General features: G+C 40.3%; 1 protein-coding gene across 1 annotated transcript; it reads right to left on the bottom strand.

Annotated features, from left to right (window-relative positions):
* Positions 1-29,718: 29,718 nt before the first annotated feature.
* SLC24A4 (solute carrier family 24 member 4) lies at positions 29,719-123,164 on the bottom strand. The gene is made up of 17 exons (XM_086613624.1): positions 123,008-123,164; positions 120,458-120,568; positions 65,842-65,918; positions 64,590-64,664; positions 62,441-62,525; positions 58,133-58,236; positions 57,327-57,401; positions 56,315-56,340; positions 55,562-55,615; positions 54,347-54,489; positions 49,399-49,568; positions 47,292-47,436; positions 36,912-37,078; positions 34,547-34,661; positions 32,312-32,424; positions 31,616-31,681; positions 29,719-29,871 (listed from the first exon to the last, which is right to left on the bottom strand). The coding sequence occupies exons 1-17, from the start codon at positions 123,162-123,164 to the stop codon at positions 29,719-29,721; spliced, it is 1,836 nt and encodes a 611-aa protein (XP_086469750.1).
* Between the last annotated feature and the right edge of the window lie 10,623 nt (positions 123,165-133,787).

Here is a 133,787-nt window from a genome sequence, read left to right as displayed (position 1 = left end):
TACGGGCAGGTGCTCATTTCTGTTATGTGTGATGTGAAGCTGAAAAGCTGGCCCTAGAGCTGCCTGCTTTTCATCTTTTTTTTAATTGAGTTCTTAGTGCAAAGTACTTTTAAATCCTGCAGCCGCTCTGCTAAATTGAACTCAGTTGGGATGCAGGGAGCCGCATGTTTCATACTGACTGGCAACACAGATTGATTAATTGCACAGTGATTACATTTACACACCTGCCCCAGTTTGGCAGAAGTTATCAGGTTGCTTGGTTGGAAGTAATGATAATGACAATGGTGATGTGAATTATTGCACAGTGTCCACACACTGAAGTAATGACACCACCATGACTCATTGCTTTAGAAATGAAGAGCCACACGTGGCAGGTGAATATTCCCAGAAATCATCAAAACTGCAAGTGGATATAATCCACTGAATTTCATGCAGGTGCAGGCCTGGGCACAACTTTGCAAGGGACTTCAGAAGTATTGCCATGAACTTGCTGACACTGAGGGCTTCCTAGCTGTGTTATATAGGCCTGGTCACTCTGAATTCCCCCAAGGCAGCTGAGACACACAGAAATTCCGTGCAACAGCAGCAGAGGCTGTCAGATGAATTCTTCACTCCCGCACAGTGACCAGACCAGATTTAAGAAGATGCATCAGGTGTTATTAAATTTGAATCTTAACTTGGAAAACAGATGCTCTGTAGTGCACTGGTAAGTAAAGAGGGTAAGTAAACTGGGTCTTAGCATTGTTTAAATATACCAGGTGTAAGAATTAGGAGCTAGGTTTTTATTATTATTTTGCTTTATTGCTTTTATTTCTCTCCCCAAATATTAGAAGACATCAAGAGAGAGCAAGGGTTTGCTGTGCTGTCTTCAAGGAAAGAGAAACTCAAGTACCAATTTATATTTATAGCATCGCAGGCACCACAGGTCTTAAAATGACCAGCTGGCTTGCTACTGAGGGAGAAAGACAGACAAGCAGCCATAAACTCCATGTGCCAGGTGAAGAGCAACTTCTTGCACCAAAGCCAGCTGGTACCTGAAGGGGTACCATTCAGGACAAGCCAGCTTGTGTCTGACACTCACACGTGGAAACCCTTCAAGCACAGCAACACAGGTTACAAGGAGCACATGAAGCAAAAGGAATAGAAGCTCCTGAAGCTGACACAGCAGTCCTAGTGGAAGTAGATAGACAATGCTGGTAATTTCTGTGCTTAAAAGAGAGAGTTGGGAGCAGGGGGCTGTATGGAAATGGGCCAGATGATGGTGTGAGATTAAAAGACTGTCAGAAATCTCATAGCCCTGTGTCACAACCAACCCAGATGGACTCGGTTGCAGAGCTCTGTGCCACTGGTGACAGAGGCAGATATCTCTATCCCTCTTTTTCATAGATACCTTCGCGCTGAGAAGAGCATGATGTTCTGAACCCAGCACACTGGAGAAGGACTAATCAGAGTTGCAGGAGTAGCAGCAACAGAAGTACAACAAGGTTTCGTCAGTTAGAACCTTGCTGCATGCATAGCTTCCTATGCTTCCCTTGGTTTGATATCTCTTCTGATTAGATAGACTCATTACAAATCTTTGTTTGGACACATGTGAATTCATGTGTTGTTACTTTCAGTTCACTGGGAGGGAAGTTATGCAGTGCCCCAGCTAGAGGATATCAAGTGTCATTTTGCTTCCATCTTAGATGTGGTCATTTCTCAATGTCTTCTTGTTATTCTTATAAGCCAGTCCGTCTTTGCTGGTTTGATCAGTTCAGATCAAACTAATCCAAGATGAAGGAGAAGGATTCATTTACTTTCTGGACCTGGCTTGGGTCACCTTGCTGGATTCTGACCATTCATTCATTACCCTGACTGTGCAGGGTGAATGGTTGGACTTGAGAAGGTTTCTTCCAACCAGATAATTCTATGATTCTATGATTCTCATTTCTTTCTTCCAACAGGTGGTGGAACTGACACGCTGCACCCAGTCTAGCTACAGGTAGAGCTCTGTTATTTGTAAACTTCTTGAATAATTCCATCATAAAACAGAATATCAGGTTGATGGGAATGCAGTAAAGTGATGCATGGAAAAGTGATGCACAGCAGCTAACTTTGTGCACCAAATGTTAACACTGCCACATAAAAAATTCAGTCTATAATAAATGCTTTTTCATAATAGTGTCAAGAGACATGACAACTACCAAACCAACGAACAAGAAAAAAACAATGAAAAACCCAAAAAGCAGAAAGAGAAGAAAGTTCTTGAGGTCTTCGGAGATCACAGCCAGCTGATTGCCACCCTTTAGTCAGAAATAAAACACGAGTTTCTTGTTGTCTGATAGGCAAAAAGAAAAGGAAACGATGTAGGTAGTTAGGCAAGCTATGGGAGCTTTCTGCACTGTTAAGGTTCTCAGATGTACAGAAAAATAGGATAATGGAAGTGACGTGACAGGCTTAGAGTGTCCCATGAGGCAGGCTTGCCTGTTCAGTAGTCCTTCCTACCTTGCAGAAAGCTTATGTTACTGGTCCACCTTGGTGACAAATGCATAGCTCAGGAAATTGTGCTTCGCAAACTGTGGTCTGCGGACAACCCGTGGTTGGCAGAGCACTTCCTCTTGCTCACTGCTCTCCTTGTTTCCACTCTAGCTTTCATGTCCACCCTTCGTCTGTTTGGTCTTTGATCTACAGTTGATGGTCTGCATGTCCAAGCCTTTCTGCTCAGCCTGGAAAGCACCGTGCTTAATAGTCAAGGCAGTGGCTGTTTCAGTTGCCAAAAGGTAAGGCAAACCAAGGGTCTCCTAAGCACCCTGACACTTCATAGCTCAGCAAACCTCTTTGTTCCCCACCCACTCCGCTTTCTGCTACAGGTACCCTCAATCTCAGTGGTGAAGTTTTGCACCCTGCAGTCGAAGGCTCACTTCTGTGAGCTCTTCCTTACCTGACACGGATTTCCAAACTGCCCGCCCCTGTGAAGGCTAGCAGGGGTTTGCACACACACGCTCCAGGCACCCACCTCTCCCCAGCTGGACCCTCCTGCATGTGTTCACATATGTTTGCCAAAATGGAGCAAGTCATCACTCTGCCTGGGAGCTCCACTAACAGGCACAAAGTGATCAGGTGTGATTCAGCTCGTCTGCCCTTGAATCACTCCCCAGCACTCACCTCCCCGGTCACAGAAACCAACAGAGGAAATCACAAAAATGAGCAAGTGCTATTATACTCCACAGGTGTAATGGCCACTTGTGCAGGTGGAAGAACACTAATTCATGTGTCGATCTGTTAAGCAATAAGTAGCCACAGACAGTTTTCTGCTCACATACAACACCAGATTGCTGTCTTACACAGTATAGGGCTCAGCCTGAAGGTCTGATAGACCAGCATCACACCAAAGTAACTGGGTGGACTTGCACTGCTGCCTGCAGAGCACAGCAAGGATAGCTGAGCTGGCTTTAATGCTGTTGGCTGAGCCACAGGAGTAGGCTCTATGCAAAAACACAGAGCTCGCTGGCAGAATAACTAAGCTTGTGCTAAGTTCTGGTGTCCTGGCTGCTGCTGTTACCAGGTTTAAAGCTACAACTGTATTTTCCCTCATTACTGCCACCATGCAGTCAAAGGACATGACCTCAGCTTATCTGGATTTTGAACTGAGCAGAATCTTGCCCTGCTTCAAAGGTCAGCAGTCAGGTCAGTTCTGGAGAAGACTTGCTGGATGGGAACTACTGATGTTGGGGAGGGACATGTAACCACTGTCACTCACCAGAGTGCAAACCTGGTAATTAAGACTAATGATCTTTCTTCAAGGGCATGAGCAGCAGGGCCAAGTAGAATCATAGAATCATAGAATCGTTAGGGCTGGAAGGGACCTTCAAAGGTCATCTAGTCCAACCCCCCTGCAAGGAACAGGGATATCTCCAACTAGATCAGGTTGCTCAGGGCCTCATCCAACCGGGCCTTGAACGTCTCCAGGGATGGAGCATCCACCACCTCTCTGGGCAACCTGTTCCAGTGTTCTACAACTCTCATGGTAAAAAATTGTTTCCAACCTGAATCTACCTCCCTCTATTTTAAAACCATTACCCCTTGTCCTATCACAACTGGCCCTCCTGAACAGCCTCTCCCCATCTTTCTTGTAGGCCCCCTTGAGGTACTGGAAGACCGCTATAAGGTCACCCCGGAGCCTCCTGTTCTCCAGGCTGAAGAGCCCCAACTCTTTCAGCCTGTCCTCATAGGAAAGGTGCTCCAGCCCTCTTATCATCTTCGTGGCCCTCCTCTGGACCCTCTCCAACTGGTCCGTGTCCTTCTTATGTTGGGGGCTCCAGAACTGGACGCAATACTCCAAGTGAGGTCTCACGAGGGCAGAGTAGAGGGGGAGAATCACCTCCCTCGACCTGCTGGCCACGCTCCTCTTGATGCAGCCCAGTAGCTGAGGAGTGGAGAAGGAGGGGGTGCTGGCAGTGTTTCCCGTGAACAATCCAACTGCAGCAGGCGCATTGCACATTTAGGTTTCTGCTCTAGTTGCTCAGAGAGAGCTCCCATTGCAGGGGCACCCATTTCAGGTGTCAGGAGCCAGCTCTCAGCTCCTCTAAAAGAGTTGCTCTTCCTCCCAAATTAGTCAAGCTTAGTCGTAAGTGCCTACAGTGAAGCAGGGGTAGTGTCAACCCCTGTCAGTGCCTCTAGTTTGACCCTGTCAATGTTCCTTCAGTGTAGCAGCGCTCTCAAGGAGCAGGGAGGTGCAAGTGTTTATTAAGTGGCTGGCTTCATAATTTTCCGAGGTTCATTAAGTCTGTCCCTCCATTTACATATGCAAAAGTATGTATATCATAAAGAATTGCACATGCATAAAAACCACAAACAAAATACAAGCTAATTCACATTATTAATAATACCTAGATCAGCTCTACTAACAAACAAGCCTTCTCATGCTCACAACCATGACATGGGCAGAAACAAGATTTAAAAAAAACCATATCCAAAATTCCCTGAAGGAAGAGGTCTTCTTTCAAAGCCCTTTATTCTTTAGTCTAGCTGTTTCTTGCATTCAGTAATGCAGAAGTTAATGAAGATGGTATACACTGCTTGTGGCCCCAGAGTGGACTGGGGCTACCACATCATCTTAGTGTAACGTGACTTGGCTTGTATTTACCTCACAAATTATACTGCTGTCTGTATGTAACCTTGCACATATATATTTTGCGTTCAACAGTTTTTCTCAAAATATCAACTTTCTCTTTTACATAGTCAAAACATATTTTTGCAAGTCAAAACCACTTTGCAAGCTCGATTAGCCTACTCCCTTAATAACAGCAGACAATTACTCCGTTAAAGATAAGCCCTCCTCCTATGTACTCACAATCAGAGCTTTTCAGTTCATTTGTCCTTTGGCTGTTTCAAACCCAAATAATTCTCTGAGGAATTTCAGCATATCAGCAAAACTAAAGATTTTTGTGTGCAAGCAACGAAGGATAATTTATACTTTTGCAAGGCCCTTTTCACTGTGAAGAAGAGATCTTCTGAAATGCCGGGCTAGCCAGGAGTCATTTCTGGCAAGGTCAGAGGAGCCAAAGAAAGCACGTTTTCCTTAACAAAAAGCTGCAAAACTGTTTGCTGAATAATTCTACTTCAACTTCTCTGGAAAAGCTTGTGAGGTGCAGGAACCAGAAGCAAATGTTTGGAAGAAGAGAAACAATTTCCTGAGCTGTAAAACCATAAGGAAGTCACAGACCATCCTCACCCTTCATGTCAGCACACTGGAAGGGCCCAGCAGAGCCACCAGCTAGAGAGGAGGTGGGTAGGTTTGTCCCATGCCCTTGGAAAACACCTGATGTGTCAGAAGCCCAGAGCACCCTCGTTTGAATGCAGGGCCAGGGCTATTGACAGAGGTTTTGCCCTTTCCCAGATCATCTGGCCAGGAAGGAAGATGGGAATGAAAACCCGGGGAATGCTTTTGTCTATTGTACCTACTTAACAAAGAGGGGAAAGGGAAATGGAAAATAAATGGGAGGGAGAAATTCCTAAATTCAAACTTCATTACGAATATACTGTAGTTTTGCTTAAACAAAGCCATTCCGTTTCAAACTGTATACATTAAAAATTATTTGAAGCTGCATGATGTGTCAGACCCAAAACCCTGGGCAAAATATTACAGAATCACAGGATCACAGAATGTTAGGGATTGGAAGGGACCTCAAAGGATCATCTAGTCCAATCCTCCTGCCAGAGCAGGACCACCTAGATCAGATCACACAAGAACGTGTCCAGGCGGGTTTTGAACATCTCCAGAGAAGGAGGCTCCACAACCTCTCTAGGCAGCCTGTTCCAGTGTTCTGTTACCCTTACTGGGAAGAAGTTCTTCCTCATGTTTAAGTGGAACCTCCCGTGTTCCAGCTTATATCCATTTCCCCTTGTCCTATCATTGGATGCCAGTGAGAAGAGCCTGGCTCCATCCTCATGACAGTCACCCTTTACATATTTATAAACATTAATGAGGGGACCCCTCAGTCTCCTCTTCTCCAAGCTAAAGAGACCCAGCTCCCTCAGCTTTTCCTCAGAAGGGAGATGCTCCACTCCCTTAATCATCTTTGTGGCCCTGCGCTGGACTCTCTCAAGCAGTTCCTTGTCCTTCTTGAACTGAGGGGCCAAGAATGGGACACAATATTCCAGATGCGGCCTCACCAGGGCAGAGTAGAGGGGGAGGAGAACCTCTCTCGACCTACTAACCACACCCCTTCTAATACACCCCAGGATGCCATTGGCCTTCTTGGCCACAAGGGCACATTGCTGGCCCATGGTCATCCTGCTGTCCACGAGGACCCCCAGGTCCCTTTCTCCTTTGCTGTTCCCCAACAGTTCAGTCCCCAACTTGTACTGCTACATAGGGTTGTTCTTACCCAAATGCAAGACTCTACACTTGCCCTTGTTGTATTTCATTAAATTTCTCCCCACCCAACTCTCTAGCCTGTCCAGGTCTCTTTGAATGGCAGCACAGCCTTCAGGTGTGTCAGCCCCTCCTCCCAGTTTAGTTTCATCAGCTAACCATCATCAGCGTCATGCTCTACCATCATCCACCCACTGGGTCATGTCCTCATAAAAGGCTATCAGGTTTGTCAAGCACGACTTCCCCTTAGTGAAGCCATGTTGACTGCCCCTAATGACCCTCTTATCCTTGATATGCCTAGAGACAGCACCAAGGATAAGTTGTTCCATTATCTTTCCCAGGATGGAGGTGTGGCTGACCGGTCTATAGTTACCTGGGTCTTCCTTCTTGCCCTTTTCGAAGACCGGAGTGACATTTGCTTTCCTCCAATCCTCAGGCACCTCTCCCATTCCCCATGATTTAACAAAGATGATGGAGAGTGGCCTGGCAATGACATCCGCCAGCTCCCTCAGCACCCGTGGGTGCATCCCATCAGGACCCATGGATATTAAGAGAAATGTCAGTCTAGTTATACAAAGCAGTGGCTTTCCTGACTCTGTGAGTGAATTCAGAACGTAAGACACACAAGATACGAGGCGCTAACCGCACAGACTTGCATACAGCTGAGCAGTCTTCCCCTCTTCTAAGAAATACCTGCAAATGCTTACCTCAGTCATGACTTGCAACTAGAAATGGCCATTTTGCCAAGGGAAATAAATCCATTGAACTTTCAACCTGCGGTATCTCAAGGAGCAGAGCACAGGCCCTCAGAGATCCCTCCTCTCGTTAAGGCACCACACAAAGGGTCTTCAAACCAGTTATTCAGTCACTGATCCGCCGACTTACACATGAATATTTGTATTTTGGATAAGATTTCCTTCCAGTGTCAGTGTGAATGCATTTCAATACTTGGTGCTGTTAGTAAAAAAAAATAAATCTAAATCTGTGAACCTACTCTTTGCTTGTCATCCTTAATCCTGACTCCAGCAATTTCATATTTAATTTTGATTAGGCATTGGAGAAATGTGTTCATTTCTTCCTTTATGATTTGATAGGATCCCTGCCTTCATTCACGCTGAGGTAAGGTAGAGATCTGCGTTCCTGAGAGAAGGAGAGGAAGAAGAAAAAGGCTTGTTTGGGTATTTCAAGGATATGGAAAAGTAGTGAAAGAGCATGCTCCCCCAACAAAAGGATGAGAGAAGTGTTCTAGTTTGCTCAGCTAAGTTGAGTGACCTGCACTGTGAGTTGGCATGGCCCTCATTGTCCTGTACTGGTGGGACAGCCTGGGGCCAAAGGACTGGTTAGTGGAGCAGAGTCAGAAACTGCTGAAATGTCCCTGCAGTGGCTGGGAGCTCAGCACGTGACTACTAAACCTGCCAAGCGGCAAGGCAAGTCTGTCAGATCCAGCAGACCCAGTGTCGTGGTTTCAGCTGGGACAGAGTTAATTTTCTTCTTAGTGGCTAGAATAGTGCTGTGTTTTGGGTTTAGTGTGAGACCTGGTATGAGAAGAATGTTGATAATATACTCATGTTTTCAGTTGTTGCTAAGAAATGAAGGACTTTTCAACTTCCCATGCTTTGCTAGTGTGCGGGTGCACAAGAAGCTGGGAGGGAGCATAACTGGAGCAACTGATCCAAATTGGCCAATGAGATATTCCATATCATGCAACGTCATAGATGAGAGTTGGCCATAAGCTTTCTCTCTCTCTTCCAGGATTGTGGTTTTGGGATTTTCTCCTCTGGGATTGCTAGCCAGGGATGTGCTGGGCATTGGTCAGCGGGTGGTGAGCAACTGTATTGTGCATCACTTATTCGTACATTATTATTATTATCATCATCATCATCATCATCATCATTATTATTGTTATTAAATTGTTCTTATCTCAACCCACGAGTCTCCCTACCTTTATCTCTCAGATTCTCTCCCCCATCCCCCAGGGTCGGGGAGGGTGAGTGACTGGCTGCATGGTGTTTGGTTTAAAACCACGACACCCAGCTAAACCAGTGCTGGGACCTCAAGCTGGTCCATTTAACAGTGTTTATGGCCACTTGGCCACCAGGGCTATGATGTAAATAAATCATGAGCCAAAGTCTGTGGGTTCACAGCAGTTTAAGACAATCCATAACACGGCTGCCTTGGTCATGTCCTCCCCAAAACATCAGTGCTGCACCCACCCCCACCTCCAGGCTGCCGTTGCTTGTCTGACCCTGGGGCAATCTGACTCAGGGGGCAGGAAGGTGGAAGAAGGTTTGTGCTGGACAAAGCTCTCTGGCCTGGCTCTCTGTTCGGCTTGATGAGGCATGAAGAAATATTTGACTTGGATTCAGCCCACTGGCACCAGTCACCCTGAATTACTCCCTGGAGCTGCTTCTCCAGTAAGATCAGAGATCCTCATGAGTGCACAGGTTCCTAAATGGAACACAACAATTAAACACGTAACATTAGGCAGAGTGAATCCAGGCTAGCCCTAGATAGTTAGGTCTAATAGAAAGGAGAGATATCAGAGTGCCAGGCCAAAGGACTAACCCCTACCATCCATCCCTACCACAGGCTGCTCTTCATAGTGCCCCTCAGGCAATCTCTACCACAGTTTCCCAACCCAGAGGACCCATTCCTGCTGGGAGGGTAACACAGTCACTTTCCATTTTGGCTGGAAAGGTTACCAACAAGATTCAGTCTAAAGCTAACTGACTTCTAATCCTTAGAAACGCTTAGAATGGGAGTTCAGTACAGAATTACACCAAAACGTCCTGCGTTACATATTTGTCCTCTGCACAGAAAGGAAAGCTGTCCAAAGTCAAACTCTTTCCTGTCTGCCGATTAAACAGGAGAAGCTCTCAGCTTTGCTGCTTTCTGGTTTTGTGTGGGGTACCAGGAGTGACAAATTCCATGGAGACAACTCAGGGGATAAAAAAAAAGAGAAAGAAGAGAGAGAAAAATTCTTGGCAGGGTGAGATGAAGGGTTGGGCCAGGTCCCAGGCTGTCATTTAGCCAAATATGTAGGACAACCTTCTTTTGCCTAGAAGCCTGCTAGCAATTTGCAGAACAGTGTTGCAGGTAGCCAGCAGAGCTGTGAGTCTCCAGACTCCACTATTTTTTGGTCTTTCTCTGTTTCCTTGGAGAATTTTTCCAGGCAGCACAAAATTTAATCCACTTCACAAGGGGCTGGAGCTGCTTCCAGTTCTGCCCAATAGCTGCTTTTCCAAGACAGAGGCTTCAAAAGACTGGCTTTCTTCAGCAGGCTACAGGAGGGGTGTACCTGAGCTGTGTGGATTCCCTATTTTTGGCAAGGTTTTCCTAGCATCCAAAAGGTTGTATGTATTCAGTTGGTTTCAACAACTTGAAATTCCCCCAAAATTCAGTAGGCTTGCCAAAGCAAATAGAAACTACTAACATGGCCAGAAGATAATTTCAAGCAGTAAGACAGGTCTTTCAACCCTACCGGGAACAGCATTGATCCACAGACCCCAACTAACCCCCTAGAGCAAATACCAGCAGCTTCAGCCCTTGCACTAAGTGAGCCAGAATTGCAGCCCTGCCTCAGACAACAACTCTCAGGGTGTGGTTTCATGCCCTTCCTAATCCAGGGCAATGGCAGGATACTGCTGAAAGGGTATCCTGAAACCCTGACCCTGCTTGCACACACTCTTCACTTGTGCTGCTTCTCTTGCTTCAGCTATAGAGGCTGTGTAAGCACTGAGAAAGCTGGTTCAGCTCCGTAATCCAGCAGCGAACTCATCCACTGAAAAGAAAAGGCTTCCTGAGAACTGGATTCTGTTCCTGGCATCATCCCAAACCTACAGGATGGTCTAGGGCAAGGCCAGGGTTTAATTTCTTAACAGGGATCCAGGGTATTGGGCTACAAAGTGACTATAACCAAATCAGCTCCATGAGCTTTTGCCTCAGTTTCCCTCCCTACACTGGCAGCAGTAGATACCTGCCTTCAACTGGTTGTTGAAAGGCTTAATATTCATGAAACAACCAAAGATCCTCTCATACATACAAGGGCCTTATATTAATCATACAATGTCATCATGATTATTGAAAACACCTTGTCCCTTTTAAAAGTACCAGTGATGCAGAGAGAGAAGCCCTTTAATCGGACATAAATATATTCTGTTTAGCAGAAAGTTGATGGAAAGTTTGGGAAAGGCACACTGAGATATGCCTGTATATATTCATCTGTTTGAAAACAGCTGCATTCCCTAGCACTCACTGGCTTGCGTGCATCTAATAGAGAATCTATTTAGGAAAATGTGACTAGGATAACCAGCTATGCAATGCTCACATCTGCTAATCCTTTGCTGCTCAAGTAATCATCTTCACTTGCAAAAAGATTTATACTATTTTGGGTGCAGGCAAAGGGGAACTAAGGGCTCCAAATCTCTCAGCTGATATCTTGAGGGAAGCATTGCCTTAACATTCCCACTCCAGCCAGGTATATTGATGCAAGGATCCAATTTCTGGAGGAGGGTAGAACTACTTGAGATAGCTCAGAGAGGTATGAAATGGGCAGAGGAAAGGCTTGCGGCTATGGTAGTTACCATATTGGGTGATGCTTGTAGCTTTATTATATTTGCACAGCTTAAGCAGCGCTGCTTGCTTGACCACAGCTGCTCTGCAGTGCTGTTTTAGCATGTACTTTCACACGCAGGCACATGCATCAAACTTCACAGTTAAAAAACGCCAGCTGAAAGCTTGCCTTGCCTCTCTGAGAAGCAAGCACCTGACAACCTGGAATGGATTCCGAACTCAGCTCCTCTCCAACTCCAGAGAGTTACTCTGGAGTGACACCAGCACGTGGCTCCAACTCAGCCATGTGCATATTTGTGTTTTAGGGATTCCGTCCAACAGGGGGGAGGATGGGGTTGGCACATACATTCCTACATGGTAAGAGCAGATCATGGAAGACAAACAGAGTGGAGGAGGGAGAGTGGAGTGCCAAGGGTCTTCGCAGAAAATACAGCATATACACAAGCAACCTTGTGTAACGGCTCCACGCCCCTTCACGGCAGATGGGGTGCAACCATTGCACAAGGATGACACTTTTAACCCCTGCAGATGCTGTGCACCCTTTTTGGTGGATAGTTCCTGTGGATGCCTGCCTGCCTGTTCAGCTGTCTTCTCACTGTGGTTTCTCTTTGTGCAGGTAGATCAATGCCAGAGCCCAGGTGTACCCAGCACCCTTACATCTCCCACTTTTCAGTGTAGATGTGTCCTGTCCCTGTAACCACGAATTTCAGAGTACTCCACTGCTGGCTGGCTCTCCTAGAAGAGCTGTGCACACTCACTCAAGTGATGCATCCCAAGAAAACGCAAAATCATGAAGTTGAACAAGGCCAAGTGCAAAGTTGTGCACATGAGTTGGGGCAATACCAGGCACAAGTACATGCTGGGCGGAGAATGGATTGAGAGCAGCACGGAGGAGAAGGACTTGAGAGTGCTGGTGGATGAGAAGCTCAACATGAGCCGGCAATGTGCGCTGGCAGCCCAGAAAGCCAACCGTATCCTGGGCTGCATCCAAAGAAGCATGGCCAGATGGTTGAGGGACGTGATTCTGCCCCTCTGCTCTGCTCTTGTGAGACCCCACCTGGAGTACTGTGTTCAGCTCTGGGGTGCCTGACATAGGAAGGACATGGACATGCTGGAGCGGGTCCAGCGGAGGGCCACAAAGATGATCTGGGGGCTGGAACATCTCTCCTATGAAGACAGGCTGAGAGAATTGGGGCTGTTCAGCCTGGAGAAGAGAAGGCTCCAGGGTGATCTTATTGCAGCTTTCCAGTACTTATAGGGGGCCTACAGGAAAGCTGGGGAGAGACTTTTTACAAGGACATGTAGTGATAGGACAAGGGACAATGGCTTTAAACTGAAAGAGGGTAGATTTCAATTAGACGTAAGAAAGACATTTTTTACGAATGAGAGTGGTGAGGCACTGGAACAGGTTGCCCAGAAAAGTTGTGGATGCCCCATCCCTGGAAGTGTTCAAGGCCAGGTTGGATGAGGCTTTGGGCAACCTGATCTAGGGGAAGGTGTTCCTTCCTACGGCAGTAGGTTTGGAACTAGATGATCTTTAAGGTCCTTTCCAACCCAAACCATTATATGATTCTGTGATTCGATGTGCACGCAGGACAGGACTCAGTAATATGTATCTCCTCAAGTACTTTGCTCTTCAACCTCATGGGCAGCCCCTATTGATTTCACCCCACAAGTGCCATGCTATGTCCCCTGCGGCCCATGGCTAGTAGTTCTAGTAAACTGACCTAGCTGTGAACAAGTCCTACAGCTCCAGGCTATGCCCACCAGGAGTGTAAGGGCATTGCCTCCTCTCATTCAGCAAATTCTAGAGAAGGTGGCACCTGCATTAAATCTCTTATGTACCATCTGTGCCCAAATTTAAGACAGACATTTTTTTTTTCATACAGGCAGGTAGACTGGAATGGTATTATCATATTAATTTTTGAAGGTTTTCAACATTATAAAATACTTAACAAGCATTCCAGGCCCCTCCAGATCAGACATAATGATAAACAAATACTCACAGTGGCAAAAAACCACTTACCTGTCCACATACAACCCCCCTGAAAGTTTACAGAAATGTAACTGGGGAAACAAAAGATTGGCAGAATTTTGATCTCTCCATCCTCAAATTAAACCTCCCATAGAAGCACATTATTTCTCCTAAAATGGACAAAATTAATTGACCAGCAGAATTTCTGCTATAGATCTTACATCCCTAAGAAACCGATGTAAGGACTTCCTCTGAATGGAACAGTGGTTTTCAAGCCTTTCTCCTCTAAACATCAGTATCATTTTGCCTTTGCCACCTTAAATACTCTTAACAAATTTCAGTTAATAAATTCTTACTTGCTCTGGCGATTGTAGCGCTGCTACTCCGTTATTATTCACATCTCTGACAACTGTGGTACAGGGAAGGTAAGATCAGCAACAAAATGTCTTAACTTTTTGGATTATTTTTGAAAATTAGCACCATTTACTTAGGAGTCTACTTATTTACTTATCTGTATTGCAATAACACCCCCAATCCTCTCTAAGGATAAGGGCAAGTTCATTGCTGGAAAAAGCCCTTGCCTCAAACTGGTTCAGTAAACCAATGTGCAGCTGTGGCAAACGGATGTGGCTGCAGCGTCCTTGAGGAGAAATTTTGTCAAGGAAAATCACAATCCCACTGATTTAGGGGCTAGCTCTGGTGTGAACTGCAAGCCAGTCAGAACCCCATGGATGAAGAAGTTGGAGAAGGAGACAGGTGGATTTTGTGTTTGGTTACCAGAAAGGTGACTCTATAGAGACCTGAGCCAGCTGTGAAAGGTCACAGGAGCTCCTTGGAGGGTGCACGTGTGGGAGCGCGTGGACAGAAGTTGAATTAAAGACAACTGAGTTATTTAGTGTAGCTCCTACCTGGCTCTAGATAAGGATTTACTCTGGAGATTCCACTTTAGTTACCTATGGTGAAATACCTGCCCAACATCATAAAAAAAATTAATCTCAAAATTAGGATTAGGAAGTAATCTAGGACACAGGCTGAATTACAGACCACTGCTTAGACCAGTGCCTTCTCTGAAATCCAAGAATTGCTACTTAATTGCCTTTTTAGCATGACTTTGCATTAACTGTTTCCACGGGTTCTTGACGGCCTTCTTAAAGCTCTTCTGCAGCAAAACATAGTCTTCTTCCATTCTCATTTTCTCAGTTTTGATCTGTAACTATTTAGAAAGATTAACTTGAAGTCTTCTTTGGCAGTGTGAATACTTCAAACCTACAGAATATCGTATTTTTTTGTTTGTTTTTTTAATCACCAAACGTCTCAGGTTTGTAACTATTCCTGCTTTAAATCCTCAGAAGTCCCTTCCATGTAAGGCCTCAGATCAGCACAGCAATCTACAACCTAGTTGCTGCTCGGAACACCAAGGCTGCCAAGACCAGGTTCATCTCAGCACATACTACCCCCTTTGAACATAGGACCACTCTGTACTGATAATAGGGCAAGTGGGATTATAATCTCTCCTTGGTCTTTTAGAGAACATGTGCTAGATGTGCTTTCCCTTGGTTCTTTCCAATTCTAAATCTCATAATGACTTCTTAAATATCTACATTCTTTGTCATTCCTCACAAAGGGCAACCTAAACAATCACAAACATACACACACCTCCTTCCCTACACAGGGGGAATACCTTGGTGAGACACTTGGGAAAGTGTGACAGTCTTCCTGGACATCACAGGGCTTTTGATGACCACACCTACCCTCTACTCACAGATCCATCAGCTCTAGAATTTGGTTGGTTATTCCAAACAGCTACCGTTTCTTTTAAATTACCCTTCTTCCAAGGAACTATTTCTTTCTATTCCCAAATGCGAAACCCCTCCTCCCTTCCAAAATTATAATGCCTAAAGGTCTATCATGGACAATATTTTGTCCTAGTTTCACTAAGATGCTTTGGTTTCTGTGCTCTTTAGCAATAAAAGCAGGCAAACATTTAAAACTCTGGGAAGTGAATCTTGCTGCAGCTTCTTTTTCTACTGGATTGGTTTTAGGTATTGGCTTTTATGTCCATTTTTCAGGTCACTTTAGAGACCCTGAGTCTCACGAGCCTATATTGCTGATCTCAGAGAAGCCGCCTATATTTACTGATGGAGGAGTTAAAATATAGTTCCACTATCATTTGGAAAAACGCTACAATATGGATAATCTCTGAGATATCTGGACTACGTACGCATGGTTTGATAATGGATGGAGCCAGTCCAAATTTGTGCCAAGCAGCCCTCATACCTACTCTCCAGGACACACTGTTTTACATGTATACCTGCACACTCAGTGCACCTACACATGTGTGCACCTTTTTCCACCTATGCTGCCTCTAGATCAGAATCAACAATACAAACCAGCACACAGCCATTTAGGACAGGAAGTGAAAAGCTATATTTAGCTGAAACTGTAGTAGAAAAGAGAGGAGCTGAGTATTGCTTACGTTTGCGTCGCCATTCCTGTGAACACTGGTATGAGACTGTCTGCAATGATGATGAGTTCTCTACTCAAGGGCAATATTCCCAGTGTGGTCTACCCTCTAGCAGACAAAGGGACTGTTGCCTTTTGTGCTGCCACCAGTATCGCTGCACAATGTGCTCAAGCCATCCGCTAAGTTTGGTGAGTACTCACTTACTGAGAAGCGCTGGAAAGATCACATGACAAGTCAGTGTGGTTGCAAACATGCTTTTCTGCTAAATGAATTTCAGGAGATTTTATGCCTCCTCTCCGGATGCACCAAATTCACGTGTCTTTGGAGAGCACCTCCTTCTTAGTATCTTTACAGTAATATTCCAATCTTGGTGCAATGCATCTTGAGCACAGACATTTCCTTCCTGAGAAGCACCATGCCCCAGGACTGGAAAGTATACCCCTTATCAGAGCTTGACAGACAGCAGAGAGATTTAATGACACCGATTTGTTTCCAGTTGCCTGAGCTGTCTCTTCCTCACTTAGCCATTGCATCTTACATGTTCTAGGTTCAGTTTTTATTTGAGCAGTATTTTCCACTGGGTCCAAGACCTCCTGAGGCCAACAGGACTTGTTCCACTGATTCAAATAAGCTTAAATTAAGTCCTTTACAAAGGACGGCACTTGAGGAGTTTTTAAAAATTGTTTTCTCAGTTCAAACCTGTAAATGCTGGTATTAGATTTATTTACCCCACTGCAGGACAGACATGTAGCCTGGACAGAAGAGTCATTTGATAAGAAAGTTTTTGTGGCCAACAAGTATCTAAAAGCTCCCATTCCAGCAGAAGTCATGGGTGTGATAGGGTGCTTACCAAAGCAGTTCTCTGGTCTGCTCCATACAGGAGATCAGACTAGACAATCAAAACAGTCCCTTTTGAAGCTAAAATCTGTGAATCTACGAGAGTTGTTCAGTTTCCAGATTCCTCCAGTTCTTGACCTCTTTACATCTGCATTCATCATATAAAATCTGTCAGCTGTGATGGTGGGTTTTGTGCCAAAAAAACATGTCACCGAAAAGATGCACAATCTTCGTGCGTTACTTCTAGTGAAGCAATACCTGCTTCACTAGGCAGCCTGGTGCCCCAGAAATGAGAACCACTGTAACCCATCCCAGCTATCCGAACCAGTCATTATCCCAAAGGACTACTTAATATTTGCATATTACGTCACTGTCTCAGCACCTGTCTGCTCTCCTCATCAACTCCTCCATACCTTTGCCAGATGTTGGAATGAAGGCATATACCTTTTCATGAAACCGTGGTCACCAGGCTCAATCAGCTCACATTTCTCCAGATGTTTTGTGATCTCACCATTTATTAATGTTCCTAAGAGTTAGCCTGACTCTAGGGTCAGAATTACTGGTTAAATTTCCTTGTTTCTCTCCAAATCCATTCTGGAAGAATTTGATTAGATTGATTTCTGTCCAGCCCCTAGCTACACTTTGCTCTGCATTCCTCGCTGAGGAGCCACTAATTCTGAAGGCAGATTTCTCCCCAGTGTCTTTCTGCCATTTCAGAGGTGTAATTCAGAAAAATCTCCATACTGATTTGCTACATGCAGAATAGACGCTTCAGTCATCACTGAGAATGGGAACATGGATACTTTTCAAGTTGCTAGGGTACTTTTATGATAATTTGCATTGTCATAGTTTCTGTGCATGTGAGTAAGCTTTCCTGTTTAGTTAATAACCTGAAGACTACAGTGAATGAAGGTGTAATCTCAGCAATTGCTCATACAACTTTTGTGCACAGAATTTTAAAATCATGTCCCAATTCTCTATCGGCAGCTCGCCTTACGTTACCATCTCTTTTGAAAGCCACCAATTTTATCCACACATACTTTGTGAAATGGGCACCTAATTCAACGTGACCATAACAGGAAATCAGCTAAACATCACTCAGACTCATTTCTAATTCTGTAATGTGTTGGAGGCCACATGGTATGTTTGTTGAAGTGTAATTTTGAGAATTTTCAGCAATATTGTGGCATGTAAACAGAGAGTTAAAACATTTTTAAAATACATAAGTTATTTTTTATGAGTGGGAGATACACTGACAATGAAGACAATCAGTTAATGAAATGAAAGGCCGTTCTGTTAAATTGTTCAGATGCTCATAAACTCATTAAGAACGCATACGTCATGCCTACTCATGCTTCAACATTCCTGCAACCACTTGATTTACAGGCGAAATCTAGGGTCTATGGCTTGTTTACTTTGTCCTGCAACTCTAAACTGAAAGCAAACTTTGTGAGCATGTGGCTCCTTTCAGACAAGCTGAGAAAGAGATAAACTATACATATATCTTTCAGTTTCTCAGCACTTGGCATCTTAACTACCACAAATGCAGGGAATATCTGCAAAGTGCAAATTCTTTGGATTACCATCTACTATGTTCCGCTTACTAGTCTACAGAGATTGGATTCTTTCATTTTTTCCTTACGGCTGTGTGACCTTTGGTCCTCAGTGTTTAAAATGAAGTGGAACTGAAGAGTTGTACCTTGGAACAGCAGTGTCATTGTTTCACTTAACGCAAACAACCGAACAAGGCAGGACCAGTGATAACTGTAATGCAGGGTTCTCCCTCCATCCCTCGCGCTCCAAGCACGTATTTGGGAACAGTGCTACGGTGAAACTATGGCTATTGTGCCTGTCAGCAGCGCTTTTATCCCCTTTTTGACCAAGTGTGCTCCAAGTCAAAGCGGACTGACTTGCAGCACACTCAGTGACTGAAAATGCAAGTATCGCGTATCTATCCACCTCTACAGCTGCTTCTACTGCACCCATCACAGATGCATCTGGGAGCTTTTATTCATGGGAAATAGGCAGTCTAAGTGTGTCAGACAGATAGGAAACATTCTTAGTATCTGCTATTACATGTTTTTCCAAGGGGGACGACTGAAGGTTTCAGCAGCTATGTCATTTTCCCCTGATTGTTTTCAACAGGAAACAGAAATGCTCAGCTTCAGCATGGGCTTTATGACACAACTGAGCCTTGGGCGGATTCCAGCCTAATCCTGGAATCCCAGCAGCTGATAGTCCTCCCAATCAAAACCCATTTTCTCTCCCACTATGTTTTCTTGGGGATTAATTCTGCAAGGTGCTGTGTCTGTTGGCCAGGAGCAAGGAAAGCCTGGAGTCTTTTCCTAACAGAAAGCACATTTGAAGTCTCCTGGGAGTCTGTAGAGAGAGTTTGTGCATACCTTGGAGCTGAAGTGATCATCAGCTTATAGGGACAAGCCCTTATCCACTTCTCAGCATTTCAGCAGAAACAAAGCAAACCTCCCAGAAAAGATTTGTCACGTTTCCAAAAGCACAGAACTCCCTTATTCTGTCCTTTGCCCTAAATTGCAGCTTGGAAGTCATCCTTCTTCTTCCCTAAATAGCTAAGATTCAAGCTAAATAAAGGTATTGCAGTTTGCTTTCAGATAGAACATGCTAGCTAAAGAAAATACTGTAAATTACAGCATAATCACGCCACACCATTGTGACTGTGCAGCTGATACCTCGGCAGGCAGCTCGCAAATGCAGCTGAGAGCTCTTTGTTAAGTAGGAAAAAGAAAGCGACAGTTATTAAAAATGAGCAGTCACTAAAGATTCAGGACTTACCCTGAGTCATCCCTGGCTCCCTTGTCTCCTGCTGATGTTTTCATCATTACAGCAAACTTTTAAGACACTTTCTGTTTCACAGTGGCTTTAGAGTTCCTTGGTAAAGAAAGCAATTCCTTTCCATCGCTGAGCAGAACTTCCACATCCTTAGGTTTTGTACTGAAGATGATATTTCAAGGGGCGGCAGGGGGAGGATGTTTAAAACCAGCTTCAGGCTCAGTGGTATCAGAGGGCAGAGGACTAAACAAGCACTGAAATGAAAGCAAACTACCAAGAAGGTCTGATTTTAGCCTCGCTTATTTCTACTTCCTGTATTTATACGAACGGGGGATTTCAGGAAGAGGCAGTCTTCGGTGGTCAAGGGTGTGTGTGTGTGCGTGTGTGTGTGTGTGTGTGCTTTATAAAGCCATATTTAGTTGTGAAGGCAGGTTAACCTTATTAGAAAGAAGAGCCTGAGACTGTCAGCTTATTTGTTTCTCTAACTTCAGTAAGTTTTGGGGGAAACTATTTTACAGACTACAGGTATGTCAGGAGGCAACAGAGCACGGTGAACTTTGTAAAGGATTTTATAAGGCAGAAAGGCAGTAAGTCTCCATCTGCAAATTCCTGAAGCATGTGTATTTCTATTGCTTGAGTAACTAGAACCAGATGGAGCTTGGAAACCTTTATATTTACACAGGACCTGAGAAAATGCAATGTCTAACACTGGCAGAGGACAGCTTTGGAAAAAAATTCCCAGTTGAAGCAAAAGCTAATGATAAGGTTGTAAGACTGCTCGTAAATGATCAGCTACCCGTGCTGTGAAGCTCCAGTCAGTCTCAGAGCTTCAGTGGAATTACTTAAGTGGTCGAGTAGTGTTTGCTGTACTGGAAACCTGACTGGATACAGAGCAGCTGTGGAGGCTGGGGACTGACAGATGTGCTGTTAGACAGGGCTCACGGCACTCCTATTTGGCAGCCCTATCGTTCCGGAAATATTTGATGTTAGGAGAATACACAATGGAAAAAATAAGGCAGAAGTATGAGGCAGAGAAAAGCAATTGCGTGGTACGGAGAGGGAGACAAAGGTAATTTTTTGCTCCTTTTCTCTTGAGAAGGAATTTCCCAGCTTTCTAAGAGTAAGTAGACTGTGCCATACAGCTCACAGCAGAAATGGGAACGCCAGGCAGCTGCCGGTGTATCGGCATCTGTAAAACACAGAACCAATTCTACTGGCACTAAGCTAGGGAGAGTCAGAGGGATCTTTACCATCATCAAGTGACACCTTCAGTGTAACACAAGACAAACTTTTCTCAGCAGTTTTTGGATGAAGATTGTAACTTCTGTTGTCATTAGAAAATGTATCTTCTAGCTTTTAAAAGGATTTCTCTTAGAAAGTCGAAAAGTCTGACTGAAAGGTTGCATGACGGAAATTCACCACTCTTCTGTGTAAGGTGTCTCAGTGCTTAATTATTGATATTATTTAAATCCACACCTGATTTTTTGCCTTGACTTGTCTAGTTTTAAATTTTCACCTACTGTATCTCGTAACAGTTTTTTCTACTAAGTTAAGGAGCTATTTGTTCCAACTCATATAGTCATTTTCAGATACCGATGAACTCATTCAATGAAGAATTTAGCCCTCTTAGACAAACTGGTTGGCTGAGACTCACTCATCCCTCACTGCAGGCTTGTCAGACCTCAGCTCTGAATCCTTCTGTTGGTTCTGAGCCCAGAAAAAAAAAATCCTCTAGATTTGTTCATCTGGGCTGGGCAGCTTTGAAAGGCACCTTAGGTATTGGTGTAAGAACAATCTCCTAGATGTATCACACAAATTCAACTCTACCCCACTCAGAGTTTACCCTTGCTTTGCTGGAAAGTAAGTTTGCTGAGACAAAAAACTGTACAGGTGTGCTGCTCCGCATGGACCTGCCCAGATGGGGGAAACCTGTGTTCACAAAAATATGCACCCATCCTAGGCAAAGACCTAAGATTCTGAAATGCAGAATATCAGTTTTCAGAGAGCGTTAGGCATTTCCAAAGATGTTGTTAGGGAAGAAAAAAAAAAAAAAAGACAGACTAGAACTATTAAAAAGACCCAGGAAAAAAAACAAGGCAAAATTGCAGAATACAAAAATCCAGTATTGTGGTGCTACTTCAGTTTCACATGATTTGAGAGAATCTCTTTTTTTGTGTGTATAATCTTTCACACTATTTGCAATTTAACAATGTAGAGTTTCAGGAATCTGAAGTTCTGAAATCAGTTTTGTTAAAGATATTGACCAAACGTCACGAAAAAATCTGTTTTTCTGCAAAATGTTTAGTATTTCTGCAACATAGTTAATTATTTCTGTAAAATATTTAAAATATGAAAAGGAAGACAAATTTTAACACAAGAAATTTCGTCCGAGCTTTGCTGAGTGCTTTTTTTAAGCCAGAGATTTGACAAGTTTGGAATGTTACACACTGTTCTAGTATCAGGCTTTGTAAGTAAAGAATTATGTAAAAGTTAAATGACAAATAATATCCAGTTACTGTTAAATTCTGCTTCTCTGTGATAGATCCAAAGTGAACAGGGGAATTCTTGTCTTTTCTATGACTGATTCATCCTTTCCATGTTAAGCCACAACATCTTGCAGCCCTTTTTTGTATTTTTATGCAGCTGGCTTGGAAAGGTTTAAAAATGGTTTATGGGGAAAGCTATTAAGTACAATGAGCATTTTGGCTATAATAAAGTGCTTTCGGCGTATGTACAGATTACATGACAGTTCTGTTTTCCATACAGTAGGAAGCGGCAGCATCAATAATATGGCATATGTAAGAGCCCGTAGGAATTGTCATGCCTATTGTGTCATTAATCCATAGATTATCTGCCTTTTATAGAGCCTATTACGTAACAAATCATGATGGGTCATCACGTCAAACCTATGGGGCATTAAAAGAAGAGGTACTTTCCACATCCAGATTTTTATTTTAAAAAGTTAATTCTACATATAAGAAGGAATCTTTTCCATTCCCCAGCTTAGAAAAAGTTAGCCTAGCATATACTAAAGAATGAAGCCTCATGCAAAAGTCAAAGGATGCAGGATATCCCTGTTCTCCACTTCACTAGGACTCTTCTGTAGATACACAAATACCACAGTGGCTAATGACAGGTTTATACAGCAACAGGGATTCCAAAAGCATGCATTGTGGTTAAGGAAAATAAGGTCAAGCTTTGCTTTAACCTGCATCTCCTGGTAGTAAACTGGGTAGAAGCATTCATGAGAAGATTCTTGTCTAATGAAATTGTTACTACACCAGCACGAGACGAAGTTGACTCTTCGCTCCTCTTTTTCCAAGAACTGCATTTAAAAGCTTTTCATCAGCCCAGAACAGACAGTACTAGAGACTGTGTACGTATACCAGAAGTCATCATAGATGCTGAGATGGGCTACAGGGATGTTGGAAATGGGCCGTCAAGGGTAAGAGGGATTATTCCTTCTCTTCACAGTATCTCCAGAGCCTACGTAACTGAGAAAGTAAAACAGTACTGTGTGGCTTTTAGACCTTGCTTCCATCTCGTCTAGTCAACATCCAGTACTTAGTGTGAACCTGTTGGATACCACTATACCATGGGACAAAGCAGCCGAAATACTGTTGATTAGGGTTTTTCTGAGACTACCATAATTGTTTCTGGATCAGTGTCCCAGTACAGCAAACCATGTTCTCAGCAAACCACACATTTCTAGTCCCAAAAGAGCAACTAGTGTGTTTCAGAATTGCTGCGAATCAAACTGATACACTTAACTCACCCCAAATAATGGCTTCATCCAGGCAATACTCCCTGGAATAGATGAAAATGTGAGCCTTCTGTCATCCAGTTCAGCAGGGTCCAGATTTCACCAAGAAAGTGCAGGCATATATCCTATTTGGGTCCTGAAATTTTAGATTTTCAAAAATAAATACGAGAATGTTTCACATGTTACCACCATCTGACAAAAAAAAGAGGAAACGCTCTAGCTGTTTATATAATTTATTGGTAGTGTACATATTTTTATATAGTGCATTACAATACTGACTGCTATAATCTTTTATAAATGTTGAATTAACTATTTTTTAAAATTTTCACAACAAAAATAATCAAATATCATGCCAACATTTTGTAACAAATTATCACATTAAATCCATTTGGATTTCATGACATATTTATCTGTACAAAGGACCCCATATCACAGAGCATTCACAGTGCATAAGGTCACAGTCATTGAAAAAATAAATAACAAGATAAATAGATTTCTGTTATTTACAGTTTACAAACCCATCCCTTTCTGTTTTCAAAGTAAGCAGTTCTAGAAAGTTTTAATAATATTTAAAGAGGCATTGCACCTCCTAAGGGTGCACTGCAAATGCCTGCAAGTATGAAACACAGGGAATTTTAAAAGGTTGAGAAGTTATTTCAGTGATCATAAATGATTTCAAATACTTTCTTGCAACAGAGGAGATAGTGGGAGCCAAATTCTACTCTCAGATGCACTGACGCAAGTTTGTGCCACCTACCAGGACATTAATGAGCACTGGCACCACTCCCAAGAACGTGAAGGCAAGAACTTAGTCATAACTTTGCAGAGTTTCAGCTATTTGAAACAGATTTACAAGTGTTCGTTGCATACACAACTGGTACATGAATGAAGGCCATAATCTCGCTGTAAAAGCCTCTGAAAGGAAGTATTGGTGTTAGTCTTTCTAGAGATTATACCTGTCTGGTTTTGATATATTCTGATACCTTTACATTTTGTCACAATTCTCTATTGCTATAAGTCAACCATGTCTTTCAAGTATAGCAAGATCATCTCAGTGATAAGATGGCAATGATCACTTACATTCTTTGTGCAAGTAAAAAAGAAAAACAAATGGAAGTAAATTCAAACTGGTAATTCTTCTAAGAAAATATCTGAATGGCATTAGTTTCCCATAATAATTTCTTTTAGACAGTGCACTGTATGTCAGAAGTATGGTAGCAAGCAGAACAACGTGATGTACAAATTGCCACAGCCACTACACATCTCAGCCTGTGGAGAAGGAGCTACATGTATCTCACATTTCAGGACAGGGATGTATAGGATTTCACGGCTTTCTCTAGGCAGAAAATATTGGACCCCACACAGGGGTAAATGTGAGAAAAGTGTATGCTCAAGTTATTCAAAAGGAGGCTTTTAAACATGTACACAGTAGGTCAGAAACTGGAATGCATGTCAGTTGGACGACATTCTGCTCTTCAACAGAATATTGACCACTTGCACACAGAGTTTTGAAAATAGTTCAAGGAATTAACAAAGAGTTTGGTATAGAATTGCTGGAACTAAATGCTGTCATTTACCGGTGTAACCATCATATAAATTTCACCACCCAACAAAATGAAAAATCTGGAGTTCAGACTCAAAGAAATAGAAAATCGTGTAGTAAACATATGAGCTGCAGAGATTTTCTTCTGAGTGCTTAAACACAAATAACTGAGGGATCTGAGGCTTGCAATGACGGAACATTATGCCCAAAGGTGACGCATTTCAATTAGGAAGATTCTTTGGTTTCGCCTGCCTATCAGTATTATTTTAGTGTCTGTTTCATATTACATTAGGTCTGATCTTTCCTTGGCATGAATAATTGGCAGTATTTACACAGCTTAAAGCACTCTACCAAAAACATCTATCTGTAGGACACAAAAAAATGGCATTACAATTGCAAGAAATCCAAGAAAGGAAGACAACAAAACTCATGAGGGATTTGTGCAACTAGAGCAAACACATAATAGAAACAACTGTGTGTAATTAAAGCACAGTCACAAAGGAAATCAAAGACAGAATAGAATCTTCTCTATAATTGCTAAGTATTAGACTAGTAAAGACCTTTTCCATTTGTTTACATGTTGAGAGAATGTTTACAAATATGACTTAAAACCAGAAACTAAGTAGGTTTGTTACAGCTGCAGCAAGCATATAAAAAGAAAATAAAATTGGCACGCCAATGACTGAGCCAGGAGAAAGATAGTTGACTATGTTGTACCTGTTGGGAAGACTTAAGGTGTTCTTCTAGGCTAGACTTCAGCCTAGAGAGCAGCCCTTAGATCATCAAATAGTCACTAAGATAGCCATAATCATAGCTTTGTGGATTTAGACATGTAGATCCTGAGCCTGAAATCTTTACTCAGTAGGATTCAGAGTACCAGGAGCTGGACTTCCATCACACAACTTTATAATGCAGTACAATTGTAGGGTATAGAAATGGAATCAGACACTGCTGAACAAAATGGAAACACTCCCACTTGCTCAGTACAGATAGGATTGTACCCTGTGGGTCTATGTGGGACTGTGCTACTTCAGTGGAACTGCCGCAGAAAAGAGCTGCTAAAAGCTTTCCTTGGCCATTCAGTTTTCATCCTGCTTCTACATTAGGGCAGATGCACAGTTTTGAAGTCTGAGACAAGAAGCCAGTTCTCTTATTTACAAGAACGGAAATCCAGAGTGCTATAAACAGAGCAGCAGCCCACAGATTCTGGCCAAACCTTTTAATTTGAGGAAGAAATAAAACCTTTAGACTACAAAACCAATAAAACATTAAAAGATCTGAATACGATAGAAACCCCAGAAACCATGCTCCACTGTCATCTTAGGACACAATCCAGCAAGGCACTTGGATATATGCTTAGCTTTAAGCATGGAATCAATCCTACTGAAGTTAAGCTTTGCTGGATATGGGATATCTTTTTCTGAGTTGTATTTCTTTTCAGTGTTAGTACACCAGCAATTTTCAGATCACAGTTACAGTTCTTCCTCTCACATCCACCAGCTTTCTTTTCTCTCTTGAGCTGAACATTAACTTACACAACATTGTGACATACATTCCAAACTCAGCCAGCTAACTTTTGCAATGGTTAGTACAACAAAATGGCTACAAAATTTTACAGACACAATCTGAACAGATGCATTATAGAACTGCACTAATTGCACCGAGCCAAGTACAAATCAATCCTCTTCTTGACTGGAAAATGGCAAAATTTGTAGTGGTTTCCTGACCATATGAGTAAATTATTATTTTTTTTTTTTTGTATACACATGAAAGGCACTAGTCTGCTATTACTCAGCAATAGACTCCTGAACTACTGATACATTCTGATGTGGGCTTATCTGACATACAACAATTTGTCAATCAGATCTTTCTCGGGCCACTCAGTTTATCTGCATGGCTTGGTCTATAACTGCCATCTTTATTTATTTTAGCATATGGATAATGACTACATAGGGACTCTTTAAACTTCATATGATTATGTGTCATCAAGGCCCTGATACAGCATTTAATAATTCTTTGGCAAACAATACATTTCTGGTCATGTGGTGTGTAAGAGGAGAATCCTACTAATGTTATTTATAATGATAAGCATGGCATGATACTTGTCTCATAGCAGAAGATGCATATGAGACCACCTCATGAAATGCAGCATTAGAATTCAGTATAAATTGTGCTGTGGGTCTATGTTTTAGGGACGGCTGTAGATGACAGGACCAGCCATGCGATTTAAGGTCAGTATTACCTTCTGAGACCATTTCTTGCTACAGCAGAGCACTCCGGTTTTCTGGTGCAGGTCATATTCAATTTAGGCAGAATCATCCTAAATCATGTCTGAAGGATTCACGGCATTAGCAAACACAATTTCATGCATATTTGGGCTGGGGATCAGCTGCTACAGAACAAATTGGTGTCCCTAGTCTTCTAAAGTTGCCTGGCTCAGAAATATGAAGGTACAGTACAATTTGCTAGGTCTGGCACTGTAAACATTGATGCCCTCATCACTGTCAACTCAACTGATCACTAGGCATTCAAAACTAGATTTTGGAACTACTATTCTGTAGTGTGAAGACATCTGAGCTGCCTGAACTGCGCACAGAAGAGTAAATGTTTACTTGGAGACAGCGAGTTCTCCAAGCACCCCCAACAGCACAACACAGGAAAACACCATTTACTCAGCCTCTCTCTCTGCTCCTTTCAGCCTCACATCTAAGCCATCACAAGACTTTCAGCAGCAAACTGTCCTCCTGAAAGATAGCAGGGAAGAGAGTAAGACCAGAGAGGGATGCTCCTACAGTGGCGCAGCAGTATACCGCATCTTCACAGCTTTTCTGCAACAGAAGACTCATAAAGATGAACATGAATTCCATCTCCTCAGCTTTACACTGCAGCAAAAATGTCTTGAACGCCTGGAAATGGGGTGACTGGCACAACTGAGGTCAAATGTGTTTACTGTCATGCTTGCCTATTCAATAAAGCATTTTATTAATGCCGCATTTGTTGCCACCTTTAGGACTGGCGAGTTTAACTACAGACTATTTAATTAAGGTGAAAACCCTAAATGGATACTAATACTGACATTTGTAAGAAAGTGCAAAGAAAATAACAAATATGTTGCTCTTTTTTCTTTAGGATTACATGGAAAGGATCCAATTCCTAAAAAAAATCCATCAGCAGAACACTTAACTTGTACCAAAATAATTTAAAAAATAGCCTTAACTGTAAACGCATTGCCTGGTGCAAACGGTATTCTGCAAGTGAACTGGCTAAACAGAACTCTTTTCCAAATATGCCAAAAGAAGGAACTTTTTGATTCAGTGCTTATTTGCTAAAGTTTTATAGTATGATCTCATTGACACGATAACAGGATTTTTTTATATATAGTCTTAAGTGCAAAATATTAATATATTTAAAAATGCATCAACTCTTAGTTGATAGATTTATTTTGGTTTATAAAAAATTAAAAAAATCTATGTATAAAGTTAACTGTGCTTTAGAAACTTCATGTGACCATTCACATACAGCTTTAAAATATTTTTAAAGTTCAGTAGCAATTAAATACACTGTCTTGGTAATTTGCAATCATATGATCGCTACAATGTGGAATGTTACACATTATTTTTAATACTCTGGGCCAGATTTTGCTGTCAATTACATCCAGAATAATTCTTTATATCGGATGTATGCTGGTGGAAAGAATATCAAAACTTGGCTTCTACTGGGGGTTAAAAAGAACTATATCACGCTTCAAAACTTGCATGCAATCAAATCAAGGACCATATTCTCTTGACAGATTTGCTTTTCTCTAGATGTTTCTTATCTGCATTGCTCATTGTCAGACAATCATCTTCATTAAGCTTCTGGGAATAAATAAAAAATGGAGAAGAATACATCAGCTTCTTGACTGATGAAATAAGCTTCTTCCCTCCCTCCCCTTCCCCTCAAATCAAATAATAATCAGGGTGGGTTTTGTTGTTGTCAGAAAAGTTGGGTTATGTTCAGATACTACTCTCAGCTGGTAACAACAACTGATAGTTACTGAGCACCCAGTTATATTTTATTTGTTTAGTTTCTTCTAAATTTACACAATGGGCTTACAAGGGCCAATGCAAAGTTTTTCTTGTGGTGTAATATTCCACAAATGTTAGTTTATATTTATGTATACAGCATTTCTCATTAATGGTAAAACATATTTTTCAAGTATGAATTTCTGCATGTAATTCTCTTCTTCAATATGCAGATACTCTTTTAGTGTGCATCATCACAAGTGATACAACATACAACCATTTCCTCTTCTTTCTCTGCCACATTGTTCTTGTTCATAGAAAAGAGTGATAAATATTCAACACTGCCATCAAAAACTGTCAGTGCATTCCTCTACAAGCAGAGCACTTGAAGGGGGAAATGATGTCCTCAACAGTGCATGCCATATGTGCCTTGGACTTTCTGGTCCTGTAGTTGAGATATTTTGACTGAGCCAAGAAAAGTTCTGAACTTGCCTCTTGCTTTTCCATGGAAAGTAAATGTCAAAACCAAAAGAGTTATGGAGATTATTCTCCCGTCCTCTTGCTAACCTTGGTGGTGGTGACTGATTGTCTGCAAAAGGAGAATGAAGACCACAACAGAATGTCCCAGAAACGGGTAATTTTAGAGTTCTGCATAAGATCCACACAGCTTTATGACTGAGCAGCAATATCCAAAGAGGAGGAAAATGCTTTGGTTGCCTCAAGCTAGCACGTCAAAAGAAAGGTATGCTTTCCTTCCACACAGGTCAAAGTGCTTGTTAGCTGATGAAGCAGGAACGACACTCAAATTACTGATGGAAAGAAGGTAGAAATGTGAAATGCCTCCTGTCATTTACAGCACATGTAATCAGAAGAATTTCAGTCTCTTTCTTTGTTGTGGTTTAAGGTTCTTCTCGGCACATAGGGAAGTTGACAAAGGTGAAGACATTAAACTCTATCAATATAGAGAAGCACAGGAAAATAGCATAAAGAAACAACACGTAGATGCCCAATTTCCTGTCAAGTTTCCACTTATTTATATGGATTCCAAACACCTGCAAGCAAACAAAGCATTAGTTATTAAATTGCAAAGGAGACTCTTGGAAACAACCATTATAAGCTAAAAATGAGAGTCTTTTGGATTACAGATCCCAAAAAAAGATAAAAGTATATTCTTAGTATTTTATGGATCAAAAAGGCAACATATATTTTTCTGATCAAGAGAAGGAATGTAAAAGCCCAAACTAAGAACTCAAACTCTGGCCTGACTCTCAGGTGTCAATATTGTTTTACAAAACATTAAATAAATCCACTTTAAGGCACCTTCACAAGTTCTTCATGTATCTGAGAAACAGGCCCCTAGGTGCTCAGTTTCAGTCTGTGGTGCATTTTCATTACATGGGGCAGGTTCTAGCCACGTATCACTCTTTGATTCAGTATGAACTAAAGGAATACACTGAACTACACAAATGCCTCTCCCTCCAGTGTTCCTCTACAGATCCTTCATACCCCAGTAGTACACCAGCATCTAATGTTCATTCTTTCAACAGCTTCAGAAAAGGTGCTTTCTTTGATGTAGCTCCAGAACTAAGAGGAGTTACAAGTTACAGGTAGGAAAGCAATGAAGTCCTCACAAAGTCATCTATTTTCACTGGTGTTAAGTGCCTCTGAATTATTATTTGTTTTGCTCAAAACTCTCCACTGAGTTTTGCTGGGAGGGTCTGTGCGAATCAGGGTATCCAGCAGAACAAACGAGACAAAAACAGATGCTTCAAACTTCGGTGATATGGCTTCTGCTATGAAAAGACTCTTTTCAGAAAAGCATGTACAGCTAGTGTAGTAACACATCTGCACAATCGTCCCATTTTTTTCCAAAGTGCTGATTACCAAGATGCATGCAGCAACATCAGATACAAACGTCTACCGAACATCTTGGTTGTTTCACAGGCACTGTGCAGCACGGCAGAACCAGGGATAAGAAAAGAAAAGAACAGGCTCCCACAGCTTATATATGAGATGCATTAGGAAGTTAGTGGCAGAGTGAACAGCTCTGGTCATTCTATCACTTGAGTCGTGCACAGGTGATGTGGAGTTTTGTTAAGACCTAGTCATGCAACAGCGTGAAACCTCCAGCAATGATCCCCTCCTCTACAGAGCCTCTACAGAGCCTCCACAGGCAATCAGTGAAAGAAGTTAGTACAAGTGGATATTTTTATACCTTTGGGATTTGATTCTTCCCACAGAGAGTTCCCTGGGAGTCAGCAGGATCAGACCTTAAGTACCAGCAAAATTGACTTTTGAAACAGAATTATTGTTTCACCTTAACAAGTCATGTGTTACAAAGGTAAGTGTCTTATACTGAGTAACATTTAGCATGCCTGTTCAAAGTCCTGAGGTTCACAGTCCTCTCAGACTAGTCTTCATTAAGGGTTTTAGATACAGCACTTGATTAGTCCAGGCTGGTTTGGGCAATCAGAGACAGGCCTAGGGTATGCAGCTGGACACAGGAGCACAGAGTATTATTGGATCCCACAATTTCAACACTGCCACTGAAATCAATGAGATCTACACATAACCAGCATCTCTTGCACCAAATGTCAGATTTCAGCCCTCACTGAGGACAACAGTAGCTCTTCAACTCATGGTATTGCTAGAAGAATGATACTTTACATGAATCAATGCGTCAGGGATAATAAGTACTTCCATTTTATCCTTCTATAACATGTAAATACCTAATAAGTATTTCACAACTGGAATACTTGTTCCAGTTGCAAAACTGGAGTATACTCAAATACTTACAGTAAGTGCCACTGATCCTAGCAAAAGTGCAACTGAATAGACCAGTCCTTTGCTGTTTATCTTAACCTGTGGGAATCAGATAGAGATCTTTAAAAGGCTCAGTGTATAACACCTGTGCTTTGGAAATCAGAAATCAATTTACTGATTTATGGTCCGCCTTCTGTTTTGAATAGTGACTGCCTTATGCATTTTATACTATGCAAATCCATGACAGATTTATCACAATGAAGAACAGGAAGATTAAGGAACCAAAACAAATGTAGAAGTAATCCCGCCTCCATAAAAAATATAATCAGCATTTAATAGATTTTATGTTAAAAGATCCTCAGGAGAGAGAGATATGCTGTTATTCTCAATTTACAGATAAAAATAATAAGGTACAGGGAGAGAGACAGATGTGCTTGAAGCTGCATAGTGAGAAAATGACAGAGCCATGAACAGATATCCATGGCGCTAAACAGTCTAATGTACTCCAGCTGACAAACTGGGAATTAATTGCAGCTTATGAAAGGAGAATTGCTTCCTTAACTCCTGGTTCCTTGGCAAAGAAATAACACCTTATTTAGGAACCAATAACATGCTCAGCAGGTTGTTGAGGTTTTTCTTAAATTTTACTTGCATGCTTTCTTTGGGGGATTTTTTTTTTTAAATAGACAAAAAAAAAAAACAAATTAAGGATTTGCCAAGTATACATACAGTTGATCCATAGTCAATCGCCATGGTCTGCAAACCCCATGGAACGCCAAGGCCCACTAGAATGTCAAAGACATTGCTCCCTATTGTGTTGGATACTGCCATGTCACCGAGGCCTGTAGAGAAAAAAAAAAACAAGAAACAACTCTTGGGTAAAAACAAAGTATAAGACCTCTCTGTACTAGAGGAAAGTAAAGGAGAATGATCTGCATTGATCCAAGCCCCCTTGGACTGGCCAGATCGTCTGAGGTAGGGAGACAATTTCCATGATCCTTGCATGACTCCTGAAAAAAGTGTGCAAAAATTGCTCACTTCAATTACATATTCCTTGTGTCTTGGAAAGCCTTTACTGGGTGCGCGGTATTGATTTAGCATTCCAGTTCAACGCCAAATGAAAAAATGAGTCTTGTTCTAGACAGTCTGCAGCCACAGGGAACCTGGCGATTACGTACTGGATTTAGTATGTGGACACGTGGCCTTTATCTCATGTGAATGATGAAAAGTGATCCTGAAAAGAACCCAACCAGATGGTAGTCAAAGATATTAAGCACTTCCACGGGGTTTAATCAGCAATGATTTCACTTCAGGAACAATAAAAGGAAAAAAAAGAGTGAATAGTCAGGCAGTCCCTAGGCATTACACAAAATCTACTCCTAATGCTCATCACTCTCTGGCACCTCATTCTGCACCAGTGTCAATGGATGTGAGGAAGGCAGAATTTTTCTCTGCCCCTGCTAATTTCCCTTAGGCACTGGCCTAACAATTGAACCAGTTCCACAAAGTGCATATCAGAAAACAAGAGAAACTTTTGACGTAAATAAGGCACGTCCCACAGGTACTTTGAGAGTATAGAGAGTGGAGACAGACACTATCACACCATAAGTACAGTATGTTCTTGCAGGAAGCTGCTGAGAGAAAGGTTATGCTTTGGATCCATATTATGGTAGTGTCCGTCTCTACTTTTTAGATATTTGTCTGCAATCTATCAACAAACACCTCTCTTGAATCCACGTAGTGCAAAGTCCCTGTATTGTCTTTGAGAAAATGGGGCTGCTTTTTGCCAAGTTAGTGCTTACCTTCACTTTCAGAGGAAATAATCCCTACAGTAGTTTTGCCTAATACTAACGAAGAACTAATCTAAAGAAGCAGTCTTTTCATTTAAAAATGTAATATGTTTTCCTTCTGTTCTTGCAAAAATCTGTTCACTTTACTACATATGGAAAACTAATTTAGTAGGAAGGTGGTTCCGCAAAAATCCTGAATGCTTTTTTGTATTGCTTTTTGTGAGATTTTCGTGCACACAACAAATAACACAACCTGGAAAATGAAAGATTTTAAATATATAATTCTTTTAACAGCACTACTCGTATCTCAAACTACAAAGGTGGGGCTTTTGAGTACTTAATTTATCACTTCAGAATCCTTGTTGTTTGCCCAATCATGTGTGCTGGAGATGTCATCTGAAAAAAAAAAGACTATGGGAATTCAAATAGTGGAAAAGAATACAATTAGGACCTTTTCTTATTCTACTGCAGTACAGTAGATCACGCTGTCAAGTTTAATGTTTTTCAACAACAGGAAAGGATGTGGCTACAGGTATTTCTCAAGTAAAAAAGTAAACATAAAGAACCCTAATCAAAACTTAAAGATACATGAGAAAGCCTTTGACAATTTCAATTGGAAAGCAGATGAGGACATAAGCTGACATTTATCTAAAACCCTTTCCAATGTGGCTATATGTCCCAATGAGACAAATGAGATTTGCATTTGGATGAGAACTATGCCTGGAGCAACATCACTTCTGCCAGATTCTCTTAAACCATCTCACTTCCTTGGGTTCAAGAGGTCTTCTAGAGATCAGTACAAGTTTTAACATGGACAAGTGCTAGTCAGCATATATTCTTCCATGTAGTTTCTAATAGCTGATATTCCAGTTTTGTCTACTACTTTTATGTTTTCACCCTGACTGATACATACCATGCATGGGATATCTGAGTGTTGAATGACCTAGAATGCTAGGGTGTGCCCAGTCCCAATAAGCAATAGATAACAGGATAGGGATTATTTTTTTTGGTTCACAACAATTAGCAAAGTGTTTTGGCTTTTAACAAGGCTCTGAAACAGTAAAAATAAAAGAAAAAAAAAGAAAAAAATTGCACTGAGAATTTGTGTGTATGGAGGAAGCAAATCACAAAGCATGTGTGTAAGATTGCAGTTATACCTCAGCAGACACCGTACCTTGTCTTGCTACTATTAAGCTGGCCATGCAGTCTGGGACGCTTGTTCCTGCAGCTAGGAAAGTAATGCCCATGATCACATCTGGTATCCCAAGGGTGTATCCAATCACAGTCACCTGAAGAGTAAGGAAAATAGATCAACCTATTATATTTGGAAAGTCTCCTCATTCCAATACAGTTGTGGCATACTCTTAAATTTGATTTCTGGTGTGGATCCTAACAGGATTAGACTCAGGATACTTATCCATTTCTGCAATTGAATAATTGTGGAATAACCAGCCTAAAACCAATCCTGTGAGCAGGAAAAGTACTTTGGGTCATATTATTTTATAAGCAAACAAAAAGCTCCATTCTCCATACTTCCAACAAGACACACTTACCTTTTAAGGAGGAGCACAGGCATAATCCAACATGTGGGTTTGTTTTTTTTTTTCTCAAGAATGGCAAGATTCTCGCTGGTTCTATTTTCAAAAGGACTGCAACGAATTTATGTTGTGATATAGGGGCAGAGATACAAAGAACTTATTTTAACTCAACACATGAAAAAGGAACCAGTTTCTTTGCATGACTCCTGATACAATCCCGAAGTGTGCAAGTCTGGTTATATTGTTCCCTGAGAGTCCAGATGCAGCTTTAAAAGAGCTCAGGGAATGGCTGAAGCTTGCAGCAGAACTCTTGGGAAAGGACAGGGAACTCTATTCAGCTGGAACATTCAAAGAAGACTGAAAAAGCATGAAGAAAAAAGGCTGAACAGGTAGCTGAAAAGCAAATAGCCTTGTGAGAGTGAGAAGACTGAATAAAGGACAGGCAGCCGCTTTCCTGCTGAGTCTGCTAAGGGTGGAAGTCTTTAAAGCTCTGTGTTGTTTTCTTGAAATAGTTTGCCAGCCTCTTATATGAGGAAAACTGGACCCTTCGCCAAAGATAAGGTGTATTTTAGGAACCCGCTCACAGACCTTATTCTCAGGGGTAAGCTGTGACTCAGAAATAGGAATGGGCATGATTCTCCTGCTGCAAGTGGTAACGAGGTATTAAGGTCTGGCTGCCTCTTAAAACAAGCTGTGCTACAGCCTTCATGAGCACATCTGTCGTTTGTGAAGGGCACATCTACAAATGGAATCAACATACAGAGTCTGGTCTTGCAAAGGACATACGGTATAAAATGAATGTGTGGCTTTGGCACCATTATGCCAGGCAGAATGAGTGGCTGGCATATGAATTTCTCCAACACTGTCTACGTTAAGAAAGTAAAACATTACTTCATAATGTAAAACTCATATAGAATGTTGCAAAAAGTATACAGAAAACACCATTTTCCATGAGAGGAAACATAAATATAAAGCAATCTGCGAATGTCTGACACATTTGAGGAAGGCAGAGATGTTCTCCACTCAAAAAAGAATTTGCCAGGTAAGAAGCTCATGAACAAAAATTCTTCCATATGTATGACTAGAGGAGTGTGTGTATATATATATGTATATGACTGTGAGTGTATATATGTGAGACTATGTACATTCCACAAGAAACCAGCTGAAGGTTTCTTCACTCTATTTTCCTTTAAAAGGAAAAATGAGTGTATAATTTCTTCAGCAGCACATCCTACCAATCTTTCAGTTATAGGTATATACAGCTTTATGGTTTTGCATTTTTTAGTGTAGAAAAAGGAAACTTTCTATACATCGATAGCATGGCTAATTTTTCCATCACAGAAACTAATGCGATGACCTTTCTCATTCACGCCTCTTCTTTGACTGAAAATGTAAACTTGAGAAACTGAAAGAGGGCAAGAAAGAAAAAAATAGGAATTTGTTCAAATCTTCAAGTAAGCACACTCCTGAATTGACAGTAGTTTACAGATCTACACCTGATACGCTGCTTCTCGCAGATCTAGGGAAAATGGAAACATACCAGCAATGATAATACTCTTCACCAAGGAGGGTTTTCTTGCATTATTCCAGTCTACTCGAGGTGTTTTACACCACTTCTGAGTCTTCAAATTTTGCTGTCCATCTGCCATTTATGCATATTTTAGTATCAGACCCTGTAGCCAAATTTCTAAAAGTGTTTCTGTTGCTGAGAGTTAAACGTTTTCATTTAAACTCCCTTCTACTAGTAGGATGTGGATGTCCACTTTCTTTTGAAAATCAAGCTAGCACCTTCCCGTACTGTATTGGGCCCTTTACAGTAAAGGCCCACTTAATTTGTGCAGAAAAGAGCAATAGAAAGATAGAATTATAATAATTAGTGTATGAGCTGAAGAGACTGCACTACAATTACATGTTTTTCTTTAACAAATACACAAGTGATCTATGATCTATTTTGAGATGCACGTTTCACTCAGTCTAGGAAGTCCTGCTAGATGCACTTACCATCCACACCATGAAGTAGGAGAACAAGGCAATCCAGAGAGTGGATAAGATGAATGTCAGCATAAACCACCTCTCCCAGCGTGGTTTGCTGCAGTTTGGAATGGTGCAAAAGAGCATAAATATCAATGGCCATGTCAAAATCCATTTAACTTTGTTCATTTTTCCATCTGCAGGACAGAGAAAGGAAAGAAACAGTTTAGCTTTCCCATCACTATCCCAGGCCCAGTTACACCTCTTTGAACATGGCAGATGATCCCAGAAGATCTCAGAAGATCCCAGAAGGATGTTTACAACTGTGCACGACAGCTCCTTTTCATCACTCTCAGCCAAGTTCTGCATGCACATCCAGAGTCTTATAGTTAGGCTTGTCAGGGTCTATGTAAATCCATGAAAGAATTACAATGATTTAAAAGCATGGCTGATTTTAAAATCAAAATTAACAGTCAGGTTTGTTGCTCTTTCAAATACCTGTATTACTACTAATCCAAAATTAAAAAAAAACAACACAAAACCAAACAACCAGAAACCTCTCCCACCCTCATGTTTCAAAAAGGAAGATTGAAATCCTTGTAGGGAAACTGACTAGATCTAATAAAATAGGCCATTTTTAATAAAATGGTTGATCGCATTGAAGAAAACAATCAGATACATCTTTCAGTAAAGTTATTTAGCTAAATTATAAAGGGCAGGTAATAATTAGTGAAAGCTCCTATCAATTTCACCAGGAATTTTCTTTCAGTGAAGACATTGGGATTTAGGATTTGTTTAATGGGAGTTTTTGTCTGTGAATTTAATTAGATTGAAATCTATCCTCTGACCAATGTGCATCAGATGCAATGAAATTAAATATTAAACATTTAAAAAATAATAATATTTTTGTAATTTATGAGGCTACGTACTAGTCTAATTTAACTTGGTGAGTCCAGATGCAAGTCTTTGTTCATTTACTTCAGTATGTATTCTAGTACTATGCTTAAGTTATGAATCAGCTCCTTAACTTGAGATTTCCCTGTGAATTCTGAGATGCCATCAACCACCAGGAAATCTTAGACTAAGCTTAGCTCTTTATTCCCATTTAGCTTGTGGCTGTGGCATTTCTAATACATGAAACTACTGAAGTCTCTTAAGGTCAATTCTAATTCTAGAATTTTACATGTCACTGGGGATCTATTACAGATTTTACAGGAAAGTCCTTTTTCCCTCTGGTTACATATTCTGATATACAGACTTTTAAAACAGTTATCTTTTATCTGTTCTGTCCAGAAAATGACACTTCTTAGCTCACATCTCACTTTAATTCTGTTAATTAGGCTATAAAAATCCTATGGTAATTTATACCTCCTCCTGTTTCATTTGTTACAGTTTGGATCATTAAAAGACTCCTGTTAAATAATTTGCACTCTTTGTCTACCCAAGTTGCTAAGCTTGGTTCACAGTCAAACAAGTCATCATGGCCTACGCCAGTAAGCTCCACAGTGCACAATTCCAAAGGCAGGGTGAGTGGGAAACTCTTTGACAGGAAAAAATTGTGGATCAGATTCTGATCTGTTGTGGGTGTAATATGACTTCAGTGCTGCTACATACAGGAGATTCAGTCTCGTTTCTCTTTTCAATAACGTGAATAAAAGAAACAAAATTGTCTGCAGAACAAATAGAGAATAAATAGATGAGCTCAGCCTCTGCTGGGGAATATTTATCTCATCAGGGATCCTGTCTAGTGCCCTGAATTACGTAAACAAATGCTTAACTGTGAGAATTCACAGTGCCTTACCACTGGTATTGTTACGGTTGCCCAGTTCCAGGAAAACCAAAACATTATAGTGGACCAGGACTTGCCTTTCTCTTATCTTTGCTCAGTTTGAATAGATGTGTGTCAGATTAAAATTCCTGTCTCTAATAGTGGTGATGCTTTATACGTACAATGTCATGAGTCAGAACTGTTTTTTACAGCTAGATCGTTTGTGGAAGTGAGATTTGCATTCATTACATGGCAACCAGGCTTGAGGCTTCAGGGAGCAACAACTGCATGTAATTTTGGGGTTTGCTGGGTTAAGAGAAAGGCTGACTGGCCATTTGCAGATAGCCTGGAACAGTTCTGAACCACCATGGCCAAAGCAGCCTACTTGATACACTTTACACTGGATTCTCTTTTGCATCAGGGTTTGCCAGCCTTTATAAACTTTTATATAAAGCCTTAAGTATATCTGGCCTTGGTTCTGCTTCAGGCCATTTCCTTCAGCTCCTACTATGCTGGTTCATGGAACTTGTGTGGCATCCAGTGCTAAAGAAGTCTATTCTTAAGCTGTAACTTGGTAGTTTTGAAAGAATTTAGTAAGTATAGCAGCAATCTCAATAAAGCGAGACTTTATTTCCTCAGGAAACGGATGACTTCATTCATTTCACCTGGCTCAGATGAATGCACAAACAAGCTACAGCTTGAATTTTTTCTTTTTTTTTAGTTCTTTTGAAATTACTTCTTGTGCTGCTCTGTTGTTTTGTTTTTGTCCACCCACTCTAAAATAATAATTAAAATGATTTAGTGATAAATTTGTTAAATTGGGGTATGCTTTGAGTTCATGACAAACTGTTTTATGATTGTTGCTTAGCTCCCTAGTACATCTGCAAGGAAGAAAATTATCATCCTCATTAAGGCTATTATTCAACACATAGCTGTTCTGCAAAACCAGACAAACGTTACAAGGACATTATAAGTCCCATTACAAGACCTTAGCTCAACTGTTTTAACAGCAGTATCAGTCACTCCTGTGAGCCCTGTGTCTGAAGGCTCCTTTGGCAGCCCACATAGTTGAGGAAAGGTGTATTTTGTTTATTGCACACCCCACAACAATATTGAAAAAATATTGCTTTATTACAGAAAACAGCACTGGTCTATATTCTGTTCACTTCACCTTGCTGTAAACAGAAAGATGAGGGGTTTTTTTGCATGAAGTTGTTTTTCCTACTTTATACATCCATTTTTCTGTTTCTCCAGATATTTGGAAGCCAACCATTCCAATTATTTCAGAGAGGTATTGTTACAGAAGAGCCTGATTACAATGTTTCTGAAAATAAAGTGGCAGCCCTACAACAAAGAGCCCTCCCCTAATTTTCAATACATTTCTGGGCCTGTCATCTTTCCAGATGTTATGCTCACAGTAATTACTTTCACATACAGATAATGTCCTGGTGAATGAAGTCAACAACACATATATCATCACAGCACTGAGAGGAAATGAATATTTTCTTAGGGTACTAAAGAAAGTGCCTTTTACAGGAAAAATACTGTCCTATTCACAACATTCACACAGAGTTGAGAGGAGCTCAGTACGAAAGTGTGAAACTACATTTGTGTTTTAATTCAGATCAGGAGTGTACCCTTGAAGTAAATCTCCTGATTATCTCTATTTACTGATCATTTTGGTTTGCAATTTACCGTGTTTTAGTTTGCAACACGGAGTAGCCTTGCATCACACCAATGAGACTCCCTTGGTATAACGCTGAACCAGAGGCACAAACTTAAAAGTGTTCCAAATAATAATGGGTGTTTAGTCCATGGGACCAAGTTAGAGCTAGCCTGAAGCAGAACTTTCAAACGCATATAGTGCAGACAGCCTACATGTCCTGGTCAATAAGCTGCATAGAAAACACTTTTTTTGAGTTTACACAGACTAGAGTCTGCAACTACACCACCAAGAGTCAGATCTAAGTTACTGCAGTTAGTTAAATTGGATAGCTTTTCCACTTAGTCTTCCCTTTAAAAGTGTGGCAGTCAAGCATGGACCACTGCTCTACACATCAGCTACTTCAGAACATGCCTAAACTTCCACACATGAAAAAAGCATCTTCTTACACAAAGCAATTAGTAGCTGACTGATCTAAAAAAATTATAACATCCCTGAAAAACATCAATCTAATTGGCACACAGGATTTTCATAACTGTACTGTTACAAAATCATATAAATCCCTGATTTAAGGTAACTTGAAGAAAGGGAAAGGTTTTCTCCAATTTAAGCCTATCCACAAAATGATAGTCTCCCCGGAGTTTACTATTGATTTCTATTTTTCTGGGTCTTTTTTGGTTTTGACAATGCTAAACTTAGAGGAAAAATAAGGCATACCCAGGCTGGCCAAGGAAGATTATTGCTGCAGTTTTTTCGGTGCTCCACTGTATCATTTTTAAACTCCTTTATTATCTTTTTAAATCTATCATTTTTCATTTAAAAAAAAACCCAAAACACAACCCAACCAACCAACTGTTTTTCCGCCAATGAAAAGTAATTTTTAAATCACCTGTCCCCTTGGTCCCAATTAGGCTTTATATTTATAAAGGTAATTTACACCCACATATCATTACCAATATTAATTCAAATCTTGGCCCGAAAATGCATAACAGTAACATACACGTCTCCACACTGGGAGCTTTGTAATAACTCAGACAGCAAGTAAACTTCTGCTAGAAAGTGCTGTTGTTCATCAGAGTTGAGACTGATTAGAAAACTTTAATATATGCAAATTAGCCAATCTGAAAGCCTAATTCACTTCTGAGCATATGCAGTACAGAGACAGAACACAACAGAGAAATACAAATTTTTGTCTCAAGTATGAGATTCAACATAGAAACAACTGAAATCGACATAAACTGGATCCATTGTTGATTTTCCATCAGAATTATTTTCCACTGAAAAATACCTTCATTGCAAAGCAAAAAATTTCTGAAAAAATGGTTTTCAATTTGCTGTTAGGAAAAATAACAAAGCAGCTGCCTGTCCACCTTCTTGGAACATCTTTATTGACTTCAGCTCTGCAACTTTCCCCAGGAATTGTGGAGGCAAGAGACTCTCTGCTACCACACTAGAGACAGGTTGCATAGTGCATATAAAGGTATGCAAAAAGGCCCAACCTTTGTCAGCCTTCCAAGTGGGCAGCTGACATATTAAAACACTTTTATTGCAATTCTCCTGCAAAAGAGTTTTGGAAATAATCATTTTTTTTCTGTTGAAAATATCGAGGTTTTACTTCTCATTCTCATCCAAAACAGACTATTTTCAAAACTACTGAAGCTTTTCTCAGAAGTTCCATTTTCCAGAATACAAGTTCCAAATTCCAAACCATGTCATCTGTCCAAAACAACTTAGATTTCTATTTTTCAGCCTTTACACTTCACATATTTGGATTTATGCCAAAAATCTTCTCTTAAAGACACGTTTTTGGTACAGTGGGAACTGGTCCAGAAAAACAGAATTTGATCCAGTACGCAGAAACAAGCTTTACTCTCAGAGTTACTATAGGTTTACACAGGACAACATTCAACAAAAATAAAATGTAATTGCGCAGAAGTACTCCCCATATCTTGTTTGACTTGGTTGGATTTTGGCACTGTTTATTTTATATGTTTTAACCTTGCTGTCAATGTTTTTTTAAGAGAGAACTGGGATTTATAGACTTCCTCAAGTCCCTCTTTACCCTTTCAGAATGAAGTAATGAGTTACTAAATTAAATCCTTGTCCGCTCCTCTTATAATTTATTCTGTAGAGCACAATCATTGCTCTTCTGGAGTATGTTTTCCAGTTTAGTTTTCTATAAAAGGAATCTGGTTCATGAGCTCCAAGAACACAACGCAAATCAAAGTGCAGTACATGAGGATAACAGTAAGACGTGCCTCAGATGCACACTGAAACAAAATTCTAAGGTAGATGCACCATTACATAGGCAGTGGCAAGAGGAAGCTCTTCCAAAAAAGCATTTCAGAATACTACAGTTAAGTCCTGCTCTGAACTATCTTCTTGGAAGAACTGCTCTCTTGCAACATCAAAGCAGCTATGGAAAATAGCTTTCTTCCTGACTCAGCCACCGAAGTCATGTTTTCAAACTTTGGCAAAAGCACCTTAAAGCAGACCAAAAAGAGCATCTGAAGAACAACTACAAAGAGGAATCAAAATTCACAATAAATCTTACTTCAATTACATTAGAAGCAGGAAGCCTGCTGGGTCCACTAGTGATCAGAGTACAAAGGAGCATTGAGAGAAGACAGCGGAATTGCAGAGAAGCCAGAAGAACTCTCTGCATCAGCATTTGCAAAAACAGAAACTATAGAGGTTTCTACATAGAAGGCTTTTCTTTCTCTAGCTCAGTCTTGAGGACATGCAACTCCATAGGGGATATAACTAAGAGCTACAGCACGCTGAGTGTTCAAGTGAGGTACTGGGTGCTGGCAGCCCAGAAAGCCAGCCGTATCCTGGGCTGTATCCAAGGAAGTGTGGCCAGCAGGTCGAGGGAGGTGATTCTGCCCTTCTACTCTGCTCTTGTGAGACCCCACCTGGAGTACTGTGTCAGCTCTGGGGTCCCCAATATAAGAAGGACACGAAGCTGTGGGAACGGGTCCAGAAGAGGGTCACAAAGATAATCAGAGGCTTGGTGCATCTCTCCTATGAAGAGAGTCTGAGAGAGTTGAGATGGTTAAGCCTGGAGAAGAGAAGGGTCCAGGAAGACCTTCTAGCAGTCTTCCAGTACCTAAAGGGGGCCTACAGGAAAGCTGGAGAGGGACTTTTTACAAGGGCATGTAGTGATACAACAAGGGGCAATGACTTTAAACTGAAAGAGGGGAGATTTAGACTGGATACAAGGAAGAAATTTTTTACAATGAAGGTGCTGAGGCACTGAAGCAGGTTGCCCAGAGAAGCTGTGGATGCTCCATCCCTGGAGGTGTCCAAGGCCAAGTTGGATGAGGCTTTGAGTAACCTGATCTAGGGGAAGTTGTCACTGCCCATGGCAGGGGGGTTGGAACTAGATGATCTTTAAGGTCCTTTCCAACCCAAACCATTCTATGATTCTATGACTCTATGGGGATTGCCTTGTTCACTGTGTTTTTCAATAAAAGATGTCAAATGAAGCTAGTAGGAGACAGGTTCAAAGCAACTAAAAGATGATTCTTCACACAACCATGAAACTCTTTCCCAAAGGATGCTGTGGGTATTAAATATTTGCAAAGATTCAGTGAGAATTAGACAGTTAATGAAGAAGATATACATCAAGGATTTTTAAGTACTCAGACATTACATTGAGTCCAGAAAGTTCCTTGAGCTGAAAATAGCTGAAATAGCTTGTCCCATCTCATTCTTCCCCAGGCTTCTTCATAAAGTCATAGTTGGAGTCAGAATATTGGGTGAGACAAACATTTGGTTTGACCAAGTAGAAACATTTTTGATGTTTTTAGTAAGTACTGTTAATTCCTTTTTGCCTCTATCCTACACGTTGTCTTCATATTTTGGATCCATGCAAAAATGGCCAGGATTGCTAATCTCCTTTATTGCCATCTCATTTTAGCTCTGGGAATTATTATTCCTATTTTAGCTAACACTATCATGACTTACATAAATCATCCATGGTCCAATCCTGTAAGAGAAGCAGTTCTTCATTTCTGTGAAACCAGCAGGAGCTGAGAACTCTGAGTATTTTAAAGGATCCTGAACATGTGACAGTGAATGGGATTTAAGCATCCATTAAGAGCTGCAGAGAAGTGCTTTTCTGATTCTGGGCTCTAAAAGACTACTGAGCTATGCAAGGGCTTTTACACATCATTTTGTTGTCAACATATGCCTGCTCAGTTACATCCTGCTTTATTCTGATCTGTAGTGGTTTTTTTTTAAAGTTTAAGACCTGTTTCCAAACAACTGTAGAGTAATCGAATTGCAAAGCATCAAATGAGCCTTTCTCTTGGACGATAATCATCATGGCCTAAGGGTTAGGTCAAGAAAGAAATTCCTTTTTTAAAGAAAATGTTTCTTCCCACACAGAAACCAAAGGCAAAGGCTGTTTTTTACAATACCGTATGTAGTTTCCATAAAAACTATGTGTTATCTCCTGTTTCAAGACAGGCCTGAACCACACCTGGAGATGAATCTCTCTCGATGTCTGACATATGGGATCTAGGCTGGATGCTGTAGTTTGAGACTGTTTTCAGGTAACAATTTTATTCTCTATTTCTGTATGCTAAAGCCCTACATTTATTGCTAGATAGAGGATAACAGAGAACAATACGGAAAACTTACAGATAGCAAATGATTACTAGGAATCACTCAGAGATCATGTAGTGCTTTGAACTTCACTTACATTTATTTCTGTTTCAGAAAAAAAACTTGTTCTTGCAAAAGGATCTAGAACACGCAATTTGAAGAAGGTAAGGCAAACCCTAAACTAGGCTAAAAAAGGTGACTACAGAACAGCAAAAAAAGGGGGGTTGGCCAATTCACAGCGATTTCTGTTGCAACTCTTAAGATACTGGAGTGAATTTTCTACTTAGCACATCATAAACAGTTGATTTGGAAAGTACTATTGGAAAGTGAAAGCCTGTTCTTCATAGAGCTCTTCATAGTACTGAAAGAATACATGAACTTCTGATCTTTAGAAAATGTATGCGTCTTGTAACTGGCTGAAAAGATATCAAAAGAAAACCAGAGGGTATTCTGGGAAACTGTCTGCAAACTACCTTTCACCTAAAGCCAGTTTTACACATCAGGATACTTTTAGGTTACTGATTGTGCCACAGCACTTAAACAACAACAAAGAATGATGGTGATTCTTTAAATTTTCTCCCATGTTATTAAAGTGGTACTTCTGAAAACAAAAATAAAAGAATTCTCCCTCAGAATACATGAGTTGAGCAATGAGAATCCAGCCAACAGATAATCATCTCCAGACAACTGCAGTAACAAAACCTGAAGATAACGATGAAGATTTTAAACAATCACTTTACCACTTTTACGCAACTCTTTGTGTTCATGTGAACTTTTGCTCCATTCCAGTAGGAACTGTATCATCAGTGGTTTCACTTTGGCCTGCTACACGTCAATTATCTTCAAAGACCTCCTCAAAAATGCAGAAAAACTGCATTTAAAAAACACCAATGGCATAACTAATAACTCCCTCCTTAGTTCAAAGCATTTTGTCTATTGTGAATGTCACACACTTAGGAAGCTCTACTCTGAAATCTATTTTTTAATCATAAAGAAGTTGTCTGAGTATTGAACAAATCCAAATATGGTCACTAGGTAATGTCTGCCACATGTTAAAATTTCTGCATTGTTCTGGAATGCAAGAAGAAACGCACAATTGCACTGCCCTAATTACAACTTGAATCCAAAAACTTGATAAAAACAAGTCAGTTAAAAAAAATCTTCTTTGCCAACATGTGCATTGAATCTTGCATTTTTAACTTTGAGGAGACAGTTTTGTTCTTTAGAAGTTGTTTATTACTGTTACTGTTGTTGTTACTATTATTATTATTATTAACACGTTAATGTGCTCAAGTATATTGCTGACTTGGATCCACTTATTTCACCATACAATAAAATCATTTTTTTCATCATCTCATTAATTATCAGGAGCCCATCTAACGGGCCTATCTTCAGTGAACCAGTTTGTTTCCATTCTTCAGCCCCGATGAAAATCCATAACTGCAGACTGTAAGAAGCTCACAGTACAGTAACACATGAAAACATATGGTTTTATCCAGTCTTTACATAGTATGCTTCAATGTTTGTTCAGTCAAACATCTCTTCTAAAATGATAGCAACTGAAGTAATGGGATCTCCAAGATATTAGAATCACATACAATACGGAAAATTCTTCCTTCTTTTTCACTGCATGTGATACTCATTTACGCCATGTAATATTTGTGTTAAACAGTAACTGTGTGACAGACAACTACAGACTACATGTCTGTGAGGGGTGATCTAATCTCTGCTATCTAATCTCCAAAGCATTTGGGGGAGAGTCAACCTGCAACGTGCTAAGAGCATCAACATAAGAAGGTTGGTTATAAATAGCCATTCACACCAAAGAGCTTCCAAAAAATTTCAAAAGGTGAATATTATTATGTACTGCTATTCTAAGAATTTTAAACACTGCCAAAGATAACAAACACTCTTTCTCTGCCTAAACCTTTCCTATTCTTCATCCAAGAAGCCTTCCCTACAGTCACTAAATCAAGTTATTACATATTTATACACCTAGCTGCCTCTGGCCCAGCAATCTTCAGCAAGTCATTATTAACTGTTGACTTCAAAATCACTAGCAGTGCAGTCTCCCTCAAGTTGGTCTGACATGTTTTTTAATATAAACCCTTACCTGCTTTCCCTTTGCCTCTGGCAAATCAGCACTTCTACCATTATTGTGCATAATGGCTGGAAATACTTTCCTAAGATCTGCTTTTAGCCATGTAGTCTCTAGCCCAGTTTTACTGTCATCAAATCCAGCCTTCAGACAGTCAAATTAATCCCGTTCCTCCTCTCTCCCCATATACATTGTCTTTTACAATCTAGTGTTTGGCATTTTAATTATCTTCTCTTTCCTTACTATAAATACCTGGAAAGTAAGCCTTACCTGGCAATGAAAAGGGAGACAGATTGTCCTGTTCATTTTCCTCCTCTTGGTTCACCACAGGGATGTTCCCATTTTCAATATTCTCATGTCTCCCATTCTGAAGTGGTTTGCTTGAGCCATTGGCAGATTGGATTAACCGCTGACGCTGCACAGTGTCAAAGAAAAAATCGCCATAGTTTAGGAAATATTGAATTTGTTAAATCTGGATTTTGCTGTCTGGCTGGCTCCAGTCACATGAGCCATGATGTTTCTCCAGAAAGCCTTCCTTCCAATCAGCAATAAACATCTCTCTGTGGCCTACCTGTCTTCATAAGGAAGTGTTGACTATCCATCTCAAAATTACTGTCAGGAGTCTTTCTCACCATGATGACGACAGTTGTCATATCTGTTCTTCCACATCATGTTTTAATGAGCATGGTTATTCTGAAGCACTTCTCACTCAACAGTTCCCACTCAAATCAGCAAAAGCACCATAATCTAGTGGTAACACTCAAAGACATTCCCACACTATTAGAGCTGACTTATAAATGACTCACTACTCAGCATCTCTCCCTACTCTAGTCCAACTCTTCTCTCTCCTTCTCTAACTCCTGTTGTCCTTGTCCAAGTACATACTTTCATGAAGCTCAAAATTGCCCCTGCAGATATGTATAAGACTGCTACAGTTTCAATACACAGCACAACAATTACAGAGATAGGTTTTAAATGTCAGTGTATATGGCCATTAACACACTGGAGAATGTGAGATGTAACAGTAATTTTCTACTTTCAAAGAAATATTTTTAGTTTGTTAGATGAGATAATGAAAGGTCGAAAAGTGTTCTCTTCTTCACGACAAACTGCTGCAACTTCCTAAAAAGTGCTTTGAAATGCCTTCAAAAATAAATAATAAATAACTTGCACAATATGCAAAAAAAAATCTGAAACTAGTATTAACACACTGTAATTAAAAATAGGCAAAATTTGTATCTGAATACTTTAGAAAACTTTGGCACTGAGAATACATAAGAACATAGATTCAAATTGCTCTGGTTTAGAGAATATTTTTTGCAGATGTTGAACTAGCAAGTATCATCTCTCCGCACATACTCATTAAGAAATTTTTTCTGATCAGTGAATTGCCTTCAAAGCAGAACTTTTAGAGAGTCAATTGCTCCTGTGTGCCCCATCTGACCTTGACCATATGCCACCAAGCTGACTTTCTAATAAACATTTCACTGTTTTACTGTCAGACTGGACTTTTGCTACAAATATATTAGTGTTGAGTTCTTTCATTGTGGTATTCACAATGCTGGGTAGATAGATGAACTGTGTTATGTTGTTCAAATTCTAGGAACTTGCTGAAGCTTGTATTTCCTAAACCATTGAAATTAATTCATTTGCCAGAGTAAAAACCTCTCATAACTGACGTTGTAGGGAGCAAAAGATAAACTTCTACCTTCACAGAAGCCAAGGCTGGCAGGCCAAAGATTTCACCCCAAGTACATACAAGCTCAGAACAGCATCACTTGGCTAATCCTGTCACATCAGCTGCAGGATATGAAAAAAACAATGTATGGTGGTGACAATATATGAAGTAGGAGTTAAATGAAAATGTCCAGCATAAATTCCCCTTATGAAAATATTTTAGTCCATTTTCATTTTGAACGGAGGACTACACTGAAACTAAAGAGGTAGGCAAATACCTGATGTGATGCTGATGTGCTGCTATCATAAGAGCAGCTCTTACAGATTTTTGGTTGGCCTGTCCATCACCTCTTCTTAGCCTGACCACTTTTGTAATGATCAAAACCAATTCTTCTGCTGCAGATAAAATCCAGATGTGCACACATACATATGCGCAAGCACACACACACTGAAACAAGTATCTTTTGTTATCAGTGTCAGGGAGATAAGGAAGTCCCTCTTTGGTGACTGCCCTCCCATTAAGACAGGCAGCATCTCCAATTGTGAATCCATCTTCAAATCTGCAGTGACATAGCTGCTAGAGAAAGACATAGTTCTAGCCCAGAGAATCTGGGAGAATCTGAATTCTAGAATCACTATGAGCACGGCTCTTTGGCAACCTCTGCTTCATAATCATTTATTGTTTTCTTAATGAACTTACCTCATTAATGATGAGTCGGCTTGCCATCCGCATTCTGGTGCGTGGTCCAAATTTATTTGTAATCATAATCCGTAACCCAGCTTCAGGGAATCGGTATTTGGGGGGACTGGAGCAGATGATCTCATCCACCATCACAACACTGTTTTTGCCATACTGCTGCATCCCCTTCACTAATGATCACAATAGACAGAGTTAGTTGTGGAACTGATCATACCATGCTTCCCATCACCAGGAGTCATTCTTTTCAGGATCAGGAGGGGCTAATATTCATTTGAATGCTCGAATTTACAAGTGACTTTCCTATAATATTTCTGCAGCCTGGTGAATCTGCTTATCAGTTGTGCACTTCGTTTAGATCACAGCTGAAAGGGGATTTCACTCCGCTAAGGTGGCCACCAACCCACTCTCAGATGAGTGGAAGCAGTTTTTACCCAGCCATTCACGCTGTCATACCAGTTTTCTTTGCTTATGTCCCACTATGGTTTTGTAAGCCTTCTCTAAAAGCACTTGCACTGTGGCAGTGTAGACAGTGCTCCTCAAACCTCCAAAGCTATCCCATTGGATCAAGGTGCTGCACATCAAGAGGTCCCTAATATTGTACTCACTCCTTTTGGAAATCTTTGCCTGACCTTCACAGAATATTATCAATATCTCTAACATGACAAGATTTGAAACAGTGTAAAACAACAATTGGCAAGAACAAACATATGTTATAAGTAAGCCTTTGTTAATATAAAGGAACTTATACTAAGGTTAAGAGTTTTGTTCTACCGTGTTAAGAACATAGACGGAGGGACAAAATTATATCAGGAATCAACACAAGTAAAGGCAAGGACTTTCAGAGCTCAACAACAAACCAATATTCTCACAAATGCTACAGACTACACATAGCAAGAAAAGCAAGGCTCAGCAGACAGGAGACATACCCATGTGGTGTTAGAAAGCAGGGCAGGAAATATGCATATGACTGTAATAAATATTAATTACTACATGTAATAAAATGTATGTAAAAAAAACCCAACAAAATTCTTTGCTGCTTGTTTTCTGCTTTGCTTAGCTTGGCTTCACCCTCCCACTCCCCTTTTGCATTAAGTTACTTACATTAAGATGAGGAAGAGAATTTAGGAGGTAGAAGTGAAAGATACATATTAGTACACAGTTCCAGTCAGCAAGCAAAGGAAATCTAAGAAAACATTCAACTCAAACAAAGTAATTAAAATGGACTTGTTCTAAACACACAGAAATCTATAATGTTATTTTTTTTGCATTGTTTCAGTGTTGAAATATTTTTGTTTTTCAGGAAGAAGATTGGACCCACGTATGCATGTAAACCACATCATGCAATAGAGGCTTTGCTGTCTCAAGCATATTCTAACATATTTGAAATCGAAGAAATATATCTTTCCATTATCATTCAACAAGAAAAAACCTAGCAAGCCTGTAAATCACCAGCAAACAGCTATATCTTTTACCATTTAGCATTTGAGTATCTTGTTTTGTTTCACTAAAATGAGTTTTCAATGAGTACACTGGAGTCACCTGAAGCATCTAAAGAGATTTTCGGTTTCATAAAGAATCCACTATGTAGTCTTGTCTTCTGGCTTAATATCTCCAATGGAGAACAGGACTAGTAGTAATTTTGCATTTGGTAACCATAAAGGAGCTATTATCCTCCCTCCACCCCAACATCTAAAACAGATTAACCTTGCTGAGCACTGCAGCTGATGACGCAAATAAGGAGCACATCCATTCCAATGACTCCTACAGTTAGAGCACAGCAGCTTTTCTCTGAAGGAATATGTAGCCAGACAAGCTTCATAGGAAACAGTCCTCACAGAAGAGGACTCAACCACAGTACCTTAGTATTTGCTTTAGTTAGACAAAGAAAAAGAAATGTCTGACAGCAATCCTGGTAAGTCAAAAAGGCCAGATATCTTTTCTAATAGTCTCATCAGATTAACTGCTCTCAAGTGAGTTTCTCCAGTGATGTCTTCAAAGTGCTTCTTTATCTTACAGTGTCAGGAAAACATGAAAGCACTGCAGTTACTCTGGAACTGCTTCTTAGAGCACTAAGAAAACAGTGACCAAACATACTCAGCTTTAATGAAATACTATGATAAAAAACTCAGTACTGGTGTAGAATACATCACTATAAATTATATAACTAACTGAAGCTGTTTTGATTTACTGTTAACACATTACTCATATTTTCCTAACAGCTCTCCAGTCTCAATCCCTATGCCCATAAACATACATGCCTCGGGCCTATATGGTACAAACAAGCTCCACCTAAAAATTGCAGAAGTGGTTTTCACAAGTGTGAGACAGAGAAAAGCCTTTTTCGCTTCTCCTTTGTGATATTCCTTAAAAAATATCTTCTGAGAATGGCTTTTCCTTTTATGAAACTACCTAAACTTCCTGCTCACCACAAAGGGTCATCACCAACAACCCTGTCAAAATCAACAGAAAGCTTCTTGCTGACTTAGTTGACTCCTGATCAGGCCCTCAGAAACTCACTTTTCAAGAGTTTCTGGTTTTAGGCAGGAATTGAACTGTGCCACCTGGTGGTGGGTCAACTTAATAAAAGCCAAGAGCACTGAGCCACATATCTGTACTTTTAAAATAGCATTATTCACAAAGTACAAATATTTCACCTTTACCTGCGTGTGTAGAACTTGTACTTGAAATTGAATTTATTTTATGGTGAAAAGTTCTCTTTTTTCTCCCTGAAACTTGAGTAATGGAAGCTTTCATGTTGTACCATTGGAAGCTCTTGAAAGTAATAAAACTTACAAGCATAAAAGAGAGCTGTGAACTCCCCTTTTATCTGCACCTCGTGCAACAGACTAACCATCCTTGGTTGGAAGAAAGTTCCTCACCCAAAGCAAATGATTTGGGAAGTAATCAGACTTTCCTCTTGTGGAAAATCAGATTAAGGTTAAACCTACATCTTGGTGAAGCCAAGGGAGGTTTTCTGGTAAAACCTGAAACTTGCTAACCATTGGTTTGAGTAAAGGCAGAGGCCAGCTCTAGTTCTCTCCCTGCTACTAGCAGTGCTCCTGTTTCTGAAAGCTGCTGCTGGGGAAGGTGCAGCTCAGCTTGTGAAGCCAGACAAGTGTCAACTAACAGCGAGTCACTGAAAGGTCATAGCATATTTTGACTCAAAAGGAGGGAGATGCAGCAGGCAGCCATGTGATGGTTTTCTAGGACAGTTTCTTGACACATAAAGCACCCATCTACAAAGTAGCTTGGCTAACACTGCCATTCTCCTCTCCCACTGCTCACTCCAAACTCTGTCACCTCCTTAATCTCTTCTTCGTGTCCTCTCTCATCCCAGCTAAGTTTGCTGGTGATAATACCTACAGTCTCACACTTTGAACAATGGTCCCTCCAGTGCAGCATGTATTTGTGAAACAGGTGCTGGAGAAGGCAAAGGGGATCTGACTGAAACTGCAGTCTCAGTGCATCTTTGAAGGAAATAAGAGAGGAAATCTGCTGTGGACAGCTGCTGGTAGAGATATCATTCTCATGAGTCCAGGTTTTTATTAGCTTTCTTGCTCCTTTTCCTAAAAGTTCTGCATGTTCTTCACAAGCATTAAATAATCTTCACATTTCCTGCAAAGGAAATAGGCAGACAGGCAAGCACTCTGCTATCTTCCCTTTATACTACACAGTGGCTAGAGAGGAGAGCATGCAGGGAGATGACATCAGAACCCAACAAATGCCTCAGAAATAAAAGCCACTAATATCTGTGTTCTTTCACTGGATTACCCTTTTCCTATGTCCCCACTTGAATATGTGAGTAATAACTGCCCTAGGACGTAACCTCTGAAACTTGTATGTATGTAGCTCCCCATCCCAGTGTCAGACTTCACTCTATCATAGTCAATGTTCACAAAAGTTCATTGTAAAATGAGATCAAAGTATTTCAAAGACATCCTCCTTTAATCATGCTACAATGTCTTATGAGAAATAATCTTAAATCTCTATATTGCCTAAACATCATATCTGAGGCCAGAGTATCAGTGTGCTGTCATTGCACAAACCTGTAGTAAGTGACAGTACCTACCTTGAAGAGATCCCAGTCTAAATACTGAAAGCAGAAGAGTGGAACTCTCCAAGTCTGCTCTAAACTCATTTTGCCACTATTTGTTATTACATGAGGACCTTTCCAAATGCTACCTACATTGTTGCTGAGCTCAGTCTCCTAGAATAGGAAGTGTTTGCAAAGAACAAAGCAAGGAGACCACACTTGTTAAGCTCACTAAACTATATGGTTTGTGCTTTGATGGTAGGAATGATTTTGCTCTACAGAAAAAAGAGGGAATAGAAGAGGGTAAGACAATGACAAAAACAGGCTTTCAAAAAAGCCAAAAATACCCAGGTATGTTTGCTTACCTTCAGTACCAGAAGCTGGGTATCATCTTCTTCCCCTTTATGACAAAGACACAGACAGCAAAGAATCTGCATTTCTCAATTTTACATAAGTGCTTGGCAATGTACGCCGAGCTATTTAGGCATGTGAAAGCCAGTCTTCGGAGGATCTGAACTCAACACATAACCCCTCTTGCCCACTGATCTGCCCTTGTCCTTTTCTTGAACACCCAAGTCTCAGCTTCTAGTTCCAAACTAATTTTTGAAGTGAAAATTACCTTCTTCCTGGCAAAAAAAAAATATTTCTTTCACAGTGTTATAGCTCATCACTGAAAAGGAGATAAAAAGGGAGCAAACCTGCCTATGGGCAAAGCAGCTTGTTTTCAAAACATAAAAAAAAATATTTTGTTTGGGTTTTTGTAATCTGGCAGTATGACTGCTGAGTTGTCAAGTTAACCCAATAAGAATTCTTGCTTATGAACAAATAGTAACACTGTTTTGATCCGCGTTAAAGAAATAAAAAGGATATCCTGTGAACTACTCTTTTTTTGAAGTCCTGTCTGCTCAGCCTTACCTTTCCATAGTAATGGAATGGATGGGTCATCACAACTAGAGGCATAATATTTATTACCATCTTCCAGCTCATTGTTGACAGTGTCACCATCTGCAACATTCTTGCTTTTAAGGGTGAAGAAATTTTGCATCCTCATATTGTACCTGAAAGTGCAAAGGAAAGGTCTGAAAAGGGTGGATTGTTGCATTTCCTCATGGAACTTTTAAGTGTCTGAGACCAGCTTATGCAGGCAAGCAGTAAAGCCTAGATATACGTTCTCTGACAATAGGAAGTTAAGAGAAAGGACTATCCAATCCAGTGGCAGCATTATAGAAAAGCAAGGGCTGCCCCTATCTCTTATGAGATACAGCAAACTACAAAAAGACACTAGAGCAGATTTAGTGATGGCAAAACACTGGAGATTTGAGGTTTGGAGCCAGGACATTCACTATACGATGGCTTCTTTTCACCCACATCAGCTTGCAATTCACCTCACTGTTTCTCTCAAGTACTGTATTCCCCAGGGCAAGTGCTTGAGCATTTCTGGGACTGATGGCCATAGTATTCTAAAGAAAGAATGCATCTATTTTAGCAGTAGAGTGGGATCTACCAGAACTGTCAATGAACTCTGCTAAGACCTGGTGTAGGATAAAAGGGAGGCTAAACTTCCAAAAAGGGTGATTTGTGAGGGGAGGGCACCAAAGGCTAAGTCTAAGCAACTTGGAGCAGAAGAGTGGACTCACAGACCGTTGTAGCAACAGTCAGACCTCTGACTCTCCTGTCAGAGGCAGTGACACTACAGAAGAAGGATGTCAGTATAGAATCTGATATGAGACGGTCCAAAGTCTTAGACACATGCTTAGCAATCTCAATAATATTCCTCAACCTTGTTCTCCAGAGGTTACAAAATATGTGCAATAGCTGAAATGCTGTGTGCTTACAATCCAGAGTACCCAGTGGACTTTATCATATATCTTTGTGAAAATGACATTTTCTCTCAAGTATTTCTGAAAGCTACTTTACTCAGTGCACTACAAAAAGGATGCATGAAAATATTTGCTGTTGACTGAGCACAACTCCAGAGTGAAACTGATTTAAGCATGAAAAAGCAAGAGATCTTACACTGAAACATGACTGGCTGTATTGTCCAGAGCAGGAAGGCCAAGGACAAAACCACACCAAAAGAATGACAGTCAATTAACACTGAAAGAGCATATGGAGAGGAAAAGCACTTACTTCATGATAAGTATGTAGAATGAATACATAATGATGAGTACAAGGCTTTCCCACCTCAAAGAGACAAAAAAAAAAAAGGGTTAAAAGGTCATTCAAACAGCTGTATGCTTTACAAGTTTTATGTAGGAGTATGCATTCAACACCTAGTATAAGTCACATTTGTGTACACAGGATTCACGTCATTAAGATTAGACGATGTCTGGGCAGAATAGGAGGACAAGCAGACTCTCAAGTTCCAGTAAACATGCAAATAAAATGTTATGCATATATTTCAGAAATGTGCCATGCAGACTGAAACCATAGCTACTCTCTGAGGATCATAATGCCAAGGCCTTTTGTCATTTCAGTGCTGAAGCACAGGTCAGACACTCTGAAAGGACTCTTCTAGAAGATGCTTATGATCTTCCACTAGGATCTCACCTTCGACTATCCTTTGAGACACCGAGTACCCTCATAAATGTTAACAGCCAGAATCAGAGCAGCAGAACTCTGGGTACCCTCTCTGCACATGTGAGTCTTCAGCCTCACATATAGCCTGTTTACTTTGTTAATGTTTCCAGGTTCTCAAATTTTTTTTAGTTTCCTTGATCATCATAAAAAATATAACCAAAGAAAGTATGCAGGATTTCCTAGGTGTCAAATCCAGCTCATACTTCCAGCATGTATGAATGAAAGATAATTACACTGCATCTCTTTTTACTGGTAAGTCTCATGGCAAATATGAGACTGTAGGGAATAATTTACAGAACTTACCATTCTATTTTCTCATCATATATGAACTAGAAGAAGGAAAAAAAACACAACAAAATACATAAATTGACCACTTCTCTGATCTATCTTGACAAACAGTCAAATTTATCTAATAAATATCAGTCATATCTAGCCAGAAGCTACTCAAGTTTTGACCCTTTCTAATCAGAATTTTCATTGTACGGATCATGCCCCTGACAAAGCACAAATCTTGTGAACAAGGTTTGGATTCCTCTCAAAGATTATAAATACTATTTAGTAAACCAGTGTGAGCATACGAAAAACACATATTCACAGATGTACCCACACGCTGTGCTGCGTAAGTGACAGCAAAGTCATGTATTCTGAAGAGAGCAAGCTCTGAGTCCTTTTAACAGACAGACTAGTTTTAGCAGAGAAGGCAGCCATTTTACTTCTGCTCTTAGGCCAGGTGGCTATACACATTTTACTCCACCCTATGTAACTCCTGTAACTGAATGGTCAAGTAGTGTTCCATATTTATTACAAAACAAACTAAGTGGATTCCTCCCCTCCTTGCCACCAGACACAGTAAACGCGTACATTCAGGAACCACTACACTGCTGTAGATGAACACAGTCGTATCTCACCTGTGCTCTAAGATCTGTAAAATAAAATTACTGCATAGAAGAAACAGCCACCTTCTCTATTTAAAATAGAGGTGCAGATCAAAATTTTTCATCTCCCCAACAAGCAGACCCCTAGGTCAGAAGACAGTACTAACAGCACTGTGTAACAGTGGCCTGCTAGCCTGCAGAACTTCACAGACTGTAGGTACAAAATGAATCGACAGTGATGAACACGATAGACACATACTCTGTGGGGCTGTATGAAATTTTCATATTTGGACCATATTACGGAGCTGAGCCCTCGCTTCCAGATATCACTAGAACTAGCTAGGAAAATAACTGTTTACCAGTGTATATCAATGGTTAGCAGGCTGGTCCTCCAAAAATTCAAGCAATGAAATACATTAATTGGTAAGAGAACTACTTACAACAATAAGTATGACCACAGATATGGTGTAGTACACAGAGTCCCGGAACACAGCCCACTGGGTGAGAGAAACCACCTGAAAAACATCACACCTTCAGCCAACAATAATATGCGATTTTGAAGACAAAACAAAGGCCTCTATCTTGCACTCACTCAGATGTGTGAGCAGAGTTATTATTAGCAACAATTCTGCAACCAATCACAGTTTTATGCTAACAGGAAGACCTATCAGTCTGTTAGACAGTGGATCTATAATAACCACTAGTAATAAAAATCACATAGAAGCTTCCATTAATGAAATACATTTCTTACTAATGATATTTTAATTGGTCATAATTTCAACTGTAAGGTACAATTCATTGTACTGCAGCAAATCACCGGTTCCCACTTCATTATATGCGTAGATATATCAGAGTTAATACCTGAAAAAATAATGACACACAGTCTAACCATCTAGTGAGTAGATGGAGCAAATCTCACGCTTGTGTTCTAGATTCTTTGATCATCATCAGTTCCAGGAAGGATTAGCAGATGTCACTGATCCATTGACTGTGAACACAGTATTGTATGAAGATGAACCAGTTTCCTCTGTATGTTACACGTTCAGAGTGCTGAAGCTACAGCTGAACTTTTTGGAAACATTTGCTATTTGTAAAGCATTTGTAAATTCTTTCCAACGTTTGACGTTTTTCACAATATCAGCTCATTTTTCATTTTGACTTAATCCTTTTTTTTTTTAAATATTTGTTCGTGGAAACCCCTAAATTCTAAGCAATTGAACTCCATAAAGATAAGTATCTTACTAACCTGTCCTGCAAACAATCCACAGACACCAACAATACAGAGGATGTTGAAAACTGCTGAACCGACAATGGTCCCTACTCCTACATCTCCGTGAGTGATAAATACACCTGCAGAGGGAGCAAAACATGTATTATTACCTCTGTCATTTCTTTTTAGGTCACAGGCAATTACTTAGAACATGTACTACCTGAGAACAAGAGATGGTTTGAAAGTTTAACCAAAACATGTTTTATAATAAACACTCTCTTCTCTGCGGAATATTTTGTGCTTTCAGTCTAGCTAGCAGCTCCCCATTTTTGGCTTAACATCTCTACATATATATTTTTATTAAAAGCAAATTATTTCTTAGCTAGTTAGTTCAACAGTAAGTCCTGTACTTCACAGCTTGGTTGTTAGTGGTGCAGTAATCCATTCAAACGAGTATAAAACATCTCCAGTCACATCGGGAGCAGGGAATTTATTTAAAACAGTATAATAAAGCACAGAAACCTTTCTCCCCAGATATTTAGTATTTACAGTGTTCTTCCTTGCAATGGCTCATAGGAGTAAGAGCTTCTTCCCTCAAAAAACTCGTAGCCACTTTGAGTGCAGTAATGTGTGCCTTTTGACTCAGACAATCAGGATTCAGACTTAACCTGTTCTAGTACCGACTTTCAGATTTCCCTTAGTACTGATCCCACCTATGCCTTAGATATTCATCTGTAACATAACTGTATCAGAATGACAAGAATTAATGGCTGGAGTGGACCTCCAGGGATTATCTAATGTAATCTTCAGCCTGAGACAGAACCAAAGATAATGTGAACGCACTACAGAGCTGTATCTACTTGTATTTTAAATCTTTCGCTGAAGGGAGCCTTAAAGGCTTACACTTCTCCACTTTTTAATAAGCTGGACGTGAGGTTATAGTGCATTTTTTTAAGACTGTATTTCCCTAAAGTCTGTAAAAATGTCAGTCAGGATAGCAGCAGAAAGCCTACTAAGGCTTTACTAAAGACAGATTTATCAAATTTAAGCCACCATGCTGCTAGAAAGCTATGACCTACTTGCCATTACTGGAACTTGGTGGGATAAATCTCATGCCTGGAGTGCAGCTATCAATGGCTACAGGCTATTCAGAAGAGACAGGCAAGGAAAGAGGGGCAGAGGGGTTGCCCTTTGCATCAAGAAATTGATAGATTGTGAAGAGCTGTCTGAAGAATACCCACAAGTAGGCTGAAAGCTTATGGGTAAGAATTGGATACCGAGGCAACAAAGGGAACCTCGTGGTTGGTGACTACTACAGGCTGCCCAAAGGAGCCTACTGACAAAGCCTTCTTACTCCAGCTACAGGAGGCATCGCGCTTGCAGAGTCTCATCCTGCTGGGGGGCTTCAACCACTCAACATCTGCTGGAAAAGTATCACAGCAAGCTGTAGGCAATTCAGGAGACTCCTGGAGTGCATTGAGGATAACTTCTTATGCCAGGTAATAGACAGCCCTACCAGAGAGGATGTGATACTGTTGGTCACCAAGGCAAGTGAGCTAATCAATAATGTCAAGACTGGAGGCAGCCCGGGCTGCAGTGATCATGCAGTCATGAAGTTCACACTCCTGAGGAAAATGGGTCAGGCAAAAATAAAGTCAGGACCCTGAACTGAAAATTCCAGCTGTTCAAGGAATTAGTCAATACGACCCTCTGGGAAACTGCTCTCAGGGAGAAGGGAGCACAACAGAGCTTACAGATCTTTAAGGACACTTTCCATAGACCATAAGAGCTCTCAATCCCCAGGTGTAAGAAATGAGGAGAGGAAGGCAAGAGACTGGCATGGCTGAGTCAAGACCTGCTGGTCAAACTAAAGGGCAAGAAGGAAATGTAAAGGTAGTGGAAGCAGGAACAGGTTCTCTGGGAAGAGTATAGGGACATTGCCCAGTTGTGTAGGGATGGGGTCAGGAAGGCCAAGGTATCACTGGAGCTGAACTTAGCAAGGGACACAAAGAATAATAATAAGGGCTTCTACAGGTATGTCTGCCAGAAAAGGAAGGTCAAAGAAAGTGTACCCTCCCTGATCAGCAAGACTGGCAAACTGGTAACAATGGATAAGGAGAAGGCTGAGGTACTAAACAACTTTTTTGCCTCAGTATCCACTGGCAACCTCCCTTTCCATACCTCTTGAGTGAGTGGACCTCGAGACAGGGATTGGGGGAGAAAAGTCCCTCCTACTGTAAGAGAAGATCAAGTTCGTGACCATCTGAGGAACCTGAACATATATAAGTCTATGGGACCTGATAAGATAAATCCCAGAGTCCTGAGGGAATTGGCTGATGAAGCTGCCAAGCCACTCTCTGTGATATTTCAAAAGTCATGGCAGTCAGGTGAAGTCCCTGCTGACTGGAAAAAAGGAAACACTGCGCTCATTTTTAAAAAGAGTAGAAAGGAGGACCCTGGGAACTACCCATTTGTCAGCCTCACCTCTGTGCCTGGGAAGATCATGGAACAGATCCTCCCAAAAGCTATGCTGAGGCACACAGAGGACAGGGAGGTGATTTTAGATAGCATGGCTTTCTCAAGGGCAAGCCTTGCCTGACCAATCTAGTGGCCTTCTATGACAGAGTGACTACATCAGTGAACAATGGAAGAGCTATGGATGTCATCTAGTTGGACTTCTGTAAGGCCTTTAACATGGTTCCCCACAACATCCTTCTCTCTAAATTGGAGAGATATGGATTTGATGGGTGGATTGTTTAGTGGATGAGGAATTGGTGGGATGGTCGCGTCCAGAGGGTAGTGGTCAACAGCTCAATGTCCAGATGGAGATCAGTGATGAGCGATGTCCCTCAGGGGTCCATATTAGGACAAGTACTGTTTAGTATCCTCATCAATGACATAGTGGGAGCAAGTGCACCCTCAGCAAGCTTGCAGATGACATCAAGCTGAGTGCTACAGCTGACATACCTCAGGGATGGGATGCCATCCAGAGGGACCTGGAAAAGCTCGAGAAGTGGGCCAATGTGAACCTCATGAGGTTCAACAAGGCCAGGTGCAAGGTCCTGTACCTGGGCTCGGGAAGCTCCCAGTATCAATAGAGGCTGGGGATGAAGGGATTGAGAGCAGCTCTGAGGAGAAGGACTTGGGGGTACTGGTGGATGAAAAGCTGGACATGAGCTAGCAACATGCACTCATGGCCCAGAAAGCCAACTATATCCTGGGCTGCATCCAAAGAAGCACGGCCAGCAGGTTGAGGGAGGTGATTCTGCCCCTCTACTCTGCTCTTATGAGACCCCACCTGCAGTACTGCGTCCAGCTCTGGGGTCCTCAGTACAAGAAAGACACGGACCTGTTGGAGAGGGTCCAGAGGAAGGCCATAAAAATGATCAGAGGGATGGAACACCTCTCCTATGAGGAAAGGCTGAGAGAGCCGGGGTTGTTCAGCCTGGAAAAGAGATGGCTCCAGCAAGACCTTATTGAGGCCTTTCAATATTTGAAGGGACAAACTTTTTAGCAGGATCCGTTGTGATAGGACAAGGGCTAATGGGTTTAAACTAAAAGAGTAGATTCAGACTAGATATAAGGAAAAGATTTTTTACGAGGATGCTGAAACACTGCACAGATTGCCCGGAGAGATGGTAGATGCCTCATCCTTGGAGGCATTCAAGGTTAGGTTGGATGGTGCTCTGAGCAACTTGATCTAGTTGAAGATGGCCCTGCTCATTGCAGGGGGAATTGGACTAGATGACCTTTAAAGGTCCCTTCCAAGCCAAACTATTCTATGATTCTATGAAATTTGTTGCTTTCCCCTTTCTCTATCAGTGTAATCCTATGTCCTTCCTTCTCTTAATTAGGTACTGCTTTTGACATTTAGACCTCCTCTCTATACCAATAATCTCTAGTATTTCAGAGATTACTTCAAATAGTAATGTACATCATGCCCTTCTGCCTTTAACAGATCTGACTTATCCATATATTAATTTGTTCTTTTCCCATGTTCCTGGTTCTCCTACTTCCTTGCTAAAACTAAATCCCTTTATTTGTGAAGAAAGAAGCCAAAAAAGTCATCAAATATCTCAAATTCTCTCTCAGGGGACTGCAGTAAATCTCTTTCACTTCCTATGTTCAGAATCAGCCATTCCTCTCTGTGTTTTGAGAGGAGATTCACAGTTTCATGAGATATTTTGAGTAGTTAATTATACCATGAACCACAGACTAGCTGACAGCTGCAATTGCTGATTATAAATTGACAGAAGAATAGTATCACTTTTGGACAGCTCTGCTTGATCTGCTGCTGAGTTTTTAACAGCAGACCTCATAAAAGCTAGTGTGTGGGCTCTATACCTATGACAGATGCAAACAGTTCTGGAGTGGAGCTCCCTGCTGCCATGAATGTGGCTCCAGCAACATCTTCACTCAAATGCAGTTTCTGGAAGAAAAGCATTGATAATTTCAGCACTGCATTTACATTGCACAGTTCTACAGTTGCAGAGACAGAAGCTCTTCATTTTCTGGTCACAGTGCTGTTAAAGGACGAACAGTCACTATGATACAAAATTAGACGCTGTCTTTTGATAAGGCAAATAGACTGGGCAAGTAAAATGTTTATACTGTAGCTAAATGAAATGTCAGATAAAATTACCTACCTATATGTAACTGAATAGTCAATTGTGGCTTACATGCAGCTGATTAGAGAGAAGCATCTCTGCAGATTCAAAAAGATTGTAAACATTTAAAATTTTTCTCATTAATTTACTTTTGGAACCCTAAACACAATCATTCAAGAATTAAGGGCAATTCTTGGGGCTTCTAAAATTTGAAAATAAAAAATCTGTAAGAAAAAAATATAATCTCTGTGAATAAATCTTACAAACAGTAGGCCTGATTCTGGCTTCGCTTTACAACTGCGTTAATCAAAAGTGAGTCTGCTGACACAGACAAAATTAGTACAATTAGACACAGAGAGGCCTGTGTATTGTAGATACATCTCTTTTTATGACCATGTCTCTCTTAAGCTCTAATAGGGTATAGATAACTTCAAGATCTCAGACCAGCAGAAACGTGTAGCTCCACAAGTGGGCTGCATCAATTTAGTTCTGTCTGAAGCTCTTTCCCTTGAATTATAAGGAAGGTTTTATGGAGGAGCTTTTTCCTTTTTGAGAGTCTCTAGACTCATCTTCAGTAACTTATTTTTCTTCCAAGGATAGAAAAGTGGTTAGTGACAAAAGGACCACTACAGAAATCCTATATTTTTCAGACAGTGTGCAACATTTTGAGCTGATGAAAATGGCATTCTACAGAACTTGACAAAACATAAACAACTGCCCTTACTGTACCATTTGATCTATTACCAGTCATATTGTTGCAGTAGTTCAAATGTAAGTGTGCTATCTGAATTATTCTTAGCTGTTTTAGTGTTCAGCAGAACATGAGACAAGATAAAAAGATTTTACAAAGAATCAGTGACAACTTAATCGGTATGACCCAACTGATACAACTTATACGGTGTATAAAGTGCATGATGAGGACAGAACATCTGAAAAGGGAAATAAAAGATCTGCATTGGGTATTTTACTATTATTGATTGCCTCTCTTATTCTTCTATTTGTTCTTCTATTGGTAAGTGTAAGTACATAGGTCTGAGTAACACTAATAGGAATTTTGTATATATATCCATAGCAAAACAGATTTTTAAACTAGCTACAAGAGTTTTTCAGCAAATGGTCACACACATTTTTGTTAAAAAGCAAAGGAGATGAGATTCATTTTGCCCTCAAAAAGGAACTAAAATCTGGTTTTGTATTTTGTATTAATTTTGTAGTAGTTCACCAAAGTCTTACGTAACACAACATTTAAATACCAAGTATAAATTCTACCCTGTCCCAATCATTCACTCAATTAGAATTCTAAACATAATTTGGCAAAGTCTTCTCAAAAATTATATACAAGAATTACATTTATTTACTGTTTTTTGCATATAAAATATGCATTCTTATTCCATATCAAACCAAAGTACATACTTTTCTCATGCATTCTCCCTTTTCTCCCTCTTCTCCACTTTATGCTAGGACTGCATATACTTGCTTTCTCCTTGCTGATACAGTGGTAGATGTGCAATAAAATTTGCACAGCAAACCCATTAATTTGTCTATGTGCAATTTCATTTCTTTTCACAAGTGACTTTTAAAACTAGGAGTACAATAATAAAACCAACACATTCTTATGTCATATCCATCCTAGCTGCATGCTTCAGATATTTAAGAGTGGGTTTGCCATTTGATCTCATTAAATCTTTCATTTTTAATCCTTGAGTGTGGCCTGGGGGACAAACGTGCCCAAAACACCGGTTCATTTTCTGATGGGAAGCTCAAATCATTTGAAAAGGCCCAAGGACAAAAAGTTGACAGGAATGAACTCCAAACAACGATGGCACAAAAGATTTGATTCTATGATATCTAAATTTGCAAAAGAGGAATAAAGTTCTTCAACATACCTCACAAATTTTCTCTAAGGATGGAACAAAGAAGTCATCACATACTATAGCCAAAGCATAGAACATATAAAGAGCCTGTAAAGAAAATAAATTCAGGAAGTACTTCAAATTTTTCCTGTACATGAAAAAAGGAAAGAAGGCAATGCTATATTTATTCAGACTAGTAGAAATATATAGCTTCATTTTTTATCCCACCCCAAATAAAAATCCCTCTGCTGATCACTTTATGTCATAAAAACATATTCTTGAATGTAAGATTACGTTTAGAACAAGAATGTTTGCCAGATCCTAGAACATGAAAGGTACCACAGTTTGACGGAACAGTCTGCCACAACAGGTTTTTTCTAAAAGAAAGGAATGGCTAAGGCTTAAAGTTACAGAGTCATCATCTGTATTTTAGATTTTCACACCAAGTAATTAAATAGAAAGTAACACCATGTTGATTAATAATACTCAAGAAATAATCACACCTGGAAACAAGCAGACCCTGACCATGGCTCACTGCACCAAACTTCTCAGGAATTATTCTGGTTCCCTGCATACATGTGATTCTCCCACTGTCTTATACGGCTTTATGCGCTGTGCTCATGCAGCGAGCCTAATCCTGCTGCTGTCCATCAAACACAACTCCTTTTACTTTATTTTGCCTGAGCTGGAAATGAAAAACTGGAGCCCACAGGCCTTACTTGTTTTGTTTTTTTCTACAGTAAAACATAAAACTTCACATGACATTTTCTGTATTTCTTCAGGGTTGGTGTTTTTTTAATTACAATTGCATGTTTTGCACAGAGGCACAACAGGAAAGAAAGAAAATCAAGAATCTTCCACATCGTGCTTGATGTCATCAACAAAGGAATCCCAAACCCTGTTCATGTAAGATGAAATACAAATACAAGTCTGTGATCCATGTGGCCGGGATTTTACCTCCAAGAGGGTGAAGACATAGGCACTGCAGATTCAGATTTGCATCATTTTCTTAAATAAATCACAGAATCATTTAGGTTGGCAAAGACTCTTAAGATTACCGAGTCAAATTGTTAACCTAACCCTACCAAGTCCACCACTAAACCATGTCTCTAAGATGTTACCTTTTGAGCATTTGTACCCATAGAGACATATTAGAAATACTGAAATCAAAGTATCAGAAATACGTTGATATATACAGAGCTCTATTTACTAAGTCCACTAACTAATGATTAATGTTTTACAAGACGAAGAAAGCAAAAATTCAGCACAGTAGATGAAAACTTACGGCAATGATATGAAGCAGAACTCCTCCTTGCTGTCGTTCTTTATTTGTAAATATATCTTCAGGAAATTCATTAATGGCTGAAAGAGAAATACACATTTTTAAAAAAAAATTACAGCATCTATAAACTGAAGACTGAAAAATAAGGATGCATCTGTAGAAATATATAACTAAATATGAGTGTATTTTCCAATTTATTACATTATAGTTTGCCACCTCAGAACCTCTTTTTCTGCTCTGTAGAAAAAACAGAGAACTGATACTTACGTGTTATTAATTATCATCATTCCAGTGACTTAAACTAACCTCCACTGTACTAAGTGTTTCACATTCTGAATGCCTTATTTTTGCTATCATCTCCTCTGCATGTCCTCTAAACATAACTCTAAAGTGGTAGGCACAGGCACAAAAATTCATCCTGAAATCGTATTCCTGGCTTTAACGGTGACTTGCCCGAAAAATTATGCAATGGTTGCAACCTTCCACCAGGTTCTTAACTACAAACTTCTATAGGGCTCCACAGTCTTGCAAATTGTTTCACAAAGAAAGTGATTCCAAGTGCTTTCTCCAGAATGTCTACAATCTAAATATGGGGAAGGACAGAATGAAACAAATGGTAGGTGGACAACAGGAATGTGCAAAGACATGAGTTTTGGGATTATTTCTGAGTGACAGTGAAGTTGTGTGGAGCTCAGTTGAAGGATCTATGTTCCACACAAAGGCAACAGAGTGAAAAAAAGATTCCAGACAGTGGAGATAAAGACAGAAACTAAGCCAAAGGCTTGAAGAAATATGAGATAAAAAACATCCAGACTGACAAGACAGGCAGAGATAGAGATCTACAGTACCTCAGACAGGAGTCTGGGAAGTTTAAGGGTAAAGATTAGTTCAGCCACTGGAATCTAAATGCATTGAAGTAATTAAATTATTTTTCAGAAATAGATGTTCCTTTCTGCAAGGAGTTGTAGATGTAGGTTGACAACAAGATAAGCTCCAGAAAGTTCTTATGAACTTACCATAATACACTGAAACCCAGGGAAGGAAACAGATGGAATATATGATCATGTTCCCCATAGTCAACTCTGCCAGTTTAAAGAAATGCTTAAGAACACAATATATGATATTTATGCTGTTCCATTTTCAATTTCAATGGCATGTTTTCTCAATATAATTCTGCAAACAATAACCATGAACATAGAAGCCAAGAATTTGAGGTACAGTCGATGTTTTTAGCTACTAAACTTCAAACATTCTAAACTAGCCTTATTTTCAGGAAATGTTACACTGTAACTCGTTGAAGATTACATTTTTTATAGTATCTTAAGTTACCTCTAATCACCAAGCATACTTGAAAATGCCAGCTGCCACGAGAGGATAGTCTAGCTTCAAAGACCTGAATGACTTCTCATCTCCTCAGTCTTTGAGTTTTATATAAATTCAAAAATGCCTCTTCTCACCTGTACTACACACACCTACATATGTTGCATATGTCTAGCTTGACAAAGACTTGAACAGTGTCTCCATGCAAAGCTGAAGATTCCATAGCTCTGCTTTTTCCTTAGTGCCCACTACCATAAATGTATTATTTTTGAATTAATACACTGGCAGCAGGCAGTGTTTAAAACTTTATGTACACAAATCATATCTTCTTTCCAAAAGTCAAAGTTACTATTTTATGAAATCTCTCTAAATTCTCCAACCTAATATTTGAAAGCCACTATAGTTTTGTTTAAAACTACTAACGGTCTATAAAATATTTAGCAAAAAATAAAAGTTCATCAAAAATGACTGACTGCAATTCCTGTACTGATTCTCATTAGGCTTTTCAGTAAGCCTAATAAGGCTGTTCTTACTGTTGTATTCTGACTGGAACTAGTATCGGCACTTGATACGTTAAATAGAGCTTTACTGAGATATAGCTGCATCTTTTCTTTTAAATCTCAGACAACAAAAACTATATAAATCTATACTAAATTTCGCTTAGGTACTCCTCAGTGTGATTTCCTACTCCTAGGTAAATGTTCTGTTCCTGGTCCTCCTTCTGTAATCACCAGGAAAAATGAAAACAATAGTGGATATAAAGATACAAATGCATCAGCACAATAATACCCAATCACTCATTGAATTATGGAACACCGTTCAAGGGTACTGAGTACTTCAGTGCCTAAAGACCATCATCACACTAGCGTTTAGCAAGAGTGGCTTCAAGAAAGTGAGTCAGAGTTGCTACAGAACTCAACAGTCTTCAAGGGTCAGGCCATGATTTGCACTGTAAAGATATTTGTGACCTTATGAGACAGTCTGGGGAAACAGCATTACTATGCAAATGCAAACCACACCATAAATAAAAGACATTTGCCTATTGAGCCAAACGAATTCAAGTACTTCTAAAGCCAAAATATGCCAATAAAACATTTTCCTTTCTGTTTGGCTTTCACCACTGTTACCCTCAAATGAGGAAAAGGATAGCGGAAATATACATAAACTGGGAGAAAACTGGCTGCATTTTAGTTTTGAGACACTGTTTTTAGAGTTGACATTCTTAATCTATTACTGGAAGACAGTACAGGATAATCCACAAACTATTGATCAAGATGCAGCAATCCGCAATGCTTTTATCTGCAGATAAACCTTTAAAGATGCCAACAGAACCTTATATACATGTAGCAGCCAATCGGGTTCCCCGTAGCAATATACTGATATAGACAGTAACACAGTAATATGTAATACAGTAAAATACAGTAACATTGTTCTCTGCATGTAGTAATTAGGCTGGAATATCCTATTGGAATATTATTGGAATACTATGATATTTAAGAACTTCTTGTCAGCTACAGTAGCCGTCAAATGCAAAATTTCTCAGAGGAGTTATTCCCTACCATAGGAAATAAAGTATGGTGAAAAAATAATCAGCACCCAAACACGTGGTTTTAAATAAATTCTGCCCATTAACAATTAATATTAACTAAAATGATTAATAACTAAAAAAGCATTAAGGAGACCTCTTTGGGAGAAAAGACCCAGAGCTACAGCTGCTAACATCTTACATAATATGGTTGCTCTTGCCTCACTGGCTAAACACCATGCCCAGGTGGGCGTATGCAGGACATGTACATTACTTTTCTTATCGCATCCCCCATTTGTCCTCCGTCTCCTCCATTCAAGCCGCGGCTGTAAGAATACACACATTCCAGCAATCCACAAGGACAGCAGAGGCGAGAGCCCTGGCCTGAGTCTCTAGCAATGATAACATGACCCTGCACATGGGGTACACCCTGTCACATAATCTGATGCAAAGGTGTGCAGCTCCCATCACAGATGTTTGTGCCAGGAGCACCACTGCCTTACTGCCACTGTTTAGCAGAGGGAATATGCCCCTGTACCATGACTTGGCAAAATGAATCTGTCAGCTGAGAAGCTATTACCCACCTGGTAATCGCATTCAGTTGACGGCAAAATATTTCACATACTAACACTGAAAATTGTTAAGTCAGTATAAATTGAAGTTTCAAGAAGCATGAATAAAAATCACTATCTCTGCAATCTTTCTAATGTAACTTGACTTATTCGAAGTTAATACTAAATAGGAAATCAGAAGACCGGAAGATATCAAAAGCAAGAGCTAGAAGATAGAAACGAGCCCAGGCATCTGATCACCAAACAAAAGCAAACCAGCTTCACTGCAAACCATCTGGCTTCATATATATTCTGGTGATGTAGTATTTGTAATAAATAACTACTTGCAATAAATAACTGCTTCCCTCACAGAGGTAATCTTAAATGAACTAACGTGAAGACAGCTTTTCTCAAAGATAATGCTCCTCTCTACAAAGAACTCATGGCATGCAATTGCTCTCACATACAGACACTACAAAATCTTCTTTAGAAGCAGGAACATGAAGCAAGGCTCTGGAGCTTGGTAAGGAAGATTTCTTCCTTACTGAAATGGCCACCTGCCAGTGAGTTCCAAGGTAGCTTGGAGTTTTTCAGTATAAGCATTTGCAGTCTTTATGGCTTTATTATCCAGGTATTCATAGGTTTGTCTTATCTACATGCATTGTTCTTTATTTACTTGCTGTATTGCAGTTTTAATGTTTCAAACAAAAATTTGGGGTTTTTTACCTACTGCTATGATAACCTGGTTGCTCAGGAAAAGGCTGTTTGGATTCCCTTGACTCCTAGTTAGGCCTGGGAATCAACATCACTTAACTGACGGGGAGCAGTGGCATTCCCTCACCTATATGAGCTGACACAGAGGATATGACGTTGTCACAGAGTTTGAGAGAGCACTGCCTGCCCTCATGGTACAATCTCATGTGCGGGCACAGCAGGGCACCGCTTTACTTCACACAGAGATATTTTCTCATGTATGGGAGACAGAGCTATCTGGCAGCCTGAGTGGGAGCTACATCTCGGTTTCTACTGAAAAGAGACAGAACAGATGGGAGAAGGAGATGAAATGAAGAGCAGTACATCTAATGGGACTAACCCTTGTCAAAAAAAGGAGGGGAACATACACCAATCATCTTAAAATCAGCTAGAAATACAGAAATATTTATCCTGCTGGTACTGTTGCAAATCCATGGCTCCTGCAGCTCATCTTATTAAGCACAGATTTATCAAGGGGGAAGGGAGGGCACCAAGAAAGCCAAGTCTATATTGGAACTGTCATCATTCCGCAGCTTGTTCCCTCTCCCCAGTCATGAAATGAGTGGGGAAACAAAAGCAGCTTATCCAGCCACAACTTGCAGGGGACACCACCACCTTTTTCTCTGAGTGATGGAAACAAAAAATGCTTGATTATGCCATGACAGAATGGATGATTCACCTTTGATAAAAAGCTCTGGCTGAGCTGTTTGAGACTAAAGAGCTACACAAGGCATGCAAATAGCATGCCTCAGAACAGAATATAAGAGCAGCTGCACAGCTTAAGCTGTCTGCATGGCTCTGGAGTGAAGATCTGGTATGCAGCAGCCAGGGTAACCCAGGCATGCCAGTGACACCTGCCTGGACTTCGGCAGTTACCAGATTACTTCTGTGTACCATCAAAGCATTGTTCCCATATGCCCTATCCATACTGTGACAGGCAGTCTGCCAAGGAAGTTAAATTTCAAAATCTCCTAAGCCTGACAGAGCATCTCAACAACCACGTGGATCTGTGGTTTTATAACCTGCCTCGACATGTGATTTCTTCACCTTATCAACAGTTGATTTACTCACAGAGGCAACAAACGTGCCAACTCTTAATACCCGCTAAGCATTCAAGCCTGTTACAACTCTTTAATTTCTCCTCACAGGGAGAAGGGAGCGGTAGCTGTTTGAAAGGACGCACGGAATCAGTTCCACTCTGCCTTTGCAGGAAGGGGGTTAGGCAAATAATGTACACAGAAGCCCACTTCTCCTTTTAACGCCCGCATGTTGTTCCTCTGCCCTGTTCCTTGTCCCTTCAGGACGTGTTACATCTATGGATTGCGATACCTTCCCCTTTGCCCTGGCCTCCAGAGGTTGTTGATCATTGGATTCACCCAGGGCAGAGATATAAGAGGAAGAAGGACAGACGGAAGACAAAATTACACACTTCCACTTTTACCTCCTCTATAATCATATTCACAAGCCAGCCTGAATATTCCAAATTTGTGTCATTTGTATAAGCACTGCAAGCAGCTTTAGGCACCTCTGTGCTTAGTGCATTTCTGCTTATGTGCAATTCCCTTTTCACATTGCAGAGCCTCATCTTCCTAAGTCCTGGTGTTGCATTCATGCACATGTATTTGTGCCTCAGTGACAGCAAACAAACTCCTCACTGTGTGCAGAAATGAGCGTCTTTATACCTGTCAAGCAAATTCATGCATCGTTACATGGTGTCAACAATTTGTGCACTCAGAGTTGAACTTGTAACAGCCTTCATGATACTGCAACTTGCGCTAGTTTATAATTCTGTACTAATATTTGACATCAAGTTGTGTGGTGCCGTGGACTCACTTGAGGGAAGAGATGCCATACAGAGGGACCTTGATAGGCTTGAGAAATGGGCCAGTGCAAACTGCATGAGCTTCAAGTCAAAATGCAAGGTCCTTCACCTGGGTCAGGCCAATCCTAGGCACAAATGCAAACTGGGCACAGAGTGGGTTGATAGTAGCCCTGAAGAGAAGGATTTGGGGGTGTTTATAGATGAGAAGCTCAACATGAGCCGGCAGTGCGCCCATGCGGCCCAGAAGGCCAACCACATCCTGGGATGTACCAAGAGAAGCGTGGTCAGCAGGTCAAGAGAGGTGATTCTTCCCCTTTACTCTGCTCTTGTGAGATCCCACCTCGAATACTGTGTCCAGTTCTGGTGTCCCCACCATAAGAGAGACATAGATTTGTTGGAGCGTGTTCAGAGGAGGGCCACAAAGATGATCCAAGGGCTGGAGCACCTCTGCTACAAGGACAGGTTGTGGGAGCTGGGATTGTTCAGCCTTGAAAAGAGAAGACTTCAGGGGGACCTAATAGCTGCCTTCCAATACCTGAAGGGAACCTACAGGAAGGCTGGGGAGGGACTTCTTACAAGAGTGTCCACTGATAGGACAAGGGGAAATGGGTTTAAGTTGAAGGAGAACAGATTTAAATTAGATCTTAGGAAGAAATTCTTCAGTACAAGGGTGGTAAGACTTTGGAATAAATTGCCCAGAGAAGTTGTGGATGTCCCCTCCCTGGAGGTGTTCAAGGCCAGGTTGGACGGAGCCTTGAGTAGCCTGATCTAGTTGAGAGGTGTCCCTGCCCATGACAGGGAGGTTGGATTAGATGATCTCTGAGGTCCCTTCCAGCCTATGCCATTCTATGATTCTGTGATTCTATGAATATAATCTGTTAGAAGATTTGAGTGAAACCAGAAAACCATCACTTCTACCAACCACATCTCCCTGAATGCAGGGTCCTGTATGATCTGAGTTGCAATGAATGGGATAAGTATGTCTTAGAATCACCCTTGCTTTCAAAACATTCGTGGCTTTGGCCCATACTGTTCTTCAAAATCAGTGCACTGGGAAGATCTTTACAGAAAGGAGGTTAGCCACTTTGAAAGCATCCTGATGGCAATGGGAGAAATTCCTCCTACATTCTCTTTATTACCAATGTCAAGAAGGTCAGGCCTCTGTCATGTTTCACATATTAGCTCAGGTACTGAAGTGGTGACAGTCTCAGAAATGACTGTGGTGAGCTCAGTACACCCAAACCGATATGTCTTGGGGAATGGTATAATACATCCGATCCTCTTGCATAACCTGTTCACTGTCAGTACTGTGACAGCAATTGTGAACTTTAGAAAAGAAAAGCAGGGTTGCTTTTGCTCGTAGAAAAATATTGACTTGTTTCAGTTGTGTATTCCAGCATTAACGGTGGAAACAAAGTCAATCTGAAGATCATATTATCACAGTGACACTAGTTTACTCATATATAAAATGTGTCATATGGAAGTTCTCCTTTTTAATACTACTTACCAAATTAGATATAATAAATTTTAACAGTCATTAGAAAGTCACAAATGTGCCATAGTACATTAAAGCTGTATTTTTTACAGAATTACAGAAAGTCTAAATTCATGGGGAAAAAAAAAAATCACATAAATCTCAATTGTTAAAATAGCCCTTTCTAACACCACAAGTTAACACGCCCGTAACTCTGAATTGTCAGTGGAGAAAAATGGTATACTTGGCAAGTGCTTTCATACCTGAAAGCTGGTAACCTAGAAATCTTACAAGGACCAAAGAAGAAAAAAAGAACAATTCACTGATAATCCTGGGTGCCATCCGGAAAAAAATAAGAATTACCAAGCTTTAAGCTCCCATTCCCATTAGACAGCTGTTTCCAGTTTTCTGTAGCAGGATGACACATGGATTTTCCCTCAAATACTCAGTTCAGCTTCTGCTGGATGCTAATCTAGGCACTAGTGTTAAAGCAAATCAGGAATGGGCAATTCAAAGAAACACACACGTTCACTTGAAAAATTCTGCAAGAAAATTCCTTTAGAGATAATTCTTTAGTAAATTGGTTTCATGGATTATAGCACCTGGACAGTGACAGACCATCTGAATGAAGTTGGTCATTCACCCTCAGCAAGTTCGCCGATGACACCAAGCTGTGTGGTGCTGTGGACACGCTGGAAGGGAGGGATGCCATCCAGAGGGACCTCGACAGGCTGGAGAGGTGGGCCCGTACCAACCTCATGAAGTTTAACCAGGCCAAATGCAAGGTCCTACATCTGGGTCGTGGCAATCCCAGGCACAAATACAGACTGGGCGGAGAATGGATCGAGAGCAGCCCTGAGGAGAAGGACTTGGGAGTACTGGTGGACGAGAAGCTCAATATGAGCCGGCAATGTGCTCTTGCGGCCCAGAAGGCCAACCGCGTCCTGGGCTGCATCAAGAGGAGCGTGGCCAGCAGGTCGAGGGAGGTGATTCTCCCCCTCTACTCTGCCCTCGTGAGACCTCACCTGGAGTACTGCGTCCAGTTCTGGAGCCCCCAACATAAGAAGGACATGGACCAGTTGGAGAGGGTCCAGAGGAGGGCCACGAAGATGATAAGAGGGCTGGAGCACCTTTCCTATGAGGACAGGCTGAAAGAGTTGGGGCTGTTCAGCCTGGAGAAGAGGAGGCTCCGGGGTGACCTTATAGCGGTCTTCCAGTACCTCAAGGGGGCCTACAGGAAAGATGGGGAGAGGCTATTCAGGAGGGCCAGTTTTGATAGGACAAGGGGTAATGGTTTTAAAATAGAGGGAGGTAGATTCAGATTGGATATTAGGAAAAAATTTTTTACCATGAGAGTTGTAGAACACTGGAACAGGTTACCCAGAGAGATGGTGGATGCTCCATCCCTGGAGACGTTCAAGGCCAGGTTGGACGAGGCCCTGAGCAACCTGATCTAGTTGGAGATATCCCTGTTCCTTGCAGGGGGGTTGGACTAGATGACCTTTGAAGGTCCCTTCCAGCCCTAACCATTCTATGATTCTATGATTCTATGAGTGCAATGAAATGATACGAAATACTACCCAACTTCTTTGGGAGCCATTTGTGCATCAGTGTAATGCCATGTGATGCCAAAGATCAAGGTTTCTATTCCCAGGCAAAGCACCATATGGCCAGAGGCACAGTAAGCATCCTCCTCCATAGCCCTCACCTGACAAACAGTAGAATTATGAGCAAATTTTAACTCTTGTGGTATATTAACTCAATTTGCATTGCTCAACCAAAAGAGGACTCCCGAATGCGATTATATGCACAATGGTAAGTGGCAGCTTACGAAGCAAATAAGTCCAAACTATTAAATCCATTTAATATATGTAAAGGATGCTGTATTAATGAAATAGCCTTCAAAACTCTCCTTCCATCAGTATAAAATTATGAAAATATCTATACAAGATTAGATTAGCTGCAATAAAAAGTAACATTAATACCTCATTAAGCCCTGGACTTACATTTAGTTTCTTTTCTCCTCTATAAAAAATAAAAGTATTTGCACTTATTACGGCAATGCCAAACAACCAAATAAAAATAGATTAACAATTATCTGCCAACGAAAAGAAAATTGAAAGACACGATGAAATCTCATCTCTCAATCTAGGGAGTCAGTGATGACACATTGATGCACAAGTACTGCAAAAAAGGGATGCATCGGCATATTAGAGTGCAGCATTTCATGTGTACTGGGCCTTGTGTTAATGGTTTTAAATGTTCTCAAGATAATTTAAAAGGACTTCAAGGTCTGTGCTCACGGATTTTTTTTTTTCTCCCTGGCCTCCAGTTGATATACTCTCTAGAAACTGCCTTTAAAGAGCTAGAGATCAAGAACCTCATGATGAGTTGTCCTTTCTTTTTGGCAACAGTTAGTTATTTCATATTTTTTTCTCATATGGAAAGCTCTTGCCTGATACTTTCACACAGCTGTTACTCGATCTTATCACCACAAAGCTGCAATTCCATAGAAGATGCCTGGAATCTGTCTGGAACACCTCTACCATGATCCAGAATTTCAGTACAGCTATCAAACTGTGAAGTCGACTCAAATTAACTAAGAATGAGGACAAAAACATTTCTAAATCAGTGCTGAACAGAGGTGAAACCACCCACACCTAGTTTTATTACAATCTAACAACTTAAATTTAAAGATTTTAATTCAGTGCAGTAGAGTGCCCTAAACCTGCCTCCGTTTGACAGTTCTCCAGTGCTTATGTGAAATAAGCTCCTGGTCTCAGTGGCCAGAGAATTTCTGAACTCTGCTAACATCTTCCATGATAGGGAAGGGCTCTTTACATTAGTGATGGGTGATAGAACAAGAGGAAATGGGTATAAGCTTAGTCAGGGGAGATTCAGGTTGGATGTTAGGAAGTATTTCTTCTCTGAAAGGGTTGTCAGCCATTGGAATAAGCTGCCCAGGGAAGTGGTTGAGTCCCCATCCCTGGATGTGTTTAAGAATAGGGTGGATGAGCTACTTGAGGATATGGTTTAATGGGGATTAGGGATGGTTGGACTCGATGATCTCTAAGGTCTTTTCCAACCTAGAAATCTATGAAATCTATGAAATCTATGAAATCTTTTTTCTGTGCTGCTTGAATATGCAAGCAAGACGGATCAGTTAGGTGAATGTGGTCCAAGGCTGAAGTCTCCTTCCTCTCTGAACGTCTAAAGGGCTCATTTGAAAGATGTCACTTGTTTCCAAACAGGGATGCATTATTATTCCATTGATGTCACATAACAATGGTATCAAAACTGCCCTTCAAAGACAAAAAGAAAAGCTGAGGTAATATGAAAGATGATCACATTTATGACTGGACACAGATGAAGTGGCAGGAAATAACAGTTTCGCTTAGAAAATATTTCTGATACTGTTTTATGAACATTGCTGCTTGCAAACTGACTATAAAAGTATTTTACTATACAAGAAAGTTCCTTCTTCCTAGTCTTCTTCAGTGAATAAAATATAGCATTACTACCTCCTTTTACCTGCTGGAGATAGACCTCAAATAACATAGATTACGAGGGTATTTCCTGCCTGGTCCATCCTCTGTAGAAGTGACAACCACATTCAAACTGCAAAATTTAACTCGATCAGAGTCAAACCACAGATTAAGTTTGAACTGCTGGTAGCTAGAAAAGCTACCAGATTACTTGAAAACTGAACAGATCACATGTAGAAAACACTGAAAAGGAAGAAAAGCTGCCAAAGCAGCCATCAGGGTACAAGTGCACTTTAAATGAAACTGTGCTGTTGTGCCTTCAGCACGGTTAACGCATAATAATAGGCTTTTGGATCCCTTCTACTTCAGCAAAAGCTGCAGTATGGCTCATTGAAAAGCAGCTGTATTGGCGCAGGCCATTCTTTTTCCCCAAATGCATGGAAAGGGAAATGAAATTCAGTATTTAATTTATATGTAATTTTACTGTCTTTCTGATACCAATTCAAGTAGGGATTTTAACCATTCAGGAAAATTATGGTACTCTCCAAGTTGTAACAGCACAAAAATGATAGATGGTATCTTCTACCAGGCTAAGATTAAGCTAAATAAACTGGTTTTCTAGAAACAAAAGGGCATGAGGTAGCAGAGCAACAGCTGACTCTAAGTCAGGCCTACAGAGACCAGAGAAAGGCATAAAATAAAGTCAGGCATGGGCATTGTTTGAACTTTCTTTACTTTGAAGTGGTTTTTTTTTCTGGATATAGAGGAAAACGCTGGAAGGCAGTGGTAAAAAGACTTACTCAAGCATTTATTCCACCCCCTGCCAATTCAGGATTGTTTCCAATAGTGAGTCTTCTTGTGCTGTGTCCAAAAGTCCCATCGATCAAGAGGGAACAGGTAAAATACAAAGACACAATAATAAGGCAGAGGAAGTTCCTCAAGGCTGTTCACTAGGTGACCTTTCTGGGGCCAGAATTCCCAAGAGGGTTTCGCACAGGCACGCTGAGATTTTCAAGGAACTCAGCTCACCAAGGACACCATGCCCAGCCCTTATAAAAATAAAGCTGTTGATGCCACAAGCTGAGATCTGCTGACTAATTCTCTGAATTTTACTTTTATTTTGGAAGGAAGCTGAATTTTGAAAAATTCTTTCAAGTTGCACATAGTAAGCTCTCAAAAAACGTCAATGTTAAAAAACACTGGATCTGTAATGAAGTCAGGTTTGGGAGTAAAGTATTTAGGACAATTTTTTATTCCATGTACCCCTTGGTGCTTTGAAAAACTCATTTTCATATGGGCAAACAGAAGCACGACAGTTTTTCCCTGTAAGCGATCCTCATGTGGTGTAGTAAATTCTCATTACTTTGTTGTAAACCACGTGACAACTGTTTTTTACTTTTCTTGAAGTCAAGGTCCTGGAATCACGCAATTATGTAAGAATATCAGCTTTCACTTAAAACAAAAAATCTGTTTCTAGTCTTTGTGTTTGCCGAAGAGGGCCCAAGCCCAAAAATCCAAAAGACTTAGTAAACCCAGAAGACAAACAAAAAAGAGACCCAGATTTGTTTATCTTTTAAACAAACATCAAAATTTTGCAGGGCGAAGTTTACACTTTCTAAACACATAGGATTATTAGCATTACTCCTCAGTTTATATGCTTTAGCTCAAAGTCACAAATACATGCATGATCCAGCATGTGGCTTCTGCCCGATGATATGAAATGATGCCAACGTGTTTCTTATACTATAGGCTAAAGTCTACTTCACCTTTTCTGCACAAGTAATCCCATCTAAGGCAACCAAGAATTAACCCTCCGGCTCCTGTGTCATGATTCATTTGCTAGATAAATATTTTTTCAGATGGCAGATTTGCACAGTTCTGTGCTATTTTTCTCCAGACAGTATCTCTCAAGGCATTTTCTCTTTACTTTAGAAATTCAATAAGGAGCTGTAAACATTACTGGAGAACTTCAAGAATTATCTCTTTTTGGTCCTAGCCTCTACTACATACTTCAGCAGCCTCCCATTTGGTATGAAATATGGTAATTAAAAACCAGCTGCTTAAAAGATTTGGAGACTTCCACGTATTTTGCAGCATCTTAGGCGGTACTTAAGATTTGAAGGAGGGAAAGTGTTTTTTTTTCCTAAATGCACACTAATTATTCCAGAATAAAAGTGATCTTAATCCAGAATAGAGGCATACAGCAGGAGAGTCCACTGCTGGAAGGTAACAAGATAAACATTACAATAATTCCACAATTCAAATTTACAGTCCTTCTCACCCTGTTTTCATCCATGTGAAATCCTATTCCATGATTATTTAGTATCTGTAAATTAATATTGCAGTGAAGGTCATACCAATTCACATGCAGAAGGAGAGGCATAAACTTCACTTTGAGCAGTGCATACACAAAGCTGAGTACAAGGCCAAAGGCCACAGAAGTGAAACTAGCAAAAGGAAAGAAAAAGGGGAAAAAAGGTACGTTGATTTAGGGATGTCACAGCTCAAACACGAAAGATTAGTACAGGGGTTTTTTAGACATTAGAAGTTAAGTGTAGAAGAATGTATAGTTTAATACAACACACAACTCTCTTTAATCCAGCCAGGTCAGCTATCAATAGCGGAACTACTGTCACAAAAGCTTCAGCACACATGGTACAAGCCCAGCTGGAAGCCTGGATATATAGGTCATAGCTGGAGCTCCTGCTTCACTGCTACTGGTACCACAGCTAGTTCACTCAACTCAGGTATTTCTCCATTACTGCAAAAATAATCCAGCTGCAAATTGGGAGTGTTGCTTTCTAAAAAAAAAGCATCACACTGTCATAATCCTGCATTCACATACACTGTCTGAAACCAAGTCAGAGAACAGCACTTCTCATGCCAGAGTAGCCATCAAAAGTGCAAATAATTTAAAGAGTGCTAGCAGATTTGATTTTAATTTATTTCCAAACTTCACTGGCTGACCAGCAAACTGATGAAAGTGGTATGTACAGTTCTCTCTAGCTTACTCTGCACTGGTTTACTACATTGCATGCATACACACTATGGGATGACTCTCAGCAGAAAATTCAGAATCAGCACATCAGAAATGTATTTGTACCCAATGGACAACTGCACTTGGCTCAACAGGCAGCAAACTATAACGTCTGGCCTTGAGAGGCAAGAAAGGTACATTTATCTGGAGTCTCAGAAAGACACCCACAGGAAACAATCACTGTCTATAAACATCACTGAGGTAACTATATAAATGAAGACAGGGAATTATGGAGATTCTCAGAACATGGTAGGAAAAGAATCAATGTCTGCATTTCTCTTTCTTAAAATAAGCTTGTATCATCTTTGTCTCATTGTATTAGATGGTTCAGAAACTGTTTTTGCTCTCCCACCACTTGTTTAGACAAATTGAAGAGGAATACCCACCTAATATATATTAGAAATACACACACATAAAAAATGTTTATATTCTCTCTAGATATATCTATTTAGGTTTGCCTCAAACTGCCTGCCATGCAGAAATAAGGTGGTTGCTTGTGTTCCTGCTGTGCTCCAGAAAACAGAGCCAGAATCATAGTAAGAAATTTGATGGAATATAGCTGCAGGAGCAGAAGAGTACTGAAAGACCAGCACCATGGTCACAAAACCAAGCAATGAGGACTAGGACAGCGAGTACTCAAAGACAGCAGAGCATCACCACAAACCTCATCTGCTTTCAGCTGATGGAACGAGAGCTTTAACTGCTGATCGGATCTATCAAATCTCACCTGCCCAGACAGCCAGACCTAACATTGCAAAAGTTATTTATATGCCATTTTGGATTACTAAATCTACTAACTTAACGTAGGGTGTCACTGTGTCAGGTGATACCAATCTCTTCCACAGTCAGAGGGAAGATTGAATGTATGAAAATGCCTCATATTGCTTGTACCTCCCTTCAACAGCCTGGCTGAATGTAGTTGATGAATGCAGCAAGCTGACTGACCTGTCTACTTGGATTTCCATTTACTTGTATTCAAGAATTCGCAAACCAGTTACAAACTTCAAGGGACGTTACCAGATGAGTACCATTTTCTAGTCCTTTGTTCTGTGAAAATGCTTCTTCTGTTACCTTGCAATCATCAAACACTGGGCATAAAATGTTGTACCTGGCTTGTACCTGGCTTGTGAATCTGGCCTTTCTGGCCTAATAATGGATTACACCTTTTAAAATCCTTAACTTGAGCATGGTGGTGCTTCGATTCAAGTTGGCCAGCCTGGCAGAAAGCACTAGTTACAGCTTACATTAGCACATCTCATCAGCCACTAACACAATCACTCTGAAGTCATTCAATCACCGTGTGAAGCTCTTGAGTTATTTTCCAGTGCAGTTGCTCTCATCTCTGTTAAGCTAATCCGAGATATATCGTTCGAGTTAATTTTGCAGTGAAGACACAAGCTGAATGAGAGAACATGATTTTCCCAATTCCATGGCATCGTTAATGCACAGTTGGGAATGACACGCACGAGTTTGATTTCCAGCAGTTATTCCATCCACCAGACAAATCTCTTCCCATTCTTACTGTGCAAGCATATATTGTGGATTAATACACTACTGGGCAGTTGACCAAGTAACAGCTTGTTTTTTTCAGTTCAGTTTTTTTTTTCCTAAATTTAACAGTTGGGAGATTTTGAAATGTGCCTGCAGATGAATCAACAGCTTAAATGGTTCAGTGAGCAAAATAATTGTAGAGAATTTTTATTTCTTTTTGGTCAACATGGGGATTTTAACATATTTGCACTTGGCAGACATAACAAATTCAAGTAAAACTCATTTCAGTTCAATTTCTGCTCTCTTTAACTCTCGTAACCATATTTCTGCTGAAAGGCTAATATCAAAATTAAGAAGCATATCTCTACAAAAGTTAATGGAGCTTTGCTGATTTACATCAGCTTGAGATTCCAGGTCACATATTTTTCTTTAATTAGAAAGGTTCAGACGCATAAACAGTGTAAACACTGTAAATGCACGATGTTCTAAAGTATGGGTTTAGAACTAAACAGAAGAATTCTCATGTAGAAAAAAAATATGTGGATAGTGCATTTCAACAAAGACATAAATGAAGTTTTCATGGCTTTTCATAACCACAAGGTGCAAATCAAGGACCTAGATTCCGTAATGGGCTATGAGTGCTGTGTCCCTCTAAAGTCATCAGAACAAATCCAGTCTATCAGTTACAGATGTTATTATTAATATCAGACCCATTTCAATTAGACTTCTTGTTTTTTGAGTCAGGCACCTATTTAAGTACTCTGATAAAGCTCTTGTGATGATCTTATCTAAAAAAAAGTCACCATGCAAAGACGTATTTGGCTTTGCAGTTTATTTCGCTGAAGACAGTTCAAGCTGTAATTAAACAGCAAAACCACATTCCACTAGACTACAAGTACTATTTACACTGAGGAATAATGATAAGGAATTATCACTGGTAGGCAAAACAAAATCCTACATATTGAGAAACGTATGTTGACGTTTTAGCCATTAATTACAATCAATGGCATTGATGCCCTTTCTACTGGATTCACACAGTAAGGTTATGTCGTGGGTTAGGCGCTGAAACCAGGACAGGTTAACAGAAGTCTAGTTCATGTAGCTACTAGAAAAACAGCACGGACAAAATAAAGGCGAGCTAGCACACAGGCTCTGCTAAATGTTCCAAAGTACTGAGACATCTCTGTCAGCCCAGGCTTCTTACTCCAGTTTGTAATCTAGGCATTGTGGGTGCTATGCTCTGCTAACTGCGTGGTGAACCAGTGGCAGCCCTGGATAGACACGATCTGAATGAATCTGTGGCAGTTAGGAATGTGATTGCCAGACAGAAATAAACTCAGTTATTTGTGGAAATGTTTGGAACGCAGGAGATCATCAGAGGCCTCAAAGATACAAGAGGTCTTTCACACTGGAAGAGGCCCATCCTGGTTTTTGGATGAGGCACACCACACTTAAGACTGGGCTGTAAATGGTGAAAATGTAAGGAAATGACAGATTCTGACAGATACAGTAATAACTGCAGACCTTAACAAATACCAACAATATACAGTAATGACAGAGAAGGCTGCAGCCAAGGAGGAGCGATGGGGTACTGTCCACAGGGCTCCTCTGCCACTATGTTGAGTGGGAAGAAATTTGTTTGAAAACCAAAAGCAGACACAGCTTCTGAGAAAAGGAGGGTGGCACTGCTGTCCCAGCAGGCTGAGGAGGTGTCAGTGGCAGCTGGAAGAAACTGAGGAGGGGGTGGTAATTGTCTAAAATTAACATTTAAAGAAGGAACAGTGTACCCATGAATAACTGACATGAACAATCACAAGACGAGTTGCATCTTCTCCGACTAATAAGTGCAGCCACATAAAGGCATCAGAACATTGACTAACCTTCAGTGAATAAAGCACTGTTAAAAGTAGTGACAGCAAGAGCACTGTAGGAAAACTAGATATAAGATACAGAATAATGTTAATGCCTACAGGAAACAAAAACAGATACACAGACTTTACAAAGTCACATTTCCTCCACACATTTGATATGCAATCAAATATTTCATTTGCCCTCAGGAAAACCCCACCGGGCAGTTAAGGGACAGAGACTGCAGGAGGGAAGTGTTTGGAGGAAATTCCACAAAGCCAGCTTACATGTATTTGGCATAAATGCCAGCTGCACTTCTAGTAAGCCTTTAAATGCTAGCACACTGACATCCTAGAGACATGGAAGTGAGATCCTAGGCCTGTCTATGTTAAAAAAAATAATCAAAGTAATAGCCTAATTTTGCAAACAAGTTCCTACAATTCAATCCAACGAAGTAGAGTGGCAAATCAGTTCACACAAAAGTCATACCATCGTTATGGCATGTTCTCCTTGTTAGGAGAATCTGAAATAGTGGATTATCTTCACTGCATTCTTAAAATTCATTACCACATACACAATATTTGTAAAGATATGTACATAATAATACAACTAAGCACAATAGTTAGTGTCATAAAACCAAAAAATCATAGACAACACTGCATAGGATGGAGATTACTGATAAAGAAATTGTGATGGGAGTAAAAGGTTTTAAGGAAGAAATAGCATGTAACAGGGAAGAAACTGAAGACTTTAGACAAAGGTGCAAAGAGCTAAGAGCGGACTGAAACAAGTGCAGAGCACAGAGAGAAGTACAGAAAATAAAATGAGGAGTGGGAGATTACACAAAACACGGACAGTAAGGAGTAACTACGAGAGGCAAAATGATACAATACTTTCGACTAAACATTCAGACATGTGCTAATGAGACACGGGGACATCCAGGAAGAAATGCCAGAAGGTTCAAGATCTAAGAACAGAAAAATGCATGAGAAGCAGGCACAGATACACATACTTGGAAATTACCATCAGAGAAGCTATGATTGAACAAACCCATCAGAGCAGAGCTGAAGATACTATAAAAAAGCAAATGCAACAGAAGGAAGAAATATTCATTACACCAAAAGAAAAATAAAAAGAGGCCAAGGAAACAATGAGTAAAGCAGAAGATATCCAGTAGAGCACAACATCAAAGAAGACAAGAGCAGGGAAGAAAGGGTAGCAACAGTATAAAGAGCCTCACTGAATACCTTCAGTCAGGTAAAACTTGCAGTTCAGGGCAGGTAATCTGAAGACTTCAATAATTGCAATAACGAATTCTAAACCACAGTAAAAGAAACTCAGCAGTATTTACTTAAGCCCAATTATTTTCATTGCAGCTTTCCCCTGAAAAATGACCGCACATTTTGGCCCAACTCAACATCATTTTTCTTTAGATTTAAGAATCTTTTCTCTGCCAAAATCTAAATTACTTTTTGGTTGACATTTGAACAGTATTAATTAATAAACTATAACTGTTGGGCTACTATTCTGTTCTCAACCCAGGCAATACCTTGACACAAGACCTTGAATAAACCACTTGGATTCAGATCATCTGTTTCTCATCTCACCATTTTGTCTCTTCTGATGACTGGGATACAAAGAGGTTTTACAACTGAAGATGTAATAAATAATAGTATCTACATTAAATGACAAGCTAAAAAACTACTTTTCTTGTTATCAGACATAAACATACTAGTAAGAATAAAGAATATCATACTAGTAAGAATAAAGAATACAATTTCAAGACATCTACTGAGATGTAGGGAGACCTGGATCATTTAGATATTTGTTAGCTGGACTTGCTATTACTTCAATCTTTGTATCTGTAAAAGCTTAGTTAACCATATCAAACAGACATGAACTAGCTGTGTTCTTCTGGTTTTGATACGTGTCTATCATACACACATCTGTCACACTGCTTACATGTGCGTATTATTTGTGGTGATTTTTCTAGAAATATTTCAGACTTTAGTGATATCAAACATAATGGTCTCAAGATTTTGCCTCTTTCTTAAATAAAAATTCAGCAAAGGGAAAATACACTGTAATGCGAGTATACGTGCAGAGGCACAAAATAGCCATTGAGGTCTCAGAGAACACAATTTTAGACAATGCTATGTTTCATGCTTTGAAGTGTTAAAGTCTGCAAACTCTGAGACTATCTGTTAGCATCTGCCTTGCCACTAGCAAAAAGAATCACTGAATTGCAGCAGCAAAAACAATATTGCTTTTAGTTGAGTCAGTTGAAGCAGACTGACCACAATGAGCAAAAAATGGGGTTGAATGAACCAGAAGCATCCTCTTCCCTGAATTGCACAACCACATAAAACAGCATGTTAGCTCAGGTTTGAAACACCTGTGCTACCATGTATAAGTAAACCCCCACTTAACTCACTCCACTAATACATCTTCCCTCTCCCATTCAACCATATAAATTATATAACTCTCCTGAAGAAGAGAAAATAGAAAAAGAAGAATTTCTTCAGCTGAGATCAAATTGAGTTCAATTTAAAATAACTTGCACTCTTTAGCTTTATTAAAACACAAAGCAAGGACTATAATGGGTTACCAGAGACATATTAGAAAGACAGTGCTGTGCTGAGCAGCCATACTTAAAGGCAACTCGGTATCAACATAAGAAAGGAAGAATCCAGCATTAGAGGTAGAGTGTAATTTTTTAAAGATCATCACATATCACTTTCAAAGTTCTAACTATTAGAAATCTTGCAACTACATTTACAAAGAGACACCTCCTAAATTTCATTATAACATCGATTCAAATAAAACTTCAGGGAGGAGGCACAGAAGGTATTTAGAGTGAGAGTTTTAAGATCCGAATCTGTTATATAAGTGTTTGTTCCAGTTCTGTCCCAAAGGAGAATGAATCTAGATGGCCAAAAATGTTTCTTCCAGCCCTATGCTTCTCTGACTGGAGGTGTGGAAGCTCCATCAGGCTGATTTATGCAAGTGCAGGTGCTCCAAACAACATCTGAGCATCATGATCATAGATGCCTATTTCAGAGTAATTATCCAACTTGACTATTTGCTGTCACTTCTCCAGCTCTCAACTTCACATTTCCATCTTGCCACTCAGGCTTACCTCAGCCTCCCACTCTCTTTGCACGAAACATGCTGTCAGCCCTTTTAAATTGCACTTCTGATCCACAGCCTTCCTGTCTCAGGTCCAGCACTCGCAGGACCTTCTTGCATCTCAGTCACTTTTCTATGTTTTATTTTAGGCCCTAATCTAGGGAAGCACCTTAAAGCATGGGTAAACATGCTTCCTCAAATACAGATAGACATTAACACAGGCCGAGGTCTGGGGCTGTGCTCCATGTTGAGGCTGGAGGCTTTTTCCAATTGTGATAAATATCTTTCTAGGTATCCTATTTGGCATCTTGTAACTTACAGACCCCAAGAATATGAAAAATACAGGAGGGAACAATGTTTTGGGTTCCTTTTTGTTTACTGAATTAGAACATATTTGAAACTGGTTATAAAGCACAGCTGTAAGAAAAAAATAAAGACTGTATTGGGTTTTGGTTTAGGGCTTCTTATTTTAAGAGATTGTTGGCCAGAGCAAGGGTGTGTAACATTTTCCTATATATTCTTCCTAGTCTTTTCAACATACAGCTCTGTTCTGTATTACAATATAGCTCTAAATAACTAATAATTCCCCCTTCTCCTTTCTATTCTCATCCTTTAAAAAGTTCTCAAACCAGTTATTTTAAGGTAACTTTGGTCACAAACAGATACAGAAGGGACTGAGACAAACAGCTTTTATCTCCTACAATGAAAGGAAGCAATTAGGAAGCCAGAAGCATCATTCTGGTCTTACAAAACCACAGCACAAAGGAAGAATACTTAGCAGCAAAAGTATTCTTCAGCAAAAGAATGAAGATGCAAGTTTTCAAAGATGATTGAAAGATTTAGTCTTATTTTGTTTTTATTGAAATTGTGTATCCAAATCCTTTAATCAGCTGTGAAAATTTCGGCTAGGAAGTTCAGATCCCATGATACTAGAGGGAAAATGTCTAAAATTCTGATTTCTAAGTGCAGTGTAATATAAGAGATACTACACTCAGTAGATCTAACAAGAAATTCCATAAAGATTCCACCTTGAACGTTTTCGAGTAAAATAACCAACTTCAACATTTCTAACATGCCAATTACCTTAGAATCCAATTACAAATGTTATGTAAAACAGAATAATTACCTCCAGCTGAAAAGCTGCCATATTGACAGTCTAAGAATTCAGCTCCTAGCATTGTATGTAAAGAATCAGACTTCCAAAATTTTGCGAGTTGATCCATTTCTTACTCATGAAAGGAACAAAGTACATAAAATATGGTAAGAAAGTGATAAAGAAGAAGAAAAAAAAAGGAGATGAAAATAAAATAAATAGAATCCTGGAAAACTTTTCCAGTCAAAGGGTGTGATTAGTACTAGCTGGCTGTAAATTATGACCTCTCTTCTGAGGTTTCTGTGGCTATCTGACACAAGGCCAAAGGCAGACCTTCCAGTACTTTCTAGGTGCTTAGAAGAGGAGAAGAAATAATTTATATCAATAGCTAATATACGCAGAATTTAAAATACGTGTTCAAACCAAATATACAGCTTGCAAGAAGAGGTAGTGAAACTGAATGTGAAGAAATATATTCTTTCAGAAATTTCAGCCCAATTACTATGTTTCAAGAATAATTTCTAATACAAGATCAAGGCTCAAGATGAGTCCTTACTACTCGTACTATTCCCTTTTGAGGGGAATAAAAAATAAAGTGCTAATAAACAGTTTCTCTTCCCAAGAAAGCATTAACTTGCTAGGAATGCGAACTGCAAAGCCTATGTATTACAGCACCACCTGGTGTGGCTTGCCATGGATACAAATTATAAGTGGACAAAACCTACCAGGTCATCTAATTTACCTGTCAACCACTGCAGAATTCATCACTACAACATACGTTTGGTGCTTTTCATTTTCTTTTTCACTTTAAATTATTTGTTGCAGAAGACATAATTCATCTCTAATCAGGTTTCTGAACAATGTTTAATGAGGAATTGGCTCATGAAATTCCAGTTACAAGACTGATAGTTCAGTTTTAATTACAATATGCTGTTTGGACTTCCCATATCATGACGACTGTCAAGCAAGGAAGAAAATGGACCACTGTCTTCTTAGAAATTTAACTTTATTAAGTGTTTCAAGGAGAAAAATGGGAAATCTCAATGTGAAAACATAAGGTGGATTAGCAAAGATCAAGATACAAAGCAGCATGACCCCTCAAATCCTATGAGATAAGATCTATCTATAAGGTGATGAAGGGGCATTCTGCTGAGATTACATAGAGCACTACACAGCACACTTGATTGATTGCATTGTGCTTAGCTGTTTACATGCTTAGCTGCTTGGAAAATTATAAGAGAAATTAATTTTTGCATTATTCTATCAATATTAGGATAAAAAATTTTTTGCCTGAGCAAAACATGTTTGGAACACTGTAAAATGTCCATGTATCTAGGTCACAGACAGCCTATGCATTGCTTTGTAAAGTGTTCCATTCCCCTTACCTTTCTCTGCTAAAAATAAATGTTATTGTATGACATGTATAATCCAAAAAGCAAAAGGCCTTATTTACCTCTTGTGCTGTCATAAATGAAGAACAATTGCATGAAATCCAATAGAACGTGAACTGGTATAGATTAGCAGAAAATCTGCCACTAGAGCCTCTACTCCACCAGCTAGACCTTCCTCTTGCCAGAGACAAGAAATAAGTTGGTATGCTCAGCCACAACGATTCTTTTCAACGTACGGTATTTGTGCTTGTGTCTATTTTTTGTCCCAGATAGGGAGGTGCATCTCTGGCTAGGTACAGAACAAGCTAGCATCTGTCTAGTCACACAAAAGCGCTGAAATTTAGAACAGAACATGGAAATCTTACTGAATCCTGCCAAATTCTGGTGTCTAAATATTCTGTAAAACTGATTATTGTGTACACGGTAATCCACTGTCCTCCATTCTGCAAAGAGCAGAGCATCCTTGACAACAAATCACAACACAACTTTCATGAACAAGCTGGCATATCTCACTGTAAACTGCTATATCTCACTATTAAAGTGTACAAAAGAAAAGGTGAAACTAATGCTGAAGGACAGATGCAGATGCCTTCTAAAACACTCAATAGTACTATTATCTACATTCTTGCTATGTCATTGTCACAAGTTTGGATAAAGGCCAAGCAACTTGAAGGCAGGCCTTTCTTTACAATCAAAAGAGCTTGCTAAGTTTCTAATTACCTCTCAAAATCTGCCAGATACTTTTGGCAATTTTTAAATAGTTTTCTGTAATTGCAATGCCATTACAAAAAGGAATCTGATAAGCTAAACCACTTCCATAGGTTCTGAGTCTGTATGCAAAGAGCTTGTGCGCACACATCACCCATTGTCCCATAAGATAAGCCCTAAAACAGACTATTAACATGTCACTCAAGCTGAAAACAGCCTAAAGGAATCAGTAAATTTCCTTTATTACATTTTTAATTTTGAAGATCTGTTACCCAAAGACACCACCTGCCAGTTCTTCTGAAATACAGAGGGGTATGTTTCAGTGGAAGAAAAGCATGAATGTTAGTCACAAATACACACAATGCTCAAGTAGTAATTGAAAATTCATTTTGCTGTTTGCTTATCCCCTTCATTCCCCATTTTATGTGTATATAAGTCATTAAAGTTTCCCTTAGGACTAGTTTATGCTTATTTTTTCAGCTTCTTTCTTTGAGGTTGAAAGTATGCATCGCCAGAACATCATCAACTCCCAGCAATTAAATTAGGCCTGAAAATCATTTTCAAAGAAACTACTCCCTCTGCAAGAAAATTAAGTGAGCAAAATATCTGTAACGCCTTGTCAGTATCCTGGAAAACTAATTAGTTCTATGTTTTTGATAAAGTAATCTGACAAGAACCTTTCACCACTTCTGTAAGATCCAATTTGCCTTGGAATGTATAATTTCTCTTTTGGTGTGTCACATGTGATTCATCCAAATACAAGCAAAAAAGAAAAGAGAAAGGGAAACATCAAGTGCTTTTGGACTTGTAGTAATGAATAATGTATATCATTATTCCAACTGGAGTACAAATTTTCTAAATCTAAACTTTAATGCCTAACAGTTTATCAAACATACCTTGAAAGTGACCATAAAAATAACTCAGGGATGCTTTTTTACCAAAAATAGTACAAACTGCCAGAAAAGTGGTTTAAATGATGATCTTAATTCTAGTTAGCTATTATCAGAATCTAAACATTTACCTAATAACACCAAATATGGGCAAAAATAGATTTAAAGTAGTCTCATGGTCCTTGGGAACTGCTGAACTCAGAAGGTGCCCCAGCTCACTGTGGTATAACCACAGAATAATAGCGTGGTTTGGGTTGGAAGGCACCTCAAAGATCATCTAGTTCCAACTCCCCTACCATGGCCAGGAACACCTTCCTCTCAGGCTCAAAGCCCCATCCAACCTGGCCTTGAACAACTCCAGGATGGGGAATCTACAACTTCTCTTCTGGGCAACCTGTTCCAGTGCCTCAACACCTCCATCGTAAAAAATTCCTTCCTTAGATCTAATTGAAATCTCCCTCTTTCAGTTAAAAGCCATTACCCCTTGTCCTATCACTACCCACTCTTGTAAAAAGTCCCTCACCAGCTTTCCTGTAGGCCCCCTTTAAGTACTGGAAAGCTGCTATAAGATCACCCCAGAGCCTTCTCTTCTCCAGGCTGAACAGCCCCAACTCTCTCAGCCTGTCTCCATAGCAGAGGTGCTCCAGCCCTTGGATCATCTTCATGGCCCTCCTCTGGACTCACTCCAGCAGCTCCATGTCCTTCTCGTGTTGGGCACTCCAGAGCTGAACACAGTATTCCAGGTGGGGTCTCAGGGAGAGCAGAGTAGAGGGGCAGAATCACCTCCCTCGACCTGCTGGCCACGCTTCTTTGGATGCAGCCCAGGATACGGTTGGCTTTCTGGGCTGCCAGTGCACATTGCCGGCTCATGTTGAGCTTCTCCAGCACTCCCAAGTCCTTTTTCTCCGTGCTGCTCTCAATCCATTTCTCCGCCCAGCCTGTACTTGTGCTTGGGATTGCCCTGACCCACGTGCAGGACCTTGCACTTGGCCTTCTTGAACTTCATGAGGTTCTCACAGGCCCACCTCTCCAGCCTGTCAAGGTCCCTCTGGATGGCATCCCTTCCCTCCAGCATGTCCACAACACCACAACGGCTTAGTGTCATCTACAAACTTGCTGAGGGTGCACTCGATCCCACTGTCCATGTTGCTGACAAAGACGTTAAACAGCACTGGCCTCAATACCAACTCCTGAGGAACACCACTTGTCACTGGTCTCCACTTAGACATCATGCTGTTGACCACAACTCTTTGAGTGTGCTGCTATTTCATGTTTTGCCTCCTTACTTAAGCTGGTCTATATGAAACACCTTGGTGACTCTTACCAAGGGAAGGCTGAAATCTTTAACCAAAAAAATTCAGCTGGGACTGGTCATATTTATGTCCAACAATCTGAACATCTGTAGTCCCCAAAATGAAGAGGCTGAGCACCCATTTTCTCAGTTACTCTTAATTAATTTCAGTGTGTTTTGCCATTTCCTAAGAATAAGGTCAAAAAGTTTAAATAAATAATAAATAATATCAAGCAGTGATCATCTTTCACATGCTGGGAAAGATTTTGTTTCTAAATGCTAACTACTATTCTTCCAAAGAGCCACTGATGTGGTTTCTTTCAAATGGGCCTCTTGACAGGGGATCATCTTTTCAGTGCTCTCCCCATGTTCAAATCAGAAATGCAATATTGGTCATCCTCTGAATATTTTGTATCAAGTTCTCAACACATGCAAAAATCAGTGAGGTGATATCCTAGGAGAAGTTTCTATCACAGCAAATGCTTTTTCCTCTTTCCAATCAGTTTTCATTGATTTGCACATTTTGAAGCTAGAAAGGACCTTAATCTTAACAGGTATCTTAATCTTCTGTTTAACCTACTGCAGGATACGTTATCCAAGAAACCCCACATAATCATTTGTTTATTAATCCTCTCTGGATTTAAAGACAATACATTAAGTCACTTAGCAATCTTTTTTTAAGCTAGATTATGCTCATTGTTAAAACATTCATTGCTTTTTACTGTGAAATTATGATAGACTTGCTTGTGATTTCCATTTATCACTGGATGAAAGTGCCAGCTTTTCAAAGACTTCAGGACAGTAACACTTGTTTATATTAGGTAAGGATCTCATATCCAGGGTACAGTTGTGCATCATTACTGCTTAAGACATAATGCGATATAAAACTGCAAGATTTTCAACAACTTATCTAATAAATTATTTCAAATTACTGATAAGCATTTAGGCATGCAGGCATTCAGTTCTGTGACAAGAAAAAAGATGATGGGCTATTTTGGTCAGGGACGGGTTTTCCTGTGTCCCTGAGTCACAGAGGCAGACACAAGCATATCTCCATAAATGTTTGTAAAAATCAGGTTCTATTCCTGACAGGGCTTCTTGGTATCTAAGGCAGTACATTTACATACTATAGACACAACGAGTATCATATTTCAGTGCTGTAAAATCCCATTACCCTAGGATGTCTTAGCTGCAGATACATACCTAGACATCACTTTCCTAACATGAAGCAACTACCAAATGCAGTGAATTAATTTGCTTCTTATTCAGGTAAAATAAAGTTACCTAGGTCTTACATACATGAAGCCCATAACTTTATCTGCATTGTTCTTCATTGTTTCACAAGGGAAATTGTTAGACTTATGGGCCCACAACAGTATTATTAAAGCACCAAGTGATCATGAGGAAGACTGATGCTATTCCTTGGTATTCTACCAGAGGTAGAACACCTCTGCAACCTGTTTAGTGAAAGCAAGATCCCACACCACGTCTTTTCAGAATACCCTGAAAACCCTCCTCGGCTGGACAACTGTCTCTAATATGCAGTTCAGACATGGGGGCTAACCAGAGTGAAACGGCTGCAGGGACTAAGGCTGGAAAGAGTCCATGGCTTGCAGCTTCCCTTGAAAGGAAGAGCTGATGCTTATCATATGATCCTTGTCGGGCTGCTGGTGAGGTGTTGAATCCCAGCTGCACCACTCAGTGTAGAATTGCAAAACAATTCATACTGCTGTGAATCCATATTGTGAAAAATGAAGAAAACAGCTGAATCCAAAGAACTTCTAGGTATACTCAGAGTCATGTCAGGCTAGTGTGATAATTACATATTTTAGAAGATCTTATTTTAAATAAAAGGTCAAATTCTGCCATCAGGCACGTACACATGAACACTTTTAAACAAGGAAAATGAAGCCACAGGCTACATTATACATCATTAGCAAACTTCTCAATATAGAGAACAAGTACATTTCAAAAGCGAGGAGTTTAATGCCAACAGAAAAAAACAACTGTATCTGAATTAATATTTACTCATTACTAATATGCATATGAACCAAAAAGATGCACATACAACAGGTGACTGTTGTGTTTACACGTTCCAGCTGCTTTCCATATCTGAAAACAACAATACTGAAGTTGCATGCATGAATGGTGTCAGACCCAGGAGGTGTGGCAGGAGGAATGCATATTGGAAATGAAAGGAAGGATAAAATTTAGAGATACCGGGAAAATGGTCAGATTCAGCAATTCGGTACTAGCATCTACATTAGGAGGGGAAAAAGAGAGTGAAGAAAAGACTGGGACCACAGAGGAAATAAAGAAGAATCACAGATTTGCTGAGGCCTTTCCAAACAGACCTTTCTAAACACATTTGGTGGTGTGAGTACTCACACACAAATTCCTTTTTACTTAATAATAATGTTAAAAAAGAAAATGTGTTTAGCTACAAGCCACGAGATGAAACTGTAAGCTGTCTCTCTCCTGAGATCTCACGAAAGCCAACAGCCTGAGTTAACAAAAGGAAAGTTTCCAATGCCTTTGGAGAAGAGACAGCTTAGGAACAGCTTGGTTTTGTGGCAGTCAGAGGACAGCTCAAAAAGAAAGATACGAGAGTCACTGCCACAAAGATGGCAGTGAAAAAGTGAAGAGAAAGAAGAATATCAGTGACAGACACCTGAGAGATCCCAAAGGATGACAGCATTGACAAATTACTTTCAAAAAAACCTGGAATTAATAATACTTCAAATGAAAAAACCATCCCATGTTATTTACACATTGTGAGAAAGCCCTTTACATGAGTGCATTTAAAAGAACAATAGATGCAGAGATCTGCTCTTCACTCCTCATGCACTGACATTCTTTCCAGTCTCTTCAGCTGGGTGTACAGGAATTCTCCTTAATTCCTGAGTGTTCAGTAAGAACTAGGCACTACCGTGAAGACCACACTAAGAAGTACTTATGGGCTAGAGAGAGAAATATATATGCTTGAACAGCTACTAGAATGATGAATTTAAACAAGAGTTCGGCTTTTTATTAAGAGTTGAGCGTACCTACAGCACTGAAGTCCAGGTTATTCTAGAGATTAATAATATTTTAATAGCAAAAAGAACATGTATCAAAGAGACCAGCATTAGTCCTTATCACTGTTAGAGTACCAGCATTCCACTAACAATAAAATCAAGCTGTTTCCTTGCACAAAATACATACATACTTCAATTATTACATACGACCAAATAAGTGAGAGCCACAGTGTGGTGAACAGTGGTAAAACCAGTAATAAGACAACAAAATAATCTGTAATGTTCTTAGTTACAACGAGAATTTCATTTTAAAACCTCAACAGCGCCACCACCTTGGTCCTAAATTTTAAGTCATGAAATAAAAATTCACACTAAATCTTGTCTGACTGTAGCCAAACAGAGCTTTGATTCAATATAAAATGGACCAAATTTCATATACAATGAACTCAATAGGGCATGAGAGAAACAACTGCACACAGACACAATCTAATCTGAAGGCACTGTATGTAGTTGGAACCCTAGACATGTGGCAAGCAGCAAGAAGAGTTCTGTCTCAACTTTAATTCTTTGGTGCCAGTGGCTTCGGTCTACTGGATGCCAAGGAAAGTTTGATTCATGAAACTGAATAGATTCCAAAAATTTAGCTTAGATGGAGAAATCCTTGACCACAGCGATAGAAGAGCCAACTCTTTACACACAATCAAGTCAATAAAAGAAACTAAGTGGTCCTGAGATATAGTATATCAAATTTGGTATTTACTAAAAGAGCCTCTGAAGTGCATTGTCATTCCCCAGAAGACAAACATGTTATACTCATGTATATATATACATACATCTACTCATGCTGTACCAACCTACAGCAAAATGAAAAGTTGCATTTGACTGACTTTGTTCCAACCTATATAGTATTTTGAGCTGAACTGACAGAAGGAGCTAATAATTTAATGGTAGTTTCAGTGATAAAAAGTTGAGTATAGACACCCATGTGTAACGTTTATGCTTGCATTTCTTTATTACACCATTTCAACAATGCACTTAAACTGCAAATCAGTAGCTTAAACGATATCTAGAAGCTTTTTTGAATTGGGCCCTAAGGCACTCCCAATGAGTAGAGAAGGCTCCTATCTAGAATCAAAAGACAATTACATTTTAGACTACTTCCCAGACCAACATAATTCTTAAGCTCATTTTCAAAATAGCAACAATGGCCTCAACTAAATCACACATCTGCCTGTTACACATCTACAAATGTTTGATGTTTAATATTCAGAGCTTCCTCATCTTCTCATGGAGCTATTTTAAATGGAAAATTTTCATGCCCATGTCATCAGAAAGAAATTATCTGCAAGACTGCTATTTTTTTTAATCAGATAGTATTATTTATGCCTTTAAAAAACTGCTAATTTCTGCAAGACAAGAACAACCTTTCAAAGATCTAGATACTACAGACGAAGAAAATAGTGCTTGCAAACTCTACTCACTAAGTAGAAGAAAATAAGAGAGAATAAAATATCATAGTAACAAGGGACATAGAAACAGCTCTGTTCTATTATCTACCTGGTCACTTGATATACCTGCACTATTGTGTTTAACACACCTACTGAAAGAATGTTTAACCTTAAGAAATATATCCCAAGTAAGGAACAGATCATGTTACATTGCCCAGGATTGAGGTAGGAATCAGAGGCTCATAACCATCATCCTGGCCTGTACATGCTATGCTCAGATTTCAAAATACAGTATTTATCAGATCTACACTCAGTAGAAAGCTGAACTCACTTTATTTTTTTCAGTGTCTCTGGATTACATCTCAGAGCAGAAAGTGTCTCTCAGTCTTGGTTTATCTGGGTCAGGGGGAGGAGGAACTATCTTGCTAGAGGAAGTATTACATATAGGCTCGGATTTTTTTGGAAGTCCCAGAATCAGCAAAACACTTTTGTGGACAAGCTATGGGCATTCAGTATTGTACGACACAGGACTGCGCAGGCCTGGGAAGCAGATGGTGCTTCCTAGGTGGTGCCAAAACAAGGCTGTAATTCCACATATAATTAAAAAAAAAACCCAAGTCTCAGGTGGTGGCAAAGCTCGAGTAAGAAGTTCTTGTCTTGTATCTGCCCTGCCACATATTTTTTTTTCCCCACTTTTGTTCTCCCAGCATTCAAGCTGTGTGTGTATATCTGTTCTGAGATGCCTTCAAATAAGGGTAGTTCTTTACCTAGAGCTTTACCTGAGGCTGCTTTACAGCACACAAAGGTAACGGTAAATGGGAGTAATGAGTCAGAAACAAGAGGTCAAAGGTTAGGTCTTCTAAGTCAGTTTCATCACCATAGCCAGCATGTCACAGAAGGAGCTTTAAGATTTCACACACTTCCAGACAATTCCTGACCATCTGCACAGCACCAGAAGCAGCAGCCTAGCACTACTGCTCCTGCCTAAGGCCAGGTTCTGATAGATTGCCTGTAGTGGCATATGGGTAGCTGTACACATCCCTTCACTCACCCATACAGAGACAAATACTAGAAAAAATAAAGCGAGGTCTGCTACAGATCCCCCTATCTTCCCTTATGAGGTTAGCTGGATTTTCTTTCATTTAATTGTGTCATAGTCATATGTGTGGGGTATAACTGCCAATGGATGTGTGACATCCATGCCCGTGTATGCAATAAATGTGCATTCCAGTAACTGAGCATGAGCATCTTGCACACCATTTTCTTATGCTATCAGCACTTCTCATGCATATACGACCAGAAAGCACAATATGAACAGAATCAAATTACCCCTTTATAAGCTGAAAAATACTATGTTGGAAACAAAATTTCAGCTAGATGCTCTAACACTGAAGATAGCCCATCTAGTAATTTGTAGTAGCAACAAACAGCAGGCATTATCTTGCTTACAGTACGGTAGGTACGCTGCTTCAAGAGACATTTGGAAAAGCTTTTGATGGTTCACAATTACAATGCTTTTTAGATCAAATGTACTCCGCAATTTCTTCCCTTTTAGCATGTGTTCACAGATGACACAATTTTCTGACAAATACTTATTTAATACTTTTGCTTAATAGAAAAATCAGTGAGAAAAATAGAAAAATACTGATGGGAGATCCATAATAAGAGTAAGGTGCATACTCTTTCAACTCTCTTCTTTGCTTTCTGCTATCTCAAAATGTTTGATTTATTGGCTGCCTGTTTGTATAACGGATGTTTTGGGTAGGTGCAATTCCTATCTATTTTTAATACAGTAAGAATTCAAAAGACGTAATAAAAAGGGTTACACACCTACAAAAATAATGTCTTGGCAAGAGACTGTTCTGATTTGCCAAGTGAAATGTTTTGAAGACACTTCAAAAAGAAGTTGAGGGAAAACATTAGTAGTTCCTCCTTATGTATTTCACCACCCATAATGCACATGAAACTATTTCATAGTGCTTAAAATATAAGACAAATATGTGATAAGCTTTAATTTTGGCCAAAATGTAGACTATGCTAAAGCTTCTGACCTAGATGAAGAAGATTCAGTTACTTAAAGCCACAGCTAGAAAGATGCTTAGGATGTATGACAACCAACATCAGCCTGCTAATCTGTTAGGTACCAGCCCTAGAAGCAGAAACAGTGAAGTAATGGTATGCCAAAGGAGATCAGTAAAATAATCACCTCTCTTTCTTGAGTTTTATGGTCTGCCTCTGTTCTGGATGCAGATGTTGAAAAACAACTGGCAGTGATAGCACCTAGGATACATGCAAATAATTCCCTTTATACCTATCCCATCCAACTTGCTGACTGAATCAAGAGGCCACAGAGTAAGGTACCCCTCCTGCTTGCCATCTTTCCGATCGAAGATTAATCTATCAGTTCCAGGAAAGACAAGAAGCGGTAAAAATTGCATCACGCAAAGTAGAAATCAATAAACTCCTTTCACCTACGTTATTCTTAGGCACACTAGTGCCACTTTCCTGGCTGCACAGTCATTCAACTTCAGCCAGAAGGGTGGACCATACTCTCAGCCAGACTACTTGACAGTCTTGCCATTATGCATGCTCCTGGGAAACGTGGCATTGAATCCACTTGGGCTGTGATGGAAACAATGCAACTCCACAAGCAAGCCTCTCAACTCCTAGACTGCTACACAAAATGGAAGCACTGTTGTCTCTCCTTCAGCCACGGCTTCGAGAGAAAAAGGCCATAGTTTCCCTATTTTGGGCTAAGATCAGTGAAATTTACATGCTCCAAGTACATCATTATACCACTCCCTGCAGGAGAAGCTCAGGTTTGCAAATAGTGTGGCAACTGGACACTGAACACGAGCAATATCCACAGCACACAACCAGACCTCTGATGTAAATTATGGTGCTTTTCTCTCTCATTGGGCTTTGTGGATCACAAGATCATGGAAAAATTCAAGCTGGAAAGGACTTCAGTCCAACCTCCTGCTCAAAGCAGGGTGCATTATTATATAAGACCTGGTTGCTCAGTGCTTACACAATCACATCTTTAGATATCTCCAAGGATGGGCACCGCACAGCCTCTCTAACCAACATGGTCCAATGCCTGGCTTCCCTCATGGTGAAAAACCTTTGCCTTATATTGAACATTTATGGTTTCAACTTGTGTACAGCCTCAGTCCTTTATGTGCTTAAATTCGCTCCCGAGCCCAGTTCTCTGTCTGTAAAATGGGTCCAATAATTGTTCTCTGCCTCTAGGGAGAGAAGCAGCTGTAAGGACAAATTACTTAATATTACTCGTTATTGCTCACACATGAGAACATTGTAGGCGATCTATGTAGAAAAGGTACTTTAACACAGCATATACTACTGGACATCTGCTGACCAGTTCTGCAGATGCTACATGATCTGGGAAAGGACTTAGTGGGGGAAAAAGATAGTTGGAATGAGATCAATAGTTTATGCAAGAAGAAACCTCCAGCTCTTGTTGTAAACTCAGAACAGAAGAAATCAAGTAGTGACATGATGTTTACTCCTTAAGATTCAAAGCACTGCTCTATGCTAATCTTGAGCGTGATTCAATGTATGCATGGAACAGGTAATATTAAGAGACAGAATTTGTTTCTTTTTATATAAGCAATCTTTCTTTTCAATAGTATTGTTTCACAGTTGTGAAGTGGCATCTCCTTCCCACAATACTATCAGTTCAAAAATAAGAAATTACATTTTCTTTGAGGTCTCTGTTTAAGAACACTCAAAATGTCTAACTTTAGCAGAACCTGTTAACAACGTGCTTAAATGCTCTCCTGAATTAGGGCCATAATTTGAATATGCATTGCATGAAATCAAGCTGGTAGTTGATTTTAAAATATTTCCTTAAAACACCCACAGATGTAGAATTTTATAATTAAGCTATTTTAGATCAATTTTTGAGGTTGCAAATATGTACTAATAGTAATTTGTCACTTGGAAGCTTCTGATGTTGGACTTATGGTTACTAAGGCAGCTGCCTTAGTAGAGCAGCAGGACAGGAAAAAGACATCTTTGTCAAAAAAAAAAAAACAAACACCATCACCTTGTAAACATTTACTTAAGAGCAATTTTGCTTTAATACCTACAGTAACAAAAACAGAGTAGGATATGCATACTACACAAGTTTTATTAGTATTCACTTGAGGTGACTGTTACTCACTAGCATATTCAACCTTTGGAAACACTAACAAAATGTTCACGTGACAAAACACAACTGTTTTCCTGCTCCTGCTTTAGTCACTCACCACATATGCGTACATCAGGGACAGTAGGCATGTGACATACATCACAGGACTTCTCCATTGGGCATCTTAGCCCTGGCTTTTTAAGATAATTATGCCAGAGTAACATGACATGGTTTTGCAATTTTGTGTCTCTCATTTCTTTCCTGAAGAAAGTGCTCCAGGGCATACAATTTACATACAAGCGTCCAGAGTAATAAAATAATGCTGACTGCTGAGTGCCTGAAAAGGACAGGCTTGGCTGCTGTTCAAAGGTAACAGGACGTAATGGAAATGCTCTGCTATAGCAGAGGAACACAGCTACGAGCACTGTTCTTGAGTGTGTCTACTCAGATGCTACATGTTTGCATTTATTTTATGAGTTTGGCTGGTCAGCCAAATTTCTATTTCCTGTGCTACACTGCACCCATCTGACTGATATGAGGTGGACTTGCTTTTCACAAAGAGGAAAGAATACAGAACATGGTAGAACTATAAAGAAAGGGAACAAAATATTTCAGCTTTGATGTTTCGGCAAATACAGAGTTACAGAAAAAAAACATAATCTTTGCCTTCTGGTCAAATATACTCAATCAGAACAGACATATTCGTGATGTATAGAACCATGTCAGTGTTCATACATGGGACTGGGAGTTTATGAACATTCCGCAAAAAAAAAAGGATAAGATATAAATAAGTGAACACGAGAGGGAGCTGTAAGTGCAGGGGGAGAGAGGCACAAACGGCACCACATCAGTCTCTTGCGACGGCCCCATTTCCTCATGATATCCAGGAAGTATACTCTCTCAGTTCAACATCTCTAGTTAAAACGAGATCCACACTACAAGAACTGTAACAAACTCAGGGCTCTTTAATGTTCTGTGAATGGAAGAAGCATTGCTATGCATGCCCTAAAATTATGAATTCTAATTACTGCCTCAGCTACTCAGCTGTAAAATACTTTCTAAGTGAGACCAATATGCAGTGAGACATGCAGAAAGTCTGCAGTCCACCCCCATTTTAGTGACATTCCACACAGGAGCTAGTGATAATGTACAGCGAGGATATAAAGACTGGGAAGTGTTTAAATAGAGAATTTAAAAAATACATAGTGTGAACAAGATATATATAATGCTGCTACCGATAGATTTTGTGTGCATGCTCAGTAGATGAATAAAGAAATCAATAAAAAAAAAAAAGCACCCAAAGGCACACAAAATAAGATAACAACCGGTAAGATGATGTAAGACATAGTGTCTAAGGTGCAGTTTCTGCTTCTGTAGACTTGGGCTTTTGAAGAATTGAATCCTCCAGAGCAGGTTTCAGCCACAACCCAGGAGCGCTGAGCTGTCGCCTGGGGCAGTAAGTGCAGCAGCTGCCTGAAGGAACCCTCGTGTTTGCGGAGTGAGTCAGCAACGCCTACTTGGTGGGAAAAGCAGATTTGGAGCACTCCGTATTAACACTTAGGGGTTAAAAACTGCCAGTCCTGGAAGAGCAAGGAGAGGACAAGACTCCTAAATTACTCCTAGAGTCCAATATGCGAGCCAGACTCTGGCAGAAAGAATCAGTGTTTTGAATCACATTCTCCATACAAACGATGGTGACAGTAAGCACAGAATTCTAATTTTTACTTTCTAAACTTTTTTTCCTCTACTACACGTAATCAATACAAAATGAATAATGGAAAGGTCCAGTTACACTATACATCCTCTGGTCACTTGTCCTATGAGACACAAGAGTAATGCCTGCAGCGATACAAAGACAACTAAGTCTCCTTCAAAGCCGCACATACACAAGTTCTTCCAAAACCACCTTTGCAGTAGAAGGGTCTCTTAATGAAAGCAATTCACAAAAGCCTAAGACAAAGCAAAGCGAAACGAAAAGTCATGGGCAAAACGGAAAGAAATACAATACAACAGTAAATTAAGAAAGAAGCTGGTCATGTTTCTACCATCTTAGCTGTCTCTTTACCAAAATGTACTTAAAATTGGGTCTATGGGGATCGAATTTCTCTCATATAACACTGAGTGGGAAGGATGCTTGTTTTAGAACAGAAAAGTAAGATACATCAAATTCATCCAACCCTCAGTGTGCAAAGTTTTTGGGATGCCTGTTTCCACTGAGGATAAACATGGTCTACATAACTAACAGTCTGCATTTTAAATGGCTAATGTCACACAGAAGTTACTCCCATCATAAAAAAACAACATGATATGCATTACAGGGAACCAGATTTTCATGGTAAGTGCTTGCTACTGTCTAAAGAGCCAAATATTCAACAATTTTAAAAAAAAAAAACAACCACTGTCATCATTGGTTTTGAATGGGTGAATGTTATTTTGAATTTGCAGATAAAATAGCTACAGCATAAGATTTGGCATGTCATTTGAAAGGTCTGTAACTTTGTAACTAAATATTTTCAGAAAAGAGTTATTTCAAATGCAATGTTCAATCTGAAAAACCGTAACGTGTATTTTGGGTGTACATAACAGCCTAGCATCTAGTATTCTGTGGTTATGACTGTCTCTCTTTGTATTATTCTGCAGCTTCCATTACTGTAGCATACCATCTCAGTCTAATGACTGCAACTTCATTGTAATTTTCTGAGACAGAAAGGTATTTTTAGTCAAATTCCATGAACGAGGCTGAGACTTGCAGGATTCAATCAGAACCACTAAATTTAGAGCTAAAACAGGACTAATACAGAACTTGAGCAAATAAGTCTAAAGAAAGGATCCAGAAAGTCTGCACTAGCAGCTACCTATCCCTGAAGGAAGCAAGAATTCAGCACCTCCCTGTTTATCTTGCAGGTTCCCTAGGCAATTTTACCTGTGCAGAGCTACCTTCACCTGGGGAAAGAGGCAACTAGCTTTTACCTGAGCAACACTGCTCTCCAGTAACAGGGTAAAACAGCATTAAAATCTGCCAAAGCCCCTAGGGAGGCTAGATCAATTAGGTATGCTCAAAATACTCCTAACACATATCAATAAGACTGAATTCAGTACAAGCCTCAGTTACTATGGTCATTTTCATTACAAAAGTTAAACCTAAATTCTCCAATTCCCAGACGAGAGCTCTCGCATCTCACTAATTGCTAATTCAAGAAAGTACCACCTCTCCCTTAAAAAAAAACTAAAAACCAAAACCAAACACAAAACCAGATTATAACTATCTCAACTACAGACCTGAAGTAAACAGTTTCGTGTGTTTGCACGTTTACTAATAAGTCAGTCCAAAATGAATGAGAAATTGTTGCTAGCAATGCAGAACAGCTCCATAGTTCCCAACCTGCTCCACAGGAACTGCTAACTTTTGAACATGAGTTCCTCCTACAGTCAGAGATTTTTGCTCTCTGCTGCTTCACTGTCCCCCACCTCAACAGCTCCTTGCTACTAGTGTGAAAGATACTGTGGCAAGGGCAACTCATCCAATCCTGCCCAAGGTACTTGTCAAAACCCCATTTGTGTTCAGAAATCCTCACGGACTTCACTGGGAGTGCTGCAGGCAAGATTTGGGTTTAGAGACCAACAGCACTCCAGAGAGACAATACAGTTCTTCTAAAACACAGCAGAAAGTTTTCTTTAACGTTTCCCCTACTGCTGAAGTGCCAAGGTGTCCAGATACCTAAGGATGCACTTAGTGAAACTGCCAAAGACATCCAACTCCAACTGAGATCCAGAGAATCACGAACCCTTACTCCAAAGATTTCACAGAGAATCTGTCTATATCTAAGTATTGAGGCCTTTAAAATCCCACCCTAGACCTCATTTCCCTCGTCTGTTCAAGGGAATTTTCCTTACTGACTTTAATGAGAATGGAATTAATTAGTCTTTAATAATATATCCAGTTATTTCACTGTCAGAGAAACAATTTCTATGGACAGGGGTACAACTCACGCAACAATATTTTGCTTTATTAAGCTGCCAATGTCAGTTTCATAGCTTCGGATGCACAGAAATAGGTCAAAAAAATGTTTCAAGGGGAACGCTGTTTTTGGACCACACACAACTCTTGCTAACATTATCTAATGCTTTTCCACAGGCCAGAGACAACAGATAGCCTCAAGCACACAGATTTACAGTTTCTGGTTTACCACTCAAAGTCATCTACCGTGATCCAAGGTACTTCTATGCGAAAGATAGCACAAGAAGATTGCCTGGAAGTAATTCATCTTCATCATCTCCTTCTCTGAGAGGGAAACACTTCAAGCACTGGCTATTTTGCTTTCCAGCAGACAAATTAGTTTCACTATGATCTTTTTCAGATGTATAACTTATTAATTTTAAGCTGGTTGTAAAAGTCCACAGAAACCCAGCTTAGCATCTTCCATCTGTACTGATTTAAACATTCTTCTTGAACAACAACAATAAGTTTTGAAATGTCCTTTCCCTTGGCTCCCCTCCTTCCTCCTAGTAATGCTCTTTAATCGTTTTGATGACACTAGGATATTTCAGTCTTTAACAATAAAATCGAGCATGTTAATGTTTTCAGTATGTAATTGATGGAGGAAGTACATACATCTGAAAGCAAACTCTGTGATTTTGTATGATTTAATATCAGAATGGAGTTTCACTGTTTAAAATGAGGAATAAGTTTCACAGACTGCTATGTAGTTGTGCTGTGAAATAAACATGGTTTCACAATAAAAAGCAAACTTTTTTTTCTCTTTTATAAGGTGCATGAGTAACACGAATTAAGAACAATGTCCCTAAGAATGCCAAAATAAAGGATATTTCTCTCAGTGGAATTAAGATTTTAATACTTTGCCTTTGATCTGAATTACACAGTATTCTTTAAATCTAAGAGCACAAAATTCCAGACTTCCGTAAATAACCTGGAGCTTGCTAGCACAAATCTGTCAACTAACAAATCCCTCTTCATCTCTCCAAAGTCTGCTTTTTTAAAGGTCATTAGATGGTCAGCTCACACACTAGCTTTACAGATGATGTAAATGTAAGAGACAAAGACATATAAAATGTCCATTCCTTGTTTCAAGTAACAGTGCTTCTTAAGAGTGTATCATCCCTGCTGTAAATGAGAGAACCTGAATGCAGGTAATATCTTCAGGTAATAGTAGCAAGATCCTAGCTTCCCCTAGATGAAGCAGTCCAATGCTCCATTTGCTGTGTATGGAGAAGTCCTGCTGATGTAAACGATGACTTAGGAAGGACCAGTGGGGCCACAACACTATAATATTCTTTTGAAGAAAAAAAAAAAATATCTCTAAAACCTTGATTCCTGTATGAGTCTAAGTCCCCATTTTGCCTGAACACAGGCTGAAACGTGAATGATCCTTCCTGATGGATACTCAATGTGTTGGAAATGTCTCAGTTCAAGAAAGCATCAATAACTTCTACTTCAGGTTAATTACATGTTTAATTTTGAAGTTGTGCATAAATGCTGTACTGAATCAGAATGTTTGCTCAAATGAGCCAAATGAAACCATAAATTTGATCCACCGTGAGTATTTTAAAAATCTGCCCTTCAAACTGAAGTGAACGCTGTAATATGGGGTATTCAGTTCTCCACAGGTTGTCCTAAGGCAAAAATGGTCCCCTCCAGGGACCGCTGTTTGCGTGCTAGTAACTCAGCTGCAAAACTCCATTGTGTAGCCTCCTCTTCCAAAAAGTAGACAAAAAAGATGCCAATTAATGAAAAAATAATCCAAATACCAAGAGTAAATAAATACAAACCTCTAAACCTAGCCATACATTTAGATTAACTTTGAGATAGGACTATTTCTGTAATATTCAAGTGCAACCATGTTTGTGGGGGTCATTTCACTGTAGCTGAGATGTCACTCCAGCCTGTCCTCAACACTATGTGGGAGGTTTACACTAATCAGCTTTTTCTGAAGTTTAAATTATAGCATCACATCAATAGCTGTTACACAACATCTAGAAATATGAGCTGTGCTGATTTATGAAAGACAATCTGGTCCTATTTTTCAAGCACCTGAACTAACAGATATTTTCCTCCATAAAATTCTTTTACATCATAAAGTTATTTGTTCTTAAGTAAAACATTTAAATGCAATGATGTATCATGCTCTAAAAAGCCAGAGCTATTTTACAGTTAGCAATAACTTTTGGTAAGGGGGGGGTGGAGGGGGAGGGGGGAAGGAGAAAGAACAAAAAAAAATATTAATTTTAGAGATTTTTACCATCAATGAATACCTCACAACTGTATGATTTTTCTCACAAGTTTAATTATGTGTTTCGATCTTCATATATTGGAGAGTGAATGTTTTCCCAGACAGAAGAAAAAGCACACTCCTTTCCTGTTTGTTTCAAAGAAAATCAAATTATCTGAATTATTTTTTCATAAAGCATAGACCATACAGCTCAACCACCAGTAAAGTCAAATTTCTATTCTTGGTTTTAGTTATTTTGCAGTGGTAGAGCTGCCTGACACTCCTACCAGCATCTGAAGGAACACCCATGGAATTTAAGCCTTTTAAATTCTGTGAAAAATCTTTCAGGTAACAGAATTTTCCTCTAAAGCAAAAAGAAAAAAGGGGAAAAAAAAAGAAGGGAGAAAATAAAAAACTCAAACACATGCCCAGTCAAAGTACGCATGTATTCACACACATCAGACTTCAGGAAGAATCAAAACAGAGCGTAACTGGTTAATCTCATAATTGCAAGAGGCTTTTATCCGTGGCTGTTAAATAATACGATCCAAGTTGACTCTCCAAGATTAAGTCTATAAAGTCACTCTGCAACCAAAATAACAAGTCACTGAAGGGTATGCTACACCATTTACATAAAGAGAAAGATTATTTTTTAGTAATTGCCCTTGTAAAACTATTACTGTTGCTTCCTTAACGCACAAATATATTTACCAGAAGAATATAAATGCACTCATTGGGAACATGACTGTAAAATTTTGAATTTTTACTCCTGTAAATTCCTAATCTGATACATTATTTTAAAACAAGCAATCCATTTGTTTTTCCCATATTAAAGATAAATTTTACAGGCAGAAAAGGAGGAAAGGTATTTTTGCAGAGGAAAAAAAAAATAATCAGAGCAATGAACTGAATAATCTGAGGATAAGAAAGAGGTGCCACATTGACAAGATACAACACGTTTACACTCAATCTAAATCAGAATTTATACTGTGGCACCTAAGTAGGTGCAAATCTACCTTTGGGAAAGCCAGGATCATCTTCATGGGGAACAAGGCTCACTATTATAAAGATGCTTCTCATGCTCAGAGCCCAGTCTAACTGGACAATATTTGTAGAAGACATAAAGTGATCTAGGTTCCCCACTAGTGTTCAATTAACTTTCTGCTTCCTGGGGGAAAAAAAAATAATGTATTTTTTGTGGAGTGAAAGGATATAGGGGGAAATCACAAAGGGCAGTCACTGCTGCAGCCACAGCCAGAATCAGGATTTCCTGGTCCCCACGCCATACTGAAACACTGGATCTGGGTCTCTTGCAGTAGTGATCAGTGTATAAGACTATTATGCAGCCCTGTACATTTCATGTCAAGGCACAGAACTGCTGAACACAAACTTCAGCTACTACATTAAAACAGTCATTAAAATAAGACAAACATATCTGTAACTTAAAAAAAGAGAAGCAAGTTTTTTATTGTCAAAACTCCAACAAGATGAACAAAAAACTCTCTCCACTTAGTGCAGTGACTGAACGTAGTTTTCTATAAAAAAAAAGGTAATCTATTTTTTATAATAGTGATCAAGAGGTCAGTTTGGAGTCATGTCTGTAGGCACTCCAGAATCATGAGATATCACCCCCTACTACAGCCTAAGCACAGTGAGATGTCACATGGCTAAACGCCTTAGCACAGACAGGCACACAGCCAATGTTATCCAACAAAGCCATATTCCACCCTACATTTTGGATATGGGAGGTCCCCATCTCTTCCACAAGTTATCACATGTGCTGCCCCTCACAGATGAAAACCCTTTGGAGAAGGACAGAATTGACCCACGGACCACAGCTGGGCCCATGTCAAAAAGTACCCAGCAGAGGTGCAATCTCTTCTCCTCAGAGCTGCACAGCAGCGCTCAACTCTAAAGAGTCTGCTCTAGAGTAGTAATGTGGTAGGACCAAAATATTTGGAATGAGTTACTGGATGGAAGGGAAGAATTTTAGTTGTGAAGATTATAATTGTATTGATTAAGAAGCCTATAGCACATGTACCACTATTCCCATCCCATCTGCAATCTCATACCAGAAGAACAGTAATGCTAGCGGCATTTGTATAGCATTTAACTCTGCAGGAGCTGGAATGGGGAAGAAAACAGCACATTTCGAAAGTGTTCAACAAAACCAAAAGATTCTGCCAAAAATTTCATGCATTCCACCAAATCTGACCAATTTCAAAAGCCACTGAGCTTGCAGAAACAGTTCTTTTCAAGACCTTGAAGTGCTTGTATGATCAGACAACTGATCATACAACATTTTTTCAATGTAACATCTCTCTCACACGTCCAAATTGGTCTTGTACTTACATCAATGGGTACAAACTGGTGAAACAGTTACTGTTACTAAGTAAAGCGAATTTCACAAGTACTTATTTAGCAGAGACTTAATTATTCTTTAGCCAGTCTGCATTTTTGTCTTTACAGCAAATTCAAGTCCAGAGTGCAAAACTGTTGTTGTGATTGTTTCATAAACAGTTGTAAACACTCCTTTCGATGTAAGCAATTTGTGCTAGTTTTACAACTTCCAAAACTACATCAAGACTAATATTATTTCTTCTGTCAAAACCCCATAAGACATTAGAAAATCAGGCTGAGTTGGGTGGGACTGGACTCCATGCTATACAGAAGATAATACTGAACCATGGTGACTAATTTCCCTTTACCAGTCTGTTGTCTCGCAGAGAAAGCAGCCCCGCTCCAACCTTTAATTACCTAAGTAGTACTTACTAAACTTAGTTGCCCTAAATATCCACAGATTAAAGCAGTTCTGGAGATGATCCCAGATAGTCTTTCCAAGTAAGAACTCTCCCATCAGGTGCTGTTACTAATCAATCCTGGACAACTGAATAACTATAGTAAACCAATACAGAATTAAAAAACACAACTGATTAACTTCAAACCTGAATTACCTGTTATGGACTGAAAAGTCAGTTACCACCCAGACAAAGCCTCCTCTCACCACCACCCCTGTCCCCCAGTCAAATAAAAAACACCAAATATTCAAAAAAACATTGAGTCAGGCACAAGCACAGGTTTGTTCACACATGAGAAAATACTGCTGAACTCTTTCTTTCTTTCCTTTTTCAGCCTGCAAGCAACAAGATGTGCTCATTTTATCCCTGGTATGGCAAAGGAGTGTTAGTATTTTATACAGTGCCTCTCACAAGTGGTCCCAAAAACACATGCCCCAGCGGGAGAACCATCACCACAGCAGAGACCTCCAACTTCCCTAGTCACAATTTTTATCTCCATTCTCCGTGGATAGCAGCTGGCCCACAGATGGGCCAGGCAGGCATCTCCTCACCCCCTTGTGGGAGCAAATGAAAAGATCTATATATTCCATTTGTAATGTAGCATTCAGATATCTGATGTAACTGGCTGGGAAGCAGTAACCACTTTACTTCCCAGAGGCAAGCTGGGCTTCACTTGACAACCTTTAGGTATCACTGTAAATCAAAAACATTCAGCATACTGAAAGTTCTGGGCATATCCTTGCCCTATTTATACTGGTAACTAGTCTTGGAGCCCCATGTTAGGCATTGTAAAAACATCTCTATTGTGAAAAGTTACATTTCTCATGGAAAAAAAGCACAATAAAAGAGTGAAATCATTATGAGCTGATCAGGAAAGAGAGCAGAGAGGGATGGTGGCAGCAGTAACAGCTCCAGGCTCAAGCAACTTAGTATGGCTACAATTTATGATTAAGGGGGGGGGGAAAAAGTGCAGTTTAGCTACTGACCCTCTCTGTAGACTTTGGGCAAGTCACTTTGACTTTTTCAGTCGTCTTTTTCCTTTTCCTTGTTCGTTTTCATTAGGTGCTCTTAGGGACTGCCATTGCCACTGCCACTCACAACAAGGACAGATAACACTATAGCTCTATGGGAACCCTCCTCTTCTCCCTCCATCCTCAGCTAGCAAAACCTCTGTGCACGACTGAAACAGGACTAATTAATATGCTAGCTTTGACTTCTTCCCTGTCTAGCCAATGCTGGCTGGCTGATCTCTTGAGAGCACCATGATACCCATGGCTCATGAAGCAAGACTCAAAAAAGGAGAGTGCTACAATATTCCAGTTAGTTTCTTTCACATATTAATTTGTAAGGGGCTACATAAAAAGGCAAATGGACATTGGAAACTCATCTTAAAGTTTCAGTACAGGTAAAAGCAGCAGACAAAGTCTAGCAGCAACAGGGAAGGGGAAGGCTTGTGAAAGGCTTAAGAAGGTAAGAAAAAGCCTTACAATTTTAGGCAATGGTAGCCAAAGAACTTGTGGAAGGATTTAAGGAAGCATGACATAATCAGGCAAAGAATGCAACTTTTATGAAGGCATGAAAAGTATTTAAAGAGAGAAGATTCTCACCAAAGAATTAAACCAGAAAGAGCGTCTCACCATCCAGCAACAAATTTGTAGGGCAGAACCTCAGCTGCTGTAAACTGTCAAAGCTGTAATGACATAGTGGACTTAAGGCAGTGTACACCAGCACGAACATGCTCCCAGGAGCCCTAAAGAAGAAATGCCTCCCTCTTCAAGAGTCCATGTTTTGGGCTAGGAACTCACAAAATTCAAAGCACATGCTGATTCACAGTAAATGAAAAAAGGAAAAAAAAAATTTCCCCATTTCAGTCTCTTTGAGCTTCTAAACATATATTTCCTACATTTTAACTTTACCATTCCCAAAGTTTAAATGTTTCCCACCATCTGTGAACATTTACATCTTGCTATTCAAAGGTTTAAATACCTCTGTGCAATAGAACCAGCCACAGTACCCTCAACCCACCGAACAAGTGAGTGAACCATATGCAAGGGAAAAATAATTCATCAGGTTCTGGCAATCTCTGAGACTAGTCCAAGAAGCAATTATGTATGGAAACTGAACAGGCAGACTCTAAATTATCTTCTTGCTTGCAGGAAGGCACATTTGCCAGCATTCCCCACTACAGGTAGAGAATGTCACTCTCTCAAGATTGTCAATGCAGCACGTAATTAACATTAAACTGTTAATTTAACGTTGCAAAAAAGGAAACAATGGAATGAGCACATACACATGTAGTCTGCATTCTACCTGAAGTGTGTGCTTCGCTGTACTTCAACCTATCAGTAGAGGCCCAGCAGGAATGAATTTGACTCAAGTTTATAAGGCTATTACATTTTCTACTGTAATGTCTTAAATGTCTGTCAACTTTAAAGAATAAAGGAAACGATCACTCTTTATTGCCTGAAGGTCCTGTCTTCCTATAGAACATGAGTGATGGCAGTTTAATTGTCAGCAGGTACACGGCATATTTCCAGCCTGCTAGGAGGATAACCACTTCCACTCTGTAAAAAGTCACTGGCATTAATAAATACAGTAATAGATATGTATAATAAAAATTTGCAATTTCTGAAAAAATAATTCAATTATGAAGTTTCTTACCAGAAATACTAGCAGAACAAAGTTTAAAATTAATTTACTGTAATGAAATTGCACACTGTACCTAAGTGTATTTTTAAATCAGTCATTTTGACCCTCAAAGCAAACACTAAGATTCAGAGAGAAGAGTTAAGGATTAGGAGGGTTTGGTTTTGGCGAAGCTTTCTAAATTGCTTCGTATCTACACGGCATCATTAGTACAAGCTCTGAAAATGTTCTTTGTTGATAGACAATTCATGCTAAAAAAAAAAACCACAAAAAAATCTAAAAAAAAATTTTCAAAAAATAGATATAAATTGTGAATGCTTCCAGTTTTATGTGCCAAACACAAGGCTAAAAGGTAGCCCTTTTGTAACTTAAGCCCTTCTTAGAGACTCCCTTTGCTTTTGTTCTAGATTCCTTGCTCAACCAAAACCAAACCTCTCATTACACTTTGATTTTTCATACCTCTCATCACTTGCTCTGCTCACTACTTCCCAGGGCCTGCCTCCTTGCCCTACTATTCTCAGGATTCTCCCATGGTTCATTATCCAAATTCAGCCTCCCTTCACCCATGTCTTCGTGTTCCTTTCACCTATCCTCCAACGCCAGGCTCCATGACTGAGTAATCTTGGTCTTTCTATCACTCAATTCTAAATCCCAAGTTTCTTTATTCCTCTTGCAGCTTCTGGTGACCATTTTCTACCTCCAGGTGCTTTTCACAATCTGCTTCCCCGCAGCCCAGTTCTGTGCTTGTCCAGTTTTGCCTGAATTCTCCACATTGGTGGTCCAAGTAATGGACTGATGAGACACTGAGAGCATGGAGATGAAGTAATGAAGGCAGAGTTTAAGCATCTATCAAACAATCCAGTACCTCATAAAGACCCCAAGAGTATGGATTAATGCTCAGACTGATTTACAATGCCTTTTCAACCTGCTTCCTACAACAGCAAAGTGAGGTTTGTTAACAACTGTGCATGATACAAAGCAAGACAGCAGCATTTTCTGTCTCAACCACAGTACATGGTAACATGTCACAGACAATAAGGTAAAAAGCAAGGAGTGAAAATGAAATTAATACGGATAAAGACTGGTAAATTTAAATATGGCTTTAATATCAACAGCACAATTTTCTGAGTGGAAAATGGAGCAGATTTCCACACAAAAAGGTCTATCTGTGTGGTCATACTAGTGAAGAACAGACCTAAATACACACACATTATCCCACATTAAGGGTCAAAGTCGGTGATACCACGGAGATCTGCACACCCACATCTCATTAACTCTGATTTTGAAATCTCCAATTCAGGATTTCAAATACGTCCTGAGGGAAATGTAATTCATTTGGTTTCCATACCAGATCACAGGAAAACTCAGGTTGGATGGAACCTCAGGAGGTCACACTAGTCCAAACTTCTCTTCAAACATCATCTTTGCAGGAGCCTAGATCACAACTGAGCTAACTGGATTTGATTCTTTGTTCTACCACATATTTCCTCTTTGACTTCAGGTCACTAATTTACACAGCTGCTGTCTGCCTGAGTTTTCTGCAGTCACAGAAGAGATGTTGAACTATTACTACATTAGCATTTGAGAAATGCTTAGGCAATGTGGTTTGAAATATAGGCAATCGGACATCTACATATCAGAACTGGGCAAATACAGGAAACTTTAAATCTCAGTCTAGCACTCCAGAGCATTCAACACGGGTGTTTTGTTCCATTCAAAGACAGTAAGGGCCTACGTCCAATGCAAATTCAGTTCTGAAGTCACTACATTTCAGAAATTCTGGTTTTTGTTTCAAGCCTGCTTCCTGGTTTCAGAGCAAAGACTTTGCTTATAAAAATCCTTATCCACAGCATACTTCAACTGGACCAAAACCAACTACAAATAAATCTGAGTCATATGACATAAAGGTTATATCAAGTAACATTTTTATTAGGTTTAAGTATATACAGTAACATATTAAACAGTATTTCTTTTTGTTTCATTTAGCCTTGTTTACTGCATCTCTAAACGGCATTTTAGTCAGACACTTATTTACTTTGTGTTTAACTACTTCCTGCAAACTTGGCACCTAGACCTGGGGAAATGGATAAATTACCCTGGAGTTTGTTTTCTGTTCTCAGCTCTCCAGGGGATGCTGCTGGCAGGTTGAGCCAAGCACAGAGAGATGTTTGTCTCATTTCTTTCTACTATTTTGGATGCCAGTATCAACACACTCCTAGAAAATTAACAGCTCAGAGAGAAGGTTGGTTATTTTTTAAATTCTAGCTTCAAACAAGGTACATTTCCTAAACTGGTTCACAAAAAAAAAACAAAAAAAAGACTTTTCCCAATTAACTTCAATGACATCTACCTGCCAAACCTTTTAATACTCACATCAATAAGCCAGGCAAAGAGTGTCAGAAGTTCAGCCTAAATCTAGGTGTGAATTCTGATTAGGAGACCTTGAGAGTCACACAAGAAAAACTTGCCATTAAACATCTGTCATTTGCCCTCAACTAGTCCACTAAAAGCAGGTTTAAATTGTCACGCGTTTATCTCCCCCTGGAAACAGAAACCATCCAAGTGAGATCACAATCAATAAAGTTTACTGCTCAGCATCTAGAGGGGCAAGAGTGAATCCAGAGACATCAAGGGGCAGGGAACAACCCAAAACCAACCCAAAACAAATAAAACCCCACAAGCATATGACAAGTGGCTACAGAAACAAGCTACATGCTAGATGGTGAGAAAGTCTTTCCACTACATAAATATGTGCATAGAATCATAGAATGGTTAGGGCTGGAAGGGACCTTGCATCTGTGCATATATACACACACAGATCTGCATCTGTGCATATATACAGTCACAAATCTGCATCTGTGCATATATACACACACAGAAACATTTGCTGGACACTGCACCTATATCTTACATGAATACCATATGCATAAAGCAATGAAGAAATTTTTTCTTAAACCTTCCCTCATATCCATTTCCTTTCAGATCAAAGCAAGAATAGGATATTTGGGGTTGGTACATTTCCTGGTCTTTGAATAAGACATTGGAGTAAAGAAACGTTTTAAATCAGAATGTATGCACTATCAATAAATCTGTCATACTACAACAGTTGCACATTTTCTACGCATTGAGGCAGAGAGCAAGTCTGACTAAAAGTCTAGCGGGGAATACTTGCAAATAATGTAACACAGTTATTGTCTGTATTACCTCAACAAGACCATGGTCCTTCTGTGTTAGGTACTGTACAAATGCACAGTAAGAAAATTTGCAGGTCACACTGAGCTTACCAATTTAGAGAGTTCATGAAACAAAGGGTTACAGTGAAATTATTAATACCATCTCCTTAAAAGTGGGGTCTAAGGCATTTATCCTTGCTAAAAAATGCAAGTTTGATCTAGGGAAGATCATGAGCACATTGTTTAAAAGAAATATATATTATCACATTGTTTAAAGATAATTTACATCAGCATAAAATGACATATTCCATCAGCAACAAAAGTATGTTTACATCAGCATTTATTACACAAAGTTTATACTCTTATATATTAAGGTATCTATAAGGATTAAGAAAAAAAGGATACACCAATCCAGCATATTGAGAATGACGCATTTAACTAAGCATTACATTTGTTAAATAAAATGGATGGAAATCAATGCTTCCTAGAGTGTCTTGACTACAAATGTACAAGAAATAGCTTTTTCTATCCTTCTGGAAAATTACTTTGAAGAGACAGTCTTGTCTTCTCTAGTCAGTGAGAACACCATCATCGATTTTTGTAGAAAAAGTAACAGGCTTTTGTGCTCTCTATGGTATGTTAACAAAAACGTCTAAGACTTCTGTAGTCTCTCTACAAAGCATCCCATCCAACATGAGTCCCCAAGGTAATAACTAACAGTGTAAAATATACATGGACTTAATGACTTTTGATCCTAACTCAGAACTCAGTTATATACATGCTGCTGGGAAACATACTTTATTTCACTGTAGAGGGCTGATTCTTTCTCTCTCACTGCAAGAACAGAAAGCATTGCTACAATGTGCCTTTTAACTCTAAAGTAAAAAAGGCAGCATAGCTCAGAGAGAAATGATATCCCCTGCCTTTCCCCCACCCCACAATTCATCTTTAACGACTGATAACAATGGGAAGAGCACACCTGAATCAAATCCCCAGCTATTTAAAACCCATGTAGCTCATGAACTGTCCATAGCTGACAAACCACTGGACAGAAAATCCCACCAACTCTTTCCATTTCAAGGCAGCTCACCAACTAGTGTACAAGACTAAGGGAAATATATTTCGATACATTTCTAATTCACAGCAAGCAGTTTAAATATTCTCTGTACTGTATACACGGATACCTGAAAACATTCCCAATAGAAAGGAGTTCAGATCAGTCGCTTTAACAGCCTAACACGACCCAGTGGAGTCACGTGGTTAGAAACACCACACCGCCCAGTCACCCCAGCTTGTAATTGCTCTGGAATCGTTACTCAGAGTTCTGGAGGATGGAGAGTCATGGGAACATTTTGAAATAAGAGGCGAGCCATTGGAGCAGAAAAGCTATAAATCACACTTGCTTGGGCAGATGGCACTGCAAGCTAGTGAGCTGATGGCAGATGGAAGCGAGAGCTTGGATAAGGCAAAAAATTGGTTGCAAACTAATGAGATCTGTTAAGATGCTAGAGACAACTACTCTCCCTTTCTGATCGCTCTGCTTTAAGTGAGGGTCAGATCGAGCCCTCCGCCCACAGAAAAGTGCCCAGAAAACATTTTCAGAGCCATCAAGAAAAGGTAGTTTGGTCTCCCTCAAAGAGGGACACCCACAGCAGCCATCCAGAGAGGATTTCAATAGGAAATAAGGAGAAAATTCATAATTCGAAAATCCCACTCATGAAATTTTTGAAGACCAGAGCCTTCTACATACAATCTGTAAGTCCTCCAGCTTGGCTCCAGGACAACATAAAGACTTGTATCTTTTCATGGCAGAGGAGCTTCCAACAAAGGGGAAGTTTCAAGCCAGGAAAGATCTTTAATGGAAAAACGTTTCACAACACGTTAACTTCGGTGAGGACTTGGTCTTAGTCCAGACTAAAAGAGAAGTTGGTTTGCTGCTCCACCTCCTTCCTGCAGCTGGCCTACAGTTCCTTTGCTGCTGTTATGGGACAGACAGTATCTATAATTCCTTATGACTGCAGGATAGTTTTGATCAGAAAAAATGTGTAGCAACTCTTAAGATATTAATGAATATCAGTCCCTCTAACCTCCAAATGTTAGAAAAACCTTTCTCCTCTACTCATATATATATATATATACACACATACACACGTATATGTTTCCCTTTCCTTTGTCAGAGCCTCAAGGTTCTTTTCTAAAGCAGAATTTCCAAGATTCAAAGTTTTTTCTGTTCTGATACAATGACCCTAGAAGCATTATGTTTCCAGAAGAACACAATACGTTATCTACTTCAGTAAATGAAACGATCTCAGACAGTGTAGGCTATGCAAACTTCTAGCAGACAGCAGCTTCCACAAGCTTCTAACATTACTTCTAGAAGCCTATGGAGTTTTTCCCCCAAGACATATTACCAAGGGGTCAGCCTTTCTTACCACTGTCATGAACCATAAGTTCAACATTGTCTTATGAACTTCTGTAGCTGCAATTTCTGACAACAGGGGATTTTTTTTTTTATTTGCGTGTAAGCAAGAAAAGGAGGTGAAGTGGTAAATAAATTAACTTTGTTGAAAGCCTTTGGGAAAAGGGAAGTAAAGCTGCAGACTTGTGTGGGAAGCTAATAAAGAGGAAGCACAGCAATAGCACTGCAGTGACACAAAGAATTAACAGGCTCTCAGCAAGAACTTGCATTTCCCAAGGTATTACAAAGTTCTGGTATCATAAACACACATAGAAAAACATCCACATAACATAAGAAACTGCTATACACCATATATACACCCATGCATTTGTATGGCCCCTAGTGCTTGAGGCAGATACAGAAGTGGCATAGGTAAGAATATGTACTTCTCACAAAGGAGCCCACAGAGAGCACTGTATTCATGCAACACATATACATATTAACTATGTGCTCTTAAGATTCAAAAAAAAAAAAAAAAAAAAAGACCAGAAATAAAGTCTAGCTATTTAAAGTGTTTGACAGCACATTCCTGAGATTTTCATTACATTGGGATAAGCACACGATTGAAAGCATGCATATTCCAACTGAAAATCCACACTCTCTCCTCACCAATTTTCTATGCAATCTTGATCAAGTCTCTTGGCCTTTCCTGGGACTACTTTCTCCAGGTGTAGTCATGGGGTTACACATGCTACATTCTCATGGAGATGAACTATGTTACTTCATCCTTTTCGATAGTTTAGGTCATTGTACCTTCTTTTCATTACAGGGCAAATCTCAATCTCTGACTACCAGAGAAGAATTAAAAAAAACAAAACCAAAAATTAACCAAAAAACTTCCCGCAAAAAAAAAAAAATCTACAGAAGTTGTTACTGAGCAATAAGTCACAGGTTCTTACAGACCCATTCCCGTCCAACAAACATCAATTTCAGATATCTTCAGATGCTCCCTTTATTTGCAGCTATCTTAACATCTAGCCACTCTTGCAGCATCCAAATCCCCCCTTCAGCTGCAGAAGATACACAGAGATAAGCTGTATATAGCTGTAGAATAACAGGAAGTGACTAAAAAAACGCTACAATTGCAATCCTGTAACATATTTGATCTGTAAATCTGCGCCCTAACACACAGATTCAAAATAGAAGCCTTTAAAAAGAAAGGCTAATTCCAGCACTGTGAGTAGAAATTGTTAATTTAACGCAAGTTTCAAGATATTTTTCTTAAAACCTCAGCATCCTGAGGCATATTTGGACCCTTCTTGTGGATACAGAGAAAAGTGCACCTCAACAACCTGAACTTCAGAAAGCACATAAAAATGACCTGGCTGTATTTATTTATTCCAATTGTTCTTAAACTAATTTTACAATTTTAGAGGGATGGAGGGAGCTGAACTATTTGTTCTAAACCTCTGGAGAAGTCAGCACTGCTCCTGGTATTCCAATTTACACATAAGCATATGTTTTCCTGTGGAAGTTTTATAGTGCCATTGTAAAAAAGTTCTCATTCATACTAAATGGAAATTTCCATCAAGAACTTTGACGGGCATCTTTCTGATCCAGTTTCTATGATTTTGTGGTCTTTGTTGGCTTGTCTTCAAGTGTGCTGTAAAGTATGTGTTCAGACATGATCACATTGATACATTCGCATATGTGGAGAAAAATGAAAGAGGATTGGGAAAGAAAAGTATTCTCTGATTACTCATCAAGAATAATTACATGTTTCCAAAACGTCACTTATTTCTTCTTTCTTGTCTGTGAACAACTTTGACAGACAAATCAATAGCATCATGAGGTTACAAATGCAGACAACAGCAAACTAACCCACAAAGTTCTTAACAGAAGTATAGAGAAGCTCTTGCACATCAAGATGATACAGTTAAAGCTTTGGACCTGCACATCTTGTGCAACGTTCTTCCACTCCTCCCTCAGAAGCGCATAAGCACAGTAGTGATCCTCAGTCTATACAACAGGTGCCTCAGCATTACAACAAACATGTAACTGAGGGAGGAGGAGTACTGCTCCAAACTCTTCTAGTGCCTGGGGCTGACAGTATCCCAGAACTCATGCTGTCACTGTTTGCAAGAAGGTACAGACTCTGCTGTCATCCCCTAGTTGATCAAAGAGTCATATTTAAAAAAAAATAAAAAGCTTAACTTTAATTTAATTTGGCTAGTGCCACTGGCAAAATGTCTCATCTCCCACACACCGTAAACCACAGAGAGGCAAGGAGAGAAAGAAAGGAAATACACACTGGAAAGACAGATGGGAAGATGAAAGCATTGTGGACTAACACTGATACTAAAATGCGTCATCTATCCCTGCCCTCAATCAATTATTATCGCCCAGCCAGGACAGATATCCCAATGTAAAATGGATTCCAGGATTTCCATGTTATTACCTCATCATCCCACTCCATACAAAATAAATTCCTACTCTGAACACATAGTTTATCATTAAACTAGCAAAATATTATTAGATGTATAATGGTAATGAATACAAATTACTGTGCTCAGATGGTATCTCAAACACTGTGTATTTAGCTACCCATAGTTTCAAGAAGAGTACAGCTCTCACTACCAGCAATACACACAGCAACAGCTAGATAGGAATAACCACCAAAACAAACAAAATTAGAGAAACCAAGTTGTCAGCACAAGTCTCATAATGATCCCAAAATATTCTTATACCTGAACATCAACTTCTACCTTTGATAGATAAAGTCAGGCATTATATAGCACAATAAACCTTATTTCTACACAGAACAGTCCTGCTTTTTTCTAAGTTTGATACTTTTATGTTTACCCTAATATATCACTGCAGCTCGGTCATGACAGCACTACGCAATACATCTCAAGAGCTTATAAGGCATTCACAAATTTTTCCCATCTTACCTGGCTCTGTACAGTTCTTTTCTTCATGTGTCCCATTAGGTGATGCCATCAACCTTCTATTCCTCCATATTTCTGACAAAACGCGTCTGTCTACAACAGTTGATTCTCGGCCTATGTTAAACAGAAAGAGGTTATGTCTACTGTCACTCGTTTTTCCTGCGCCATCGTAACTGGACTATGTGCCCCCACTAGCAATAAGCATGGACAGACTATCAGTATGTGAATGCAGCAAAACCAAGGTGCGGCTGGGGCACATGCCAATGTATGTCTGCTAGGTGCTCCTAGCTACAAAGGGTGAAACCACCTACAAAGGTGCAGTATCAGAGCTGTTAGCATGTTCTGGCTATCAGAATACCTGCCTGTGACCCACAAGGAAAAAATATTCTGCAACAAGCAAATGATTAAGCCTGCACCTGTGAAACCCAACACGCAGCAGTTCCTATAGATGAAACCAGCCCAGCTATGCTGACATGAGCAACAATCACACTTCCATTTAGTCATTTGCACATACCGCATTACTGATTTCTCAATAAATAAAATGCATATGGACGTGTTTCAGTTACATTTTGGTTTATTCTGAGTCTAGGGGCTGATCTTTTCAGTGTTGGGTATACTTAATAATATCAATCCCTGCATAACTTGTCAAGGAAAATGGAAAATAACTGCACTGTGAATCCTCACAATTCTTAAGAAAAACAAACTTCTTCAGAAGTCAATGGAGCTTTTCCCCAAACTTGTATTCCACAAGTATTCTCAATGGAACTTGCTGAATAACATATAGAAGAAGCACTTGTGATAATGCAGGGTATGCAATTATAACAATCAAAGGAAGAATAGAACCCCCTAATTAAATCACTTCCATCTCAACCTTATCCATTTCAAATGAATAGTATAATAACAAAAATTCTTCCACGGCTGATCTTAGAGTTTATATTCAGTCATCATATAATGCTTGTGCTTTGCTACAGTGACTCTTGCAAAAAAATCTAGCTTGGAAGTTAGTTTGGCTAGAGTATTTGCTGAAATAATCTGACAACACAATTATAAGAAACATAGAGAATAGATGGTCAGTGTTTATGGACACAATATACTGTAACTTAGCTGAAAAAAACCCACCTACCTGATGCAGCATACCATCAAAAATTAGGTTATGGGGGATTTAGTTGATAACCCAGGAGATTAAAAACTTTCATTAGTCATGACAGTCTTCCTGCAAATCTAAAAAAGTTCTGGAAAACTGTTATATGCAGTAAAAAAAAACAACTCAAACTATGTAAACATAATCATAGCCCAATTACTTGCTTTCACAAACCAGTAAGTTTATGAAAATAACTAGCTCGTAAGAGGAAGAAAAAAGCATAGGCATGACAAACAATTCTAAAAAAAAGAAAGCAACAGTATACTCTAAAGCCACAATTAAAAAAAAAAGTTGAAAGTTCTAAGATGAACTGTATGCTAATACGGTCTAAAGACACTTAAATGGATGGCTTGTTGCCATCCTAGATATATCTGAAACAACCTAGGCAACAATTTAAGCACAAGATCATTGAAAGTATGACAAGTTCCACCCGGTTTTTCTTCCCCGAAGGCATGCATTTTAACTTCAGCTTTAATTTAAGTAGATGACCTATCCTAATTCTGCTGAAATCTGATTTTTCTTATATTAACCCTGGCTGTAGGATCTGGGCTTAGTTTCATTTTGTTCTTAAATCCTCAAGGACTGTTGGCAGTCCAACCTAAAGACCCATGTGCTGTCCCAGCAACCTTAGACTTCGTATCTGAGGGATGCAAAGCATATTGCAGGAAGGGCCTGAAACTGCACACTTACTCACCAAACTGTGCCCACAGCAGGGGAAAAAAAAACAACGAATGGGAATGATGTAGTTAATTATAAATGCGTCAGTTTACCAACACTTGCACAAAGGATGCAACAGACTTTCTCTATAAAACACGAGATTAGTGCGGCTCCTTGCCTAAAATATAGACTTTTGTGTCAATTCCACACTGAAATTTGGGGAGGCGGTGGGGATGGCTGGAGGGAGAAGGTGGAGAAAAGAAGCAGTTACAGCTGATGGAGGTCTACAACCTAAGGACAAAATCGAAAGGTGGCCCAAAGTTGCAGAGCAGACCACAAGCGGCTGGAGAGGATTCAGCTCTGATGCAGAGGCAGGGGGGAAACTACTTCAGGGCCGTTCCCAGGAAAGCAGCTGCCCGGTGATTCCCCTTCGATTCCCAGCCTGAAGCCCCCCGAGAGGCACGGCGGGCTGTCGCCAGGGCGGGCTCGGTGCTAGGAAGCCCTGGCCACCAGGCGCTGGCGGCGCCGCTGCCTCCTCTCCCTGGGACTGCGGCCGCGCACCTGCCCGGCGCGGGGGTTTCTCCTGAGGAACCCGCGCTGCTCCCCCGCGTCGCCCGCCCGCTGGGGTATTTCTACGGAGAAAACTCAAAACGGGAACAGCCGCGGACGCCTAAGCCCGCCGACCCCCCGGCTGCCCCCGAGGCGCTTCAGCCGCCCTGCCGGGGTCCGCCGGTCCCGCCGGCACAGCCACTCACCCAGTCTGGAGAGCAAGCTGGACATGCACCAGACGAAGAAGAGGATGGCGCAGATGAAGCCCAGCTGCTGCAGCAGCATCTCCCGCCTCTTGCGAACTTTCCTCAGCATAAGCAGCATGGTCTTCGGAGGGGCGAGCGGCGTCTCGTCCAGCTCCATCGGAGCAAGCGCGGGCGCGGAGGGGGCGGCCAGCGGGTCGGTCGGAAAGCGGGGATCACTCCCGGCGGCTGCCCGCAGACGGCTCCATGTCGGGCGAGCTGCAGCGCAGAGAGAGAAGCCGATACCCAACGCCTCAGGTCGGCAGCGGCGAAGCAGAGAGGCAGGTAGTGGCGGGCGGCGGCGCGGGGAGGGAAGACGGCGGCGGCAGAGCGGAGAGGGGGGAGGGCGAGGCGTCGCCCTCAAGGGCCGGGCTGAGCCCCGCGCCCCGCGCGCACCATGGCCGGCGGCGGAGGAAGCGGCGCGGCGGCGCCCCGCGCTCCCCTGTCAGCGGCCGCCCCACAGCGTGCCGCGCGCCGAGAGTCAGCACCGAAGGACGGCGGCATCCATGCGGCTCCCGGCCCGCCCCGGGCAAGTTTAAAGTTTATGTCTTTCCTCCTGCCCTCCCGCCGCCGCCAGCCGTTGGACTAGCTGCCCCCCGGGCTCTCCGCACGGCGCCGAGCGGCCAGTCAGCCCCGCCGGGCGAGCCGCTCCTCCGAGCGCCCGGCCCGGCCCCCTTCTCCCCGCCCCTCTCCTGCAACTTTCTGGGTGCTCCTCCAGCACCCATGGCAACGCGCATGTACCCTCCCCTCCCCCACCTCGGGGCGGGGGGGACGCGGAATTAACTGGCTACATTAATCCTTTCCCCTACACGGCGCAGGAATTACCCGCTCTCGGTGTCGCGTTCGGCGGGGCTCTCCGTGCGGGGAGGGGAAGGGGCTGCGGCGCCGAGGTGCGGCCGGGGGCCGGAGTCGGGGCCGGGGCCGGGGGCGGGCTGGGCTGGGCTGGGCTGGTGCCGCCTGAGGCGCGGGGCCGTTGTGGGGGAGGTGGGAGCACAGGGCTGCCCGAGGCGCGACGGCCGAGGGCGGCCGTTGGAGCGGGAGCGGGGCAGGGAATGACCCATTTTGTGAAACAGCTGTTAGTTCTCGGCTGTCCCAAAGGAGGCTGGTTTTCCTTTTAACTAAAATTTGGTATTTACGTTAATTAAGTGGTTGTCGGTAACCAACGAGAACAGTTCCGGCAACTTCCTGCAACAGCACAGGCATCGGCCCTGTATTCCTTCAGGGTATCCAGAAATGCCTTGCGTGTCACGAAGCGTGTGTAGACAACGCATCTGACCTTCTTTTCGATCCAGCATTCGATTTACAGTGGGAGGCCTTTCAGGTAATTCCCGCTGGATCTCTGCCCTTGTACTTCAGAACAGAGTACGGCTTCTTATCTGGCATTGTTTCTAATGGTGTCGTAATTATAATACAAATGAAAATATCCGAGCCTACAAAAGCAAATCTTCTCAAATAAAGTACCGCTAATGTTCTGTTTTCCAGTCTTTGTGTAAATGTAGTTTTTTCTCATGTTTATGAATTATATCTGCTGTAGTGAGATGCAGCAGCACAGTGCTCAAGGTGCTCTGGTACACACCACCTGTGAAATTGCTCTAGATGCATGCTGAAGGCTGCCCAGTTGTCTCGAGTGCAATAGGGATTACTCAAGTTGAAGAACCAAAGAGAAGCAGTTGTGTTAGCCTTGTTGCTTCCTACAGAAATTTGTGCGCCTTAGCTGCTCAAGCTCCAGAGGCACCCAGGCTCTAAGGGGTCTTTGATTTTCTGTTTTATGTTAAAGCAGGAAAATAACTGCATGATAGAAGAATGTCACTAAGACACACCCCAGTCTGCTCCCTTTCATTCCCTTCATAGGTGCTGAGAGAGGAAAAGTAACTCTGAAAGTTCATGCCTACTACAGAAAAGGTAGTAGAGAAGATTACAAGTCAGTTTATGTCCCTTTATTTCTCTCTGTGGCCACATAGGAAATCTCGCAGTTGAACCCAGAATTATGAAAGCCATCCCTGACTGAATTGGACACAGAAGCATGGGAAGCTGGATAAAAGCAACTGAAGCTCTTTAGATCAGGACTGTTACTTAGAGTGGACTGTTTTTTTCATTGAAGACCTTTAAGCTCCTGTGAAGTTGTTGGCTGGCCGTGTCGGTAGACATACCACTGCATATCCTGTCAGTTGTCATAATGCCTGAGAGCTAATTCTTCATATGGCTTTTTATCACCTCTTTTCTGGGACTAAAGCCTCCCCTTCTACTCGAAGTGGCAATGTGAACATCGGTCTGCCATCCCCTTGTTCTGTGTTTGATAAGAGTTGTGGTGCGGACAAGACTGTGGTTTTCTGTATGAAGATTTTATCTCGCAATAGAAGGATGTTGACACTGGAAGAGATTGCAGAGACTTGTTGGGTTTTTTCGGTATCCACTCGCCGTAAGTTTATAATCGTCTTCACTGATAAGGCAGACCCGGCCCATGGCTTGAGAGAGGCTGTCTTGATGGTTGAGTCTTTCCCTACAGCTGGCAGAGATTGCTTGTGATTTTTATATTTACCAAGTTTATTCTCTTACTTGCTCTTTACACTGAAGACATTTTCAAAGCCATGGCACTCTTGGTCTGAAAAATACTGATGTTAAGACATGCAATGACAAGTTTGTCTGGAATTGAGGTAAATTTGGGGCTGGAGATGAGGCTGTGAATCACAGATATTCCATATTTCTGTCTATAGGTTGTTTACACAAAGACAATGAAATTGAAGCATTGTTAGAGGTCCTGAGTTTCACATGTGAGGGATTTTCATTAATTCTGTCATGTCCTATGAACATCACATGGATCAAACCAAAGCACATGGTTAGTTACAGGAATGCAAGTATAATATTGCCTTTTTGACATAGGGTTTTTTCCTTTTTCTGGTTGTTAAAAAGTTATCTGTTTTAGAGGTAACAGTTAGTGCCTGTAGAAACCCTGGGGCCGTCCCTGTGAGGAACTGAAAGCAAGAAAAGAAAAAAAAATATGAAGAGATTTTTTGTGAATCTTTTGTGTAAAAGAAATGTGCTATCCATGAATGCAGTTCTCAGTGTGATCGTATGTCTCTCCCTGTGTACACAAATGAAGCAGATCAAAGTTCAGACAGTACTAATCTCCTAATCATACAAGCTTCTGATTAGCATTTTTAATCAGTCTGGTGATCACAGGGTAGCGTCAAAATTGTTCTTGAATACTAAACCTTCACAACGGAATTCCAAATCACTTTTATTTTGGTGTTTCCTGTGAAAATGTGTCAGGTAACTATTTGTGTAGGTTGTCTCAAAGGGAAGTGGTGCTCTGCAGAATTCAGCTCCAGTTACCTCTCCCCCAAGAGCGTGCAGGACCTGCACCTGAAGGGTCTGTTTGAGCACATTCAAGCCATTCACATGGAGGTCATTACTACTGGAATGATGTCTCAGTGCTTTCTTCTGATTTGAAACGTCCCTGCTCTGTATGAGAAAGTGGTGATAAAACGTCAGAGGCAAAAAAGAAGCAATTGCTTTCTGCCTAAGGTAGCATTAGAGAAATTTACATTCATTTTTTTAAAAATCTTAAATTATTGCTATCTCTTACTGTGTATAAATTGAATGGAGTCTTTCCATTAATAGTCTCAAAACAGAAAGAATAAGACACACATGGTTTTCTGAGTGATGCCTTCAGAGTGAGTGGTGTGGTGATACTCCAATGTTCTGTTTCCATTATAATCAGAACAAAATGTTTTCCTGACTAGATCTAGGAGTTCTCCTGAAAGAATTACATTTTGAAAATTAGAAGTATTTGGGAAATATCATCAAAACAAGGTGTAGAGGAAGAAAATATTAAATAGCACTTGTCTTAAACTAAGCCAGATGCAAGAAACAATCTTGCTTTCTTATTACTGCACTTGTCATTGTGACCATTTAATTTTCATGTATGTCCCACACTAAAATGTCTCACTAGAAGCACAGGCTAATGCTATCATCTAGCACTGCCAAGTTTGTTTTTCATCTCAAGCACAATTAGTATCTTGAACTGAGTAACAGCCAGAAGACTTTGAATTAGGGAAGCATGTCACAGGAGATCCATGAAAGCAGCTCATCTGAGAAGAAAATATTGACGCTGCTGAGAGTCAAAGAACTATAATGTTGGGATTAATTCTCTATGGCATCCCCTAAAAGGTGCAGGAGAAGAAGCCCCAGCAGCACAGCAGGGTAACTGGAAACTGAGGCTCTGTTAGTTGGCCATGAAGACTGTTCCAGCATAGAAGAGCTGAGAGTACATCAGCTGAGAAGCCTGGAGGATTAGGAGGTGATTGTTTGTGACAGGCACCCAACCAGCCCTAGGAGCCTGTTCAAGTCCAGCTTTCCCATCTCATACAACCAGCATCCCAGTATCAATCCCCCTGTCCACAAGGTCAAGAGATAGTATCAAAGAAAAGCCAACAATGTTCCCTCAAAAAATACCAGAAAACCTCTCAGAGGCCATAAAAACTGAGCTGAGAGGAAAGGCATTGGTGAGGGAGGAGTCTGCGATCCTGCTTTTGCTATTTGGTCAAGGTGGTTCATATGAGGGAGCCATGGAGAAAACCTTAGCTTGATGCTGTCCAGAATCACCTGCCTGTTGAGAAGGGGCAATGCTGTGCCTATTCAGGACCAGGTCCCTGGAAAAGGAGCACACACTAATGTGACTTGACAGTATAAGCTTGCAGAAAGCAAATGCTAGCACATCAACATTTAAATGTTGAACTGTGACTCAGGCTACCATACGTCCTCAGGTGTATACACAGGTGACTTTTTAAGCATTGGTGAAAGGTGCTTTGCTGAACTGTACTTGAAATTTAGAAAGCAGATTGATTGTTGGCATCAGCACTGAGGGTTCCACCAGAGTGGCTGCCATGGGTAAACCCTGAACCAGGACCACTGGATTTACAGAGAAATTCCAACTGTAGGACCTTTCAAAGGGCTCATCCTTGCGCTAAATCATTCTACTCATTCTCAGATTTTTATCTCTCATCCATTTTCTGGTTCTAGTGGACAGTTGCCAGCTACGTTATCATATTGTACTTTTGCATGCTTCAAAAGCAGAAGTTTTCCTTAGTACAGAGTTATTTCTGTAGTTTAACTCAGACCTTTGTTTTGCTTCGAAGGCTATAAATAACTCAACCCTGAACCAGAATTTAAATGTTATGAAGTCAGTCTCACACTGTAATATGGAACCAGATCTTCCTTTAACTTACTCAGCTTCTTTCTTGTGTTTTATATCTTGCGGTCTTCCTACTGCTGATTTCTCTTTAATAATCTTGGGTAATGCTGCTTTGTATTTCTGATGAGCATTCAACACTGCTAGCAGCCACACCCTCACTCAGACACTACTTGGGAGTTTAACAATAGTCACTTAACAATAATGAGATTCTCCCACAGTGTGCAGAAGTGCTACAAGCGACAGTTCCTCATAGCCTACGTGCCATAAACAACCTCACATAAGCCCAGGAAGGAGGTCAAGCTGCTACATATAATCTTCTTGCTATACAATAAGAATAAAAGGTACCAACCAGATCTAGGCTCTTGACATGATCTACTTTAAGCTACAAGAAAATAAGATCAGTTGACTCCTGATGTCTACATGTGCTGTTAACACATTTTAATGTAGGTGCATTTGCTCTATTCATTTCTCTGAGCCCACCGAAATGTCTTCCTGCAGGTCAGAATGAGAGACATTATGCTTATCGGTAGTATTCAATGTGTCCTTCTTCTGCCCATAGGTTTCAGTCAATATCTACCGAAGAAAGGGAGTCTATTAGAAAACCCTCACTATGCGTCTCCTTAAATCAGTATTGTCTAAGCCCTCCAAATTCATCACAGCATCTATGTTTAACGCCCACTAGTTTTCTCAGGGATATAGGCACCTGCTTAAATCGTTGCCAGATTTGAAGAACTCATGCACATGCATAAAGCTGTACTGAAATGGGGGTTAAATTACAGGGACTCTTACACAGCATATCCTCCCCTACACACATACCATTTCTGTCTCAGTTTCTCAAGCTTGCTGTCACCACTGAATGCCAGCCTCAGTTGGTTTTACTGGTTTTACATTTTGCCACTTAGTTCCTATTCTGCTCTGCCCTCACAGTCACTTTCTCTTCTGCCTGCTTCTCTGCTTGCCCTTTCCTTTCCCTCTGTTCGCTCCACATGACTTTGTTCTCCTCCTCTTGATCTTCTAGGCCCAGTGTAAATATTTCAGTTGTTCCACTCTCTGTAAACAGAATTCCTTCCTCCTCCTCAAATCTCCCCTTAAATCTACACATGGGTTTGAGCTTAGTATTGACTGTAAGCCCTGTTCCCAGAGGCTTGGGGAAATTTGACTGTGCTTACCCATAACTGAAGAATGAGATTAGCTGACATCACACTAAACATGAGGGATTCTGACTGGTCTAAGCTCTGCATGTTAACTGCAGCACTCTCTTCCATCACCATACAACACCTTTGTTTGCTCTCCATAATCTCGTTTCTCTCCCAGATAAAGAAACTCAATTCAGTTCTGTAAAATGTTCTCCATTTGTTTTCACTCTGGAAAGTTTTTATATGTCTGTGAAATGAGTGAAATTCAAAACAGCTACTGAGGAGACATCTTCACACACCTCAATCAACCACACTTTTGTTCAGCTTTTATACCTACTGGGATCTGTTTCCAAAACCCTCTGCTAGTCCCTCAGAATGAGAAGGATCATTAACTAAGCAAAAATTGATTCATTACAGTGAGAAAATTTTTCAACAGCTATGTGGTGTTGGCAAACCACAGACTGCTGTGATCTTATGAATACACAGGAGAAAGCTGTGGAGAATTCTCACACACAAAAAGCCTCAGATGATGTCAGTGCTTGAAAGACTGGAGGCCAGGAAGGTTCAGTGAAAATCCTGTTGAGGTAGCTGAGAGAGATTCAACAGGGCAGCTCCTTTCCCTCATTACATTAGTCCATCCAAATCATCAGGAAAACATCAAGCATTCATCTTTAGTGACTGTGGAAAAAAAAAATTGCAGACTCCAAATGCTATATAAGCAAGTGCATGAATGTATGTCCTGGCAACTGATGTCCTTGAAACAACAGTATGGAAAAGGTGAGAACTGTCTTTATTCAGAGACTTACAGAACTATATATGATTGAAGGAACCTGGAGAGGCCATCCTGTTCATTCCCTTTGTCTAAGGTAATATCAACTCTCCATAACATTGAGTGGGCTTGCTCTGAAACTTAATATCCATCCTGATACTGAAATTGCTGTTTGACTGCCTATCAAAGCTTTTAAAATAAAATTATGGTGAATAACGTTAAGAAAATTTACACCTCCTACTTCGGCTGGCATCTTTTTTTAGCATTGTTAGTGAGCAGAGCTTAGAGAGTTCTGGGAATTTTCCCCCTCATCTGACCACAGATTTTCAAAAAAGAAAATTTATTCTATTGGAAACCTATCATGTTAAAGCTAAGAGGAATTGTAGCTGTCAGTCAGAGAAGGGGAAGAATATTCTTACCATTTATTTCTGTAAAGCTAGCAGAAATCATGTTGCTTTATAGACAGTAGGAAGAAAACAACCTTGCCCTGGGAAGATAAATTCAGTGTATAAAATCATGTAAAATGATAGTCTAGAGGGAATGGCAATCAGAGAAATCAAGTGAGCGGGAACAGTGCTCAATGGAGGGTTTTGTATGAGGAATCCAAGTCATTTATTTCATTGCTATTTCATGTTGCCTTCTGTGGAAGAGATAAGAAAGGAGGGTTAATTTGCTCCCCATTATGATCAGACAAGAGAGGGGAGAACAGAGAAGGCTGGTTCAGTCCAGGTTCAGAACAGCAAGGGGAAAGGTGTTTGTCTAAAGAGGCATTGAAGGGAAGGAAGGGAGAGCTTTGGTATACAAGAACAGGGAGATGGTTCTAAGCAAGTGGGCTAGGGACAGCCGTCTGTGGGAGCAGTCAAAGAGAACCTTAATCAAAGTGGATCAGAAGGGCAAGTGGAATGAGCTAAAATGGGGCGATGCGCACCGCTACGTCCACTTTGAAGACCAAGTCTTGTACTGCGAATTTGAACAGGGTTGGTGTAGCAGGAGAGAGAGACATCTCTGTAGCTGCAGTACTTTAAGAAGAACGTCCTCCATAAAAGCTCCCTTGAAGTTTACAAAAACTGCCACATCTGCAGCACATCCTCCTCCAAACCCAGATAACTGATGTTCATTACTGTTAATGAAGTCATGGACAAAGCAAACTTTGGCGTATTTTCAAGCACTGGCAGCAACGCTTTTTACAGTATTTCCATGTTAACTTCTTAACAGACTTCACAGTAAAATACTAAGACAATTAGTAGTTATTGCCAATTTTAACAGGAAATGTTTATCACTGGCAAATAATAAATACAGCACTCCTGCAAATTAACAACTTTGCTATTCCTAACTCCTTGCAGAGGATAGCAGCAGGCTGTTTCGGCTAGCCTTGGTCATAGGTGTGCTCAGCTGCCTCTCAGCACCAGGATAGCCCAGGTTGAGCACAGCTCCTCTGAGCTGGCTGCTCTTTTCAGCTTGTAGTAGGAGAACAGCAAAGGTAGCGCTACCCCATAGTCCAATTTAATAGCAGCTATTGTGGGTGTCACCTACCTGTCATGTCTGACTCACTCCACCATCTTTTTGTTGTTTTCATTTCAATATTTAAACACTCAAATATTCCAGCCACTTTACATTTCACCTCCGCAGAAAGAAGCAATGTTTCAGAGGTGTTACCATGGAAACAATGGAGTGAGGAGGCAGCTAAACATGAAAGAAAGTCGTCCAACAGTAAATCCAGAGACATGCTTTGGGGTAACTTGAAATTAAAAAATGTATAATTAATTGGGCTGCTGCTGAGCATGTGTTTGTGCTTATTGCTTTCTTATAAGTGACAAGAGGCCACCTTTTTGTCTGTGACAAGAAAATAAAATTTCCCTGTGCAGAATTTTCAGTACCTAAAGTCCTTTTTGACACAAGAGATAATGTCACTCTTTGGAGGTGACCACTGGAGTTAGCTATCAGCAAGGTCAGGCAACTGAAATGGTATTGTTAAGGGTCAGCAACACCAGCTTCCTCAAACAAATCAATGTAAGCATTGGAGACTTGTGATCCGAGATATGTGCAAAGTTTAATCAGAGTACAGGAAAAGGAACATTAGCATTAATGGAAGTAAAAATGCAGCTAGATATGGCAAGCCCCTTCCAATTATGCAAATGAATACACAGCCATTCTGCTCAGAAGTGGGTATTATGTTATCCTTGTGGATAAATACAAAAGCATACCTTTGTCAATTTGTCACCATGTATCCTGAAATACCATAATTACCTCTCTCAAGCACGGGAAGGGACAAGTCTTGGCTATCACCGTTTTATGTGCTCACATCATAAAACGGTTTCCTGCAACTTTACACAGCCTTAGCTTTACTGAACTATACGTTGTCTGTAGTGAAAGTAACAAAGGCAAATCCAATGTTTCAACTATGTGTTAGGCAAGAAAAGCTAAAAAAAACATGCTGAAATGAAGATGATACTCACTTCACACATGGGGAAATTGACCACAGAAACACCAAATACATTCAAATACACCACACAAAACGTTCTGTTCAGAACAGATTCAGAAACACAACATGAAAGACTTGAGCTTGAGCTGCTCTTTATAACCCTTTAGATCATGCTTAAAACCATCATACTTTCACTTGCAGGCAAAGGAAAAGTCCTGGGAGGTGTCTAAAACCTCTCCCTAAGGCTGGAAATTGTCTTGGTTACAAGAATTGTTCCTACCATCAGTGGCCCCTAGAAAAATTCTGTCATTGTAGGCTGGCAGAGCGGGATACATCTCTAGCAAACCAACAGCTCCGGTTTGACTTGTACGCTCACCACCTGACTGTTAGTGCCCAGGGTGATCTACAGTATCCACTCCACAGCTGCCCTCCTCAGGAAGAGTCCCCAGCACCTGCTCAAAGGGTCACCCTTGGAATCAACTGAGTTTTTTACTGCCTTTCAGTTTCTCAGAAGTTTTTCTCTTTGGAACAATGGTTCTCTTCTTCGCATGGATCCACAAGGAGATGGAAGCATTACTGGTGGAGCTGCTTGTTCAGAGACTTGGCAGTCTACTCTGTGCAGGTAAACAGCTGCCACCGCACATTAGGAGCACCATGAGGAGAGAGAGGGCAGGCCAGATCCTACAAGCCTGAAACACTGATTTAACCATGCACTATCGAGATTGCCTTCCTGCTGGAGGGTTGAGCAGCATGTCAGATGGTAAATGAGACATCCACATAGCCCACAACTTAATTAAACTATGAGGGAGCATGAGGGGATTGGTCTACTGAGGCTTGAGACACTGGTGGGACCTTGCTACCAGCAAACCCCAAGGAGCAGAACCTACCCATACCCAGCTGGCTTGGGAGCACATGGAAGTGAACAGCCAGGCCAATTCACAACAGGCTGGCAGAGCATCAGAGCGTCAGACAGGTTGCAATAATGGTCATCATAAAATAGATTCGCTCTGCAGCTTTTAATAAAAGATAGTTTATACAATTCTCTACACAAAAAAAAAAAAGTCCAACTAAACAATATATCAAATCTCTTTGAACTAGCATAACAGTACAGCTAAATAAATGTTTATCTGGAGAAAACTGATCTGCTGTCCATTTCACAATCATTTAAAAAAAGTACTGAGTTGCATTTAGCCTTGAGACTGGTAGAGTCTCACAGAATTAGT

This window comes from Tauraco erythrolophus, chromosome 6 (genome assembly GCF_009769465.1).
Source record: "Tauraco erythrolophus isolate bTauEry1 chromosome 6, bTauEry1.pri, whole genome shotgun sequence".
NCBI lineage: Eukaryota > Metazoa > Chordata > Aves > Musophagiformes > Musophagidae > Tauraco > Tauraco erythrolophus.
This window is presented reverse-complemented; position numbering and strand designations above follow the sequence as displayed.

Bases quoted from the DNA above. Each gene is read 5' to 3' on its own strand.
- SLC24A4 (XM_086613624.1), bottom strand. From the start codon at position 123,164: ATGGAGCTGGACGAGACGCCGCTCGCCCCTCCGAAGACCATGCTGCTT. The intron at 55,616-56,314 runs GTAAGTTCTGTA...TGTCTCTTTGAG, and splicing joins TATGATGAGAAAATAGAATG to GTGGGAAAGCCTTGTACTCA. The intron at 34,662-36,911 runs GTAAGTGCATCT...CTTACTCTTCAG, and splicing joins CCTACTTCATGGTGTGGATG to GTGACTGTGATTGGATACAC.